Source organism: Phascolarctos cinereus, unplaced genomic scaffold, assembly GCF_003287225.1.
Source record: "Phascolarctos cinereus isolate Bilbo 61053 unplaced genomic scaffold, phaCin_HiC Scaffold_4;HRSCAF=312, whole genome shotgun sequence".
NCBI lineage: Eukaryota > Metazoa > Chordata > Mammalia > Diprotodontia > Phascolarctidae > Phascolarctos > Phascolarctos cinereus.
Window position 1 is genome coordinate 601519250 of NW_027555847.1, and position 144179 is coordinate 601663428.

General features: G+C 37.5%; 1 pseudogene; it reads right to left on the minus strand.

Annotated features, from left to right (window-relative positions):
• Positions 1 to 35901: 35901 nt before the first annotated feature.
• On the minus strand, positions 35902 to 117798 carry LOC144456579 (vitamin K epoxide reductase complex subunit 1 pseudogene; annotated as a pseudogene).
• Positions 117799 to 144179: the final 26381 nt, after the last annotated feature.

A 144179-nucleotide genomic window follows, 5' to 3' on the forward strand; every position in this document is an offset into this window, starting at 1 on the left:
AGGGATTCTTGCTCTGGTACAGGTCAAACAAGATGACCTCTGAGGTCCCCGTCAAGATTCTATGATGTACCTTTACTTTGTAATACTTCAAGATTTCTAGAAGCCAATATTGGCATGGAGAATACTTCTACCAATGTGGCAGACAGGTCATGAGAAGCTCTTTGGCCAAAACATTCATCAGCCTGTGCAGGCTGGTAATGAGCCCACCTAAATTTAGCTAAACTAAAACTCAATGACAGACATACATACAGCCCATCACCAGGACTGTTCCTGAAGCCTTTTCAACTTGGTAGGGCCTTTCAAAGTTGAAATATAGAAACATAAATCTAGAGCTGAAAGGGACCTCAGAGGCCATCTAATTCAGAAATTGAGGCCAGGGAAGTTAAGTGATTTGCCCAAGGTCACTAACTACTATCTTGGGCAGGATTTTAACTCAGGGCTTCCTCACTCCAAATCCAGTGTTCTATTCACTGTGTCATCTAGAAGCTTCTAAAATCCCTTCCTTCAAATGGTGCATAAGGAAATTCAGGCTAAAAGGAGCTAATATCGCACACAAAAACTTGTCCTGTTGCTCACTAACAAGAAACAAATATCTCCTCCTCCTGCCAGAACGGAAAGCCAACTAACTGCTGAGATTCAGAGCTACTGACAAGAAGGTAAACATAGCCAGGGAAAACACAACAGTCTCTCAAAGGATCACAGACTTTGAGCTGGAAGAAAGCTTAATGCTTCCTTTTTCAAAAATTCTTAAACTTCTTGAGCTATTGGTCTCACTACTCACGTTGCTAAAATTCCAGATCTGGCAATTGTGTCTTCAAGTTTTTGTCTCTCCTTTTTAAGCCTTCTTAGTTGACATAAGAATGCCATTAACTCTTCAGTATCCACCAATGCCTGAGTCAAGTTTCTATAGCCCTCATTAACACTGACAATGATTTACACCTAGGGACATCACGGCATCAATAACTTTAAAGACCTTTCATCCTTCATTACAGTCATGAGTCATATGGCCCACACTCAACAAAATATTAAGTATTACCCTCCCCACATTCTACTGTCAGTTTTAGGCTAAACAAAGATCACACCTACATTAGCAGTTATTTCATTGAGACCTTGGACCAGTCACTTCATTTCTCAGAGCTCTAAGTAACTCTCAACAACCAAAGTTATAGAGAAGAGGCCAACCTATCCTGGTGGAGAGTTTTATCATCTATACCAATAACATCACATTTCTAGTCCCCATCCCTACTCCTTCATTGGCATGCTCAAATGTGTAGGTTTTGATATTTCTTTTTCTCATAATCCCCCCGCAAAATTAGTAACTTTTGACTATCTTTGATGGCGCATTTGAAAATGCTTGACATGAATATATAACATAGTGACATTAAAATTCATTCTGGTTAGAGGCAGCAGGTGGCATAGTGCATAGAGCTCAACAAGACCTGAGTTCAAATAGAGCCCCAGAAACTTACCAGTTGTTTAGCCCTGGGCAAATCACCTAACCTCTGTCTGCCTCAGTTTCTTTAATTATAAAATTGGGAAAATAATAGCATCTACCTCATGGGATTGTTGTGGGGATCAAATGAAATAATATTTGTAAAAAGTTTTTAGCACAATATGCAGCACATAGTAGGTGCAACATAAATGCTTATTCTCTTTCCTGATCAACAAATACTATTTTGAGGATGTCAGAATTAAGAACACAAAGAATAAGTAAGAACTTGATAAATTTATTATGGATCTCCAAATAAATAAATGAATGAGGACACATTTATTGAATGCTTCTTATGCACCAAGCAATGCGCTAAATTCTGGGATTGAAAGGAAAGACAGTCCTTGTTTTCAAAGAGCTCACGTTCTAATGAGAAGGACAACACATATTGGAAGGCTCATCTGCAAGTGAGAAGGAAACCCTGATGTTCCTTAGGGTGCAGTGGCAAAGGATCACCAGTATATAGTATCATTTCTACTAATACAATCAGATCTGTTTCTGATGTTGAGCCAGTGGCAAGGACTTTGGTGACAAGAATTCTGGTGGTGGGAACTTTCTCATCTGGGTTTTCAGCAGCTGTGGCTGTTGTAGGTACTTGGGGTTGCAGTAACCACAGAAGCAATTTCTAGGTTGTATCTTCACAGGGTTTTTTTTTCCTAGGATAATGGCAATGGGGGCTATACTTGGAACAGTTCTGAAAGGTGCTGCTACCAAACTCATAGGCTTACACGCTCATGGATGGCAACTGGTCAACACTTAGTGCTGGTGGTGATGAGGAAGGTGGCCTGGCCCCATCTTCATGGAGACTGTTCCTTTCATGGATGCCTGTGGCCCCTGGGCTGGAAGCAGATCTGATAGTTTAGGTGGCACTGTTCTTCCTAAGGCTCTTGGGTTCAGTGTCTTGGGCTCTTTGGGAGCTGGTCCAAATCAAGGATATTAGTTTGGCTTACCTGGCACATGCTTCTCCCCATCTCTTAATCAGTTTGTCTCACTGCTTTGGCTATGTTGTTTTGCATGATCCATAATACTGGTTTGAAAAGGTTTACTTAAAAATTTCTATTTCTCTAAACCAGAGGTCACATCCCTCTCCCCAAGAGATCAATGTATAGATTTTAGGAGGTCTTTAAAGTTGGATACAGAAAAATGCTTCTTTGTTTTCACTAACATTTAACTAAAAACTTAGCATTTCCTTCAATTAGGAATTAAAAAAAATCTGAGGACTCAATAGACTTTATCAGACTGCCAAAGGAATCCATAACACAATAACAATTAAGAACCCTAGTTCTAGACTTTTTTCTCCCAGATATTTCAAAATCATATTCTAATATGTATTACTGTGCTCATTTAAATGAAAACACAAGATGTAGAATTAGAATGGATCTTAAATCTAGCCCAGGAGTGAGGAACCTGTGGCCTTGAGGCCACATGTGGCCTTCTAGATCCTTGGGTGCAGTCTTTTGACTCAGTCCAAGTTTTACAGAACAAATCCTTGTATTAAGGAGATTTGTTCTATGAAGTTTAGATTCAGTCAAAGGACCACACTTGAGGACCTAGAGCTAGCCATATGTGGCCTTGAGGCCTCAGGTTTCCCCCCACCACCCCATTAGTCCAACCCTTTCAGATTACAGATGAGGACACAGGATCAGAGAGATTAGGTTACTTGGACATGATCACATAAAAGATCTTGGAAGAGCCAGGATATAAAGCCCTTATTTTCTAAATCCAGAATTTTTTGCTTATGCTACTCAGCCTCTAAAATATTTGACCCTAAGATGTTCTATTAGAAAGATTTCTCTCAATTAGTCTCCTCACGGTGATTCAGGTCTTTATGTTTTCCATCAGGAAAGAACTGATTGGGGGTGGAGGATGGTTAGGCTCCCTCTTCCTCTGTTTTCCTCACCCATACATGGCTCAGTTACTGATCTCAGTCACTTCCTGCCTCTCTAACTAAACAGAGAGTGGAGTAACAAGCTCTGTTTGGCATCAAAGAAAATGATGGAAAAGGGGATGAAGAAGGTAATAAAGGAACTCATACTAGTGAGGATATTGGTTATTTCAGTTCTGACTAGTCTTCTACTGACTTATTCAACCACTTTTTTAAAGGATTAATTGAATACAAACTGTGATATCTCCAAATGCCTCGTGATATTAAAGGCAGGTACTAGGTGCTGGATTTGGAATCAGAATACCCGGATTTGCATCCTGCTTCTGCTGCTTACTACTTGTGTGATCTTAGACAAGTCACTTAACTTTCCTGGGCCTCAGGTACTTTATCTGTAAAATTAAGGGATTGGACTAGATAACCTCTGAAGTTCTTTCTACCTTTAAGTCTATTATCCTATCATCATTCTTTTAGGTTCTTAATAAGTTCCTTTATTCAGACAGTAGATGTAAAACTCACTAAGGCTTTATATTTGTTTTAGTTTATAGCAACAGCACCATCACCATCATCATCATTATCATTTGCTGAAATAGAAACAATAGCTAGAAACTTTCTGATCTATGGAGTTAGAGGGAAAAGTGAAGCAGTATGTGGACAAGGCTCCCTGACAACTATCTAGAAATTCCCATCAGGAGGTCACGGGGGGGGGGGGGGAAGACAATACTAGAGCAGGTTTAGACAATGCAAATCCATGTTCAGTCATATTATTTTATATCTCCCTACAATGTTTTCTGTCTTGTAAATACAGCCTTAATTCAGGTTGCTGCAAGCAATGTAACAATATCTCCTTTCTGTTTTGACAATAGTATCAGCAATATGAAGTTGAAGACAGACTATGGTTTTTGTAAGTGAAGCCACTGTGAAGCTAACTCCCCCCTAAGTGAAAGACTCATTTGTGATTTTATGAGATTAGGGGAAAGACCCAGATGGTATATTCTTCTTGGTTTTCAGCATAATTACACATGATAGGGAAAGCTATAGGGCAGAGGAGAATTGGTGTTTATTTTGTCTAACTTCAATGTTAGTGGGATGAATTCGTTCATGTGCCAGCCCCCCAAAAGCCCATTTTTGAATTCTAGGACTGGTTCTTTTTTAATTTTGGCAAAGTGTCAGATTGCAGGAGCTTAGGGCCTCTGCCAAGATTTACCCCCTTTCTTTGATGGAAACACCATATCCTGTCATTTTTACACTCTGAAGAAGACTCTATTTTGATAGAGTAAAGTGTCAGGAATGGAAAGTTCTGACAGCAGGATAGAAACTCTCTCACATATCAAGAATTCTCACCAGAGGTGTTTGTAATCTCCCTCCTACTTCTCCTTCCTTCTAAAATCCGTTTGAAGATAAAGTTGTGTGTAACCTGTCCCCTGTCAGTTTCCTGCAGGGTGTTAACTCAGAAATCTCCGGCAGTCCTGAAGACCATCATTTAACATGTCTCTGGTGATCTCAAATGAGTTCCAGATCACCTTAGGTGTCTGATGGGTAGCCTTTTAGCACAACTCAGGCAGCTTTTTATTAGACCACTAATAGACTGTATCTAGCTAGATATGATTGAATGGTCTCAAAGGATGTGACATGATATGAGTAATAATTGGACAACTGCTGGTAATTTGTGTACTATTCTCTATGCCTCACATTGGAGTTCTTGTATAGGTATATGTTAAAATCCCATGGGAATAAATCAGGATAGAGAAATGGGGTTCAAGCTGTAAGAGATCTTTTCTGGGCAAATAATAGCATGTTGAACCAGGCAAATAGTTCTCCTAATTTTCTGCACTTGGTAGGTCTATGGGCACACACATATTCTTATGTCTGGCTGGCTCAGCCCTGTAATGTTTTCCAAAATTACATTAGCCAGAAAGTTTCCTCCCAGGCCATGCTGATTGTATTCCATGGCAGTGGATGGCTCCAAGCACTCTGAAACAATGTAAGATATGCAGCTTTCTTATACCTGGTGTTTTGAATGGCAGTTTTACTACCTACTTCCCGCCTTTCCCCAAAGAAAATGAAAAATGGATTAATATGTGCATTTGCTAGTAGAGAAGGAAAAAAAAGAAAGTGAGAGGAAAGCACATTTTAATTCTAATTTTTTCTTTTCTTTTCTTTTCCCTAACCAAAACTAGAATAACCTAGTTCACTTTTTATTGATAATGCCTTGTTTGTTGTAATGTGCTCTGGGACAATGGAGGCTTCAAAGAAGTCACTTGCTGGCTATTGTTTCTATTTCCTGGAGTTTAAGAGATGAACTTTCATACTTTCCAGATGAATATATGAACAGATCTACGTGAGTTTGACAATGAGAGAAAATATTTTCTTTTGCCCTCAATATACATTTGCAATGAACAGTGGTGGATAGTACCAGATGCCAAGTTTCTTCAGTTTCTGTCCACATGGCCAGAGATTAGAATAGAGAAGAGTAATTAAGAAATTCATGAAATCAGCTTTCTGGTTATCCTTTTTAAAAGATAATCATTTGTTGGATTGGAGGGGAGTATCCTATACACGTTAATTCTCTATGTGAACTAAATGCATTAGCTAAGCTTGGGTCTCTGCTATGAGGGAAGTGGTCTGGGGATAGAGCTCAAAAGGTGAGGGGATCAAGGAGTTCTCCCAGTTTGCATCAGAATTACACGCTCAAATAGGTGTTCAACAGGTGATTCTGTAGTCAGTTTTATTCTTTTCTCCCCCTAGTCTGTGGACAGCTTTAGCAAGTCCCTGGGGTTCTCCACCTGGTTCACATATAAAGACAGACTGATACATGCTCAGCCCAAGGAATATATGCACAGGGAAGCTAGAAAACATTGCTAGATGTTATAAAACTGCACAAAACTGAAGAATTTAAAGGGGGGAGGTGGTATTTTAATCACCAATTTCAATGGAAGCAAGGTAGGAACTTCAGAAGAGAAAGGCAAGTATGAATACTAATTTGTGTCAGAGATTTCTGCATCAGAGATTCACATACAATAACGATGGGATCTTGGCTAGAAAGGGAGAGAATCTAATTAATCCTGATAAATATTTTCCTAAAGATTCACAGGAGGAGAAAAAAGACCTGTGAGTTTTATTGGGGTTCAAACTTGGTAGGTATCCACAGAAGGAAAAAAAAGTAATGTAATCTTAGGTGGCAATAATTAGAAACACGATTTCCAAGGCTAGGGAAGTGATAATCCCACTGTAGCCAGCCCTGGTTAGGCCACCCATGGAGCACTGTGTTCAGTTCTGGGCACTGCATTTCAGTGAGGGCAGTGGCCAGCTGAAGCACCAGGGTGTCTGCACATTGTGCCTTATGGGGACGCATGGTTGAAAGAAATGGAAATGTTTAACCTAGAGATGAGAAGACTTGGAACATGCAATATACTTGTCTTCAAGTATTTGAAGGCCTGTCTGTGAGAGGGGATTAGACTGCTTTGTTTGGCTCCAGATGGTAGAATTAGGAGCAAAGAGGGGAAAATTCAGAAGAGTAGATTTTAGTCCGATATCAGGAAAAGCTTTCTAACAATCAGAGCTGCCTTAAAGCAGGACAGGAGCCTTGGAGTGTAATGAGTTTCCCTTTAATTGGACATCTTCCAGTGGAGCTTAGTTGATCCCTTTTTTGAAATATTGTTGGTGGGATTTCTGTTCAGGTATAGGTTCTACTCAGTGTCCTCTGGGATCAGTTCTGAAATACTGATAACAATTTAATGAAATATAAAATTGCATCCTGTTCCCTTGCAAGATGAATAACAATTATAATAAATTTAATTCCATTATCCTATTAGTTAATGTTTATTTTATTTCTATTTAATTTATTAATTAAATTAATAATAATAACCTCATTTGATGCTCTTAACAACCCTTTGTGAGTGTGCTGGTGAATGTTTAACAACTGGGTCTCCAAGAAGAAAAAATATATCTATGACATGCTTTTAAGTTTAATCTATATTAATATTTTGTCTTTTTCTTTCTTAAATACAGACAATCAGCAAAACAATAAATCAAACCCTGGGCAGCATTTGTTGATTTCCAAAGGATAAATACTAACATTGAAAATTTAACGATTAGCTGTTGCATGCCAATTCAAGCTGGCTCTAGCATACTTGTACCAGTAAGGTTGCTGAACAACAAAAAAATGAACCATTTTTTACTAGCAAAACAATGATTACCCACATCAGTTTGCTAATTCTTTTCAATTAGCAATTCAATTCAATTCCTTTCAATTTCCATTGCCCAATCTCAGCCCTTAATCCTGTCTACTCAGCAGCAAACATTTATATGTCATAGAGGTATGATGGTTTAAGCATGCCTCAAAACCCGCTGGTAATGATTCTTTACCTCTGTTAACCTCTATGAATATTTAAATCTTGAAAACCTCCAAAGGATCATTCAAAAAATATCATATCATTAGTACTTCAGTCATTTCTTTCTTCAGAAGGGTCACTGGTAGAAAAATCAAACTTTTTTCTTCTACCATTTGACACGAGCAGATGCCTTGAACAAAAATATGAACAAGCAGGTCTCATTCTTAATTTCTGCCTTCTTATTTTATTCTGATCTCTTCTTGTTCTGTCCTAATCTCAGAAGCATCTTCCCCATATGATGACCGGCTTAGCTGATTGAATAAGATTTTGAAAAGGGCTTTTGATTTTCAAGTAGTTGCTTCTTCTTTATTACAAACACTACTTTGGGAGGTCTAGTTTCCAATAAACCTGCTTATCTAATGAAGAGGCTCTGCACAGATTGGTGCCTAACATTAGCCAGAAAGTTGGCTAAGCTGCCTTAATGACACACATAATATTGCTTTTAGATGAAATTTCTAGGAAGCAGGAATTTGTCTGTTTTTGATCACATAACACTGTTGTATATTCACATTTAGATTAGTGACACAAATTCCAGGTCATGGTGGACAATAACAATAGAAACATTTATGTGATTATCTCGTCAAGAAAGGGATGGATTGGATTGGAAATAACAGAAGTGGAACACAAACACAGTAGACACAGGAACAACATTTGCTTCTTTGTAATGAACTTTATAGGGAGATAATATTTTTTCATAATTAGAGATGCCTCTGTGCCCTGCAAAACACAGGGTTTACATCTTGAAACAGTGGAATTTTCTTCAGAGATATAATAGTTAATCTACAACTGAATATTGTGTACTTCTTAATGTTAGTTTTGGAAATTCTAAATGATGTCCAGTTTTTTTTTTTTTTAAGATACGATATTTTAGTAGCTCTACAAAAGTTTGGGAATCATTTTGAGGGAAATACAAAGTCTAAAGACATTTTCGAAGTAAGGTTTGTTAATTTTTAAAAATCACCTAGCTTTAAAAAGGAATATTGTGATGTCTTCATTGGTTTCACATTCAATTAAAATTGCATTTAATTGAGGAATTAACAGAAAAAAACAGGAGAGAATAAATGTCTCTTTTAGGAAAGGTTAAGGTTAAAATAATGAATGTTTTAAGAAATATAAAATTAATTCTAGTAATTCATTTTTCATAAAATCTGTAGCTTTTCTCCTAGATAGTAAGATGAGCTCTGGTATCATGTGTTATGGCAAATGCAGTTAATAGTTTCATGAAATAGTTATTAGACAAAATAAATTGACTGGCATAGTTGGTTATATTTATGGCAGACACTTTTTGTCAGTGGGCTATATTTGCTACAATGACCTTTGACTTTTTAGAATTAGTTGTTGAGTAAATAATCTGATTTCCTGTAATAAGAAGGGAAGATCCATAATGCTACTAAAGAAGATAAGGCACAGCTGATATTGATCATTGTTAAAGGAAAACACAAGGATAGGGGATATAGTTAGCTTGTTAGAATCACATATGCCTATTAATGCCCTCTCATTGCACACTTTTTAGTTATCTGTTGATGGTCACATGTTAGGGTTATAACTAACCATTACATTTTAATTTCTATTACCTATTTTGATGTCATATGGTCAAGGAAGGGATGAACCAAGAGTTATTAGCAAGCAGGGACTACTTCCATCATTTCACTAATTCTTAGAGAATCTTTTCATCTCCATTGCCTTGTCCTGGCCCTCATCATGCCATTACTGTGTTTTTGAAAAAACTTGTTTGTTTTTCTCTCTTTCTTCTCTAATCTCACTTGTAAATACTTGCTAGACTAATTTCTTACAAAGACATTGATTTCATCATATTGCTCAAAAACTTTTAATACTTTCTCCATTGCTTACAAAACAATATCCAAAGTCCTTAAACAGGAAATCAGTTCTCTCCTCAATGATTCCTCTGAATTAATTTTTGGTTATTAGATAAAGATAATATTTCTTACTTTCATGAACCCACTGGTTGGCTCACTTTTTTCCAAACATATCAGTCAGTCAATCAACAAGCACCAATTAAGCATCTACTATGTGCCAGGCACTAAGCTAAGCACTGAGGATATAAAGAAAGGTAGAATGAAATTCCTTGATCTCAAGGAGCTCACAGTCCACCATGTGCATTTCTACCTCAGGATCTTTTCTCTTCCCTGTCTCCCCACCTGAAATTTTCTCTTTCTTATTTTCTACCTTCCCAACTCCTACCCATCATTTGAGGATCAGCTCAATTCTCCCTTCCTTCATGGTCACTCTTTGACTACCCTAAACCCATGATGATTCCCTATTCTGTAAACCATTTAGCGCTCATATCAGTTTAGTCTCTAATCAGATACTACATTATCACATCTAATATTGGTATCTTGCCGTAATAGTTATATATTTTATTATTATTTAACTATTCATGTATCTACACATTGTCTTCCCAATTAAATTTAATGTTGGGTTCCTAAGGTGCTTAAAAAGTGTTTGTTAAAATCTCATTCATCCATTAGATTGTAGGCTAGGTAATTTTTACATGGTAGTAATAGTCTTGAAATCTGGTGTCAGACTCACAACAGGGCCTTTATGTCAAGTTCTGTGAGCTGCCTTTCAGAAGAGACATTGCTACCCTGGACCACGTACAGATGAGAGAACCAGAATGACAAGGGAATAAGAAACCATGCCACTCAAGGATTAACTGAAGGAACTGGGGATGTTTCACCTGAAGAAGGTAAGTGTTGGGAAGGGTATGATACTGCCTTTCATCTGAAAACTTGTCATGCAGAAGAAGGCTTAGACTGTGAAAGTTACAGGGAGGTGGATTTCAGTATAGGATGAGAAAACAAAACAACACAAAACAAAAACAAAACACACACAACAAGAAAAACTTTATATCAATTGGTGCTGTCCAAAACCAGAATAGATTATCTGGGGACCAATGAACTGCCTGCCACTAAAAAACTTCAAGCTGAAGAAACTAGATAAAACCTGTCAGGAAGAGAAGGGATTCTATAGTAGAAGTGGAAATAGGTAGGCTCTGTGGTCCTTCTAATTCTAAAATTTCTGATTATCTATAATTATCTATAATTCTTCAGATTTCCCATAGGAAGACAAACATATTAAAGATAGCTAGGGCAATGAATAGAGCACTGGCCCTATAATCAGGAAGACCTGAGTTCAAATCCATCCTCAGACATTACTAGCTGTTGGCCCTAGACAGGTTATTTAACTCTATTTGTCTCAGTTTCCCTCTCTGTAAAAAAGGGGAAAATAATAGCACCTACCTCCCAAGATTGTTGTGAGAATCAAATGAGATAATAATTATAAAGTGTTAAGCACAGTGCCTGGCACACATTAGCTGTTATATAAATCCTAGGTATTATTAATTATTATTATTATGTGCTAAACAAACATTTGTGGAATATATATATATATGTTTATGTATTTATATAATTTGTGTTTTCATCTATCTTTTTTCCCCAGAACTTCTTTTTCTTTGTAATTTCAGAAAGAAATCTCAGTAGCCACCTAGTCCAATCTATACATGGAAAATACTCTCCATTATAAAATATCCTTATTTGATTGAACATCTGTAATGGGGGAGGGGAAGGAGTGAGTAGAGTGCCTACTACCTTCTGATGAACTTCATTTTGTATATCACTGTTAGTAAGTTTTCTTTTTCTTAACTTCAGCCAGCCTGCTTCCATAAAGGACTTCTCGTGGTAAACATCCTTAAAACACATGTAATTAAATATTAAATAAAAACCAAGGAGAGCAAAGATATAGATGTACTTAGGCACCTGGGATGAGTTAGTTTCTGAAGCTGAGTACCACATTCAGTTCTTTCCTTCCTGGACACTAAGGCAAAATACAAACATCTTGGGTTATGTAGTTGTCATTGTCTGATGAAAGAAAACATACAAATTTGTCTAGAACGAGACTTTTTCCTGGCACTGAATTCTAGTAGGAATTTATCATGTGCATCCTTACATAAGTGTTAGTGGGTTAAATTATGAACAATGTCTTAAAGTTTTGTAAATGATCCAGAAATATTCTTCAAATAGACATTTAAAAAATTACCCCCTATAAAAGTTCAAGGCACCATATGATCTCCCCAGCTTCAAACTTATCATGGTACTTTCTACTTCTACTGTGCATGTTTTGCATTCTGTTTGTTTCATTTTATATACTTCTATGTATATTTTGAACAATAGGTGCTTAACACTTGTTTTCTGAACCAAAGGTTCATCTTCCCATTAGATTACAAGATTCTGGAGAACAGCATCCATATCTTAATTCTGTTGCAGCCTGATATTTGGCACATGACAGTGAATATTTTTGTATGTATGAATAAAATTAATTTTGAGCCAAGTAAAGTTGAATGAATTGATGGTAATCTTTGTCCGTATTTGTACTTTAAATAAGGAAGCGAATTTTAGATGTATTCAGATGCATAGAATCCTAAGAAAATTTGATGGTAATAGATTGCAAAGGCTAGTATTTCCATGTCATTGATGAAATATCCAGGGATCTGAGCCATTTCATCACTCTCATTTACACATTATATTTAAAATCAGATTACAGAATGGGATTATTGAAAATGAAGTTCTGGATCATGGCCAGTCTACCAGAATCTTGGCCATGCTGACTGAAACCCAAATCTGATAAGCTTGGCATATATTTAAGAGCAGCTTCTATATTTCAAGATAAAGTTGTTTGGATTTATGTTAGAGAAACACTGGAGAAATTCACAAAAGAGGAGGATCCAAAAGATCAACCATCCAAGGGCAGCTCTGAAAAGTAACAGCCACGGAGTGACCAGCCCAGTTTGCAGCTAATTGAGTTTACAAGGTCTGTGAATGAAGGAGAAAAAATTCCAAGTAGCAACAACAGGCTCTTTAAAAGAATTAGTAACCAGTAGATTAATAACACTGACAGCAAAGCAAGAAAGACCTATTAATCAGTCATATATTGGACTTGGCTATCACAGTCATACATCATGCGTAGGAATAGTAGTATTCATTACCATCAGTGTCTTGTTAAAATATGACGTGTGTGTGTGTGTGTGTGTGTGTGTGTGTGTGTGTGTGTGTGAGAGAGAGAGAGAGAGAGAGAGACAGAGAGAGAGACAGAGAGAGACAGAGAGAGAGCTATAGGTTTTGTATTGGTGTGAGTCAATGTAACACCAAAAGCAAAAAAGATTCAAGTTTCCCAGCTGCCTTATGAAATGATTGATAAGGAGGTGAAAAAGTCTATACACATCCTTCTGAGCAAACAGCAAGTATTTGGAGTCTTCAAGAAGCTGTTTTGAACAACAGGGATTTCATGTCAGCTAAAATAATGTATGTCTTCAGAGCAAATGGGTGTAAGTTGCTAGGCAGCTTTATTTGATGCTGTAATTTTTCTTGCCTTAGAAAAACATTAAGTTTGTTCTGACATGCAGCACTTCAACATTGTTTACGTATCAAAAATTATACCTGTCAGCACTGCTGGCTAACACTTCAGAAAAGTATTAATCATTGCTGTCTATGAATTCAGGAGCCCCTTGGTTGTTTTGCTTAAAATGGCAGTTATTTGTAATATTTCACAGTCTTCCTATAGATCTCTTGACATTTTGTGGACAACAGTGGAGTGCATGGGTTTGTTCATTGGTCATGTCTTGTTCTTGTTCCATAGCTGACCCACTTCCTTTTCTCATCATACATTTCTCTGTTCACATATTTAACTGTTTTTTTCTTGCTCAGTTTTTTTGTTGATTATAGCCTATAGTCTACTCATGCCAACTACATATCTTTCCATGGCCTTTTTTGGTTGCCTGCACTGTCTTAGGCAGTTTCAGAGAGATTTATTACTTTAAAATATGGGCCTTTGTTTTGGAGTGGAGTTTGGGATCATCAAAGTTCTGAATAATTTTCAAATCTTGCCTCCTCCCTCCTTCCATTCAACTCTGGGTCAAAGTAATAATGTCTCTCCAATACATACATACATACATACATACATACATACATACATACATACACACATATGTGTGTGTGTATTATATATACATATACCAATCAATTAACTAGCCAACAAGTAATTATAAAGTGCCTACTATGTACCTGTGGTAGGTGTTGGGGGTATAAAGGCAAAAAAATTGGTCCTACATCTAAAGAACTTAGATTCCATCAGAGAAGAAACCAAACCACTTTTACTAAGGCTTACCCATTCAACTGCTTATCATCATCTATATTCAATGAGTGGATCTCTTAGAGTACTAGAATGAATAAAAAATTTATTCAGTGATCACTGTGTGCAAAGCACTTCAGTAGGTGCTGGCAATGCAAATGAAAAAATATGACAGTCCCTGCTCTCGAATGTTCACAGTTTAAGGGAGGAGACAATACGTGGCAGGTTTCAACTGCAAGTCAGATGGAAATTCTGATAGTTCTTACTGTACAGAGGCAAAAACCAATGGCAATGCCTCTTCTTTACACTGATAAAATTATATTAGTGTCTGATGTTAAACCATTTGAAAGTGCCAAAATCATTGGTGGTAAGAACTTTTTTTTCTTTTTTTTTTGGGTCTTCAATAGTTGTGGTTGCATTACTTGCACGAGCAGTTATCAGACTACTTTTGCCCTGGGGTTGCTTCCCAGGATGATGGCTTCAAGCATCAATTGGAAGTATTTTCATTCTTGGGTTCAGGGTCTTGAGCTGTGTCCATTAGGGTCTGAGGGCTGATAGTGGTCAAGGTGTTGGTTTGACTTCCCTAACACATTCTGCTTCCTCTCTCTTCCTCAGGGTGCCTTGCTGTTTCAGTTAGACTGGCCTGTCTGCCCTATATCTAATTGCCACACACCAAAGTATTTCATGGGGCAAAATATCTGACCTGATTTTCTGTGGAAGCATGTCTGCTAGTACCTATTTTTCATGTTGGAACTATGAAGAAATAACGTGACAGGATCCTGGTCTGTAGCCTTTGGACTCATTTGAATCAAAAACCTTATTTCCTTTGACTAGAACATCTAATGGCAAGGACAGTGTCTTTATTTGTTACTGAATTGATTCTTTTTAAAAAAAAACTTTATTTTAAATTTATGAAATAAAGCAAGCATTTTCATAACAGTAGAATAAAAAAAAGATTGCACATTAAACTACAAATCTATTATGTACAACTTGCCATTCCATTTAAATATGTAATAAATTAATCATGTACATTTTCCCATTTTTTTCTTCCCTCTCCCTAGCCCTAGAGATAGCTGTCATTAGACACAAATGTGTGTGTGTGTGTATGTGTATGTGTGTAAAATCATTCTATGTATACTACTATTTATTAGTTCTTTCACTGGATGCAGATAGTGTCTTCCCTCATATGTCCTTTACTGAACTGATTCCTGTAGTAGACAGGAAGTTTCAGAAAGAATCCTGTTTCCCTGAAAGTGAGAGATTAGAATGATGACAAAAGAAAGAGCAAGAACATATTTTGATTACTCCAATTAAGAACACTGTATTGTTCAACCTTGATCATATTGAATGGTATCAGGAAGACAATTCTCTGAGGTTAGCAAAATCAAAATTAGCATTGTTCTATTTAAGAAAATCACAAGATGTACAGTTGAACCTTCTAACCTTATTTTAACTTTTGGTGAAATTTTGTCTTTGTTTCATGATTATTATAAAATGTGAGTCAGAGAATTCAATAATCAGAAAGAAACTGCCTTTTTGATCTCTCTCTGTCTCTCTGTCTCTCTCTGTGTATCCTTCCCTCTTGGAAGCAATGTTAGAGTAATTAATAAATTACTTTTGTGAGACAATGGCTAAGAATTCAGAGCACTTAGGATTTTTTTCCATATGGAAATGTGGAAATGTTTACTGTTCATTTATTTTATAATCAAGTTTTGTAATTTCTGGAGCTCTCCTCCTTTTCCCTTAATACTTCATAAGAACACATAGTAAAAGAGTGAGAGAGATAGAGGTTGTCCAGTTGAATTTGTCAGTTCCCTGGAAAAACAAACAAATTCACACAAAAAAAGCAGTCACTTTAGCTGTCTTAAGTTTTGTAGAAAGTCGGTTGGTTGACTAATGGGCTATTATTATTGTCATTCCAATCTTGTTTTTGCTGTTATTCAGTCAATTTTTTAGTTGTGTCCAACTCTTGGTGACCTCATTTGGAGTTTTCTTGGCAAAGATACTGGAGTGGCTTGCCATTTCCTTTTCCGTCTCATTTTACAGATAAGGAAACTGAGGCAAACCAGGTTACATGACTTGTCCAGGGTCATACAGCAAATATCTGAGGCCAGATTTGAACTCAGAAAGATGAGTCTTCCTAACTTCAGGCCAAGACACTATCCACTGTACCACCTAGCTCCCCTTTAATCTTGTTGCACTATACCCTATACATATTTTACATTCCAGATAACCTGGTCTCCTTGCTGTTCCCTGTAAACAATATTCCAGCTCCCACCTTCAGACATATAGATTGGCTGTCCTTCATTCCTAGAGTACCCTTTCTCCTTGTCCCTTTTCTCCTCAAGGATTAAGTTCCAGCATGTCATAGATTTACAGCCTCCTACAAGAAAGTTTTCCTGATTCCCCCAGTTGTTAGTTTCTCCCTCACAAATGACGCTGTTTACTTTGCACATATTTTGTAGTACATTTTCTATGTACAAGTGGTTTCTATGTGGACAGAGAACTGTCTTGGTATTGTATTCCTGGGATCCTAAATCCATGTCACTGATGTGCAGAGATCTCCCATTTTGTTCATTTTAGGCATTCTTTGGGTTGTCTGTGGTAATTATAATAGCAGACTAGGTGGAACCAATAAATGGCTTTGTGCCAATTATTTTAAACTCTTTCTAAGTGAATAGGGAGTAGAAAGGAAGAAAGAAAGTTAATTAGACTTTTGACTGGAGGAAGTCTGTTGACTGGGGAATTTTTTTTTTAAATTGAAAGGTGGTTAACTGGGCATAACTCTTAAACTGAAGACTCTTGCCATAAGCATGATGCTTTACTTATTTGAGGTTATTCTTTTCCTTAAAAAAAAAAAGACAATCCCACCTCCCCCCCCCAGGACTTTGTAACTTTCCCCAAGGCATCTGATTACACATACAGATGTACACATTCCAAAATAAAGAAATCTTTTCAACTAAGGCATTTTGTAAGCTGGAATGCTAATGAAAGGGAAGATGGCAGGTCTTTCTAGACATCAAAGCTAGTCATGGGAAAGGAATTGCTTTTTTTTTGTCCTGAACATTTTTTTTCCTATCACTAAATATTGAAAAAAAAACTTCCTTGTAGAAAATTTCTTTCATGTTTGTATGATCCTATTATGCCCAATTTTTAAAAACATCATCAACTGTAAAACATTCCATCCCATCACTTTGTAAAATTGAGAACCTTATTGACCAGTAATGTCTCATTTGTCCATAAATCAGATGTGTGGCACTCCAGATGCTCCAGATGGCATGAACTTAGACAAAAGTTAAAAAGCTAGCAGGTGCTAGAACAACAGAACTTGTTGAAAATAGGAGATACCGAAAGAAGCAATGAGACGTATTAGTTCACTACAAAAGTAAAGCAGTGTCAGTGGCCCCTGTGAGTTTATGGCTCCTCAATAGATACTTCAAAGGGCCAAGCAAATTTTTGCTTCATTGATGTACCTTGTCCTTCTAGTGTTAAAGTCAGTCTTGCTGATGGCAAAGCAAAGCAATGTAGGAGAAGCATCAGGGAATGGAGAGAGAAAATAAATTAAAAAAAGAAAATCAGACAGAGAGAGAGACAGTGAGAGAGAGACAGACAGAGACAGAGGTAGACAGAGAGACAAGGACCTAGAGATACACCAGAGAGAGAGAGAAAGAGAGAGACAGACAGACAGAGACAGAGAGACACATACACAGAGAAAGAGAGACAGAATCAGAGACACGAGAGAGGAGGGGAGCGTTATTTCTTCCACACTCAATATCCTGGTCCTCAATGCTACTTGATCCTCATATTTCACATCAGCACAATAATTGGGGTTAGACTAACTGATCTCTTGCCACTTCTCATAGAACTTTACTGGAGGAACTTCTATCTGTTTGTCTATCTCCACCTCTTTATCTCTCTATTTCCCTGTGTCTGCCTGTCTCCCCCCACACTCACACAGAGGAGCATAGAGATCAGAGATACACAAGTTCTGCTATGAAAATCCTTCTCTGAGGCCTTACCATGTTATAGAGTTGACCATGTCTGCACTGAGGCTATGCCAATATACCAACAGAGCTCAAGGTCTGTTAGATTCAACCAAATAATATGGTCAATGGATTGTACTCTAAGCATGAGCTAGTTTTGTAGAGATTCATTAGCAGAAGGTTGTCCATCAGTTCTTCATTTTTTTAAGCCATAGAACTCATAAAGGTATCTACTAAGGCTTAGAGAGACTTTATCATGGGAAAGAATAGCCAGACATTTTTGTAGTATTGAATTCTATAGAAAGGATACATACATGTGTACAAAATCTGACTTTGATGCCTCATTGTTGTGTGGAAGTAAACTCGGGTTTTAGAGAGCTATATACAAATGGAACATGAACTTCATTTCTAATATTCTGGAAAGATTTAGGCATAGTCCCAGTAGATAGAAAGATGGATAGAAAGATAGAGTGAGTGAGTGAATGAGTAAGCATTTACTAAGCGCTTACTGTGTGCCAGGCACTATGCTAAGCTCTAGAGAAAGGAACACAAGAAAGCAGGATGGTCCTTGCCTTAAGGAGCTTACATATATGGGAGAACTAGAAAGAAAAGGAGAGAGGATATTATGGCCTGGTAAAGCACAGAAATGACCTGGAAGTGCTGTGGAGGCCTAAATCCAGGCAAGATCAAGCCAAAGCTGACCTATCAGGGTGAATCCAGGGGCAAAGTCCTTGTGAGGAGGAGGTAGAGATGAACTGGGGTCATAGACCATGCCTACTTTTTGAAGACCAAACTACTAAGTATAAAGAGGCTCATCACCAGTACTCTGGTGATTTAAAGATGAATTATTTGATCTGAAAAAAAGAAAAATTCAAAATAAACCTCAGTCCTGTGCAGCACCTGTGTGCTTCCAAAGTAAGAGTTGCAGAGTTCCAAAAAGAGGGGACAGAATGACACTGTTTTTAGAGTCATCTACAAACATTTAGTTAGCTTTTGGTAGTCTGGACATCCTTGTCCAATGACTAATCAGTGGGCATACTACTAGGTCAGGGTTTCTTAACCCTTTGTGTATCATCGATTCTCCGTTAGTAGGCTGGTGCCACCTCAGAACTCCTTCACAAAATCATGGTTTTAAATGAATAAAATATATAAAATAACAAAGGAAACCACAGGCTAGTGAAAATAAAATATATATTTTTTCTATCCAAGTACACAGACTCCCTGAAATCTCTCCATAGAATCCCTTCCCTCAAAGGATCTGTGGACCCCAGGTTAAGAAACCTGTAAATCACATCAATCTTGACATTCTCACTATAAAGGAAACTAGAAGGCAAAAGGAGGTTGCAGATAAATAGAAGAATGCCCATTGATGCACATTATGGTGCCAGAATGGAAAGAGGATCTCGGACTTCTAATCCAAAACCCTGATTTTACTGATGGCACCAGGTACTAATGCCTAATGCTGCATAGGAAGTAACTCCCCTGTAGATAACTTCTTTAAGAGGCCAATAAAGGAGCTGAGTTATCACATATCTAGAGACAACCAGAAATACCATTTCATAAGATTCTTGGTCATCTTGTTATGGCAGTAAGCATGATAAACAGCTGCATAAACTTCCAGTATCTTTGCAAATCACGTTCTAAGTGCTATTTCAGAGACTGATTACACAATATAGATAAATAACGTGATCAGACCTGTCAAAATAAGTCAACATATTCTCCATTCAAAATGGAAAGGTAGGCATAAGGGAAAGGGGGAGATATGTCTGAAAACATGGCTCTGGAGCAAAAGATGAAGGAGGCAAAGGTGTTCAAGATATAGAGAAGCTTTGCACCTATATCTCAAGAATTCCGTCTTTAAGGAGAGAGCCAGGAGGTGCTAGACATGACAGATACCAATTAATGTCAGAAAAAGTAATTTGCACAAAATTATCCTTAATGTGGGCAAACCAAAAAAATTTTTAAAAAACGTAATTGGCTGGTTACTGTGCTTTGGGGAGTCTTATTTTGCATAAATAATCACTAGGCTGCACTCATATTTTGAAGAAAAAAAACATTTTGCTGCTTGGTTTTGGACAATCGATCCTTTGAAAAGATGTAACTCTTTATGAATGTTCATTTTCTGAGTGTGATTTTTTTATGGGCTTTTCTCATAAGCTAAATTCTGTGGGATGACTAGGCAGATGGATTTCTGTCAGGGTTATTTCCAGCTGGGTTAAGTTACTGAATCTCTAGTGTATTTCCAAATCTGTGTGATAAGAATTCATGGGTTATAAGATGACAGTAAATGGCATTAACTCCTTTGAGCCAGGTTTATCCTTAGGATAAATTTTCCCAGTATCAACAAAGCAAACAGAGAAAGAATTGAAGAAAATACCTATCTATTCAAGGGTGACACTGGAAAATGAATGAATGAATGAATGAATGAACGAACAAACAAACAAAAAAAAACATAGGATAAGTAAAGTTATAGGGAAATCCAAACTTTATTGGAGAGATAAATGTAATCTTGTTTGAGGTTAACAAATCACTATGACTGTTGTGTATGTGAAATGCTTTGATTTCTTAGAAGAAAGTACTCTAAAAGCTTAGAGACATATATCATCTTTCCATATTTGCAGGTGACACAATGTTGATATCTCTGAATGACTGAAGAGATAAATGTTCTAGCTACTAGACACTGAGCACCCAATGGCTTTGTATATGTGGCTATATCTATAGGTACTGGCCACATTTGAAACTATGTTTTTTGTAATAACTGCCCCAGAGATTTTGCTCAAGGGATTTTCTACTTGGAATCATTTCCTACTAGAGAAAGCTCTTTTCTAGAAAGTTATCTTAGGCCTTGTAGTGCTTCTTCTCTAAGAGCATAGAGAGAGAGGATCCTTTATCATCAAAAGGCATTTAATCAATCACCAAGGATTTATTAAGTATCTACAATGTGACAGGCACAAGTGTTAAGGACATAGACACTTTTTTAATAAGTGAAACAATATCTACTCTGAAGAACTTACAATCTATTAGGAAAGAAAATTGGCTTTTGCATTCAAACTATGCTCACATCCTGCAAGTGGTGGTTCTACAGTAGAAGTAAGGTAATAAGCATTTATTAAGTACCTACTATGTGTCAGGCATTGTGCTAAGTGCTTTATACAAATATTATCTCCTTTGATCTTCACAACAATGTTGGGAAGTAGGTGTTATTATCTCCATTTTACTTGAGGAAACTGAGGCAGAAAAACATTAAGTGAATTGCCCATGGTCACACAACCAATAAGTGTCTGAGGCTGGATTTGAACTCAGGTCTTTCTCACTCTAGGCACAGCTCTCTATCACCACTCTAAGATGAAGCTAAAGGCAAGGTAAGCTCATGTTTTTTAGTATTATGTTAATAAGCTAGTACTATGGGTAGAGAGGCTGAGGCCAAGGTGCTGGCTTTTTAAAGGCAGATTTGGGGAAGTAGCTGGCAACAGATTGCCTTTACTCTAGTTCCTTGTGACTAACTACATGTCAGACATTCACTCAAATGTCCCAGAGGCATCTCACACTCATATACAAAAGAGGACTCATTATATTCCCTCCTCCAAATCCATCCTTCCTCCAAACTTCCTTTTCTTTACTGATGGAAGCACAATTCTTCCAGGTACCCAGGTGTACAATCTGAGAAGCATTCTTGACTTTTCCCTCTCTTTTAATGCCCATATGCATTCAAGCACTGAGTCCTATGGATTCTACAATCACAATATCTCCTGTATCTGTCATTTAATCAATCGACAAGCACTTATTAAGTGCCTACAATGTGCTAAGCACTAGGGACACATATGAAAAAAAAAATCTGCTTTAGGGGGTTTACATTCCATTGGGAGATACATCGTGTACACATATAAGCACATAGAAACTATCTTAAAATATAAAGGTAATTTTTAGAGGGAAAAGGAGGCTTTGGTAGCTTGGAATCTAGTAAGGCCTCATGTACAAAGTAGCACTGGCTTTGAAAGAAATTACAGGTCCTGAAAGGTAGATGGAAGGAAGGACTATATTCTTGGTCAGAGACAGAGTTCCTGTAAAATTATGGAAATGTAAGATGGAGTATTGCATGTCAGCAGCAGAAAGAGAGGGTCAGTATAGCTAGACCTCAGGGTATGAGAATGGAAGCAATGTATAAAAAGACTATAAAGTCAATCAGCTTTTGAAGGGTTTTGAATGGTAAACAGAAGAGTTTGTATTTGACCCTAGAAGTCACAAGAAGTCTTTATAACTTATGGAATAAAGGCATAACACGGTAATACCTGTGATTTAGGAAAATTACTTTGTTACCCAGAGCTAAAAAATCAATACTTTAGACAGGCTGACCATATCAGAGTACAGAGGGACTGTCACTTCCTTATTCCTGAAAGGCATGTCTCTCATGATCTTTTATTAATTGATTGATTGATTTGATTTGCCAATAGTGTATTGCTGCCCTGTGTTGGACTTAGAATCTACTAAAACTCTCAGTTCTCTAGTCAGGCCTCCTCTATCTAGTGAAGGCCTATACTTGTGAAACAATTTCTCTAACCTAAGTGTACAACTTTACATTTATTCTTATGCAATATCACTTTATTAGATTCGGCCCAATTTTCTAATACTATTGACTAATGTCACATCTAGCAATTGTTGGGATGATTGCATCTTGTTTAGAGCTGTGGAAATAATAATTTTAAGGGGCATAGTGCATAGAACGCTGAACCTGGATTCAGTAAGACCTGAGTTTAAATTTTGCCTCTGATGCTTAGTACCTGTGTGACCCTAGGTAAGTCACTTAACCTTTCTGTCTGCCTCTCTTTCCTCAGCTGTAAAATGGGAATAATAATAGCACCTACTTCACAGGGATGTTGTAAGGATCAAATGAGATAATATTTGTAAAGTGCTCAGCACAGTACCTGGCACGTAGAAGGACTTAAATAAATACCCCTTCTCCCTTTAAAATACTTTACAAACCCTAGAGCACTATGCAAATGTAAGTTTTTATTATTTTTCAATATTTAGAAACATTGGTCTATATGGAATAACTACAGATATCAGATGAATAGTCATTTTCTTTACCTCTGGAATTCTGTTGTTGGTGGTTGCAAGGTTTGGTTTCAGGTAGGAGGCCTGAAAATGCCCTTTGGTTAAGGAAGAGAATCCACGATCTTGTTTTTAAAACTGCTGAAACCCTGGATCATATTGTATATAATTCAATTAGGAGTTCTAAAGGGCAGAAAAAATGACCAGGGGAAGCTCTCACTCTGAATTCCTCTCTCTGCAGAGAGGGTCATAACTCCACAGGAAGCTCCTTCTCCCCACGTCCCTTCTTTATGGGCTCTCTCTCCTCTCCTTATTTCCCTCTCCAACCCACACAGTCACAGGATGCTGCTCCCTGCTGCCACTGACCCTGGTGGTAGATGAGGCAGTGGGAAGACAAAAACAAGTATTGTAGGTTCAGAAGCCCAATTCTGTCCTATATAAATTAATTTTGTTCACTATATATGGATGTAGGGAGAGAGATAAGGCATACAAAGCCTTAGACTTGTATTGGTGTCCATGAGAATAGTCTTTAAAATATTTTTTTTATTGATGCTTCTTTTTTCAATTTCACCAAAATGTACCCTTGTACCTTTTCTCTCTCTCATCCCAGAGAGTCACCCCATATAACAAATAATGTTTTAAATATAACAATAGTGTTTTAAGTACAAAAAAGAGAAAGAAATTAATAAAACTGATCAATACATTAAAAAAAATTTGAAAAAATGTGCAATTACCTGGTAAGGATGGATTATCTTCTTTTATCTTTCCTTTGGAGCCAGGTAACCATGAAATATTAAAAGATTCAGTGGAAGGGCTCTTTGTATCCTGAGTGGCTCTGCCAGGGAGGTCTCATGGAGGAGATCAGCATAGGAAGAACAGTGGCTGAGTTGCCATTAATTCCCCCGGTGTGGAGGAATCCATTTCAGGTATCAAAATGGGTTTTTGTTGCTGTGTTCTGTCCTGGGGAATATCACTTCTGCTTTTGTGTATTTTCAGGTTTTGAAAAGATTTTTACAACCTTATTCATAGTTATTGACTTTTATTCTTTCCAAAGAATAGAGCTATTGCATATTTCCATTCTTGTATTCTGCCTAAACTCTCATTATTTTATATTCTCCTTTAATTTTTTCCCCTAGATAAGTACCATTTCCAAATCATCAACAGTAGCTAGTTAACAACTATTCTGTGGCTACCAGGAGATCAGATCTCAGAGAAATGAAACTCATGTTCTTTGGACTCATCACTATTCTGTACTGAGATGAGAAGTCATGATGACTTCACATAATTCGATGAAGAAGCATCCTTCAATCCTCCACCAGATGTACTCACCAACATTTTGAGCAATCTTAACTGACCTTTAGGAGAAGGCACACATTTTGTCCATAAATTATGTTTTTTGGAAGAGCACTAACAAATTAGCCTGAAAAGAGTTCATTGGAAGGAAAAATGTCTTAATACAACAGTACTTGGTTTGCCCTTAGTTCCATAGAGACCTAGGATTTTCCAAAATAGCTCAGTCAGCTGCTATTAAAAAAAAAAGCAACTAGCACACTATGAGATAGCTGAAAATATTATCATTTTCATATAGTGAAATGTATACGCCAAAGACTCTATTATTCCCAGGTTATGACACTACAGTAGCAAATGTGATCCATAGGAATGCATTGACTCTTTCTGATCAATGCTAATGGGTCATTGGATGTACCAAATAAGTCCAGAGCTACACAAGCAAAGCATCATTAGACATGATTTGTTGCTGTTCCTTTTATCAATGGCAGAGGCAATCTAGAGCAATGACAGATGCCAATCAACATTGATTGCAAGAGGAGGTTATTTCACTGGATTCATTTTCTTCTGACTTAAAACTGACTTTGTAAAGACTGCTAATTTTTTTCAGGTCCCATTGATGTGACAGAAGCAGAATCAGCAGAACTTCTGATGGTCTTTTCAGTTGGGCACTTACTATGGGTAAGAAAGTCCTGTACACAGAAATTTAGCTCACTAGTAGTGTTCCAGCCCATGCTCTGGTTCCTATTAGCAAATCTTCCTTGTTTTTACTCCTTGGCTCTGATGGCTCACCTTTATCTCTGAATGTCCCTGGTTGAAACCTTTATTTATCTCTTACCTTCTTTCTAGACAAATCTCTGTAATATGATGCAGGCATATTTCTAGAATAATGATACACATTTGAATAGACTGTGCCTTCGGAAGTGATTTTAGGCAATTTGGGCATGGTACCCTCATTCTTTAGTAAAAAATATTTTCTCTAAAGTTTCTATGAATGTGATTTTAATATCAACCTCATTTCCCAAATATACTGCTCAAATTATCTTCTAATTCTATTATTTATATCCCCAACAAACAATTTCTTCCTCTCCTCCAAAAATTATTTTCAACTATTTCCCCTTACTACCCTGACTTCCCCTGTTTACTTTTAATTTTGTGCTAAGAAGTTTCATATCATCTTCAGGAAAGGTTTTACAGATTTGTTAAAGTGGCTTCCAACAGCTGGTTTGTATGGCAACTATAGAATAGTTTTGACCTTAAATTCCTCTTTCTCTCAGTTTTCTCCCAGGCTACCACCTCTGCAAGGGCCTATCTTGCTGAATCAGTTCAACTCTGCACCATCCTCTGAACTAGTCACTTCACCCCTTATCCTATTATAGATCATACCTTCCCAAACTCCTACCTTGTATTGCTCCCATCATCACTCCCTCCTATTCACATGACGCTTAAACCAAGCTTAAGAAAATCATGCAACTGCACTGACTGGGTCCACTACAATTTCACATTGCACAATCCCCAAAAGGCCCTCACTGAAGCAAGGCAATGCTTTTATACCTCCCTAACCAATTTACCATTCTATTTACTGCAATACCTATTCCAAACATTTTCTTCCCTCTTTCAGGCTCCCATGGCATCCTCTGACCCCTCCCTTCCAGTTGAAAACCTTTCACTGAAAAAAATGAGGCCATCCAAAGAGAGATCCCTCTTCTCCTAATTTCTTCATCTCACAATATTCAAATACCTTTCCTCACTATTCTTCCTTCAATCCTGGTTCACACAAAAAAGTGGCCCTTCTCCTTTCTAAGGCAATTTCCTCTACCTATATAACCTTGATCCTATTTAACCCTATCTTTCTCCAGTAGACTGTCCTCTCTGTAATATTCACTTTCTCATTAATTTTCAATCCCTTCATATCTATTGGCTATTCTCTGTCATTGACAAAGACACTCATGTCTGTACTATCCTTAAAAAAACACATTTGCTACGTCTCTCCCTGTTGGCTATCATACTGTATTTCTCCTCTTTTTCATGGCCAAGTTTGTGAAAATCATCTACAATCATCACCCTCACTTCTCTTTTTCTAATGTAAAATTAATAATAAGTATAACAATAGCTAGCATTTATACAGGGCTTTAAAGTCTACAAAGCACTTAGCAAATATTATTTCATTTTATCTTCACAGCAAACCTAGGAGGTAGGTGCCATTATTTTCTCCATTTTATAGATGATGGAACTGAGGCAGACAGGTTAAGTGATTTCCCCAGGATCACATAAGTATGTGAGAAAGAATCTGGATTCAGATTTTCTTTACTCCATATATAACACTCTTGCCATTTTGACACCTAGTTTTCTGTAATAGTGATATTCTTTCTATAGGAATTTACTGCATTAATTTTGCTTCTGTCTATTGATTCCTAAACTTGTATTATAATGCTTTCTGAAGCATATGATACCCATTTTAACTGGCTTCAACTATTTTCCGCTAAAAATATTATTTTAAAATGTAAGCTTTTTCATTCGTTAGTGGTTTCTTCTCACATTCAAAGAAATATTTCCCTTATTTTCTTAATTTCCGGCTTTCTGTTTGTATGTCTTGTAGCTGATTGTGGTTTCAAATTGTAAGAATTTCATTTCTTGATGTTTATGTCTTATTTCACTTTTTAACTGCTTCTTGAATTTTCAGGATCTCTGGGCCTAGTTCTACTTCCTTCATTTTCCTGAATAAGTAATACACTCCTTGGTGTTTGTTCAGCAATATGGTTTTCAATCCTTATCCATCTTAGAGGAACTTAATTTTAAAGGGATTGTGCTTCAGAAATAGGTTCTATCTTGCATTGGACGCAGTTGAATTCAAAGGTTATTTAGCCTTTCTCTGAAATTCTAAAAATATTAATAAAAGCACATTGCCTGTCTCAAATGTAATAACAGATCATGCCCAGAAGCAGCTTAGAAAAGTTATATGTACCTTGGTCAAAGAAAATGTTGGCTGCTGTCAGCAAGGAGGAAAAGGATAATCTTGGCCACAGAGAGGTTAAGTGAATTCCCTAAATATATTTTTAAAAAAGAAAGAAAACTTGGATAGATTTGCAGAAGTGCAAATGCTTTCTCTCTCTCTTTTCACATATTGATGCCACGGTGCCTGGCTGAAGTTTACCTTGTTTTGAGTTACCACAGTTATCCTAGGAACTCAAGGCACCAGAAAAACAAACATGCTTTCTTAGTATACTTCTATCTTTTGAGATCCCAAAGCAATGGGAGAGAGAGAGAGAGAGAGAGAGAGAGAGAGAGAGAGAGAGAGAGAGAGAGAGAGAGAGAGAGAGGGAGAGGGAGAGAGAGAGAGTGTGTGTGTGTGTGTGTGTGTGTGTGTGTATTGGGAGGCACACAGTGGCTAAAAAAAGACAGCTGGGTCTTTAGGCACTTAGACTTCTATTAGAATTATAAGTACTTCAAGTCAATCTCTTTGGAAAAGAACTTTCTTGTCTTTCATGTACCACTTTGAAATTATTGGCTTAATTAGTCCTCAACAATGAGAAATTGAAAAGATTTTCATTCTTTGATTGTGTCTGCGAGAGGTCAAATATCCAGTTCAAAACTGTAAAATTTGATGAAAAAAGCAACATCCCCCAAACATGCTTGTGTATTTATTAACTTAATGTGAAACATTTGAATGTTTAAAATATTTGGTTAATTGGTTTATTTTCATCTAAATGTCTAATGTCACTTCTTTAGTAAAGGCAGATGCAATGACCACACAGTGGTCAGCCAGTACTTAGTCACTTACTGGTTGCCAGGCACTAAACTAAGCTTTGGGGAATGTGAGCAAAAGTAGGAAATATCGCCTGCCCTCACAGACATTGTGTTCTAATGAATAACAGCAAGGACATGGGTGTACCTGAATACCTATGTTTTGTTTTTGTTTTGGTTTTTTCAGTAGGGGAAGGTTCTCATTTAATCTTTTTGATACTGAAGAGGAGAAGCAGAGTGAAGATGGCAGAGTATAAGGAAGTAGTATGGCAAGCTTTCCACCAAAATTCTTCCATACAGATTTAGAAAATGTACCAGACTGGATCCTAATGGACAAATGCACGATACAGTTACAGTCAGTAATTTTCCCAGCCCAGGTTGGCGAAGGGAGACAGAGAGAGAGGTCTGTGGACACTGGGGGCAGGGTGTGGTCAGGAGCCCTGGTATAGGAACATTCCAATAAAAAGAGATGTTACACCAGAACAAGGAGAGTTCCCAAATCCTTACCAGGTCATATCCAGATAATAAGCTTTTTGATAAGAATAGGTGCCAATTGGCAGCTCTATTGCCCACTATTCAGTTGTGAGTGACAAATTCAGGGTGGACTAATGAGGAGACCTGTAAGGAGGCTTTTTGAGTAGGGAGGCCTTGGGTGATATCCCAAGAAAGGAGAAAATTCAGAAGTAAGCAGAAGTTGTGGCTCTGAAATCTGCAGAGGAATAATCAGGGCAAGAAATCCAGATCAAAAGGGAGGCTGAAATTCTGTCACTCTGAATCAGTAGTCTTCCATATGGCTAATGGTGGCTGAGTCCAGATGTTTACTATTGCTCAGACCCAAATCCTGGTTGGGAACTTTCAGGACTCCAACAGGGAACATCGATCAGAATTTATCCTGGCTTGGACCACTTTGGGAGCACTGAAAGTTTTCAGGTCCCAAAAGAGCTGTCCCTGAGATTCTGGAAAAAATGCAATATTCAATACCCCAAGAGAGTAACAAAAGGATCTTCCCTCTATAAATGTGTAGAACCTGGTCCTAACAATAGGTTCAAAGCCAGAAAGTAAGCTGGAAGAATAAGCAAATAAAAGAGAACCTTACCATAAAAAGCTGTTATGATGACAGAGAAACCCAGGACACAAATATAGAAGAGGATTATTCAAAAAAATCTACAAACAAAGCCTCAAAGAAAAACATAGCATGGGCACAAATTTTACTAGAGTTCCTGGAAGATATAAAACAAGAGTTAAAAACAAAAGAGTGAAATTTTTTTTTTGTTAATGAAATGAGAATACTAGGCCAAAAAAATGGAAAAAGAATTAGAGCTGCATAAGAAAGAATTGAAAAGAAATTAACAGTTTTGTCACAGCAGGTACAGGAGGTTTCTTGCTAAGCAAGAAACTTCTTAAAAATTACAATGGAACAAAAAGAAGCCAATGACTCCATGATATAGCGTGAAATACTAAAGCAAACTCAAAAGACTGAAAAAATACAGGAACATAAAATATCTCATAGTAAAAAAAACTTACCTCAAAAACAAATCAAAGAGAAAAAAATGTAAGAATCATTGGATTGCCTGAATTCCATAACCAAAATAAGAGCTTAGATGTCATATTCAAAAACATCTTAGAAGAAAACTGCCCAGAGCTCTTAGAATCAGAATGCAAAGTAGAAATAGAAACTTTCAGGAATATTATAGCCAAAAGCTTCCACTTACACACACACACACACACACACACACACACACACACACACACACTCACACATACACATACATATACACATACACATATATACATATATACACAAACATATATAGGTGTGTATGTATATATGTGTGTATGCATATGTACATATGTGTGTATGTGTGTGTATATCTTAGAAATAATTCAAGTATCAAGGAGTCACAGTCAGGATTACACATGATTTAGCAGCCATAACCTTCAAGGAGTGGAGAGCTTGCAATACCATATTTCAGAAGGCAAAGGACATAGGCGTACAGCCACAAATAGCTTAACCCAACAAAACTAAATATTATCCTAATGGGAAAAAATTGACCCATAATGAAATAGATTTCTAAATTTTTTTTAGGAAAAGACCAAAGCTTTATAGAAACTTTGAAATTTAAACATAGGAATTAGGAGAACCACAAAAAAAGGTAAATATGAACAATGAAGGAATAAACAAAGATTAATTGCTTATATTTCAATATGAGTAGATAATAGACATCTCTACTGAATATATCAAATGCCATAGAGGGAATTTAATTAGAGGGCATGGGAAGTTTTATTTTTATGTTTTGATGATCTTAAGAGAAGAATGAAAAGCACAAGGAAGAGAAAAATACTGGTGCGGGGGGATGAAAGGAAGTTTAGAGAAAACCTCACACAATCAGAGTATGTAAGAAGATATTTATACAAACAAATATTAGGAGTGGTAGGGAGAGTGGCTGAATTTGAATATTCCTTTCATCTTAATTATTCAAAGAAAGGAAGAATAACCACACATACAGTTGGATACAAAAATACATCTCATTCAACAGGGAAATAAAAGAAAGAAAGGGAAATTATTGGGACGGTATTTATAAGGGAGGGATTAGTCTTAAGCAAAACAAACTAAGGATGCACAAAAATATTTAGAGCTTTCTTTGAGGTGGTAAAGGATAGGAATCTACATTGATGCCCACAAACTGGGAAATGACTAAACAAGTTACGTACATGAATGTGATAGAATATCACTGTGCTGTAAGAAAAGCTAAAGGAGATAGTTTCAGAGAAACCTGGTTAATTTATGTGACCTGATATAGAGTGAAATGAACAGAACAAGTATAAAAATTTTTTACAGTGACAGCAATACAATAAAAATGAACAATTTTGAAAGAATTGGTCACTCTGATCAATGTAAAGACCAACCACAGTTCCAGAGGAGTAATGATGAAGCATGCTACATATCTTTAGATAGAGAGGTGAAGGACTCAGAGCTCAGGATGAGACTTTTTTGTAGGGGGAAGGGGGACTTACATGGACAATGTGCAAATTTGTTTTGCTTGATTATTCATGTTTGTTACAATATTTTTGTTTTTCTTTTGTTCGCAATTGAGGAGGTTTGGACTGTGGAAAGAGAGAAGGTAGAGTGTTTTTTTGCGCATATATATATTATATACATACATACATACATATAAATATATATATATATATATGCATATAAAGTCATTTTTTAAAAGGTTACTTGAAGCACCTTTTAAAGAAGTAAGCAAAAAGATGAACCTAAAGAAGAGTGATTGGTATGGTAACAAATTCAACTCTTAAGCTGAATAAGAAGACAAACAAATTATGGGTATGATTTTTGAAGGAATAGAATAAATATAAATTTTAAAATTTAAATTAAAAAATCAACCTTACAAGTAGAGATTAGAGAAGGATTCTAGATGGAATATTGCCTGAAGAGATTCTGGGAGTTTATTGTGGACTGATAACTATTACCAGTAAGCAATGCGATTTCACAGTTAAAAAATCTAGGCAATCTTGAACAGTGTTGAGAGGTATAGCTTCCAGGAATAAGAAGGTAATAGTCATAGGAAAATAGGTTTAGAGTGGGAAGGGACATTTGAGGGCGTTTAGTCTAATTTCCTCATTTTGCACAATAGAAAATTAAACCTTCAAAAGTTTGAGTGACTTGCACAGTGTTACACAGTTTATTAGTCTCTGAGGCAGGATTTAAATATGGGTATTCCTGACTCCAAACATAGTGCTCTATTCACTATACCACCTACCTCAAAATCTACTTACACATCTAGAGCATCTTGTTTAGTTTTTCACAATGATTTTTGAAAGATATTGATAAAATGGTAAACATTCAGAGGAATAATGGTGATGAAGGGCCTTATTTCATGATGAACATAAGTTGAAAGTAGTAGGAGTATCAAGCCTAGAGAAGAGACTATTCAGGAGAAATGTATTACATATTTTCAAGTCTTTGAAGGACATTTGAAGGACATTTGAAGGTGGAACAGGTATTAAACTTGTTTTGTTTGATCCTGGGAGGCAGAATCAGGGGCAATGGGTAAAAGCTTACAAAGAAATACATGAATACTTCATGTCAGGGAAATGAAGAAACAAAACTCCTTTACAATTCAAAAAGCAGAAAGTAGCTGTTTCTCCCTCATTTGTGGTCTTCAAACAAGATGAATGATCACTTGTAAGTTAAGCTATAACTGAGATTTCTTTTTGGATATAGACTATTCAGTGGTTCTCAAAGTGGGGTCCAGAGATTTCTGGGATCTCTGAGACCTTTTCGTTCATGGGGTACACAAGGTCAAAACTATTTGTATAACAATAAGATGTTTTAAATTCTAGTATGATAATTTTCAAGAGATACAATCCACATAAACGCAAGCTCTGTGGGAGGAGGTCTTCAATAATTTTTTTTTTTGTTGGTGAGGCAATTGGGGTTAAGTGACTTGCCCAAGGTCACCCAGCTAGTAAGTGTTAAGTGTCTGAGGCTGGATTTGAACTCAGGTCCTCCTGACTCCAAGGCCAGAGCTCTATTCACTGTGTCACCTAGCTGCCCCCTGTCTTTAATAATTTTTGAGAGTATAAACAAATCCCATGATGAAAAAGTTTGAGAGCCATGAAACTAAAAGACTCTTCAGGTCTTCCAATTCTAAAATTCTTGATTCTATAACTTGCATGCAGAAGAGAACAGGGTAATTAAGAGTCAAAGGGCAAGACAGGGAATAGGGAGACTTCAGGTTTGATTGATGTGTTCTTCTGGAAATGGATTTAGTGAAACATAAAGGTTAGGTAGAGGCTTATGGCCTTGGAAAAGAATTTGTACATTGTATATGTCCAACATCTAACCCATGGAACACCTAATTCTCTGTCTCTCTGTCTCTCTGTCATTCTCAGAATATTTGCTGGGCCCTGGAATGAAGCTTTGGTGAAGGCTTCATGGAAAGTGGTGCAAGTGACCTCCTTTTAATCATCAGGGACTCTTCTCCTCTTCGTTTGCTCTGGCTTAGCTAGGATTTCTCAAATTCAGGACTCCCCAGGAAAAACACTACAAGTGCCAGCTTGAATTGCTCTTTTGTGATTTTGACAAATCTTCATCACACTTTCCAGTCACTCATCTAGTAAGATTTTTTTTTTGCATTGCCAAAACATAGTTTTGAATGTAACAGGGGACCTTATTAAGATCATCCCAATTTGTTTAGAAATTGTCTATGTTTTCGTATGAAGTTCAGAATATGCCCTGGGGTAGTATCGATTCCTTATAATAACAGATTTCACTATAAATATCTAATTTAAGCAATGTCTTAAGAAATAAGAGCCATAAGAACACTATTTTATAGCACATGATTATTGTATTGTATTTTTATCCATCTGAGAGTATTTGTATAGCTCCTCAGAGTGTGTTTTATTGAATTCAATTCGATAAGCATTTGTTAAGTGTGTGCACTATTCTGGGGAATGGGTGTAGATGACAAAAACAAACCCGTTAGCAGTCCCTGCCCTCAAGGAAATTACATTCTGCTGAGGAGGAACAATATGGATATCATCAAAGAAATGCAAAACATATACAATTTAAATCCAACTTAGAGGGAATCAAGAAAAGCTTCAAGTAGGATATGGCTCTTCAGCTGAGCCTTGAAGGGAATTAGGGATTATAAGAGGTGGAAATGAGGAGGAAGAATATTCCATGCATGACAGGGGAGGAGGGCAGACTGTGAAAGACATGGAGACTATGACAGGTACATAGAACAACAAGGGAGCCAACTTGGATAGCATGGAGAATGGGTAAAGGGTATTGATGTCCAAAATTCAACTCATTAGCTCCAACAATCCTCTTTTTCTAACTTGGCTATCATTGTCAAAGATACCACCATTCTCTCTGTTACCTAGGATTAAAACCTAGGGGTCATCCTCAAGTCTTCACTCTCTTTCACCCCCAAGGTCTCTTCCCACTCCTGTCCATCCTCCATTCAGTTGTCAAAGTGATCTTCCTAAAGTTCAAGTCTGACCATATCATCCCCCACCCTCTGCTATTTGATAAATTCCAGTGGCTCCTTATCTTCAGGATCAAATATAAAATCCTGGTTTTTAATTGATAACCTTTCCCTTTCCTACTTTTCTACTCTTGCACCTTACTCCTTTCTCCTCCCCAGATATTCCATGATCCAGTGACACTGACCTTGGTGTTCCTAGCACAAGAAATTCCATCTACCAATTCTATGCATTTTTACTGGTTCTCTTCCATTCCTAGAATTCTCTCCTCTTCATCTCCACCTCCTTGTTTGCCTGGCTTTATTCAAGTACCAACTAAAATCTCATTTTCTATGAAAAAACTTTCCCAGTCCCCTTTGATATTAGTGCCTTCCCTCTGTTGATTAGTTTCAATTCAGCCTGAAATTTATCTTGTTCAGATATAGTTATTTGCATGTTGTTTTCAGTATTAGACAGTGAGCTCTCTGTGACGACATCTGTTTTTTTCTCCACCTCTTTTTATATCCCCAGAACTTTGCACAATATCTGACACATAGTAGGTATTTAATAAATGCTAGTTAATGGAATGATTAATTGATGGATAGTGTGAAATCAGTTTACGGCCAACCTTGATTGGAGATGGTGAAAGGCTTTAAAGCCCAAGCAGAGATAAATGCTTTATCTTAAAGTCAACAAGAAACCACTGAACCTTTTGAAGACTAATATAGACTTGTGCTGTTGAAATATCCATTTGTCAGTTGTGAGTATGGTGGGCTGGAGAGGGTAGAAATTTCAGGAAGGCCAATTATGTATGGCATACGCATAATATTCTCTATCTACCTGAAGGCCACTTCAATATTTAAATATCTGTGTATAGGTTTAGGGTATCCTGCATTCTTTTTAGGTGTCCTTTCTGTTCATTATGAATAACACATGGTTCAAGTTATCTAGTTCTTTCTAAATGCATGATCCAAGCTAATGAGGTTGACTTAGAACTTTGCAGAAAAATCGGCTGATCACTTTGAGTGTTCTTTGGGGTATGAGGGGTTGTCTATACTAGGGTTATCTATGATTATTTGATTACAAGTGGATTTTACTGCCAGCATCAATAGGGTCATCAAGCTTGATTCTTACTTTTAAGGAGGCTCTGCTTTCTGTCTCCTTCTCTCTCTGCCTCTGTTTCTGTTTCTGTCTGTCTGTCGGCCTGTCTCTCTCCATCTTTGTATTTACTTTGTATTTACTGATTTGTGTACATATTATCTTCCCCCAGTAGAATGTAAAGCTCATTGAGGACAGAATCTATTTGGATCTTAGAGACTAGTAGGCATAGGACAAAGTACTAGACTTGGAGTCAGGAAAGCCCGTGCTCAAATTCCATGTCAGATACCTATTAGCTTGTGACCTCGAACAAGCAATTCACTTAACTGATATGAAACTTAATTTTTACATCTGTAAAAGGGGAATAATTATAACAAAGTATACCTCACTGGGTTTTGTGAGGTCAAGAGAGATGATATATGTAAAATGCTTTAAAATTTTTTTCCCTTTCTTTCTCATTTTCTTTATTGAATAGCATTGATTAGGCTGTCCCCACCCATAATAAATAAGCAATTTTTATTCCAGTTTCTCCTAGAGGTGGTAGGCTAGGGGAAAAAAAAGGTGGAATCAGCAGGTGACTCCAGAGACAAGGAGCAGGGGCCTTCCTAGGTATCCTGGAAGCAGCTCATCTGTTTGGTGGGGAAAAGGGGGACCAGGAAGGTCTTTGCATGTGGAAGGCAAGAGCAGATATGGTAGAGATTCAAGGGGAAGAGATCAAGGACAGAAAGTTAATGGAACACAGTCAAATACAGACTAAATCGTGAGCATGGATCCTGCCATCATTCTTCAGTCTTCACCCAAACTCCAGTACCTGATAGTATGGGAACTTGTCGATCCCCACTAGGGTCATCGAAGTCAGTGTCTTTTTTTATTGCGGTCCTGTAGTCCCAAGAGCCCCATTGCCTTCTGGTAGTTGAGTATAGCCAGGCCCAAACTGATGGCATAGGTGGTGACACAAACCAGGAGAAGTCATAGAGCACCAAAAAACAAGATCCAGGCTAGGTAAACTGAACTCAAAAGAGAAAGCACGGAGCTGAACCTCAACACTGACGAAACCCATACAGCACTGGAGCCGCTGGCTATAGAAGATAGATAAGAAGGAAGATGCTGTTGGACTGGCTCAGGATGCTGTCAGGACCCAGGACGGTTCCACCAGTTCAAAGCCCCTACCCCACAGGGAGGAAAACACGTGGGAGCAACTGATGGACTAGCCTATGTGGCAATAGGTGTGGTACTCCCGGCTCCTGCGCGCTTCGTCTTCATGGGCAGTGCTTAAGAAGAGAGACCAGCCTCCGCTGGGCAAAGCGCGAGCTAGGCTGTTCCCGGGCTCCGCGAATCTGCAAGAGGACTCCGTGGTGGCTCTCCGAGGCAGCCAAAGCGCAGAAGCCAGAACCGAGACTCTTTATAAATCTTAAAGTGCTATATCAATGTCAGTTCTTATTTTTATCCCCGGTGCAGTAGGTACTTAATAAATGCCTATTGAATTGAATAGAGTCAGTGATAACTTTTATGGCCAAAGTAATAAAACTCTCACTTGGACTGTGGCTCTTCTAAACTGTTTTACAGAGGTACATGTGATTCTTCAGATTTAAGGCACTAGCTGAAGACAAAAGTTGTCTGAGTTGGGGAAAAAAAGGATGATTTTTCGGATGGAAAATAGAAAAAAATTCTAAACATGATAAAAGATTGACTTTTGTAAGTTTTCCAGAAGGAACACATTCCAACTAAAGGAGTATATTCTTTAAATTTAGCAGTTACATAAAAGAGGGATTTTTTTAAAATCAGTTCTTCCTTCCAGGAGGTAACCCAGATAAAAATTTTTCTATATTACCTCTTTTGAGAGATAGAATTGCCAGTTGGCAAATCCAGATTTTCCCACAAGCCCCCCTTTTAGCTGAGTGAAACTTATGACCTCTCAGTGGCTGACACCCCCAATTATCATCAGAGCTTGCCTCTGCACCAACTATGGAAGTCCATTCTGAAATTGTGGCAGTCAAAAGGAAACAAAGGTATTCAGGAGAATAATATTTTACTTTATGTTAGTTTGTGAAATAAAATGAAAGCTTTAAAAAAGCAGGATGTAACAAGGGCTAAATAATGACTTTCTACAAAGTCCTTTTTGTTGCTTGTGGATCATTGGAGATGCAGAAATATGGAGCTCTGTGTTATGAGTGCTGTTATTATTGCTATTCCCAACTGCCATACTGAAGATGCTTCTTGCAGATTATTCTACCCCAACCAATGGATCATTAAATAACTATTGGTCATACCTCATGCTTCATTTGAGTCTCCAGCTCCAATTGTTCCATAGTGTGTGTGTGTCTCCTATTTTCATGTACCTTACAGGCAATCAAACAGGCCTATAAATTTGCCTAGACTGCCACTGAATCATTGCTGGGGAAACCAGAACAGACATTTCTTTTTGGCTATCATAAATTAGAAGTCTAAAGGATTATAAAAACCCTCATGTGACTTTGATAGCCAAGGTCTTCAACCAAATGTTTCCCAGTACCTTCAAAGACAGTAGTAAATGTCTGATTTTTATAAGAAGTAGTGAGCCAGCCTCTCGAGGATGTATAAAATAGATTTTAGGAGTATAAAATAGAATATTGCTACTATTTGGGAGGAGAATGTAGTCTGAAAGTGATCAGAAAAGACTGTGATAAACAGAGGGATCTGAAGAAAAGCTGTAGGTCAAGGGAAAGGCAGTGACCCTCATACCATAAATTGGCAGTACATTTTGAGCCTTACAGATGGTGCTCAATACTTTCTGTGTTTATATTCTCAATCTGTAATTTATGGCACTTGCCTAAAAATAGACAATTGGGACCACAACATAGCAGGGATTGTTGGGGGGAACTTGGTGCTGGAGAGAAGATTCTGTGAAATTTTTGAAGGAGAAAAAGAATAAAGTCTAATTTAGATTAATGAGGTCAAAGAACTGGTGCCTTTATTCCTCTTTTTTTTTTTTTTGCTTTAAGAGAGACATCCAGCTTTTAAACTAGGACTTAATAGAGGCTGGATGGGGGTGGGATCATTAAGGGGGCTAGATAGAGAGCTGGCCTCATAATCAGGAAGGAAACTAGGTACAAGTCCTGTCTCTGAACATATGGGTTGTGCCACCCTTAGCAATTCACTTTGTCTTTCAGTGTCTTAGGCAATATCCTAAGACTCTTACGTTACAGAGCAGATGCCAATTTGCATCTGAGGATGGAAAGTTTCTTCACTGGAGTACCCGATACTAATCGTAAGTCCAGTTATCACCACTCCTTCAGAACCTAGCATTAACTGCTCCAAAGGCTAAGGGACTTTGGATTTGGCCTTATCACGATGGTAGAATCAATATAGGTCAGGGGTATTTCATCTTTTTTTGTGTCATGGACCCCTCTGGAAGTCTCACAATAATGTGATTACACAGAGAAAACAAAATACATAGCATTACAAAGGAAACCAAATGGAAAGGAACTGGGTCTACCTTCCAAAGTGAGAATCAAGGGAATATTCTCATGGTTTTTTTTTTCTCCATTCGAATTAAGAGTGGAAGATGATAAGTGTGTGCATAACACATATGCATACATACTTATATGTATGTGCCTAAACACATGTAATATGCATAATACACATATATAACTGTATATATTGAAATGGTCATAAGTTATATGTTTTTATAATGTTACATGTGAACTTGTGTGTGTATGTATTTATGTGTCATAAATACATTAATGACCCTAGCCAAGAGCTCTTAGTCTAGCTCTCCTGAACACATGGTGGATCTCAGTGGCCCTATCCTTAGATCTTATGTGATCTTGGGAATAGAAAACAACAGGATCTACCTTCCAAAGTGAAGATCAAGGCAACATTCTTCTTGATCTTTTTCTCCACTTGCCTTAGGCATGGAAGATGATGGGCAGAAGGATTTATTATTATCTTTATATTCCCAACTAAAAATGTTTTCTCATTAACTTTTGGCTAGAATTGCTTAAAGCAGTTTAAATTTATTTACTCTAAAACATCCATTTTGTGGCATGAGGGAGACTACTGTAAAAATCCTATTGAGGGTATTAAGAATGGTGGGAATTTCTCTAAATTCCATTAAATCAATCAAACTTCTATCTAAAATATTTACCTAACTTTCTAGTGATCTAGAAAATGGTTGGTAAAGATTAAGACATAGATTTTGGTCATATTTTTAAATGTTATAATGGTCCACTTTTCAAATAATTCTTTGACTAACAGTAATAATATATCAGTCCTTAATTGGGTGTTTATATTCTTACAACCTGACATTAAGTAGGAATGCATTTTGTGTATGACATGCTAAATAATGATGTAGGAATTCATTAGTTTCTCCATTTTTATTTTACAGACACTATTATGATTTTAAAAAATTGGGTTCTGTCAGTTCAAAACAAATCACATTTATCAAAAGTTATAAAATTAACATTAATGCTTAAAATATTTTTGGAAGATATTCCCAGTAGGTTAGTAGCTATGAATCCATCACATTTGTAAAAACATAGTGTTGTATTATGAGATGAGAACTGTCATGATTTTTAAAAGTTTGGCTTACAATTTCAGTATACAAATCTCTGGCAGTTTTAAACTGCCACATTATTATTGAAAACACACTAGGAGAAGGAGATATAATGAATCTCGGCTGATTTAGAGGTTAAATTCACACAGGGTTCAACTCCAATGCAGAATCCTTTTTTTTTTTTTAACATTTTTTCTAAAATGTGGGTGGGCTTTTAACAACATAGTCCCAGTGGTAGAACATTACACTCTCCTGGGCCTCCTCAAAGATTCATAGACTGTTAGAGCTGGAAGAGACCTTGGAGATCATTTGCTGTGCAGCCATCTTATTTTAAAGATGAAGTAACTGATTCAGAGAGGTGAAGAGATTTGGGCCAAGGTCACAGGGCTAATAAGTGTCAGAACTCGGATCTGAATTCCTTCCTCTGTAAATGTTAAGACTAAATTTACTCTGAGCTATGGTATTTTATCCTGGCTTTCTGAATGTAGCCCTCATAGTTTGCCTCTTCTCCTTCAAGATAAACAAAACTCAAGTGCTGCCTTTTCCTGATCCCCATCACCAACACCTGCTAGTGCCTACCTTCTACTTGACTATTTTGTTTGCATTTGTATTTATTCACTTGATATTTGTTTTGCATTCTTTGTACTTATACCCCAGTGCTTAGCATGGTATCTGGCACACAACAGATTCTTAATAGATGCTTATCAAATGATGGACTAATTTTCTCCTAGGTATTTGGCTGTTTCATGTTATTTCCTATGCTTCCCTCAAAAAATGGGGTCTCCTCTCTCTGTGGGTGTTTAAATGTCCTAGAGATAGATTGTCTGTCCCATAATGCTGCTCAGTTCCATGGTTTAATCAACATTTTGAATAATTCATTTACCTTCCCTGAAAGATCTAAGGAGTAATTCACAGCCTATTTGTTAGCTTTTGTTGATGTTCTGTGAATTCTAGCTTTTCAGTAGAAAAATTGTGTGTTTTTTAATAATTGTTGATGCATTTTTTAGTTCTTACTAAACAGTGCCTGAGGTAAAGAGTTGCTAATCCAATTAAGAACTACTAGATTCTCAATGAAATGCACTCATTATGGCTGGCCTCCCTATTCAGATTTCTTTTTAACTAGCTTTATTACTCTCAAACATTTATTTTTTTTAAACATCCAACTTAGTCACAAACACATTCCTTTGCAATTCCTTCATCAGTGTCCCTTCTGAGTGAACTGAATTGTTAACGCACTCTTAAACAAATCTGAATACTTGAGATGTCTTGACTGCTTCCTATCAGTATCAAAAACATTATGAATGAATACAACAGCTGCATCTTGTTGCAGGGTAAGATTAGTGTTTTACCCAAAGAAGGACAAGGGAAAATTGTCTGCAACAAGGGAAGGACAATATTGTAAATGAAAAAAAGGTCTACCCACAGCTTTTCAATCCTGGTTAAGACCAAAATTGCTTTGAAGATTAAATAAAGAACATCTTTTCTCCTTGGACTCTTTCCTTTTGCAGATGTTTAGTAGTGCCAAACAGTAAAGATTGTAAAATTATTAAAGAAGATTGGAAATATGACTTGAAGCACACTGAAAAAAATGAAACCAAGACAGCTGTAAAAATGGTTACACAAATATTAGGAGCTGCCATGGTTACTCTGTGAAAAGATTTGTGAGGAAGGGGCAAAATATGGGCCATTGAGGGTCTTGCTTGTTTGGAAAACTCCTTTCCTTCCCCTTCCACATTGTTTCTCATTTATACTTTATTTATACAAAATTGAAAATGAATCATGATGTGAATCAAATGTTCCACATCCACACAAAGCAAAATGCATTACATCTTCCTACATTGAAGGGAGTGCCAACAGGCCTGGGTTCTAGTCCTTCTCTGACCCCATGGCTCTGTCAATATGGGTGATACTGGAAAAGTCACTTATAACTCATATGGGCCTCAGTTTCCCTTTCTATAAAAGGAGTGTTGGACTACATCATCTCTAAGGTTCTTTTCAATTCTTACATTCTCTGATCCTATAGTAGGATACACAAAGACTAGAGATAAAGAAAGCAACGGTTTGGAGTTTAATAGAAATAACATATGGTCAATACAAGTAGTTTTTGTTTTATTGAACATTAATCACATAATTAAATATAATTTATTTTCATAATAATAGCTTGCCAGCATCATGGAACATATCGGTGTATGACCCAAATGAAAAGATTTCCTTTTGAGGGTGAGGCTCTCCAAAGTCCATTTTTGCTAGTGATATCATGGCCCAGAACACTACAAAGTCTGCTTAGTGAAATCTCCAGTAAAGTACAAGAGATAAGTTTAATGATCCACACTGGGAGAAAAAAATTACCAAATGAAAAATGTATATTTTCCAGATTATAACATACAAGAAGATGATGAGCTCATTAAACTAATCCATCAATATGTGCATTTTGGACAATGTATGTGCCACGTATAATGAATGCATTGGACCTAGAATAGGTATTAGTAGGAGACGAGACTTAATTGTATTTTGGAATTTACTCAGAGCTTTTAATGAACTCATACAGGTTGCTTCTGCAGAAGCCTGGCTCTTAAATATTGATATTCTCCCACAATTGCTAAATGACTAAAAAATGGAACTTTAAGTAAACTAAAACAACTCAAAAGTCAATGGAGTGGCTAAATAGATTGTAGTACATGAATGTAATATAGTATCACTGCTCAGTAAAAAAAATGAATATGAAAAATTCAGAAGACTTGAATTGATGCAGTGAAATAAGTAGAAACACACAAAAAATCCAAATAAACAACTATTACAACAATGGAAATGGAAATGGAAAGTTATTAATTATGATTATTGAGCTTGGCTTCAAAGAAGGGTTGAGAAAACATATCTCCCTCTCTTCTTGGCTGAGGACCTTGGGTGGGTATGAAAATTGAATGCTGTCAAACGCGGCTGACATGATGACTGGTTTAGATACTGGGTTTTTTAAAAAAATTATATTCTTTATACAAGGGTGATTAGGGAAAGGGGAAAGAATTTATTTGGAAATAAAGGAGATTAAAAACAAAATATATCAATATTATTAAAAGCCAAGAGAAAGTACATAATGAAGACTGCATGTAGTATGTAACCATTTCCTTCCTCAGCTGTTTTCCCTATGCCTGCAGCAATGGCCGTAAGAGGGAACAAAGTAACCAGGACAATTTGTAATATATGTCAGAGCTTTTTTAATTTTTATTTTCAATTTTTTTGCCACTCAGTAAGGCAGTAGACAGGAACACATTTCAAACCCTTACAATTCTCACAGCACGATAGTACTCCATCACATTCATATCCTACAACTTGTTCTGCCATTCCCAAACAGTCCCTCAATTTCCAATTCTTTGTTCACCATAAAAAAAGAGCTGCTATAAATATTTTTGTACATATAGGTTATTTTCCTTTTTCTTTGATCTATTTGGGATACAGAACTAGCAGTGGTATTACTGGGTCAAAGGACATGCACAGTTTTATAGCCCCTTGGGCCAAGTTCCAAATTGATCTTCAGAATATGGTTGACCAGTTCACTATGCTACAAACAGTTGATTAGGGTGTGTGTGTATATACAGATATTCCCCTCGTTCCCTCCAACATTTATCATTTCTGATAAAGTTGAGGTGGCACCTTAGAGTAGTTTTAACTTACCTTTTCTCTAATCAATAGTGATTTGAGCACTTTTTCATATGACTTTAGATAGTTCTGATTTCTTCTTCTGACAGCTGTTTATTTGTATCTTTTGACTCTTTATCAATTGGGGAATGGCTCATATTTTTGTAAATTTGACTAGGTTCTCAGTTCTGTTTGAGAAATGAGGTCTTTACCAGAGAACTTTGCTGTAAAAAAATTGATATTATTTCATTGTCTATGGTACTTTTTAGCAAAAGTACTTTCCCTAATTCTCACTTTTAATTAGATCTATTTTTTGCTTTTACTTTGAGATCATGATCACTACCCCTGCCTTTTTTTCAGTTTTGATGAAGCATATTTGATTCTGCTCCAGTTCTTTATCTGAACTCTGCGTGTGTCTGTTTCAAGTGTGTCTCATAAACAGCATATTGTTGGACTCTGGTTTCTAATCCATTCTTCTATCTGATTCCCTTTTATGAGTGAGTTCATCCCATTCACATTTACGGTTGTGATTATTGTGTTTTTCCTGCCATCTATTTTTTTCTGTTTCCTTGTCTTTGCTCTTTTTCTCTTGTCCCTCATCAAAAGTTTATTTTGCTTCTTACCCTCAATCTGTTCTTGCTTTTATCATCTACCCCTTTCTCTTATCCTTTTCCCCTCCTATTTCCTTACTAGGTAAGTTACATTCCTATAGCAAATTGAATGTGTACATATTTTCCCCTCTTTGAATCAATTTCAATGAGAGTGAGGTTCAACAAGTGCTTGCCACCCTCTTTTTCCCCCTTTATTGAGAAAGTTCTTCCTTGTGTGCCTCTTTCATGTGAGATAATTACCCCCATTCTATCTCCCCCTTCTTCCTACTCCAAGTGTGTCCATCTTTCTCAACCCTTCATCTTTTTTTTGGTTTTGTTTTGGTAAAACATTCCAACAATGAATTTACATCTACACCCTCTGTCTATTTTATACTCCTTTTAACTGCCCTGATAATGATGAAGTTCTTGGGATTTACAACATTTTTCTATATAGGAATGTAAACAGCTTAACTTCATTAATACCCTTATGATTACTCTTTCATGTTTACCTCTTCTTTAACTTAGCAGCTACTAAATCTTGAGTGATTCTGACTGTGGTTCAACAACATTTTAATTGTTTCTTTCAGGCTGCTTGAATATTTTCCTTTTGATCTGATCTGGAATTTGACTATAATATTCTTGGGAGTTTTAATTTTGCAATCTTTCAGGAGGTGATCAATGGATTCTTTCAATTTCTATTTTACCCTCTGGGTCTGAGATATCAGGGCAATTTTCCTTGATAATTTCTTGAAATATGATGTCTAGACTATTTTTTAATCTAGTTTTCAGGTAGTCCAATGATTCTTAAATTACCTCTCTTTTATTTATTTTCCAGGTCAGTTGTTTTCCCAATGAGGTATTTCATTTTTTTTCCTATTTTTTCATTTCATTTTATTGTTTCCTGATGTCTCATGGAGTAATCAGCTTCCGCTTGCCCAATTCTAATTTTTAGGGAATTGTGAAAGTGAAAAATAATATGCTACAGTCTATATTCAGACAACATCAGTTCTTTCTCTGGAGGCAGATAGCATTTTTCATCCTGTGTCCTTTGGCATTACCTTGGATCACTGTATTGTTGAAAATAGCTGAGTCATATTAATTGTCTTTTCATGATTTTCTTGCATCACTTTCATTTCTTTTCCCAATTTTCCCTCTACCACTTTTATCTCTTTAATGACCTTGTTGGACTTGAGTTCAATTAGCATTTTTCTTTGAGGCTTTGTTTATAGCTGTTTTCACATTGTTGTCTTTTTCTTCCCTATCACCGTAGGAGCTTTTCATGGTCAAATTATTTTTTGTTTTTGTTGTTGCCAATGTCTTGACTTTTAACTTTATGTTAAAGTTGGACTCTGCTCCACTCTCCCTTGGGAGAATGACTCACTCTCCCAAGCTTCAGACTTTTTTGTGCTGCTATTTTTAGAACTAGTTCTGGGGTTCTGCAAGTTTTTGGTGCTTCCAAGGTGGTGTGTTCCTGGGAGAGGTGCGGTCACTGTTCTTCTGGTCTGTGCTCTGAGCTTTACCCAGGAAGGGTCCCTGCTCCTGCAATCACAAGTGCTAATTTTCCTCTTTGCCTTGGAACCGGACCAAGGCCTTTGCTTCATTGTGACTGGTCCTCAGAGCTCCTCTCCACCCTGGAACTGCAGTTCAGAAATGCATATGAGCAAAAGAGTTGACAGTTGGTGTCAGCTGTAACCAGTACTAACAAAGAGTTCCCTGTAATCTCTTTCTGACCTCTTACTATCTCTAGGCTGAAAGCTCCCAGATATTCTGCTGTGATTACTATTGTTGCCATGAAGCGTGTAGACTCCAGAGAGGCTGCCACCCCATTGCCACAAACTTCTCCTGTCAATTTCCTAAATTTTCTTAGGCCAGAAAAGTGTTGCACCCTGACCTTTCATTGGCTCTGCCTCTCCAAAATTTGATTTGAGAGAGTATTTTAAAGTTGTTTGGAAGGGAATGTTGAGAGAGTTTAGCTGGATTGCCTCTGATCTGTCATCTTGGCTCCCAAAAAAACTTTCAGATCATTCTTAACGTTCTAGAAAGCAAGGTTTGAATTTCCTATCTGACATCGTCCTAAATGTTGAGAAAGCAATTATAATTGTAAAATACTTTGTTTCTTTTCTTGTTATATAAAGCAGAAAAGCTGTATTGTTTCTACATCCTGAAATGATCATGAGAGAATTAAGATACATAATTCTTCCCCCTACTCACATGGGAAACACTGGGCTGCCCATCCCTATTATTCTAAGACATTTAGGGAAATTCTCTCTATGGCATTTTTTTTTTTTTGCTTCATTATGTAGTGGATGGTGGCCCAGGTTTCCCATCATTTCCATTTTCTCAAACTTATTGTTCAGCATCAGGTACAGCACACCATTTCCCCTCTCATCAAGTCAAGATAAGAATTTGTTGGCTGCTCTGTTCTTAAAAGAAGACAGGGCCTGAATATCTTTTGTCACATAATATCTGAGTTGGTTGAGATCTTGGGGGTCATCTAGTCCAATCTAAGCCTGCATAGAAATCCGTTTAAGGCATATTTAACCATAGTCATTCATTCTTTACTTGAAAATGTTCAGTAATAGGGACCTCACCACCTTCCAAATAAACCTATTATACTTTTGGCATTCCAATCATCAGGAACTTCTTGCTTATATCAAACCTAAGTTTAACTCTGACTCTCTTTAGTTTCTGCTCTCCTAATTCTATCTTCTGGGGTCACAGAGAGTAAGTTTAATTCCCCTTTTTCCTTTTTTACAAAGTATTTTATTTGATTTTGCCTTTTTTCCAGTTAATAAAGGTATAATTTCTGTCTTCACCTCTTCCAACTGAGTGAAAAAAGGAATAATTGACCTAAACCATTTAAATAAATATGTGTAGCCAAATAAAACATGTGTATGAATTAATGCAGAGTTAAGTGAGTAAAACCAAGTGAACAATTTATGTAGCAACAACAATGTTTTAAAAACATACACCGTTGAAAGACTGGTCAATGAAATAACTAATAATGATTTCAGAGGACCGATGATGGCCCATGCTATTCACTACCTGACAGAGAAGTTATGGATTCTAAATACAGAATGAAACACAATTTTGGACATGAATGATGTAGAAATACATTTTGCTTGACTATCTAATTACCGTTCAAAGACACAAGGACAAGAATGTTGTGTTCTCTAATTTTCCTCTTTTCACCAAACTTTCAACTAGCCTTTAGATGGCTGGTTTCCAGGTCCCTCCATAATTCCAATCACATACCTCCACATAAAATTTTATATATGTCAGAGAGTATATTGACTATTATCAGATGTCATTAAACTTAGACTATTGGACTAATCAGATATTATTGCCAGACTCTCATTAGGCTACTGTTACTGCAGTTTAATTCTTTACAATACAAACTATTTTTTCATTGTTAATTTTATTTTATTTCCAATTCCAAATTCTCTTCTTATTCCCACCCCCCCTCCCCCACTGAGAAGGCAAGAAAAGCAAAATCCATTATAAATATGTGTAGTGATGCAAACAAATACCACATTAACCTTATCCAAAAAGAGCAAGAAAAACAAAGAGAAGAAAATAAGTTTTAATTTGCCCCCTCAGTTTGACATTTCCCTATCTAGAGGTAAATAGCTTGCTTCATTATGAGTTCCTTAAAATTGTGATTTGTCATTTAGTTGTTCAGTTACTGAGTCTTTCAAAGTGGATTGTCTTTAAAATACTGTTATTACTACATAAATTGATTTCCTGGTTCTGCTCATTTCGCTTTGTGGCAATTCATACAAGTCTTCCCAGTTTTTTGAACTTTTCCTTTCATTGTTTCTTACAGTACAATAGTATTCCATCTCTTTCATATACCACAAATTGTTCAGCCATTTCCCAGTTGATGGGCATCCCCACACTTTTCAATTCTTTGCCATGACAAAAAGAGCTTCTGTAAATATTTTTGGACATATGGATCCTTTTCCTTTTTCTTTGATCTCTTTGGAATATAGACCTAGTGGTAGTTTCTCTGGGTCAAAGGGTATGTACAGTTACTGCCCTTTAATTTTAATTATGCTTTGTTACTCACCTACTCATAGAGATTAATGGATGAAATGTGTGGGGACATAACATTTTTGGAAATGTCTACTGAGTAGATTCATTCTGCTTTATTATATTTACTTGTTAAAAGTGTTTTCATTTTCTTTTTCTCCATTTTTAATTGGGAGCTTGAAGGGGAGTAGGATTATCAATATTGATGAAGAAAAGATCATTGTAACCTTTTTTTAAATAAACAGAAGAGAACAAAAATTTTGGAAGGAAGCACAGACAATTTGTACTGTTTAGCATGTAAGTGTAATGTGTAGAAGTTATTTACTTTTTAAAAAGTCTAGCAGTATGAAATGGAATATTTCATATAGAAAATGGAATATTCAGAGAGAATCTTCTTTTTATGTTCTGATGCATGTTTGGGAATGCTCTTTTTTTGATTTTTAAGTTCAGAATTTAAAAATTTTAATTTAGTTATGTTTCTTATTCAAGATTGTCACCTTAGGCACACACACACAAAAAAACAAACCAACCAACCTAGAATAGTCTCTTGTGGATTTTAAAACATCGTTTCCTTTTTCAAAGTTCTACCGTTAACCTTTGATAAATTTCATAGAATCAGTTAGCAAGCTTTTCCCAGACAGTGTTATTGACTCATAGTGTTGACTTATAGTCATGGTGTTTTGGTAAATAATCAAAGCAAATTGAAAACAGTTTTTTATAATGAGAAATCAGGGCAAGGTCGACTTGCATACTAACTGGTACTCCAAGTTTCTACTCAATTTGAGATTACCTATAATTTAGGGTCAGAAACATTTAGTCTTTGGTGATCTTGCTTTCTTATCAGAATTGTTGTAGGATGGAGACCAAGGGATTCATTCCCCCAGGCCACCAACCATTATACAAACATATCTTCTAATTGGTTCTGATTTTATATGTGTTTGAACTGTTGACCACGTCTTTAAGATGGCATTTTTTAATCTTGTGATTTAGGCTTTGGAGTTTTATGAGGGCAGCAGTCTGGAGGATGTGTGGGATGGTTTACAAAGTTTTGCTTGGGGATCTGGAATTTAAACTTGTATCATAATTTATACCCAATTTTTAACCTTATTAAAAGATGACTTTTGGGAAGAAAGGGTGTATGTAAACCATCACATCTAGAATATAATGTGAATTAAGCAGTGGGTCTGATAATCATTCTAATTCAATTCTTTCTTTCCCTCCTCTTTTCATAATTTGCACAAAACTGTGATTATTGGTAATTTTCAAGGTATTTTCTGTAGTCATGTTCTCTCAGCCTGATGATTCAGAGGCCAGTAAGAGGAGGAGACTTGGTGGCTGGGAGTAGGTGGCACTGGAAAATGCTGAGTGCCAAATACAATTATTGCTAGCCAAACACTTTTTTTCAAACTATTAAGGAATGATGCATAATTTTCTGGGAGACATCATCAAAATATATTTTCACTCAGAAGAACTGGATATGTTAAGACAACAATGAATTTTTCCACCTCCCTGAGGTTTTACATGTTTAGAGCAATGGGTTCATCATTCTGAGTGAGTAATCTATTCCTTTGCTCTACATTTCAATTAACTCTTAACTACCTACACTAACACAGAAAAAATAAGACTAAAAAGTATAAATCAGATAAGAAAAGTCATAGAACATTAGAGTTGGGAGGAACCTCAGATACCATCCAGTCCAACCCATTCCTAACCAAGAATCTACCTTTATAACAGCACAGAAAAAAATCATCAAGCAACCTCTTTCAAAGACTTCCAATGAAGCAGAAATTAACCCTCCTCCCATAAGGAGAAGTTTATTCCATTTTTGAATACCTTCAATTGTTTGGGAGATTTTACATCAAGCTCAAACCTAACTCACTGTTAATTTTCTCCTCTAGCTCCCAGTTCTGTGTTCTAACATTGAAGAACAAATTGACATCCTTTAAATTCTTGAACACAGCTATTATGTACCCTTAATCTTCTCTTCTTCATGCTGAACATCCTTAGTTCCTTCAACTAATCACAAAAATGAAATAATACATGCAAATACTCATGCATACATACCCAAAGAAATGAATATGGGGGAGATCGATGTAAATATCTGCTGGGAATTCCTGATATACAAGGCACTACGCTAGTTATTATGAGATCAAGAAGGAAATTGAGCAAGGCATTTGAATAAACTTTATCTGTGTGCTTTTTTAATTACTTCTTTCTTTTTTGCTCTTTCCTTGAGCTGGTCATGTGGAGCAACTTCTCCCTTCCCCTCCATTGGTCTCTCTAATCACTGCCCAAAGTAATAAATAGGATGGAAGTAATGAAAGGGAAGCACTAACAGACCAGGGCACTGGTCCCATCAAAAATCACAGAGGTACTTCATTGGCATGGACTCCAAGAAGTCAGGATTACCCCCATGCCATGATGAGTCTTGGAGTAGGATTCTAGTCCTTTACATGACAGTCATCCAATGAATTAAACAGATCTATGATTTGGTCAAATGTGTGAGTACTGTCCCCAATAAAGTAGATCACAATCCATCTAAGACCATCCATTCTGTGCAATTCTTATTGATAATTTCCTACTAATCCATCATAAGAGCTCTTTTTGGTATCCTACCAGCCTGAATAAAAACTGCTAATATTACTAAGACTAAATAAGATCAGGTTAACAGTTACATACCATTGGATTTGTCGAATGTAACTAAAAATGGCTTACCTCTGGGTAGAAGCCTATGGAATGACTAATAAACAAGGGTAGAATCAAAAGACCCTACATGAGGACACCTGAATAACTCAGACAAACATACATTGACAAAGAAGTATTTTATGGCAGCAATTAAGGACCAGGTCATTACTACCAGAAACTAAAGAAGGGGATATCTTTAAGGAGTCAAGATTTTTAAATCAATATAGATTATCCAAGGAAATGGTGGAGACAGTACAACTCACCATTATTGATCATAAAAATTTAGCACCTACCAAATATCTCACAGACATGTGCTGTCTTTCATGGACTGACAGAAGACAAATTCCTATATTACAAATAGAATCTTGAAAATGTCCTAAATAACAATCAAAAATAATGATCTGGAACCAGACTATTATCAGTGACCATACTGTTGGCCATGATCCCAGACATAACATTAATACATAAAAAAATTCATAATTCATAAGAACATTTTAAGTTATATGTCCATCACAAACAAATATTCATAATCTCTTATGTGGAGCATGAAGCACTCAAAGTATAAATGCTTGGCTAAGTAGATCAAAATGATATGGGAACAGGTTGAAGAACCTTCATCCCTATTGCCCTCACTGCTACCGGACTTACACCAAAAATACTTTCAGTACCTTAGAAGATGAGCTTACGTCTTAGTACTTTTATTCAACCACAAAAACCAGCTATTTCATCTACCTCTGAAATCTTCCATAAAACACTGAATATAAAGTAATAATAGCAGAATAATAACTCATCCCAGGATTCTCTTTATTTGAAGCCCATCAAGAAAGATGAGAGAATGAGATGATGACAAAATATCTATAATAATAATGATATTAATAACATAATTTTAAATTCTAATTTTACCCTTCATAGCTAAGCAGAACACATCAATATTCTTCCACATGAAAATCCCTCAGATATTTTGAACACAGTTATCATGTGCCTGCTGAGACTCCTCTTCTTACATTTCAATATTGCTTGTCCCCAGAGAGTAGATTACTCAACCAGTGTTATGGACCTATGTCTCTAAATATGCAAAACCTCAGAGACATGGAAAATTGTAATGTTGTCTTATTATAACATAATAAATCCTTCTGAGGAAAAGTATACTTTGATGACATTTCACAGAATAACATATGGCATTTCTTAGTAGTTTTCAAAAAAGAATTCAGCTTGCAAAAATTGACTTTGGCCCTATCGCCATTTTTCCAATGCCACTCTATTCATTTGATGACAGACATTATATTAATATGTTTGAAGATAGTTATTATATTAATTCAAGCACTCCTATTATATGCAAGGCATTAAATGAGATACTAGAGATTCAAAAACAAAATGAAAAATAATCTCTTGCCCTCAAGGAGTTTACTACGTTCAATTGGGAAGGGGGTTACAACATTCACACAGAGAAGGAAGTATAAGATAATTTGTGAAAGGAAAAAAAGTCTTAGCAACTAGAAGGACCTGCTAAGTTTCCCTGTGAGAGGAGGGACCTAAGATCAATGAGCCTGTAAGGAACCTAAGGATTCTAAGAGGTAGAGATAAAAAGAAAGTCAAAATTGTGAGTTATTGTTAATAATCAGTCACATGTTTATAGTGTTTTACAGCTCACTTTCCTCCCAGCAAGATTAAGTTAAGTAGCAAAAGCATTATTATCTCCATTTCACATGAAAAACAAAGGCTGAACATTTGCAAACCCTCTTCTTTTCTTCTTGCTTTTTGATTTCCTTTTTAGAGAAGATAAAAATATTTTACTGCTGTTTTTTTTGTTTGACAGGTAGGGAGAATGCATTCCTTTCCTAGCAGTTAGGAACCTCACCAGATCAGCATTTTTCAAGGCCTAGAAATTAATCTCAGAAGTTTTGCTGGGAATTCTACAAAACTTCATTCCCCAATGAAAGGATTTGGGATCACCCAAGTTATTTGCACTTCATGATGCTATGACAAGTCGACTTCTCAATGTGTTTTATTTCAGAAAATGTTAACTCAGATGACAACTATCACTATAAATGTGAGAATAAATGTATATAAATCACAGTTGTCCAAATATCAGTTCATATGGCAGACAGATGAGAACACAAAATTTCCCACAGCCTGTGGTATAGTCTTTTAGACTAGCTCTTTAATATTGTAACAAAATAAGTCTTTCCCAAGAAAATTATTTTTTTTCTTTTTCCTAATCATGGGCATTATTCAATATAAAAAAGTGTCTGGTCTTCTTTCTCACAAATATGTGATTTAACATAAAATGGTATTTTCTTTCTGAGTGTAATAAAGACAAGAGAGAAACAGAGAGAGACAGGAAGAAGACAAGAGAAGAGAAAAGAAGACAAGAAGGTAGGAGAGGATAGAAGAGCAAAACATAGGACAGGAGGTGTGAGGAGAGAACATTCTTACATTTACAGAGAAAAACCACATGATCAAGAAATTCAATGGTAAGGGTAGGGTATTTTGTTTAATAGTGTTAAAGATAGAGCTGTGCTGAAAAGACATTCAACTGTCCCTGAAAGCCTGATCAAGAGTAATAGAATTTTTTGTTTTAGTAAGTAAGATTTAATATTTGGTAGTGTTTTCCATATTGTAAGCTCCTAATTAGTAGAACTTGGCTTGTTTTATAATTTCATTTTAAACATTATGCTCTATTTTTGAGAGCATTTTTAGGTTACTAGTTATCATGTATGGCCATGGAGTTGCTCCTTCATCCTGTAACACATAACCCAAATAAGTTGGAAAAGCTGCAGTTTATTCCTGTCCTCAAACCCATATCTTCTTCCTGGTAAGTAGCTGGGAGGGCATAGAGGTAAGATTTTTTTTTTTGGATGCTCTTTTAAATTGCTGCCTTGGCCTAATATGATAATCATTTTAAATGATTTTTAAAAAAAATTACTACAGAATTAGAGGGGAAAACAAAATTTAGAAATCTACTCGAAATAGTTCTAGTAAATTGAACATAGCGTTTTGTCAACAATCATTTTCTTTTTAGTTAATTTCAATATTATGTGTCTAAAGTAATAAATCAATTCTTTTCTAGTTTTTTACTAGTTTATGTCCATAAATCCATGCTATTGTTTGAGTTTATAAATTGCCTTATTGCCAATATAGAATATAATTTCTAAAAAGCTTTATTTTGAGCATTCTAAACCAAAAATCTATGGAACTTGTGATGGTTTTCAAATTGTTTTCAATATTTGAGGTCATTTCTCCCTAGAAATAGCAAGCAAGGATTGTGAAGCATAAGATGAAAAAAACTTATAAGTATATGTACTAATAGAATACTACACAAAATAAATCTTCCCTCCATAGGCCTAGGGCTTATGATACATTGGTTTGGGCAGAAAATAATGCTAACAAGGAAAAATTTGAATACAAATTTGATGTACAAGTCAAAGTTTAGTTTTTTGTTTCCTGGAACTGGTGGTCTTCACTAATAAAGTATCTAGTATTACTTTGTGGTGGCTTCATATGAGGGAAATTATTAAAAATTTAACAGGCTAAAGCCATTTTTGAAACAATAATTTTTTAATGTTTCTGCAAATCAGTGTTAGCATCCTCAAATGTTACAAAAATAGAACTGTTCCAATCTCCTATGGAAAAAGTGTCTGGTCTTCTTTCTCACAAATATATGATTTAACATAAAATGGTATTTTCTTTCTGAGTGTAATAAAGACAAGAGAGAAACAGAGAGAGACAGGAAGAAGACAAGAGAAGAGAAAAGAAGACAAGAAGGTAGGAGAGGAACATGAATTAATCTGTTGAAGTGGAAAAAGCAGTGGGTGAGGAATCATGGACCCAGGTTCAAATTCTACCTCTGAAGCTTATTAGTTATATGGCCTTGCATGAGTGTTTTATCCTCTGTAGACTTAATTTTCCTCATCTGCAAAATGGTGAGATTGCAATAGTTATTCTTTGATGTCCCTTCCAGCTTTAAATCTATGATGCTATGACATTTAATGGTACCTTCCTGCTGTAGACCTGCGATGTAATCCCCTCCTTTATTTTATGCTCTAACTTTATGAGTCCAGGGCTGTAAGCATTTCAGTGTTTATTATATAATGCACACACAAACACACACACACACACACACACACACACACACACACACACACATATATATATGTATATATATATATATATATATATATATACAATAAATGTTTATTTTTTCCTGTCTAAATTTAACCCAACTCTATTGTTTCAGTTAGATACCATTTCTTTTATTTCCCCCTCAGTTGTCCTTTCCCTTGGTCAAGTCCCTTTTGCATATTGGCAGATGGAAAGCATGACTCCCCTTAGCCTTCTGTTCTTAAGGGTGAACAGTTCCAGTCTTTCATTTTTTCCTGTAGGTCAATGCTTTTCAGTCCTCTCAACATTCTTGCTATTCTCTGTACTTTTTCCAAGAAATGCACATATGATATTAATATTAACTGACTGCATCAAATTATTCAATTGTTGATCTAATAATTGACATGTGAGTTTCTCTGAAAACAAAAATTGCAAGATTGTACAGACAAATACAGTAACTCCTCCATCACATGCATGAATATAAAATAAGCACAAAGAAGTAGATGAGTGTGGGAAAAAGAAAAGTCCAGCTGGATGCTTCAGAAAGGAATAGTGTCCTTTCACCTCTGGAATCATGGAGCACCATTGAACCTTATCTGTTGTTGGCAATGGATTAGCAATAAAAGGGAGAATCTTAGTTTCCCATCTTGTATTCTTCTTATCTTTGGAGGTATATGGAATTGAGCTAGAATATAAGCAGAAGCAGCTCAGAAATTTTGGTTCATTTATGATTTGGATTAATGTGTGATTCAAAACTCCTTGAGGCATTTTCTTTCTAACAAGTTTAAACTAATATGGTAACAGTAGAAGCACACTTCCTTGTATTTGCTCTGGAGAAATGCCACCAATAGGATTTTCTCTGGCACACAAAGTGTATACTTTCTAATAAAAATATCAACAGACCACATTAGTAATTATCCTTTTTTTCAATGTCCTCTATTATAACATGCTGAGATAAACTTTTTTTTTCACTATTTGTTATGGCTTCATCTTTAATTATTATAAAATAAGGCTACTTTCCCAAAGATTTGGTTTCAAAAGACATGATTTTGATTTTTGAGGAATCTTTTAAATCACATGTTTTCTACTAATGAAAAGTTGTTATTGTTTGTCCTTTGTTCTCAAAGAGGACCATGACATCAGGAAAGTGATGCCATGACTTGTAAGTGAATTGGATTTAAGTGAGGGAGGGCTGTGCAAAGTCATTAGCCTCACTTTTTTCCTCCAGAGTCATCTGGACCCAGTGACAAGATATAGATCAGGACAACTAGAGATGGCCCTGGACACAGTGGTAAACCTTGACCTTTTTAAGCTAAGGTCTTTCCCAAGTTTTAGTTTGTCTGAGGCAACACCCATTCAATGATTAAGGCTAGGTGAGAAATGAGGTAAAGAATAGCCTCTTTTACTGAGTAAAAAAAAAATCATTCTGGGAATGGAAGACCCTCAGGGTTTCTGGCCAAAATAGGAACAGTTACTATGTGTGTTCTGAGCCAACAGGGCCCAAACAATGACCAGGAGGGGCTTGGGCTGGGACCTATTATTGGCCAATCAATGAGAGTCAGAGTTATTTGGGTTTAAAGCATGGTCCTTAAGATAGAAATCTGGCCCATAAACCCCAAGACATCTTGAGGTTTCAGCAATCAAAATTTACATTTGTTTGGGCAAAGAGCCCAAAAGTAAGGAAAGTATACCCTATGTGGACAGATGGAGAGGAAGGAGGAAAAGAAAGGAAAGGAAAAGAAGGGAAAGGAAAGGAAAGAAGAAAAGAAAAAAGAAAAAGGAAAAGAAAAGGAAGGGAGGAAGAAGCTGCATTGCCCAACTGGAACTGGCCAGTTGGGTCCTTAGTGGGGCAGCTAGTACTACTCACCGGTTGTTGTTTATTCTTAGTTCTAGAAGAGGACCACGGCATCAGGAAGGTGATGCCATGATTTGCAAGTGAATTGGATTCAAGAGGATAAATGTGAAAGCAGGGAGGAAAAGTCAGTCATCAATCTTGGTTTTCCATTTTCCAGACTCAGTTACCTGATCAAAGAAGAGTTAATACTTCCCTTTCATCCCATTTAGCATGTATGAGGTAATCCCCTGACTACTGTCACAGAATCACAGAATATTAGGATTAGATAGGACCTCAAAAGCCATCTTATCCAACACATACTTGGGGAAAAAAATCCCATCTACAGCACAGCCAACAAGAGGTCATTTAGCATTTGCTTGAAAACTTCCAAGGAGAAAGAATCCACTCCTCCAGATACTCTCTAGCTTATCACCTTCCTTCCTGAACATAATATTCCAGATGTGGATCCTGACCACAGGATCCCGGATCAGCACAACTATTATCTATCCAGGCTTCAGCCTCATTTAAAAACAAAAATTAGGCTAGAGTTTAGTACGTGAATATGTCACTGTACTTTCATGCTTTGGCTTAATGTTTCTAGTCTGCTGCCTTTATGTATTGTGTCTGTGTCTCAAGATTCTCCATCCCACCCTACCAGCTTTTGGAAAGCTAACAAACTAGCTCTTGGGATACTAAACACATGCGCACGGCGCGCGCACACACACACACACACACACACACACACACACACACACACACACATCCTCTCTAGTGATTCAAGTGTCTGTGAGTAGCTGAAACCTAGATTGTGCCTCAACTGAAAGCAAACAAGCAGCTGAGGCAGATGAAGCTGTGTGTTGGAGGGAAGCAGACTTGTGTATTAACCCATTATAAAATATTCCTGCCAGGCAAAACCAAGAACCACAGAATCTCAGTTTGAAGGGTCCTTGAGGCCATTGACTCAGACTGAACTTGATTGAGAATTCCCTCTCCAATATCCCTATCAAGCGGTGACCTTCCCTTGGACCAAAGGCCACAAATCAGGGGAAATCTACTCCCCTAGGGCAAGAGACAGGTTTTTTTTGCATCCCCAGTGTCTAGCATTATGTCTGGTACAGAGTAGGAGCTTAATAAATGTTTGTTGATTGATTGATCACCAGCACTAATTGTTAGTTTTTCTAAAGTTACGTTTCTCTTTCTCTTCAAGTCAAAATTGACTTTTCTGTAGCTTTCATTACTCACAACTCAAATAGCTCCCATAGAAAACTATGTACTTTAGTTTCCAGCTGCTTTCTATTTTCTCTCCTACAGTTGGGTTAGCCTGCTGCTGGTGTTGTCTTGTGCTTTTGACCTCATCTTCTGTTTATTGTGGGTTGACACACTGCTTACTTGTTTACTATAGGAAAATGTTGCTTTGTTACTGCTCTTTCTCCCTCTTCTCGGTCCCTGACAGAAGCTCTGGCCTGCTAAATTCCCTTCTACTACATCCTCTCGCTCCCAGTTTCCCAGGTACTAGGCCAGCCAGGATAGCCAATTTCCCAAGAATCAGAACAAAAGACGCTGAAGACAGAAGAGAATGTGATCTTTGATGATTCAGAAGGCACTAAAGGATCCTGCAGTGCCTCAAGATCATTCATATGACCATGTGACTGTAATGAAGAACTGGATAATGAAGAGTTGAGAGAACATTGGCTGAAGCTGCTTTTACTTTGGTTATTTTTCTACGGTCTCTAATGCTGCCATACACCATTTAGTGTTTGATGTGCTGTGTGTTCTGGATATAGGTCATTTTTTTGATGGGGTTGAGATTTTCCCTTAATGGAGAGGTGAAAATGTGGACTCTTTACCACAAATGATCAGATTTTCAACAACAACAACTAATGAAAGCACTGTTTTTCAAAAGGCTGATAAAAAAAATTATTGGGCATGAGCAGAAGAGGGATGGAGGAACTATTGAAAATATTCCTTTAGCCTCCATTTCCTTGGTGCTTTCAGGAGTACCCACAGTCTTGGAGGTCTCTGCAAGCAATCAATTGGTCGATCAATAAGCCAGGCATGATGAAGGACTGGGGATAGAAAAACAGCAATGCAACTCTCTCCCCTCAAGGTGCATACATTCTATTGAGGACCCAATATGTAAACAGAGTATTTATCAAGCCCATAGAAATCACTCTTGGTTCCTATGTTGAGAGTAATAGAGAAAATCTCTGCATTAAACATCAATACAGTTCTTGGAAAGAGAAGAAGTAAATCAAACATATACTGAAGTGAGTCATCTCATGGCTCAGTTCTCAAGTCCCACGAAAGGCCCTATCACTGCTTGACCTGGGAAGATTCGAAGCCCAGAGATTCAGTCCTCCCCAAGCTGATTTATTCCTTGCCTGGACTCTTACTCCAAAAGAGAAACTGAGCTTTATTTTGGACTCTGAGTGTTATTGGGGACTAGTTGTACTTCTTAGATCCATGATTGGGCTCCTAGCCAGTGGCAGCTGTCAGCTGAGTTGCACTTCATCTCAATGCACAACTCAGATCAAATTAAAGGCCTTAAGTGGAGTGGGGGATTGGAAGCCTATTTGTATGGGAAACTGTCTAAATACTCTCATTACCTCTTCATTGTGGTTGTTGTTGTCCAGTCCAAACCCCACTTAGAGATGTAAGCTGCCTCACCAATAGTACTAATGGATACATTCATTATCACTGGTACATTCCATACAGTCTGCTAAACTAAAGATCACTGGACCATTGGACAGGCCAGAAAGTCAGTGGTAGGTGTTCCATAATTGTAGGAAATCTAAATGGCATTTATACAATGTCATATTCAAGCATGACTCAATTGGCCATCCTTTCAATGAAGTGTCTGCAAATCATATTAACCATCTTCCCTAGAATCATGCTTGGTTATCTCTAACTCTGATCCCCAGTGTTTCATAATATAGAAATATATTCATTTTCTTCTTGTATTTTTTTCTCCCAACAAATCTTGTTCCAATTTCTTTCTCTCTTATTTTTATTAATCAGTCAATCAATTTAAGATGTTCATTTCCAACTCTTCTAGCTACGTTGACTTTCCCAAGAGCCTCTCTATATCATTATCAGACTAAAAAATTCTACAAGCAATAGGTGTTTGAGAAATTAAAGGATTTGTTTAGATCACATCAAATATCTGAGGGCTATAGTTTTGTAAGATTTTAGTGAATTTGATTCAATAAATATTTATCAGATGCCTACAGTGTACTGGGCGCTGAGATGGATACCGAGCTTACAAAGACAAAAAACAAGCTACTTCCTTGTTGGAGCTTATCAGACCCCTCTCCCCTGTGGATTTTCCTTTTTTTTAAATTTGCTAAACATAATCCAAATTTTTTCAGCTCCCAAACATGGATGTCTGAAATTACTTCCAACACTCCACACTGTCACAGCAGTGAGAAAAATCAATGTAATCTCAGGATGCATTAAGGAAGGATAACATGCCATAGGAGAAGTGATCATCTGGTTACACTCTACCCCAGGAAGAGAGATTAAATTTGTACTCTTTGGCTTCAGAACTTGGAATTGTAGTGAAAGTGGCAGTGAATCAGATTTCAGCTTGAGGTGAGCAAAACTTTCTGGCAATTAGAGCCGCCCCAAAGGTGAATGGGGTAATCCAGAAAGCAATGGATTTCCCCTTGATGGAGAACTTCTGGAAAAGGCTAACTACCCACTTGTTAAGATGTGGCATAGTCTTCCTGTCCAGACATAGGTCATCCTTGAAGTGTGTGGAGGTCTTTTCTAACTCAGATATTCTATGATTCCACAACTGTGATTCCATCGAATCAAATTTGATTATCATGGTTAATTACACTCCCTGGAATGCATTTCCTCCCTACCTTCACCAAATAGAGTCTCTCTCTTCCTTTAAAATGAAGCTCAGGGGGCAGCTAGGTGGTGCAGTGGATAGAGCATCAGTTCTGGAGTCAGGAAGACCTGAGTTCAAATGCAGCCACAGACACATAACACTTACTAGCTGTGTGATTCTGGGCAAGTCACTTAACCCCAGTTGCCTCATTAAAAAAATAAAATGAAGCTCAGACATCCTCTTCTGTATGAAGCTTTTCCAGATCCCAACAACTGCTAGTTTTCTTGTAGTTAACTATTTTGGACATATTTGTATTTATTAACACATTTATGTTGTATATATTTTATACTTGTCTCTTGCATTATAATATTCTTCTTGTGGACAGAGGTTGTTTAATTTTTGTATTTGTTTTCCTAGAAAGGACAGTACCTAGCACTTAGTAGATGCTTAGTAAATACTTGTTGACTAAGAGTTTATATTTACACTGAGGGTATGTTTAGGATCAAGATCCAGAAAAGGTAACCTAATTCAGCTATCTCTTACCATCTTCCCCTTCCCAAGTACAAGATCTGTGTGTACATATTTCTTTTCCTCTGTCTTTCTTCCTCATGCTGAAGAGGGATCCAGTCACTGGCTTTGGCCAGATGACCTGGATTTGGAGCTAGTAGAAATGGGGTAGAAACCAGACTCAGTCACTTACTACCTGCATGACCTGAATAAGTCACAGACCCTCCCAAGATCTGTTTCCTTTCTTATCTATAAAAGGAGTCAGACAGACTAGGTAATTGTTAAGGCCTCTCACAGCTCTATACCCTATGGATCTATGATTTACCTGAACTGTGATAATGGGAGGAGAAAAGAGGTGTTATATGTAAGAGAAAACTCTATCTGGCAGAGTCAATGTGAGGATGTGCCTCAAGCTAGCACATTCATCCATCACTCAGGAGAAATGCTGCAAGGATGTCCAGGGTTTTACTGCTGTACACTAGGAAAATGGCCAGAGGATCAGCATCCTCCATCTTTGGATTACCCTATGTTATTTCAGAACATCTGGAAGTCAGCATCAGGGTGCTTCTCTTCATTATCTCCTCTCCATTCCCCATTCCACTTGCATCTCCTTGGCAAAGCACTCATATGCACTTTTTTGTAAGGTATCCAAATTGAGTTCACCAGAGCTGATTTCTAAGTCAGATTTAGTTGAATCCAACCTACCTGGAGCTAGACAGACTAACCTCTGGAGGCCCCCTCGAGCACTACATTACTATGCATTTAGTCAATGTTGTGTTAGTTTATTTGTCTTTAATGCAATGTTCACATCTGTTTGTATTTTGACTTTTTTTCCCTCATACTTAATACACTTTCATCACCCTCCCTTGTTCCATGTTAAAATGTAATCATTTGATTCCAGAATCCTTCTTTCATTTGGTTCCCATGTCTGAGGATTACTGTCAAGGCTAAAGGTTCTAATACTTAGGTAATAGATTTAGTACATTTAAAATATGTACTTTGTTCACTTAGGTCTGCAATATCTCAACCTATTTCAGGCAAAGGGCTTTATTTTCTTTCTTAGGTCCTTTGAATAATAGATAGGGCTAAAGGCATCATCTTCATACTATTTTCATTATCGTTTCAGGGCATATGACTGGCAGAGGTGCAGGCTTAAGAAGAGCTATACATAATGGACCCATATGGTGAAAAAAAAACATATGGATGAATGATTAAGTATGAAGAAAAATCAAGCAAGCAAACTATTCCCAGACATATATTACATACACCAGATCTAGGATAATTACTGTTCTTCTGGCAAGAGACAAGGGTGGAAAACAGACCTTTAAGTCAGGTTAAAATTAAGGAAAAGGTTGCATTTTTTACTGGGCATAATCATTTGCAACCGAAGCAGTAATGATTCCATATGTTATATTTTAATTGATTTTGTCTATTGAGATAAGCACCATGTTGACCTTTATGTGTAGGATGGGGCTAATTTAAGTATCCTGGAAGACTTTATAAAGAAGTACGGGTTCACAAAATGTCTTATTTATAGCAATAAAAATACAAGATTAGAAAATATGGATGATTTCTGAAATAACTTTAAAAGCATTTTTGTATAGATCGCATGCAAACTATACCATGAACTGTCTATGCAGTTTTCAAACAAGCACACTTTTGTCTGAATAGAGATTGATTTTCTTGAAGGCAGGGGCTATTTTTAATGTTGTCACTTGATTGCCAGGACATAGGTATTTAATAATTGCTTATCAACTTGGATTGAATTTATCAAAAAAAAAAGCAATTGACTTTTTTGTGCAGTTGGGGCAGGGAGAAGAATTTTGCATAATGATGTTTACCACAGATATTTTTATAGGTGTGCTAATAAGCACCTTGCCATCACATTCTCACTTAAGCACTAGCATTTGTGATAGAGGTCCAACTTCTCCATATAGTTTTTGATATTGCTCTGTTAAAAAATATTACAGGCCCTGCATATGAGATGTCTTGGTGGACTGAATATCATTTTCAGATGGTAATATTGGGCTTAGATAACTGGAGAATAACTTGGGTACTTGGGTAATCAATCTTCCAGTTGATTATGTAGCAACAGCTATCTATTATAAAATGAGCAAGAGCAGTGATGAGGAAAACCCAAGAGATTTGTAGATTTGGTTCAGACTGTAAAAGCATCCAAGTCTTCAGATGTTTGTTTGAACCTTCTCTGAACTATTAAAAATGGAATAGTCCATAGAGCTGGCTATGGACTCACACAAGAATGGGCTTTCAAGTTTCTGCTTCTGGTTGTCGAAAATATGCCAAAAGAAAACTCCTTCTGATTGTGCTTTGGCATTTCAGCATCCAGATGGAATTAAGAAGTGCTGAGTTAATCAAAACTGAAACATAAGTCATAACTGACTACAGGACTTCACTGAAGAATTTTGAAACTCCCAGAGGGAGAGGGGAAAAAAAAAAATATATATATATATATACACACACACACACACACATATACATGTATATTTGTGTGTATACATGTATGTGTGTGTATATTTATATACATACATACACCTATATATTCCAGAGGGAATACTTGGAAGGTTTGCCTGGAGCCTTGCATTGCTTTACTATTTTGCAAACTGCCTGCCTTCAAGAGAAGGCTATCATTGGGAGAACATAATTAGATCAGCAGCTTTTGAGTGGGAAGAAGGAAATGTCATCAAAAATAATTTATTGAGTGCCTTCTGATACAGTGTATCCCTTTACTAAACTGTGAGTGCCAAGAGCTTATATACCCTTTCTAATTTAATCATAATTTTTTCAAATCTTAGCACCATGACAAGTGCACTTAGCATACTCTTAGTAAATATTTGATGGATGGATGGATGGATGAAAGAAGCCACTGGCTAGTCCTCTTATATCAAAGAAATATAAGATACAGGCTCTTCACTCAAGGAGCTCATATTGTCATTAGCCTGATAGACCTTGCATATTAAAAGATAAATGACCAGGCAAGATTGCGTATTCTAGGTGCCAAAGGGTTCACTAAAATAATGATTCAGAGGAAGGAATCATTCCAGTGCAGATATGGAGCTTAAACTGGTTCTTGAAGGAAGGGACTACTTTTGTTTGCAAAGAGAAGGGCAGAGGATGTTCTCTGTAGAAGAATAGACTTAGGCGTGAATATGGTTTGGTGGGAGTTGTTGAGGGGAGAAGGGATGGATATTAGTTTGACTGGGGTACAAGATTCATATACTGGATGTTTAGCTTTTTCAAAAGAGTGATTATATTTTATCTAAACTTTTATTGATCCTAGGACCTTGAAACAGTTCTGCACGTAGTAGATATTTAATAAATGTTCATCATCATATTGTATCATGTTTAAATGGGATTGGGAATTAAAACTAAAAAAGGTCAATCTAGGTAATTATAGAAAGGGTCTTGATTTCCAGCGTAAGGTGTTTGCTTAGAAGGCGGTGGAGAGCCATTGATGTTTTTTGAGCCAAGGGTGGGGAGGGGGTGTTTACAAAATAATATTTCATAAAGCTTAATCTGACAGAGACATATAGGACAAATGGAATGGGTAAAAAAAAGACTTGCAATAGAGAGATCAGTTTAAAAGAACATTGGGAGATTTTAGGTGTGATGTAAAGAAAGACTGAATTAGTAGTAAGTAAGATTGGGTACAAGAGACATTGTGAAATAATAATTGATAAAACTTGGTGAGAAAGCAGGTGGCACAGTGAACAGAGTGCTAGAATTGAAATCAGGAAGCCTTGAGTTCAAATGCAGTCTCAGACGTTCACTTACCATCTGTTTGCCTTGTTTTTTTTCCTAAAATCTCTCTCTGTCATATTTTCATTATTATTATTATTATTATTATTATTATTATTATTATTATTTTTAGGCAATTGGGGTTAAATGACTTGCCCAAGGTCACACAGTTAGTAATTGTCAAGTGTTTGGTCTAAGGCCAGATCTCTGTCATATTTTAATTGAAAGCTATTTCTTTGTGCTTGAATTTTTTCAGTTTTTCATAAACAAAAATATTTCTCTGCCCCTTTCTACAATCAAACAATCCACATACAAAATTGTAGTAAATATTAAAATTATTTGGTGATAGCATTGATCTTAATATTTCTTCCACTGATTCAGATAATAATCCATTCATGCCTGCCATCCGGTGCAATTTTGGCTTCTGTTTTCACTTGAGTATGAAACGTAAGGTCCATTCAACATATTTAATGTTTTCCTAACTTTCCCTTGACTTCACGAAGATGTGAATCTGTTCACAGGACCTGAGCTATGCATTTTTCAACCCCCACCCTCACCACATGACCATCCCATCTTCATTTTCCATCATATACGTCCTTGATAGAATATTTTACTCCAGTTCTTCATAGATTAAGTGCTAATATTACAGATGAGATAACTCAGCCTCAGAGAGGTTGTGACTCACTCAGGATCATACAGCTAGTAAGTGCTTAAGGCAGTTTTCAAACCTAAGCATTAGTGACTCTAAGCCCAACCCTTTGGGTGTCATCTTACACCCCCTCAAAAATAATGCCTTTCTATTTCTGTGTAATATTCAATTTTAACTATTTGAAGTTTGCTATCTTCCTAACATATTTCACAGTTCTTGCTGTCATAGGGCAAATGCTCACATGGTGGTCAGAAGATACAAGGACACTCTCAAAGTCTTTCTGAAAAACTTTGGAATTGATTGTGTGACATGGGAGACATTGGCCAACGACCACCCAGTATGGTGTACCCACATCAAAAAACGTGCTGTGCTGTATAAGCAAAGCAGAACTGAAGTAGCTCAAAAGAAATGTGAGATGTACAGATTTATAGGAGCCACCCCAAATGTTCACATGGACTATTGTGTTCAATCTGTGGTAGAGCCTTCCGCCTTCCGAGTTTGTATTGATCTGATTAGCCACAGTCAGATACACTATAACTTGACTCTAAGATAGTGACATAATTTTGGTCCTCTTCGAGAACAAAGGACAGCAATCGATTCAAACATCCCATAAGACGTCTCTATTCTTCCTTATTCAATAAATGGCAGGGGCAACTAGGTGGTGCAGTGAATAGAGCTCTCACCTTGGAGTCAGAAGGAACTGAATTCAAATCTAGCCTCAGACACTTAACACTTACTAGCTGTGTGATCCTGGGCAAGTCACTTAACCCTGATCACCCACCAAAAAAAAAAAAAGCAAAATAAAAAAATAAATAAAATCAATAGATGGCAAATAATCTTGGAAATTTCAACGCTGTAGTTGCCATACTAATTACATAGGAAAAAGACACTTGATGAAGAATTTTCAAAACCTGAGAAGGCCATTGACTTATCTCCATATGTTAACATTATTATTCACCTTGGAATCTACTACAGATAGCTTATGAGCTATGAAACAGCACTGAACTGATGAGCGTTCGCCTGCATCCTTGGGGAATCTTTCTCTCATCAACAGTATTTGCATAATGAAACTATAAGTATCCTTTCACTTAAAACAAGAGTCAGTGCAGAAGCTGATAGTACCTTCCACTTGCGTTTTTCTAGGACTTTAGAGCTAGAGTCAAAAGAGACCTCCTAAGGACAAGGACAGCCAATGATCAATTATGACACCAAAATAATTTGAGAGTTGTGAATCATTTTTTAAATTTAAAAAATCCTTTATAGCTAGTTCTCTGAAGAGGGAATAATTTCCCAATAGTAAAGGCAAACAGAAACCATCTCATCGGAAAGTCTGTTTTCTACTTAGTTTAACTTCAACTGTGATTTCCCTGTGTCCCACATTCATATCTTTGGGTTTTTCTCTGACTTTTTCCTCTCTGCTTCTCACATCTAACCAGTTACCACGTCCTTTAATAACACATATGCAACATGTCTCACAAACATCAGTATTTCCACTGAAACCTCCCACACCTCATTTCTAATGTGTAAACTAATATAATTATAGCTAACATTTGTAAAGACTTGAAAAATGCCTTAAATATGTTATTTCATTTAATTGTAATAGCCTCCTACCAGCCTCCATTCTCGTGGTTCCAACCTTTATTCATGCTACTGTAAGAATAATTATGCTTACACTTCACTCCTCTGCTCAGAAATCTTCTGTGGCTCCCTATTACTTATAAAGTTCAAAGTCTTTTTTTGCCAGGTAATCAAGGCCTACATTTCCAGACTTATCTCATATTATTTCTACTCACATACTGTCTGTTATATCCAAACTGAATGATTCTCTGTTTCTCCTCTAAATGCACTATGCTTTCACACTTCCATCACTAGAATAATCTCTCTTCTGTTCTTCGTCCATTAAATTCCTAGTCATCCATGAAAGCCAAACACAAATGGACCCTTCAATGCAATATCTACTCAATCCCTTTGTTGGAAAAACTCCTCTATCCTACACCAGAACTTTTAACTCTTGTCTTGAAATTCTCTAATGCACTTATGATTCAATATTGTGTATTATAGTTACTTCTATGTCTCATCCCCCTATTAGATGACAGTTTCATGAGACCTTGAATTTATCTTCTCTAAATATTAATTTTCTACACTACCACTTTATGCATAGCCTAAAGATGTATTTATATTGAATGAATGAAAACTGAATTGCAGGCAGTTCTATTATTCTTTATTAGTTTGCTTCTCTTATGTAGTAGTGTTCTGATTTAGCATAGTATAATGATGCTTTTCTTTTATTTATAGTCTTCTATTATGTTTTCTGTGTTCAAGGCAACTTCTTCAGTCCTTCTTGTGTGACAATGAGCAGTTGGCTGTTCCTTAATAAGGTTACTTGGACACCTAGGGTATTACCAGGAGATACTTCTACCTCTTCAGGGAGCAAAAAAGAAAATCCATAGTAGGTACTTAATAAATGTATTGACTGACTGGTCTTTGCAGAATCTCAGAGTGGGAAGAGACTTCAGAAATCATCTGGTCCAGAATTTCATACATATATGCATATGTATGTATGTATATGTGTATATATGTATATATATGTGTGTATATATGTATATGTATGTGTGTGTATGTATGTATGTATGTATATATATATATATATATGCACATATATATTATATATGTGTAATATTAATCCCGATGGTGACAATTCCAGGTACCATGGTTTGAAAGGGATTTTCAAAATCCTTTCACTTCTGTTATCTCATTTGACCTTTAGAGACATGAGGTGGCAATAGTGAGTAAAGTAGGTTAAGTTATCAGTGTACTGGGGGGCGGGGTTTAGGAATTTCTTCCCATTCCTTTTTGAAGGTGTGATTTTCTTTCTGCTCTCTTCTCCTCAAGAAAGTTTCATGTCTTACAAAACTAGACCACCAAAAATGACTTCTGGAGGTTCAAAATAAAGGTAATATTACCCATAGTTTGCTACATCACAGCCTGCTGCTATCACTGGCCTGGGGTTCAATTCTAGGACTAACTGAATCTTGAATTTATATGACATTCATATACAGCCCAATACCACTCTCCTAACTGCACCAAGACTCCAGATCTGCTCCTCCTCATCAACCTTTTGTTTCTCCAGAATAAGGAATGTTATCTCCTTTATCCTCTTTTAAGTCTTAAATAAATACACAGAGCTTAGTGTTTCTGTCAGCCAACAAGATTTTATCTTAGTTAAATGAGATCTATGTTGAAATCAATGTATAAGTAATTAGCAACCTTGACCACCCAGTTAACTAGGAAAAGAAAAGCTGCTTTAGTATGAGGTAGCCAAGGTCTTTGATCCTGTCTTTAGAGCCATGAATTCCTAGCTTGGCATTCCAGCTGGCTTATCGTCCCAAGATTATTGTAAATCTATTTTTTTAAACTTTTTCTTTCTTTTTTTGTGAAGCAGTTGGGGTTAAATGACTTGCCTCAAGTCAGACAGCTAGTAAGTGTTATGTGTCTGTGGTCAGACTTGAACTCAAGTCCTCCTGACTTCAAGGCCACCTGGCTTCCCCGATGTAAGTCTTTTGATAGGCTCTCACAGCGTAACTTAATTCACATGGTCAAATTTTAGGTCCCTTCTTCTGCTTGCTTTTTTCTGTCCTCTTCTTGTTGATCCTGGCCTATCGTCTTCTAATCATCCAATAATTTTTTGTTTTATCTATGATTCTATTTTCATTTTTCCTTGAAAGGAGGGGAAGGTAAGTTTGTGAGTTAAGGTTGGTCCTTCCTTCAAGCTTCTCTACTACAAAGTATCATAATATCTCCATTATGTAGGTGAGTCAACTGAAGCATAGAGAGTTTTGCAAATGATTCAGGGCTATGCAATTAGTAACAGAATTAGGAATGGAATACAGGTGTCTTGAAGCATAGATGAGTTTTATGCCCACTTCATAATGTTATTTCTCATGCATCCTTAAAGAAAAGGAGAAAAAATAAGGGAAAAGAAGGACTATGAACCTGCCAATAATGCAGGGAAAAGAGTCAAATAATTGTTTTCGTTGGGGTTGCTGGTAGTTTCATTTCTAAAAATGTAGTGATGGGGGATGAGCTCCCTTCTTCCCATAGAGATTTACAGAAGTCTTGAGCTACATTATCTTATTTGGGCCAAAGTAATTGAGGCCCAGCCAGTTTAACTCAAAACTTTGGTTCATCATAATTAGTGGATCTGTGGTAGGAAGAGAGTATGTTCTAACAAATTCTTCCCAGGCTGTTCCACAACTCTCTATGGCTTAGTGCTGAGCAAGGAGGGAAAATATGAGGAAAACAAACACAGACAGACCTTCTTTTGTGCATTGGCTGTTTGCCTGCCAAATCAGCCGGATGGATGCAGAGTCAATTTCCATAGTGTTTGCGGCCTTACACTGGCTTCTGCACAGGCAAGTTGGGAAATATTTATTGTTGAATAGGGCCCTTGGAGGTTATTCTTGGAAGGAGAAATTTCTGTGAGCCATGATGTGTTGATTGAAAATCCCTTCTATCCCGGGTTTCACAAACTAGACCTGATATCCTCTTCCACAACCAAAAAAAAAATCACTGGGAAACAGGAAAAGAATTATTAATGTTTTGAAATCTTAGTCATATAGATATGTGCTATCTCCTTATCCCAAACAATTTAAAATATTTGTGATACTGAGTTAGGAAAGTATGGAATCAGGGTGAAAAACTCTTGGTTACTAGATGTCCCATTCTAGGATACTGTTAGTTTTCTCCATGATATTCTCTTCCCTTTAGATTTTTGTGGTACTGTTCCCTGCTGGTTCTCCTCTTACCTCTTACCACTTCTCAGTATCCTTTGCTGAAGAGGTTAAGTGATGCTACCTTATCATGGAAGTCCTTAAGGTCTCTGCTCTAAGAGATAAGTGTTTGTATAACAAAGTTCTTTTGATATTTCCATGACTCAACAAAGGAATTTAAGTTAGATCTACCTTATTTTAAATTCTACTCTATGACAAATGGGTTATTGAGATGGCCAGTTTTATTACTCTTCTCAATTATATAGCTCTTTTGAGAATTCAAGAAATGGGAGAGCATCAAAAATGAATAAGAATTTCAAGATGATGGCTCCAACATTCACAGCCATAATAAGCATAGTTCAAAGATGTGCCAACTTAGGGAGAAAAATAGTCCTCCCTATGGCAATCACATATCCCCCATACCTCATCTATACTATGTCTTAATGTCTACTCAGACTGAAGATCCCTGGGACATTCCTTCCAGTGTCCCATACACATGGCTCCCACACTTTTTATGCAAAGCTACTGGGGGGAATTTGTTTTGCTTGACTATTCATATTTATTATAAGAAATGTATTTTATCTTTTCTTTTTTCAATGGGTTTGCAAGGGCAGAAGGGAGAAAAAAAAGATTTCTGTTAATTAAAGAAAATAGAAAAGTGGGGAATGCTATAAATGTGAAATCTTGCAGGAACTTTCAAATGAGGTCGCTATTATTAGTTTTACTTTATTTTACTTTGTTACAAGGGTCCTCTAATGAAGCCAGGGTAATCTGTGAATGTAATGTAGAAACAAAGCATCAATAAAACTGAAAGTGTAAAAATGGGAAAAAAATCAGTCAGACAAATTGGGAATTGGCTGAAAATCACTACTCAAAAAGTAGTTATTAATGACGTGATGTCAACTAGCATGAAGGTCAGTGCTGTGATCCAAGGATCTGTTCTTGACCCTATTCTTCTTAATATTTTTATTATTGATTTGGATGAATATATCAATGATACATTCCTTAAATTTGTAGATATCTCAAAGCTAGGAGGGATGGCAGAGCTAGTTTCCAAAGTGATTTAAAAAGTTAGAAAAGGGGTCCAATTTTGTAAAACCAAACTTAATAAGAACATATACAACATAGAGACAATATGGTTAGGTATCCTTTTTTTTTCTGGAAAAAAAAAGACTGGGGTGGTTGTAAATTTCAAACTCAATATGGACCAACAGTGTGAAATGGTAGTGAAAAATGTTAGGTTAATCTTCATATCATTAAGAGATCTATAGCTTCCAGGAATAAGGAGATGATATTTGTGCTGTATTCTTCCTTGATCTGACCACATTTCAAGTGTTGTGTTCAATTATGGGCTTCATACTTTGGGAAGGGTGCTGCAGAGTACATTATGTGAATTGCTAGGCTGAATGAATCAAAAGCCAGAATTTGGTTGCTGGGAGAAATATAAACAATTTCAGATATGCAGATGGTATCACTCTGATGGAAGAAAGTGAAGAATTAAGAAGACTCTTGATAAGGGTGAACAAGAAGTATGTAAAATCTGGCATGAAACTTGACATAAAGAAAAAAAACAACAAGATATTGGCAACTAGTCCCATCACTTTCTGGCAAATAGAGGGAGAAGAAATGGAAGCTGTGTTAGATTTTATATTCTTGGGCCCAAAGATCACTGCAGATGGTGACTGCAGACATTACATTAAGAGACACGAGCTCCTTGGAAGGAAAGCTATGGCAAATCCGGATGGCACACTAAAAAGCAGAGCCATCATCTTGCCAACAAAGGTCTATATCGTCAAAGCTATGTTTTTTTTTTTCCATTAGCAACGTATAGCCGTGAGAGTTGTACTATAAAGAAAGCTGAATGTTGCCAAATTGATGTTTTTGAATTGTGGTGTTGGAGAAGACTTTTGAGAGTCCTTTGGACAGCAAGGAGATCCAATCAGTCAATCCTTAAAGAAATTAACTCAGACTATTCACTAGAAGGTCAAACACTGAAGCGGAAGCTTAAATACTTTGGCCACATAATGAGTAGACAGGACGCATTGGAAAAAACCCTGATATTGGGAAAGATTGAAGGGGAAAGGGGAAGTGGATGGCAGAGAATGAGACAGATAGTATCATGGAAGCAATGAATGTGAGTTTGGACAGACTTTGAAAGACAGCAGAGAATAAAAGGGCCGGGTGTGCTATATTCCATGGTATCTTGAAGAGTCAGACATGACTGAAAGTCTGAACAACAGTAAGAACAAACTGATAAGTAAGAGAGCATTCAGGAAATCAATTAGGAGAGCAATGAGTTCCTGCTGTACGAAAACTGGGTGAGGGAATTGGGGATATTTAGCCTGGGGATGAAGATGAGAAGACTCAGAGGGGACATCATGGCTGCCATAAAATGTAGGAAGGCATGTTGTATTAAAGGGGGATTATGCAGGGTACCTTAAAGCAGGCAACTAGGTGGTACAATGGTGAGAGTACTGGACCTGGAGTCAGAAAGACCTGAGTTCAAATCCATTGTCAGATACTTACTAGCATGTATGACCATGGGCAAACCACTTGCCCTCTGTCTGCCTCAGTTTCCTCAACTATAAAAAGGGATTATAAAAGCATCTAGATCACAGGGTTGTTGTGAGGGTCAAATGAGATAATATTTATAAAGTACTCCACACAGTGACTGGCACATGTTTATTTCTTCCTCCCCCCAACAGGCTTAAAAATGTCTAAAGCTCAAAATTATACTAAGACTTTAGATATAGTTTGTATTTGTTTTGTTTGACCTAAGAAGTCAGACCTAGATGCAATGGGTTGAAGTATCACAGAGGCAAATTGAGGTTTCATGCAAGCAAGTTTTCTAACAGTTTGATCTATTCTACTTTGGCAAAATGGGTGGCCTCAGGAGGTAGTAAGTTTCTATCTATTGGAAGTCTTCAGGCAGAGAAGGACAACTTGAGTATATTTTAGAAGGTGTTATTTTCAGGTATGAGTTGAACTAGTTGTCTGCTGAGGTGTCTTCCAATACTAAAATTCTGTGGTTCTGAAATAAGAAGATAACACAATGTGGTGGGGGTGGGGGTAGGGTGGGAAGCAACACATTTGGAGTTGGAAAAACTGAGCTTATACCTAGACTCTGTCATTTTACCAGTCGTATGGCCTTGGGTAAGCCACTTTCCTTCTCTAGGCTTCAGATTCTTCATTTGTCTGAAGAAATGATACTAGATGTTCTTCAAGGTTCCTATCACCTCTAAAGTCTATGATTCTATGAAGAATACATGAAATAATGTACAGTTTAATAGCTACTTCAAGACACTTATAAAATTCAAGATATTTCAATAAAAGTGAATAAAAATCATGCAAAAATTAGCCTGATTGAGAATTAACCTACAACATTCACGATAAAAAACAATGGTCTCCTTACTCACTAAGCCACTGCATTTATTTTGGTCCTATTCAAAGTAGTACCGAATCTTTTACAAAGTGCATAGACCATTAAAATGTCACGTTGACAGTACATAGCCAATAACATAGAACCCAACTCTCAATCCCCAGATACCTAGAATAGGTAATTATAATTGTAAATGAAGCTCTCAGTGTTTCATGCTGCTGATGAAGAAGAAGCAATTTTGCTTCAGTGGGAAACACACTGAATTTGTTCTCAGAAGACCTGTGATTGAACTTGGGATTGCCATTTGGGCAAGCGATTTCTCCTCTCTCATCATCATCCATAAAAACAAGGGGTTAGACAAGTTAACTTCAAAGACCCCTTTCCAACACTGAATCTATGGTGGCATGATGATAATCTTAAACAACATGATTTTTTATTCCCTTAGAGGACAGCTAGGTGGCACAGAGGACAAAACACTAGGCCTGGAATCAAGAAGACTCATCTTCCCAAATTCAAATCTGGCCTCAGACTTACTGGCTATGTGACCCCAGGCAAGACATTTAATCCTATTTCCTCAGTGTCCTCATCTGTAAAATGAGCTAGAGAAGAAGATGGCAAATCACTTTAGTATCTTTGCCAAGAAAACCCCAGATGGGGTCACAAAAGGGGCCACAAAGCTTCAGACACAACTGAAATGACTCAACAAGAATAACAAAGATGCCTTTTAATTGAACTACCATAAGGTAATTTCTGCTCAGATGCAGGTTATTTTATATGACCTCCAGGGTCCCTGCCAATTCAGAAATTCTATAATTCTACTTTTATACAAATACTTTTAAAAAAAGACTAAATATTTAAATCATTCAGGCTGGAAATGTAATGGTTACTCATTGGCCTGGTCCCATTTGAAATGACATGAGAATTTTGATCTATTCCCTTCCTGACTTGAGCTGGTTTGCCCCTCCTTGGCAACATGGTACTCCATCCCTCCACCCTACTCCTAGGATTTCACCATATTGATATCAGACTCAGTGTAGGTACCCAATAGGTTTATTAGCCTATTGCAGTTGACAACCCTTGAGTTCAGGAAATCTATCAGCCTCAATTATCCTGCTAACTGGTATTACAGGTATGCATGGTTAGAAAACCAAAATTTTAAATCAAAAGTGTTGAAAAGTCCAGAGAGGTATTAGAGGACTTATGTATTAGAGTGCTTTTGATCAGTATTTAATTTTCTTTTGTATAATTACTCAAGGGCTTTTCTCATCTTATCATCCATTGGTGACCTTTTCTGTTCAGAAGGAAGAACACAATAAGATTTCTCTTTCTTCTTGGAGTATGATACATTGACCCCCTCTAAGTATCATAGGAAGATTGATAAGAGCCCCATTATGATGGCATGCAGTTCCCACAGAATTGCTGAAATTTCAGATGTCTGACACAGTAAGAGGTGATTTTACTATTTTATTCCCAACTAAAAAGTTCCAGAGCCATTGAAAATGTTAAAATATAAATCAGCAAAATAATAAGGAAACCTATTTTTCACAGACAATCTTTCAAAATCTGTCAGCAAATCCATTTTAAGTCAAAAGACAAGACATGTAGCATGTCAATTTATTTGGGTTTCATCATACAAAACTGAAACTGCTCAGCTGTTAAATTTAAAAGCAGAATTGTTGTTGTTCAGTCATTTTTCAATCATGTCTGACCCTCTGTGACCCCATTTGGGGTTCTTTTGTCAAAGATCCTGAAGTGGTTTGTCATTTCCTTCTCCAGTTCATTTTACAGATGAGGAACTGAGGCAGACAGAGTTAAGTGACTTGCCCAGGATCACATAACTAGTAATTGTCTGAGTCCAGATTTGAACTCGGGAAGAGGGAGTCTTCCTGACTCCAGGCCCAGTACTTTATCCACTGTACCACCAAGCTCCAGAAACAGAATACCTTACGAAAATTAAGACAGGCACAGTTACAAAGACATTCTATTTTTTGTAGTGTTAGGTAATTTCTGAGTAAAATAGACAAGAATGTCCAACGGAGATTATAGTACCATAGATTTAAAAGGAACTACTAGGTCATCCATCTTTCTCAGCATTAGGAGTGACAAATATTACTATAAAGTAGGTGCCAATTCGATTATAAATTATGGTATTACTCCAATTCCTCTGTAATATGGCCAGCTCATTGGAAAGATGGACTTTCTTTCAAATTTTCTAGGACATTTTGCCTATAGAAGACTCCAAGAATGACTGAAGGTATTGATTAGGTTGTATGAGATGTGTTTGGCCTGAGGCCAGAAGGTAAAACTAGTAGTCAATAACTTGTTTCTTGTTACAGTTTGGAGTCAATAAAAACTTTCTAAGGATTAAAGTTATCCCAATGGATAGAAGAGTAGATTAACTCAGGTAGTACTGGGTTCTTCGTCCTTGGAGGACTTCAAACAAATACATGAGTATGTTGTAGGAGGAATTTCTAGCCAGATATAGATTCAATTGAGGCTTCTGGGATCCCCTCCAAGTCAGAAATTCTATGATTCTCTTTAATATTATTCCTTGTTAGGACTATAGATCATGAAGAGAATCCTTTCCCTATCATTCCTGTTTTTTAGTGGTTTCTCCCTCCTCAGACTATTTTGGATTCACTTAATTATGTGTATTTTGAATTCTGTGATAGAAATATAACTCTTTGAGGGCAAGGACTGTGTTATTTTTGTCTTCCTTTTTCTACTTCCTAGCACAGTACCTGGTACCTAGGAGGGAATTAGTAAACTTGTTGAATTTTTACTTGAGTGTTACACATATTAATAGTGATAATAATAATAATGATAAATAACAACCTTGTTTTTGTGTGATACATTATAGTCTGTCAGTCAGTAAGTATCTATTGTATTTCCTATGTGTCAAGCAGCTAGGTGGCACAGTAGATAGAGCATTGGGCTTGGAGGTAGGAAGACATCTTCCTGAGTTCAAATCTGGCCTCAGACTTGGTTGTTGTCCTTTGTTCTCAAAGAGGACCAAAATTACTTCACTATGTCAGAGTCAAGTTACAGTCTGTCCAATTATGACTGATCAGAACATATGAGCTCAGAATGTGCTACCACAGGTCAAGCACAAATATCCCATGTGAATATTTGGGCTGGATTTTTGTAAACTTCTGCATCTCGTGTTTCTTTGGAGCTACTTTCAATTTTACTTTGCTCATAAAGCACAGCACCTTCTTTGATGAGGGCATGCAACGTTGGGGGGTCCTGTACCAGTGTCTCCCATATCTCATGGTTGATTCCAAAGTTCTTCAGAGAGATCTTGAGAGTGTTCTCGTAATCATTTCTTCTGACCACCTCATGAGCTCTTTGTGTGAATTCACCATAAAATAGACTTTTAAGCAAGTGTACATTTGGTATTTGAACAATGTGGCCAGCACATCGGAGTTGTGCTCTCAGTAGAGTTTGAATACTTGAGAGTTAAGTGTAAGAAATGACTTTACTGTCTGGTACCTTAACCTGCCAGGTGGTCTTCATAATCTTCCTAAGACAATTCAAATGGAAGTGATTCAGTTTCCTGGCACGGCACTGATATACTGTTCAGGTTTCACAGGCATACAACAATGAAGATAACACAATGGTTCTGCAGACCTTCAGTTTGGTAGTCACTCTAATAACACTTTCCTTCAGAACCTCCCAAACACTGAGATAGCTCTGGCAATGTGTGCACAAACCTCATTATCAATATGCATATCCCTAGAAAGTACACTGCAAAGGTAAGTGAACTTATCCACAGTATTCAAAACTTCTCCATTTGCTATAACCAGTGGTTCCACATGTGGATGGTACAGTGCTGGCTGTGTTATCAACAGAGAAGTGATCCATACTTTGTTGCATCTCAGCTTCAGAGGCTACATTAAGTGCACAATCATCTGCAAGAAAAATCATGCACCACTTTTTCTTTTTTTCGGCACATATCAGTTTTATTTATGGTGTTTTCCCAAATGTTGGTATCCAGAGAGCAACAATAAAGTATGGCCACACATCCAGTGCAATGGACCTTGTTGCCTTTGACCATGCCATAAAACCAATATTGGTGACTCTATCAGAGGCCTCCCCAAGCAGAACATGTGAGTCATCCTTCAATATTGCGACAGCTTTTCATCTTTTGACTTCATTTCTATCAAGAATGTGAAGCTGGTATTTCTTTCTCCATTGGTAAGTCCACTTGTTGATCACTGGACAAGCTCCTCACAGAGAACCAGTATTTGAGTCACTGATTATAAATAGTCTAAACACGATGCAATTCTCAGAACCCTTTCCCAAGCACTCCCTCCACCTTACTTTTGGCTTGTAGCCTTTTCAGGTTAAATAATTTACCATCAGTGAGGTAGCTAACCTTGATGCCATGTTCATCCACATTGAAGGAATCTGACAATATTGCTGAAAACATCATGCTAAAAAGCATGGGAGAAAGCACACAGCCTTATTTCACTCCACTGGTGACTGGGAAAGTGTGAGAGCATTGTCCATTATCCAGAACCTGGGCAAGCATGCTATCATGAAATTGACATGAAATACTGATGAACTTCTTTGGGCAACAAAATTTTGGCATAATTTTCTGTGAGCCCTTATAACTGACAGTGTCAAAGGCTTTGATCAGATTGACAAATATTGTGTACAGACATCTGTTCTGCTCCTGGCATTTCTCCTGGAGATGTCAGTCAGCAAACATCACATCAACTGTTCCTTAGCCCTCTCTGAAGCCACACTGGCTCTCAGGTACGTGATCATCTTCCAGGTAAAGGATCAGCCTCTTAAGGAAGGCTCTGGCAAGAATCTTGCCAGCAACGACTAAGGGAGGAACACACCCCCTCCTGTGACTGTCACAGGTCAATCTATTTCCTTTACCTTTATAGAAACAGACAGTGGGGTCATCCTCGAAACCCTGAGGAATAATTTCCTCTTGCCATGTGTCCTGGAAAATTTCAGTCAGTTTTTGTATGAGCAGTGGACCCCCTGCTTTTAAAATCTTAGCTGGAATAGAATCAGCACCAAGTGCTTTGCGAAAGGAGAGGAGTGTAATGACATTCAAAACCTCATCTTCAGCTGGAAATTTGGCTAGAGAGGAATTGACTTCAACCTGAGTAAATAGTCAGTGGCTTCAGCGTTGATTGATGACAGTCTGTTGAGAACATTATGGAAGTGTTCAGCCCATCTCTCCAGGATGATGTCCTCATCACTAATCAATGTGGCTCCATCAGCACTGAGTAGTTGAGATGTGCCATAGGTCTTTGGTCCATAAAGAGCCTTCAGGGCATCATAAAAGAGTTTGGATTGTTACTAGCATAAAAAAAACTGAATTTTATCTACATTTTTGTTGAGCCAAGAATCCTGCATCTCTCTGAGCTTCGCCTGCACTTTACTTGTGATGGAGTTAAATGCTGCCTTCTTAGAGATGAATAAATCATCCTGCTGGTAAACCCTGTGGGGGTTTTTGTTTTTTGTTTAGCAGCTTCTGAATTTTCCCATCATTTTTGTCAAACTAGTCTTGCTGTTTGCCAGTGTTCTGACCTAGATGAGCAAATGCAGCCTAAATCAAATCTCTGAAAGATGCCCACTTCTTTTCTATTCCACTATTGCCAACTGTGCTTGGCTCAACTTTCCCCTCAAGCTAGCCATAAATTGTTCTCACTCAAAGATCTGCTGACATTAAGTCTTCTGGTAGTCATCTTGCCTTGGGGCTGCCACTTTTGTTGAATGCTAATATTTAGCTTGGAGAGGATAAGTTTATGATCAGTCTAGCAGTTTGCACCACATGTTGTCTTTGTCATTCTGACATCCTGTCTGTCTCTTCTCCTTATAATCACATCATCTATTAAATGCCAATGTTTGCGGAAGGGCACATCCATAAAGTTGTATTGCATTTAGGAGACAGAACACAGTGTTGGTGATAAGAAGGTCATGAGATGCATGAGTCTTCAATAGTAAGTGACCATTGCTATTGATGTTTCCAACTCCTTTCCTCTCAAGGACTCCCTGCCAAGTCTGAGTAGTCCAGTAGCAGGACAGAGTCAAGATGACTGGTGATGGCCTTGGATACAGTGGATGACTTTGGTGTCTTCACCACTTCATAGCGCCTGCTTTCAGCCATTGGAATAAATTATTCTCATCCACCCATTTTACCAGTAAACGTCTTCATGTGCTTAGGGTAGATACCTACCCTAACTCACCAAAGAGTTTGAGAGCCCCTGGGTACCTTCAACCTGTTTTATCCCATCTACTGAAATGGTTTACCAGAGTGTGGCAGCTGGGCATGCTACAGCCTCTTGGAGCCACAGGTGAGAGTTGAGTGGATCAGGTGGACACCAAAGGTGGAAAGAAACCCCGAAAAGAGCTCATCAGACTTCACACACCCTACACCCCAAATGGAGTCACAAAGAGTAGGACACAACTGAAAATGACTCAATAACAACTGTGTCCAGCACTGTGGATACAAAGAAAGTAAAAAACAAGATCCCTTCCCTTAACATCTTCATATTCCAATAGCAAAGGTAACATAAATAACACACAACCAACTGTATGTGCAAGACATATACAGTGCAAATGGAAAGTCATCTCAGAGGAGGGAAGGAATTAGCAGTTGGAGTGGGAAGAAGCATAAAAGTGAGGACCAGAGAAGATCTAAAGAAGGTGGGATTTGAGTTGAGTCTCGAAGAAGGCCTGGAATCTAAGGTGAGGAGGGAGAGCATTCCAAGAATGGGTGACAGACAGTACAGAGACACAGGGACAGAGGACGGAGTGCTGCGTATGAGGAACAATGAGAAAGTCTGGGTCTGGGCTGATGCAGGGTTCCTTCATTAATGTGTTCTTATAGGCAGAGGGTAATGACATACCAAATATTACTGGGGGAAAAAATCCTTTGTGGATTGTTAAATGTACCATTCACAGCAAATTTAGTCTAAGAATTGTAGTTAAAGAATTTATATTTAAAGGATCTCATTTACTTTTCTAAACAATGCAGATGCAAATATTTCAAGGAAATGAAACATACTTGTAGGGCTTTGTATAACAAATGTGTAAATACAATTTTTGCTGATGCGTCAGAATCATCCAAAAATGATAAAATGTTAATGATAAATTATCATAAAATGCCATCCTCCCAAACATAAGCAGTATAAAATCTGAGCCTTCCTCTAAACATTACAAGTGAAAGCGTCACAACATTACAGAATCAAGTATGAGACTTGATTGCTTTATTTTATAACAACCAGTCTTTAAAGACTCTGAGAAACAGGTGCATCTTTGAAAGATTGTTTTATGATGTTGTAAAGATAAAATGTTAAACTATGTTACTTCGGCTGTTATTTAGCACATTTTAATTTTTCGAGCTGTGAGTTTGAAGCAGGTTCTAACATTCAGTACTTTGGGGAATTAACATTTGCAAGAATAAAAGTCTGAGTTATAGGTTGTCGGTTCACCTTGATAAGTCATTCACATGTGTCTAACTCTTCATGACCCCATAGACCATAGCATGCCAGGCCCTTCTGCCTCTGCTATCTCCCAAATCTGTCCAAGCTCATGTTCATTGTTTCCATGACACTATCTATCCATCTCATCCTCTGCTGCCTTTTCTCTTTGTGCCGTTAATCTTTCTTAACATCAGGGTCTTTTCCAATGAGTCTTGTCTTATCATTATGTGGCCAAAGTATTTGACTTCAGCTTCAGTCAACTTGAATGTTGTTCAATCATTTCAGTTGTGTCTGATTCTTTGTGACCCCATTTAGGGTTTTCTTGGCAAAGATACTGGAGAGGTTTGCCATTTCCTTCTCCATCTCATTTTATAGATGAGGAAACTGAAGCAAACAGGGTTATGTGACTTGCCCAGGGTCATTACAACTGGTAAGCGTCTGAGGCCAGACCTAAACTTCCAAAGATGAGTCTCCCTGAGTCCAGGGCCAGCACTCTATTCACTGTGCCACCTAGTTTGCCCAAGTTCCCTTGAATACCTATACTTTATTCAAGTTCCCAAACCAAATTAGTTCTAATCCTATTTCACAAGGATACTTAGTGGGGAAAGGGCCAATTTAGTAGTGAGGCTGTGCTAAATTCAAGTCCTGATTCTGACAGAGATAGATGTATGATCATGGGCAAATCATTTAATCTTTCAGGCGCACCCAACCCCACCTCCAAGGCTATAATTTTTAGAGGCATTGCTGTTCTGCATCTGAGAAGGGAATTTACAAACCTGAAGGATTTTAATAAGAGAACGGAGTAGAGTGTGCATTAAAATAGGACACCTGAATATCAGTTCAGCAGATTACATCTTCTAGTAAAAAAGTCACCAATAGGACAACTGATTTACTATTCTGAACCTAACATGTCAGTCACAGAAAATGCTTACTCCACTTAATGATCCCCTTGGCTCCTGCCCTCTAACGTACTTTAACCTTCACAGCTGGGCCCATTTAACCCTCACCTGCATGCACAGCCCTGCTTGACTCTGGGGCCAACTTTGCCTTCAGATATGGAAATGTAAAGAACTCACTGGCCTCAAGCAGCTATGCTTTCAGTCACTCAGGCTTCTGACCTCATACCTTTGTTCTAGTCCTGGCTTCTGTCCTTGTTCCTCTGTGAGAGTGAAGAAAATAACCATTCTCTCTTCACTAAGGCAGCGCATAGGAGGAAAGGTTCCTCGATGTCTACAGTGTACATTGGTATGTTAATATGTCCCCAGAGAAGTGCCAGGGTCTTCCTCTAAAAATGAGGACCACTAAGTAGGTGTTGTCCCTGCAGTCCAGGTAATTTGACAGAGCTCACCTCGCTTTCCTTGAAGTAAAAAACAACAAAAGTTGTAGGGAGGGATATGTGCAGGTTTAGGAAAGGGGTGATGGGGGCAAACTTCATACAGGACTGAGGCACAGAATAGGAATATTGTAAACTCTTCCTAAATTCATACTCTAACTATTTTCTATTCCCTTGACTTCTCTGACACTGCCCTCTTCTGGTTGGGCTCACACTTCTTTCTTTGCTGCCTCCACCTTTTCTCCCCATACTCTTAATAGGACTGTTATTGGAAATCAATTCTTTTCTATGTTCTTTATATCTTTTGCCCTTCAGCAACCTGATCAATTAATAGGACTTCAGCTCTTACTGCTTTGTTATGACCCTTCTTACATCTAAATTTGTATTTATAACTCTACCCTCTTTCCTAAACTCCAGATTTGCATTTTTGAACAAGACTTCTTCAGTTATATGGTTTACCAACATGAAAAAAATCAATGTCTAAATCCAAATCCATCCTTCCCCTTGTTTTCGTTTGTCCTTCATTTTCAAAGGGGTCCAATGACATCACAGGGTGATATCTTGACTTGTGTACAAATTGAATTTAAGCGTGACAGAGTTGCACAAAGTCATCAGTTTCACACTCTTTTCCAGAGTCATCAAAGTCCAGTGGAAGGACAAAAGTCAGGATGAGTGGTGATGGCCCAGGATGCAGTGCATGGCCTTAGTGTCTTTGATGTCTGACCAAGCTCTAAATGCTCCACAGCACATGCTTCAGCTGCCTTCATGGCCATTGGAACAAATTGTTCTCATGCACCCATTCCACCAATGGAAGTCTTTACATGCTTGGGGTTTTCACCCCCTAACTCACTGATGGGTCTGAAGCCTGTTGGTTACCCTCAACCAAGTTTAGATCATCTGCCAAGATGGTTTACTGGGGTGTGGATGCTGCCCATGTTAGAGTTTCTTAGAGCTATAGGTGAGAGTTGAGTGACCAAAGGTGGATGAGCAGTCCTGAAAAGGACTTAGCAAGCCCTCACACCAGAGGTGCTAGTCCTCCATGAACATCCCATGAGACTCAGCTCCTTTCCCTAGTTCTCCTCTGGCCTTCCTTATTTCTGTCAATGACTGTCATTCTTAGTCATCCATGTTCAAAACTTATATCACTTAAAATTTGAAAAAACCTTTTCATTATTCTCCCATATTTAATTGTGTTTTTCTGAACTTTATTCTCAGTGTACAATTCTTTTTCTTGCCATTGTTTTCTTCTACCTGGACTATTGAAATATAATAATAATAACAACAATAACAATAATAATAATAAGGCACAAACTATATACTAAATATTGGGCTAAGTGCTTTACAAATATTATCTCGTTTGATCTTCACAACAACCCCACAAGGTAGGTACTACCATTATCCCCATTATATAATTGAAGAGACTAAGGCAAACAGAGGTTAAGTGACTTGACCAGATCATACAGCTAGTAAGTGTCTAAGACTGAATTTGAACTCAAATCTTCCTTACTCTAGGTCAAGTACTCTATCTACTGAGCCATCTAGCTACCTAACAGCATGCTACAAAATAATTTCTGTACTTGAGATAGTTACCAAGTGAAATAATATTGATAAAATCCTTATCACAGTACCTGGAATGTAGTAGACATTAGATAAATACTGATTCTCTTCCCTCTGCTACCTTCCCTATCTCATCTTCTTAAATCTATCCTTCACAAATTGCCAAGTTAATCTTTATACGTAGATTTGAATTATGTCATGTCACAGAAATGTTAGGGGACTTTCTATAGTTTCTCTAAGTTCCTACAATGCTTGAAAGGGGTGGCAGAGAGTCCCATTTATAAGTAGAGAATCATAAGCTATATTTCCCACCAGGATGTGAGTAGGATCCACTGTGCACCAACTCTTAAATACCTATGTTTGTCTCACTAGCAAAGGCTGGAATTTTGTTTGTTCTTTTGCTTAGCCAACAGTTTCCCAACAGGGACACAATCAATGTAAAAGAGAGGAAGCTGACCAGTGGAGATATAGTTGCCTACAAGCCAGGAAAGCAGCTGGTGAGACTAGACAGGGTATCTTCATAGAGATGTGCCAGCAATTGTTAGATTACTTACCCCAGGCAGACAAAGAAAGATATAAAAGGAAGGACCATGAATTTGAGTGTCTTGATTCTGCTAGTTTAGGAAGACATTATGATGTGTATATGGTTAACTGGGGCATAGACTGACTTTTTAAAACGGAGAATAATTCTCTAGGGAAAATGGACCTAAAATGGAATTAAAAGCATTCTCACAGGAGACATTTTTTAGAGGGAAGGAGGAGTAACAGCTATTTGGTATGGGTGCCAGAAATGATGCTACCTCATTTAATGATTTGAATTTTTTTTCTCTCATGATTTGATTAGATGTTCTTTGTTGCTATGATTTGCATGCTTATTCGGGCATGGTTTGGCAGGACTACATTGGCATGTGTATGAATAAGCTAGGGAATAATTTGTGTTTTCACAACTGAGTGAGACTGGTTTGTGCAAACTCAGACTTGTGGTTCTAGAAGAGCCCTGGGTTATAGAAATGCAGTTGAAATAATCTGGTATTCAAGCTCTTCACTCTAAAAATATTGATTTGTCTTCATAGCATTATCTCAAATCTCTGTCCTTTTTATAAATGCAGGGAAATAGATTGTTCAACCAACTCATCCCATGCTTTTAGACCTTTCTTTAATGTATGGTATGCCCTACCTTTCCATCCCTTTCTCTCAAAATCCTGCCCATCTTTCAAAATCCATTTCAAATGCTGCCCACCACACGGAACTTTCTCTGATTTCCTACCCTTTTCCACAAATTGTAGATTATCCTTCCTTCTTGAAACACTTTATAACTCATTTGTACTTTATTTTTTATTGGTCCAGAGCTGCAATTTTATTGTTGGAGAGAACTCTTCTGTGAGGAAACCCCCACACTCACATAGATCATCAACTATTCTGCAACATAATCTTACAGAGGTGTCTGGGAAACAGAGATGTAAAGTGACTAGCCATGAAGACAGCATATGTTAAAGGCAGGATTTGAACCCAGGCCATTCTGACTACAAGCGGCTCTCTGTGCAGTATTCCATGTTATCTTTCAATTGTACATAATGTCCCATTACAGTCATATATTATAATTTGCTTAGCCATTCACCAATTTATAGATGCCTTCTTGATTCCAGTTCTTCTCCTCCTTTTAACCTCTCCTGCAGTATTAGAAATGTTGTTGTTCATTAGACTACTTCTACTGCCTTCCATTATTTTCCTCCCTCTTAACCCACGTCTCCTCATTCTCATTGGCTTCTCTTCTGAATCCCAGTAATTTCCTCACTAAAACCTGTGTGTGTTTCACTCTCTCCTGTCTGGCTTAGATAAGAATACATTTCATCTGATGCCTGCTTTCCTATCCCCCTGTACACTTTTGGTCTGTTTTCCTCAAGCATCCTAAACAAAAGAAACAAATAGTTCTAACCCCCTCCTCTTCCCTGCCTTTTCTTTATCTTCCCTTTGTCATTCCCTTCTTTAAAACCTCATTGCAGAACCAAATCACTCCTAAAATCTGTCTTTCTCATACAACTTTCTCAAAATCCTTTGAAGACATTAAGGTTCAGAAAGGATACTTGTTTCTTCTTCCCCTAACATAATTTTAGACCTAAATCATCATATATCCTCTTTCAATTGCTGAAATAAATTTACCTTTCTAGGTTTCTCTTTACTGCTTCATTTATATTTTGAAGTCCCTACTCAGTTCTTATCTTTTCATCAGAAATGCTTAGAAGTCTTCTTTTCCATTAAGCTCTATCCCCCTCCCTCACCATAGAATTAAACTCAACTTTGCATAATGAGTTACTTTTCTTGGTTGCAAGCCTATATATTTTGCCTTTTGGAATATTGCATTCCAAAATCTCCTCTTAGAGAAGTTGCCAGATCTTATGTGATTCTGATTTTGGACCCTAGGTACTTGAACTCTTCCTTTCTGGCTCTTTGAAGTATTTTTTCTTTAAGGTGGCATCTCTGGATTTGACTACGACATTCCTAAGACTTTTCTTTTTGGGATTTTTTAGGAAGTGATCAGTGGATTCTTTCTATCTTCATTTTGTATCTGATTCTAATAACATCTGGTCTGTTTTCATTTATGATTTCTTTAAATATAGTGTCCAGGTTTTTTTTGTTGTTGTTTTAATCATGATTTTTAAGTAGTCCATTCATTCTTTTTTTTTCCTTTTGGTAGGCAATGAGGTTAAGTGATTTGCCCAGAGTCACACAGCTAGTAAGTGTCAAACATCTGAGGCCAGATTTGAACTCAGGTCCTTCTGACTCCAGGGCCAGTGCTCTATCTACTGTGCCACATAGCTGCCCCTAGTCCATCCATTCTTAATGACCTCCCTTTGACTTTTTTTTTCCAGGTCAGTTGTTTGTGCTATCAAATATCTTACATGTTCTATTTTTTCAGTCTTTTGATTTTGTACTAATTTTTTTCCCTATTTCATAGAGTCATTATTTAATTTGATCAACTCTAATTTTCAGGAAGTCCATTGTTTGAATGAAGTTTACTACCTTCTCTTCTAAACTATGCATTCTTAGGGCAGCTAAGTGTCACAGTGAACAGAGCACTGGCCCTGGAGTCAAGAGGACCTGAGTTCAAATCTAGCTTCAGACACTTGACACTTACTAGTTGTGTGACCCTGAGCAAGTCAATTAACCCCAATTGCCTCACCAAAAAGCTAAAATAAAATAAACCTTGCATTCTCTTTCCAATTCTTTCTCCCAGATCTTTTCTTTTACAATTTACATATTGCTTTATTTTTTCTAGGTATTCATAGACAGCTAGATGGCACAGTGAAGGGAGGGTTGGACTTGGAGTTGGGAAGAACTGCGTTCATTGCCAAGTCAGTTAACCTCTCAACCTCTGGTTCTTGATCTATCAGATGGGGACAATAATAGTACAAACCTCAAAGAGTTGTCATGAGGTTCAAATGAGATAACATATGTAAAGCATTTTGTAAACTTTAAAGTGCTAAGTTAATGCTATTTTTATGATATAGTCCTTACAGAAAATATATGCATGTTTTTTTTTTCTTTTGAGTCCCATGCAGTTGTCATGGAGTTAGTTTCTTCTTCTAGTTGGATTTGGGGGCATTTCTCAATCTATGATAATTCATTATAATTGTTGGTGTCTTCTTTATTCTTCTCTCCAGCCTTAGTTCTTGAATTGGGGCTTTGTACCGAGGCTGGGCTCCATCTTTTGCTCCATAGGATTATCAGCCCTGCTTCTTCTCCACCAAGGTCACCTAGGTTCCTCTGCTGACCTTCGCCTCTCAAGTTTACGTCCCCCTGGATCTTTGAGGTTTAGAATGCTGGATCTTCAGGGTCCTCTGTGTTATGTCTTAATAGAGTTCTAAGGGTAAGAGTATGCTGTTAAATGTTTAACAACCAGCTCTCAAGAAAAAAAAATGTTTGACATACCTTTTAAGTTCAATCTGTATTATTAACATCTTCCCATTACTTTCTTGTTCATTTCTTTTCTGTCATGTCTGATTCTCCTGACTTCATTTGGGATTTTCTTAGTAAAGATACTGGAATAGTTTGTCTTTTCCTTTTCCAGTTTATTTTACAAATAAAGAAACTGAGATGAACAGGTGAAGTGACTTGCCCAGAGTCACAAGCTAGTGTCTGAGGCCAGATTTGAATTCAGGAAGACTAGTCTTCCTGACTTCAGACCCTTCCCCCCCTTACTCTATCTACTGCAATACTCAGCTGTTCATTACTTTCTTAAGTCTACACAACCAACAAAACAATAAATCAAAGCCTGATTTTATCTTTTGCTAATTTCCAAGGGGTAAATGAAAATTTACTGAAAATTTAACAGCTCATAAGCCAGTAAGAGCTGGCTCCAGCATACACTTGGCTAGGAGCCTCAGATCCCTGGGCAGAACAGATCTAGATGCTATACCTCCCAAGTTTCTGACCACCCTAGCACTTTCTCAGGGGAGCTCTTCACTCTTACTGCCTTTTGGAGAAAGTGCCTTGGAAGCTACATGTTTCTCTGGCCCATCTCTGTTCATGCTGGGAGGCTGCCAGCCTGCTTGCCTGAGATGGTACTGCTGGTGGCCCCCTTTCCTATTGTATAGGGAATATTGACTTGCTGACTTTTTTTTCCACAGTTCTGAGAGGGAGGAAGTCACTTTAGTTTTTCATTGGATTTCTTGATCATTTTTTTTGATCTGGGGTAATTTTCAGGTCTTTACTGGAGTATGTCAATCAAATCTGGACAGCCTGCCTCAGTTCAGGCCTTAGCTGGAAGTCACCAATGTTCTTTCTAGCACATAATGCCTAGCCTGCTCTTGGGAACCTTCATGATTTCCTTGTCTTCCCTTTCTTTGGACCTGAGTGATCTCTGGATCCCAGCCATCCCTGTCTGTATCAGTCTACCACCCTGGTTATGACACCCCATTCCATTAATCACTAACACTTTGTTACCTTGTCTTCTTTTGGCTCCTTTCATTCTAGACAAATGGCCTTTGAAGAAGGGAGGTGTGATCCGTCTGTGTAGTTTTATTGGAATTCTTATTTTATTTTCCTCAATGAGTTTACTTTGTGTATGATGATAGAATATAGTTCAGATTCAAGTATGGATTGCTGATGCCAAATAGGCTCACCAAAAGACAGTTTATAGGACAAGATTTTAGATCATATGTATTCACAACCTGAGATGTGCAGCATTCCCTTGGGCCAGAATTTCTTCTCAGACTAGCTTAAAGATGACTTTATAAACTAAAATTGCCAAAAGTTTGCTTAAATACTGTGTCTGCATTTATGAGGCTATCCATGACAGCATTTGAAACTTATTTAAGAATAATCTTGTTAAACATGTAAAAAACCATTATCAAACATTCCTTACCAGGTTAAGACCTTGAAGTTCATATTCTTCCTGGGAAGAATTTATATTGTTTCCCAGGAAGCTAGTAGAGATTGCATTGTTAAGAAAGTGCTGATGCAGCATGGTAGGCAGAGGTACTACTAAGTGAAGTCTCAAGCAAATATTCCTTCTGGGAGTTTTGCTGTTCTGGAATACTGGAAAATAATCCATTTTGTTTGTTTTTAAACAAACGTGGCCTTGGTGACTACAGGGATAAAAAAAAATAATGCTTGAAATCCAATTTGTACTTGTTTCCTCTAAAACAATAATAACACAATTTTCAACAGGGATTCAAAATTTATAAACAGTTTCCTCCCAATACACTCCTATGAAGTAAGTAGCAGGGGGTTAGATTGGATGATCAGTTATAAATCTTATTATCTTGTAAATGAAAAAAGGTTGCAAGTATCAGTTAGTTCCAAAGCATCTGTGTTATCAGAGAAGTATAGGTTACTGACTTAAAAAAATGTGACTTATAAAATCCAGTCCTTATAGGAGCTCCATAGTAGGCTTTCTATAAAATATCCATTTTAACCTCAAAACAATCACGTGTGGTAGGTAATACAGGTAAAAAACTAATAAGAGCTGACATTCACATCATACTTCAAGGTTTACAAAGTACTTTACACACATCTCATTTGAGAGTTTTATAATTATCCCGATTTCACAAACGGGGAAACTAAGGTTGAGATAAAGAATTTATCCTTGGTCTAAACTTCACAGAACAAATCCCCTTAATAAAAGGATTTGTTCTGTAAAACTTGGACTCAAAAGGCTGTACTTGAGTACCTAGAGGGCCACATGTGGTCTCGAGGCCACAGATTCCCCAGCCTTGTTCTAGAGGCAGTATTTGAACCCACATCTCTGTGGATAATAATTTCAAAATTATTATTGTTAGTTTTAAGGTCATATCTGACTCTTCATAACCCATTTGGGATTTTCTTGGCAAAAATAGCTTGTAATGGTTTGCCATTTCCTTCTTCAGCTCACTTTACAGATGAGGAACTGAGACAAACATTCTTAAGTGACTTGCCAGGGTCACCAGCTAGTAAGTGTCCGAAGCCAGATTTGAACTCAGGAAGTGAGAGACTTCCTGTCTACAGGCCCAGCACTCTATCCACTGTGCCACCTAGCTGCTCTATGAATATTTGTTCTTGTCTAGTCACTTTTAGTTCTGTCCAACTCTTCATGACCCCATTTGGGGTTTTCTTGGTAAAGATACAGGAGTAGTTTGCCATTTCCTTCTCCAGCTCATTTTATAGATGAGGAAACTGAGACAAACATGGTTAAGTGACTAGCCTAAGGTCACAAAGCTATTAAATATCTGAGGCCAAATGTGAGCTGAAATCTTCCTGACTTCATGCCCGGGGCTCTATCCACTGAGCCACCTAGTTGGACCAATTTCAGCTTAGTGTCTGGCATATAATACATATTTAAGTAAATACTTGTTGATTAATTGGTTAAATGAATGAATAAATGTATTCTGCATGGCCAGAATAGGAGACAACTGGGTTTCATGAGACTGCATGAAGAGTTACATTCTTTCCTCTTCAGAAATCATCTATAAGATATAAGATCAAGCTAGATTTGACTACTGTCAGATGACCTTGAACTTTATAAAATGAAGTCTATTCTCTACTGATTATGGAAACTAGGGTTACAAATCATCCAGTCCAATCTCTTCACTATAGATATAAGGAAAGCAAGCCCCAAAAAGTTAAGTTACTTGACTTACCCAAGGCCCCAAAGCTAACAAGTAAGCTTGCTTGGCATTAGAAGACCTAGTTTCAGGTATTCCATTGATTCTTTTTTTTTTCAATATATATATATTTTTAACAATCATTTTTTTTTGAGTTTCAAATTCTTTTCTTCTTTCCAGTCCCTCCCCCAACCATTGAAAAGGCAAGCAATATATATCAATTATACATGTGAAATCTTGCAAAATATATTTCCCTGTTATCAATGTTACAAAAAGAAGCAACAAAAGTAAAGTGAAAATATTGTACTTCAATCTGCACTCAGACTTCATCTGTTCTCTCTTTGCATTTTTCATCATGAGTCCTTTAGAATTATCTTAGCTATTTGTATTGATCAGAGTAGCTAAGTCTTTCACAGTTGATCATCGTTACAATAGTGCTGCTACTGTGTATATTGTTCTCCTGTTTTCTGCTGCTTGCTTCACTTTGTATCAGTTCATATAAGTCTTTCTAGGTTCCTTTTTTTTTTTAACCATCCTGCTCATCATTTCTTATAGCACAAGAGCATATCTAGTCCATTGATTCTTAAATTTCCTCTCTGGCTTTTTTTCCAGGTGAGTTGTCTGTGCTATCAGATATCTTATATGTTCTTCTATTTTTTTTATCCCCACTAGTGGAGATTTGAAAAAGTCTTCTAATGCCAAATTTAGCACTCTTACCACTAGACCAAATTGCAATATGTCACCCTAATCAAACAAAGCAATGAGAAAGCATCAGGCTTTGGGGTAATGTGTAGAAGGAGGATAATTGATAAGAACTGGATCCTGAGAATTTAGAAATAGAACTCAGGATTACTCTTCAAGAGATGGAGAAATGAGACAAACATATCTTTGAACTTGAAAGAAATTGGGAGAAAAGATTAAGTAAAATCAAGGCTTTTGTTCTTTGGCTCTTTAGCTTCTCATTCTGGAAGAAGCTAGGTGGAACAATGAACTTACTGGAACTTTTTTTTTTATTCCAGGATGTTACTGATAAAAACAAGATCCTTGAAGATATAAATTATTCAACAACATAGTATTCATGAAAAAGTAGTTAGGATTTGAAGTCAAAGGATCTGGGTTTGGATCATGAGCTTGTTTTTTTCTTACTAATTATTTGATCTTGAGCAAGTACATTCATTTCTCTAGGCTTTATTTTCTCATCGAGGAGATTGGATTTTGTGGGACAACTTAAGTGAGAACTGGGGACTTGAAATGGACACTAAAGAGGAGCTGGGCTTTCCTCCAATGGTTGGAAGAATGGCATTAAAACTGGAACCCAAACCCAACTTCAAGACTTGATTCTGAGCTAGTGGCAATATTTTTGTGAAATGGCTATCCATTTTTCAATGTTTTCTGAATTGGCCAAGATAACTTCATTGAGGCTATTCTATTAAGAATATTTATCTTTTCTTTTAGGAATTTATTATACCTTTTACTATCTCATGGTAAAACATGGTAGATAAAATGCTCCAAGTTGATATGGTCACTAGTGTAATCTGATTACCACGTTGTTTCACTGAAGTTCACAAGCAGGTCACATCTTATCGGTGGACTCCGAATGAATTTTGTTTTTTGGAAAAAATTATGTTTTGGCTCCTTCGGGAGGCTGGTTTTTCTCTCCCTCTCTTCCTCCTTTACCAGAATGTAGGTTACATAAATCTGAAGTTTCGAATTAAGGAGCTTTGTAAGTTTTCACTATCCATTCAAGTAAGCTCACAATTTAATCCAACAGATATGGTTTAAGATCTTACTCCAGGTTAGATGAAGGGGATCAAAAGCAAAAGCCAAGTATTCTCTGTCCTAGAAGAACTTATATTATGCTAGGGAGATACAACATGCATATAATTTAATACATATAAAGCAAATACAATGTAACTTAAATTACCTATAAATTTATATATGTGTATAGGTATATATCATAGTCTAGTAGGGGGAGAGACACCTCTAGTGGATTAGATCTATATGATCTATATGACATATAGTTTCATCTATATGACATATCCATATATGTATATGTATACACATATATGCATACATATATATGTATAAACAGACATACACATGCACACATATATATACACATACATATATACTAGGACAAATCACAGAACCATAATTTTAGAGTGGAAGGCATTTTAAAGGTAAGTTAGTCCAACCTCATCATTTTACATATGAGAACATTGAGTTCAAGGAAAGATAAGTAACTTGCCCCAAATCACATACACCGTCCCCTCTCCCTGCAACATACTCTTCAATCCAGTGCCATTGGCCTCCTTGCTGTTCTTTGCAAAATGCACTCCGTCTCCTGTCTCTGGGCCTTGTGTCTGGTTACCCTTCATGCCTACAATGCTCTCCCTCCTCATCTTTAACTACTGACTTTCCTGGTTTCTTTCAAGTCTTAGCTAAAATCCTACCTTTTCCAGGAAAACTTTCCTGATACCCCTTAATTCTAATGCTTTCCTTCTGCTGATTATTTCCAATTTTCTTCTATGTAGTTGGTTTGAACATAGTTGTTTTCTCCTCCAATCAACCATGAGCTCCTTGAGAGCAGAGGCTGTCTTTTGTCTTTTTTAGCATGGTGGCTGGCACATAGTAGATACTTAATACTTAATAATTGTTTATATACTGACTGAACAAGTACTAAATGGTAAAGTAAAGATTTGAACCTACGTCCTCTGATTCTCAACCCCACAATCTTTCAATGAAACAATGCCAAATTGTTATCTAGGCAAAGCTGATTCCTCACCTGAAAAAGCTCAATTTCCATTAACTATTCTGAGACGACAAAATTTCACTTGACGCACTAGATGACAAGATCTTCAAAGCTGAAGAACATGATGAAAGCATTTGGATTTTGCTGTTTGCTCTGGTTCTAGTGAACTTCAGTCCATTTTAACTTAGAGGCCCTCATTGAAAAATGTTGTTTCCTTGCTACCTCTGGGGATGACGGTAGGAGAGCGGAAATCTACCTGTTGACAGGCTGTCTACCCGACTGACCTACTGTATTCTATGACCCTGCTGATCTTAAAATACTCTTCCTTACTTTTTATTAAAAAATGTTAAAAAACAGTACAGAATATAATGTCTTGTGTTCACTACAATTATTATACCAGAAGACTTTGTTTACCTTATGTTTTATGTTGTTTTTTTAAGGGATGCTACAATTTGGGATTGTATTGTTGGGAAGTGAATATTACACAGAAATAAAGTGCACCAAAAAAATATTTAACACAAATAAATCCAGTATGGCACCCAGAAACAGAACTTACCATTCCAAATGTGGTCTGACCACAGCAGAGTACAGTGAGGCCACCATCACCTTCCTAGTCTAGGACATCATGCTTCTTGATGCAGCTGAAGATTCTTGGCCACTAACATCCACTATTGATTCATATAGAGTTTGAGGTCTACTAAAATCCTTAGCTTTTCCCCCAAATGAACCATTCCCTGGTCAGTTTTCTCATCTTGTACTTTTAGAGTTGATTAAATTCATCTCCAATGTTTTCTTTTTTGGCCAGAGTATTTAACTCATTGCCCAAGACACTTACATTAGATGGCTATGAGCCCTTTAACAGATTCTTGAAAAGCATGACCACCAGGTAATTTTAGGATAATTCCTTCAGTTTGTAGTCAATTCAATTCCTTTTAAGTGTCCAAAATATAAACTATTAAAAAAAAATTTCACCTGTGTAGGGAATTCCAAGTGATAGACTTCCTCTATCAATGTAGATAAACATGTTCCTCTGGAACTTACAGTATTAGAGAGTTTTTTAGGGAACTTGGAGTTAAATAACTTCCCTATGGTCACACAGTTAGTATATATGGTAGGTGAGATTTAAGGCCCAGCCTTCCTGAATATGAGGCCAGGATGACGTCTACCATACTTCCTCTTCTACAGAAGATCTACTAGGCTATCTCTAAACCTTGTAAAATACAATTATACGCCACTGTTATGGTTTGAACAAACTGTGAAAAATTTGGGGGGGGGTTTGGGGAGAGTTGATTTTCCTTTTTTTTTTTAATCAAAGATTGCGTGATTCCAGTGCACTGACAGGCTGATGGGAGAAGTGACAAACCCCAAGGAAATGGTTTTCACCTCTGGGGATAGAAGAAAAACAGGAAAAACAGGAAGAATTTAAAATTCAATAGCTTTTACAAAGTGTGGTAGATGAAATGAGATAGCACACATAAAGTATTTTATAAAGCTTAAGGCAATATATAAATATTTGCCATGATTATTATATATGTAAAGTATAAAATACAAAAAATAACCAAATGATCTTGTTCAGTTTTCTGCTTTTGAGTTTTTACTTAAGAAAACAATGTCATCTGGTTCACGAATGTTTTTAAATAACTTACATTTTTGCAGTTTATTTGTTCAAAAAATACCAGGTACTTTCTGTTATTAAAATAAATATCAGTAATAGAAATCTGAGAAGATTAGAGCTTACCATATTCTCATTCTTCAGGCCATATGATGAAATAAATATTGGTCACAAACTCCACCCTCTGCTCTCATGGAAGCATGGATGAGGTCAGACATTTATAGATATTACCTAATCAGCTGGTATCAAAATATCTCGGGCTTGAATCAGGCAGGAGAAATGTATAGCTTAGAGGGAGAAAGGCATTGAATACATCTAGAGAACTTGAAATAATAGAATAGGATTTTGAGTTTGGGAGTCCGTGGAGGAATCAGTGCATTGGTCATAAAACTAGTTTGGGTTTCAGTCCAACAGTGCCTCACACATAGCCAATGCTTAATAAATCCTTATTCATTCATTCTCCAGGAGGAGGAACTCTATAACATTTCTAGGCCAGCAAACATCTAACTTGCTCCAGGTATGATGTGTTCTTTAGCCAACAAAGCAGGCAAAGTGTGGACTAAGATGAAAGGTAGAAATAATAAAAGAAAGAGAATAAGAAACAGTTATAGAAAATCTGGTCAGAAGATAAAGCAGGGCAGGAAATACTTATTTAGAAAAAGGATTCCTTTAAAAGAAGGTTATAGCCTCAATCATACCCGTCCTTCCCAATAAATGATTCAACAGAATTACTAAGGAAAGCTGATTCCAAAGGCAAGCAGCACTGACCAAAAAGTTGCAGCCCAAACAGAGACTGTCCACATTTCAGCACCATTCTCTTTATGGAACTGTGTCTAGGAAGGAAAACACATGTAAACAAAACAAACATTTACAGTAGAGATTCAAATCACCAAACTTAGAACAGACATACCCCAGTGGTGGTTGCTAAAGGATCTTCAGTGATATCACAAAGGTCATAGAAAAGGGGAGAAGTGTTGCAAATGTCCTGACTTTTCAAAAAAAGCAAAGTATGGTTTGCAAATGACAGGCCAATGGCTTGGATTCCTTTGCAAATTTGATTATTAAGGGGAAGGTCAGTGAACATGTAGATAAGGATTCAGTAATCACAGAGCTCCACCATTGCTTCATCAAGAACAGTTTAAATAGTACAACTAAGATATTCAAAAGATCAGTAAGGATTTCTATAATGAACTATTTTATACATCAATGATAGTGGAACCACCAAATTTGAACTCTAATATTATAATCTACAATATGCTGCATGAAACAGTAGAAATGACACGTATACTTGGTCTACACCAGCTGCCCTTCCTATCTTTGTTTACCTTAAACTTTGTGTACTTTAAAATAAACAAAGATAGAGAAGGCAGCTGGTCTAGAACAAGTATACAAAAAGGAGATCTGTCTTTGAGGTAACACAATTTCGAGAATGTTAGTTTGATTTCTAAATATCTGAAAAATTAAAAAGATGCCAAAGACTTGGAAGGAAAAGTATCACACTCATTGTTCCCACTAAGCCAGTCAAGAAAACATCACTACTTTCCCATCTCTAGGAAATCTTTAGGAAAATAATCTGCTGGTGCATTAGGAGGTCTCACTGATGAAAGTATAAGAAGGGACGAGACAAGCTTTTACAAGTCATATTCTATTGCATAATTCAACTAAACAGTTGCATAATTTACTAAGAGGTATAAATAATGCAAGATCTTATTATGTTTCTTGTTTGCTGACTAGATTTATTTTTGGGGGGGCTAGGCAATGAAGTTAAGTGACTTGCCCAGGGTTTCACATCTAGTAAGTGTCAAGTGTCTGAGGCTGGATTTGAACTGAGGTCCTCCTGACTCCAGGGCCAGTGCTCTATCCATTGTGCCACCCAGATTAGACGTATTTTTTTTTTAATTCATTTGATTCACTAGAATGAAATGCTACCTTAAAGGCTCTCCTCCAAGAGAGTGAATGTACTGAAATCACTTAAGTTTCTTGAACGAAGTTCAAACAGGGAAAACTTTCTTTGATAAATTAATAGTATAAATTGAGACATAGTCAAAGGAAAGTAATGCTTGCCAAAGGTGTTTGCCACTGTCTTGGAGAATACATAAGGAAGAGATGAAAGATATAATATAGAATTTCATTTAGACTGTGGGATCTTACAGCTGTTTCTATGTGCATATGTGCTGATTGGATCAAATCTGAGAACACTCTAGAGAATCCTAAATGAGAGCTATAATCATGTAAATGAATTTAGTATATTGCACAGGGAAAAAAAGAGATTGAGGAATATTTTGTTTTATAGGTTGGATAGAAATCCCATAGAGCTGGTACATTATTTTATATATCATTGCAGAATGACAGTGAACTTGATCCAGAGTTTAATAGTAAGAGAGTAGGTTGGTTCACCTTTTTTAAATTATACAATATTTTTAATGTACAATGCTTTGCTTCCTAAAGCAGACTTTTTTTTTTAAAACTTAACTATCTTTCCAGTGATGCTACTGACTATACTTAATGAAATGGCACAGTCTCTAAAAATTAAAGTGTACTTTGTCCAAAGAGTAATGGAGAAGTGTGTGGTAGGTGTGAGTAGTTTATAACATGTTACTAATAAATTATTATGCATTATTAAAGATATAATCAATGAGGTGTAAGTTTGAATAAGTAGGTAAAACCATCATGTAACAAGAACAAGGGATAATGTCCTTTCAATGAAAGGACAGCCAAAGTGAGTCACTGGCATGCATGAGATATCACACTACTTCTATGAAGGCCCCCAGGACATTGTGTAGAACTCCTGTGGAGGAGTTAAGGGAGGATATGGACAAGAATTGTATCAGTCAGTTAACCTTCTTAAGTACCTACTATACGCAAAAGGATTCATATGTGTGAGCTGCACTGTTGAAGACAGTATCCATGTTTATAAGATCACAGAGCAAGCAAAGTATTATTGAAGAATTAAGAACTGCTTTTAATCAACATAAAATAAATTATGAGACCTGTCTCACTTTTGAGGGTTTTCCATTTGTACACAAGAGTCAAAATGGAAATTCACATTGTTAAAAAGTCTTTAAATGGCTTCAGGTTAACTTATTACATATGTATGTATTCAGAGTGCTTAAGGCAGCTCCAGTGCTTTATCCTTTAATAACACTTCAATGGATAAATACTCTCAGCCATAAAGGTAATCCCTCCATTGTCATAGATCATAACTCATCCATGTCTTCTCATCCTGTGGTATTCTTTTTTATGCCACTTTACCTCAGTTTCCTCATATATAGACTGAAGAGGTGGCCTATGTTACATCAAAAGTTCCTTCTGGGGGCAGCTAGGTGGTGCAGTGGATAGAGTACTGGCCCTGAAGTCAGGAGTGCCTGAGTTCAAATACTGCCTCAGACCAAACACTTGACACTTACTAGATGTGTGACCCTGGGCAAGTCATTTAACCCCAATTGCCTTAAAAAAAAAAGTTCCTTCTGCTTCCAAGCTGGTGATCCCATGATTCTCCCATAATTCTCATTAGAGGGTCTACCCAGTGAGCTACAGGTCTTTTTCTACTTCTTTTACCATATGTATGTATGCATGTATGTATATACATATATCTTTATATCTCTATCTCTTCCTATCTCTATATTTCCTCTCTCTGTTTCTGTCTCTCTCCATAACTATGCTTTAGTAGTTTTAGATCACATTAAGAGAATAAGACATTTGGAGTACCCTGGGTATGCACACACACAATTTGTGGAATTTCTCTTATGCCACTTCTTATGGAAAAATCACTTTTTTTTTTTCAATTGGGCCTAAGTGACTTGCCCAGGATCACACAGCTAGTAGGTGTCAAGTGTCTGGTCTGAGGCAGGATTTGAACTCAGGTCCACCTGACTCCAGGGCTAGTGCTCTATACATTGTACCACCTAGCTGCCCCCAGCAAAAAAAAATCATTCTTTGCGATATACTGTAGTTTTCTTAGGCCTACCCTGTACCTCTCAATCACAATTTCAAAGCTTTGTAAGAGCTTGACTTTCTTCCTGAAGGAAACTCAATTCAATTCTATAAACATTCATTAAATACTTGAATTCAGGAAGATTTGAAGATCTGAAGGATGATTTCAGACACTAGCTTGTGTGACCCTGGGTAAATCGCTTAACCCTTATTTGTCCCAGTTCCTCACCTGTAAAATGGGACACAATGGAGAAGGAAATGGCGAGCCACTCTAGTATCTTTGCCAAGAAAACCTCATGGCTAAAGTCCATAGAGTCATGGAGAGTTGGACATAACTGAGCGATTGAACAGCAACGACAACAAACATGTGGGCACTGTGCTAAGCTCTTGTTATTGTGCAGTCCTGCCCCACTCTCCATGACTCCATTTGCAGTTTTCTTGGCAAAGATACTGGAATGGTTTGCAACTTCCTTCTGCAGCTCATTTTACAGATGAGGAAACAGAGGCAAACAGGATTAAGTAAATTGCCCAGGGTCACGCAACTAGCTGCAGATTTGGACTCAGAAAGGTGAGTCTTCCTGATTTCAGGACCAGCACCATATCCACTGAACCACCTAGCTGCCCCCTGCCAAGCACTGGGATACCAAAAAAAAAAAAAAGACAAAAGACAGTCCTTGCCCTCAAAGAGCTTACAATCTAATGGGGGAGACAACAAAGCAAACAAATATATACAAAGCAAGCTATATGCAGGATGAATAGAAAACAATGGAGAAAGGCACTGGAATAAAAAGGCATTGGGGAAGCCTTCCTGTAGGGATTTTAGTTGGGACTTAAAGAAGCCAGAGAGGTCAGTGGATGCGGTGGAAGAGGGAGAGCATTTCAAGCAAAGGGGACCACCAAAGAAAATGCCCAGATCAGAGAGAGGACATTTCTTGTTCACAAAAGAACATTCTTTTGAACATTCACATGCTTCTTGCTTTATAACTGAAACTAATAAAATAGAATGGTCTCTAAAAATTAAGTCCTTTTCAGATTTTAGAGATCATAGGATCCTAGTTCTTCACTAGAAGGGACCCCAGAAGTCTTCTAGCCTAACCTCCTAATTTTATATTTGAGGAAACTGACATCTAGGGAGGTTAATTGACTTACCCAAAGTCACCCAGGGAAGATGCAGCAGGAACAGAATTTGAAATCAGGTCTTCTGACTCTCAAGTCAATCCTTTTTCCACATCAGCATACTGCTTCCACCAATTCTTATTATCTATTAAAGAATGAGATAGTATGATATTCCATAATTTGTAGTCATAACGTCATGCAATCTTACTCAATCAAATATTTATTAAGATCCTGCTATGTATGAGGCATTGCGGTTCACCCTATAGAGGGTGTAGAAAACATACATAAGGTCTCTGTCCATAAAAAATTCAATTTGTGGAAGCAAGAATATTCAGGAGAAAAAAGGAACTTAGAAGTAGAAAGTAGCTAAGGAGGAATCACAAATGAGAGGTGGAGACAAGAAGGGCAAAAAGAGTTCCAGGGATGTCCAAATTGCTGTGGATTTTGATCAGTGAGTATCTTGAAAAGAGGCTGAATGGAGGTGGTGCTTGAAGGATGCCTGGGGTTTGGCAAAGCTTGGTTATCTTTGGATTCTCAGTGCCTAGCCTGGTGCCTGCACATTACGCAGTAAGTGTGCGAAAGAAAGTTATCAAATGAATGGTCAATTGGAATATCAAAGTATTTATTTTTATAGGAAACAACAGGAAGTAGGAAACATTTATATAACAAAACACTATATATAACAAAACCCCAATCTCATATTATTGTAAAATGACAGGTGTGTTCTGAAAAACTACATAGCATGATTGATACCTTAGATTCAGAACTTACCGTTGTACATTTTTAAAGGATTTTGAAATTAGATTTTGAAACTCAATTTTGAAGATAGAATATTTGCTCTTAAAAATATTATATCACAGACTTTAGCATCATAAGATTTAGAAATAAGACCTTGGAAATAACCTGGACCCATCCTCTCATTTGACAGATGAGGAAACTTAGGGCCAGGGACGTAGAATGACTTGCCTAAGATCCTGAACAGGTAGGAAGGAGCAGGAAAAGGGATTCTGATTACAGATCTGATCCTTATTCTATTGCACTAAAGCTAGCCATTCCTACTAGAGTTGGAATAATCCAAGTAATTGCCGAAGTTACCTAAACTGTATTCATTCTATATAAAGGTAATGACCCTGGTTGATATATAATACATATGTGTGTGTTTGTGTCTGTATACATATACATATACACATATACCCACACATATACAAATGTATGTATATGTATATGTGGGTGGGTAGGTATGGGGGTATAGATAAATCACATCTATATGTATAGATAACATGCATACATACACAATACACATAACTACATAGATACAACACAGCATATGTATGCATATTCATGCACACAATGTATATGTACACATATGCATACACATGGATATCATCATGTATATAGTGCACATGTATAGCTGCACAGTTTATGTTGTGTACATGCATAGTTGTACATGCATGTCTATATGTAGCAAATGTATATGCACATCATATTATCAACTTTCGTCTATATGCACATATACAAATGAGCATTCATGCACATACATGTATGTATACATAAACAATTTAATGCATACATATGTATATATACACAGAAATGTATATATGCAAATGTATGTATGCATGGATTATAGATATGCACATATATACACAGATATATACAAATACAATATAAGTGTATAAGTACGTGCATTGCACACATACATGACACGCATACATGTATACACACGTGTGCATATGCTTATGCATATATACCACTAAACAGAACAATAGTGGTAGTATACAGCCCTGACTCTGAAGTCAGAGTATCTGTGTTCAAATCTTGCCTCTGGCCCTTGCTACCTAGACACATAACCTTCCTCACCTCCATTTCCTCATATGTAAAACGAGGGAGTTGGACTATTGTACCTCAGGTCCCTCCTGGCTTTGTCCTGACTTTCTGGACTTTGCCATCATGCCATAATTGCCTCAGCACCCAGGACCTTCTCACGCTGAAACATCCCTCTGCCATGCCAGCTACCTTCTCCCAATAGTGATTTCCTCACAGGGTCTCCATGTTGAGAAGAGGCTCAGGTCTTCATTTGCCTCCCAGATTTGCTTCTGACTTTCAGGACTTTGACCTTCCCACCCTGCTTCCTTCACCTTTTTGTTCACGTGCTTTCTCCCCCAAGAGTCTTCCCCAATTAGATGATCCTTCAGGATAGGGACTGTTTTTCTGTTTTTCTTGTATGTGCATCCCCAGTGCTAGGCATAGAGCCTAGTACATACTAAGGGCTTCATAGATGCTTGGTGCCTTGTTACCTTGATGTTCCAACTCTAAATCCATGAATGTTGAATTTGCAGGCCCTCATGGCTAGGATCAGTTCCCTCCTTACCTTTCCTTCATAGAGCTGCTCTCTTCTGCTAAGACAGTTCAAACACTATACTCCGCATGAAGGCTTTCCTATTGCAAATGCTAGTCTCTCTCCTAGAACGACTTTATGTTTTACATTTATTAATTTTATATTTATGCTGCATATATAATTTATCTGTACTTGTTTCTTCCATTAGAATACAAGGCACTTGCTAGTTGGGATTATTTCATTTTCATATTTGTACCCCCAGTGCCTACCACAGTGTTTGAATTATGGTAGGTGTTCCTTTTCTTTGTTCCTATGATTCATCTTGGATGGATCATAGGCCATTTGTAAAACTGTCCTTAAGAAAAGGCTATCTTGAAATGGAGCTGTGAAAATCTCAAGGAATTCAAGCCTCCCTGTGCTGTAGGACCCAGCTTATTTTCCCAAGTACAATAAATCTCTTCTAATTAGATAAATCATCTAGGAATTAATGTGATGAAAGGAGGCTTTTTTTGTTGTTGCAACTTTCATATTTATCAGGTTTTTCTCATATGTGATTGATACAAAGTGATAACAGAGACTGGGTATCATGAAAAGTCCTAATTTTAAAATTAAAAAATGAAACCCAAGGAAGTGGGAGCAATGCAGAACAATAAGTCTTCATTTACATCCAGATGCAAAAGGTTGGGGGGGTGGGGAAGGGTCTGCCAGAGGTAGATTGAATTTCTCTGGCTATCAAAAGGAGACTTAGAAACTGTGCAATAAATTTATAGTTGACAAGGCACCAAGCCAAACATTAGACATCCAAGACTGATAAAGGAAGTTAGAGTAGAAACTGGAGAAGTGCTGGCTGATATTTTCACAACTTTGTTTAGTTTCAGGAGAGATTCCCCAAGACCAGAACATGGTTAGCATAACCCCAGTATGGAAAAGGGGTCCGGAGAATAACTTAAAAATTCTACATCAGGCCATTCTAATCTCACTGGGGAGAGACATTTGGACAAGTATTTGAGACCATTCAATAGAGCTGCATGTCACAAAGCCTTGCCTGTGCTTGATTGAGGACAGCCACATGTTTTCAGGAAGTGGAGCTCATGCCTTAGCTTATTGGAATTCTTTGAGGATTTCATTATGGTAGAGGTGCTAAGCTGTTTGCAGGACAAGGGAAAGGCTTGAAAAATAGTTGAAAAGCTTGAGAGATAGTTTCTATTGTTCCACTTAGGGAAGGAGCTTGGCTGAGAATGATATGAATTTAGGTAGCTTAAGTGGATAGAGTGCTGGGCCTGAAGTCAGCAAGACTCATTTTTGTGAGTTCAAATCTGGCCTCAGACATATGGTAGCTGTCTGACTCTGGGCAAGTCACTTAACCCTGTTTGCCTCAGATCCTCATCTGTAAAATAATCTGGAGAAGGAAATGGCAAACCATTACAGCATCTTTGCCAAGAAAACCCCAAATGGGCTCGTGAATAGTCAGACATGACTGAAAATAACTCAACAACTACAAACAATGATGATGGAGAGAAACTTTCATTGTCATTAGCAGTCCCCTGAATCTCAATAAATAGGAGATAATCAATAGTGTAAGAATATGGCACTTTAAAAGGTGGAAAAAAATGTAGCCATCTGGCCAGATTTTCAATGTCTTTAGCAATGATCTAAACCTGCCGCCCTACCTTTCCAGCCTCATTACACTTTCTTCCCCTTCACACACTTATTGATCCAGCCGATTGGTGTTGCAGCTCCTCACACCTAGCACTGCTGCTAGGTAACACAGTGAGCAGAGAGCTGGGCCTGGAATCAGGAAGACCTAAATTAAAATCCAGCCTCAGACACTCACTAGCTGTTTGACCCCCAACAAGTCATTTACCATCTGTCTGCTTCAGTTTCTCCTGTTCAACGGGGCCAACAATAGCAACAAATTCCCAGCATTGCTGTGGGGGTCAAATGAGAAAATATTTGAAAGTGCTTAGCACCCTGCCTGGCACACAGTAGGGGTTTAATAAATGCTTATAGACCAGCAGAACGCATTCCATCCCCCATCTCTGTACTTTTACACAGGCTGACCTCCATGACTAGAATGTACTCTCTCCTTATCTCTGCCTCTCACAATTCTTAGTTTCTTCAAAGCTCAGCTCAAATACCACTTTTTACCACCTTTCCCAATCCTCATACCTTATAGTCACTCTCTAAAATTTACATTGTATTTGTTACATATGTATGTATGTGTATATATATATATGTGTGTGTGTAATATATATCATATATGTATATCTATATAAACACATACATGTATGCATATATATATGTATATGTATGTATATATATATATGTATATACACACTTTCCATATATAAGATAGCATTGCATAGTAGACAGGACATTAGCCTCAAGTTAGGAAGACTTGAGTTCAAGTTCAGACTGCCACATACTGGCTGTAACACCCTGGGCAAGTCACTTAAGGGGCCAATCTGTAAGATTATAAATTGCAAAGAAGCTGCCACAATCTGTGATTGTAAAAGAATAAAGGAAATCATTGGCCAAGTGTTCCCTATTCAGATAAAATCATAGTTCTAGTGAGACACACACACACACACACATATATACATACATGTGTACTTTCCCCCTGCCTTCCCCATACCCCTCAATACATTGCAAACTCCTTGAAGTCACAAACTATTTTATTCCTGTTTTTGTATGCCTAGCACTATAGCTGGCATACAGCTGGCACATAAATGCTTATTGATTGAATAATTGATCAGATTCCTGGGACAGACAGGAGACATTTGAATTAACTAAAACATAATGTACTATCAGGTCTAATTTTATGATTTGGCATGACATTAGAACTATCTAAGAAACCACCCAAGAGTATGGAAAACTTCAGTGTTGTATAATGTGGTCTCTCATGTCCAGGGCCATGGTGCCTAGGGATAGCTTGTAAAAACACATTGTTCAGTGTGGCCAAGTATGTGTGTGTGTGTGTGTATATATATATATATATATATATATATAATATATATATATATTATATATATATATATATATATATATATATATATATATATATATATATATATACATATACATATATATGTATATATATAATATATATATATATATATACATACATATAGAGAAAAAGACAAAGACACACACTGAAGCAGTGAGACAGACAGAGACAAGGGAGGGAGAAGGTGTAGTAAAGTGGTATGGGGGGAAGGGTATGACGGCATTTTTCTGGCTAGATTTGTGATTTCATTGGTAAGACAACTCTCTGTGAGGAAACTCTCCCTGTCAATGCAGATAGAGTCTGTTCTACAACTTATAGTTTTAGAAAATTGACTGGAATTTAGAAAAAAAAATGTACAGTTACAAATGAACATTTCATTTTTGAAAAAAAATGTTAGAAATGACTTTCCCCAGATGACTACTGATAAGGTAGACTGAAATATTTAGGAAAATACGCAGGTACAAATAAACATATTTCATTCTTTGTAAAAAAAAATTAAAAAGAAAGTTGACTGGAGCACAGAGGTATTAAGTGACTTGTCTAGGGCCACATGGCCTGTATGTGTGGACTTAAATCCAAATCTTTCTGACTCTGTGGTTGGCTCCCTACCCACTATACCACACTGCCTCTCAAATCAAGGAACAAATAAAGTTATTAATTTAGGAGAATAACTAAAGACAGTTTTCTTCTTCCTCACCCCAAACCTCCAATTTCAACTTAGGGCTGGTATTTTTTCTATATAAATCTCTGAGGTCAACCTAATTGGTCCAGGGATTTTCTAAGTCAGTGAGTTCTCAGGCATTATCTGGTATTTCCTCTTTTGAACCTGCAGGGAAATATCCTGAGAAAAATCTATCATTTCCTTTTTTTCAGGCTCAGCTGGGGGTGGGGCGGGGGGGGGGGGGGGGGGGAGAGTTGGTTAAAAGAAAAGAAAATGATAAAAATCTCCCAAAGAGTTTCATTTTACATTATAAAAATAGAGGCCATGGGGAGAGGTTCAAGGAACAAATGTGGAGAGGTTGAAGGAAATTGGGTCGTTTAGCCTGAAAAGAAAAGAATAGAGGTAGAGAGGGGTCTTGATAGCTATGTTCAAGCCTTCATTGGCCTATCGTATGGAAGAGGAATTCAGTTTGTTCTGCTTGGCCTTGAAGGGCAGACCCGGGAGTAATGGAAGCGAGTAGTAAAGAGCAATGTAGACGTTAAGCAACGAAAAAACTTCCTGATAATTATACCTATCCAAAAGGAGAACAGGAGACAGTGGATTTCCCGATTCACTGGAAATCATCAGGAAAATGACAAATGAGCATTTGTCAAATATGTTCTACTGGTGATTTTGGTTCTCCAGATAGGGGTAGGACTAAGTGGTCTGTCAAATCTGAAATTCTTTGTGTAAAATTTATATTTATATTTTTATACAATGAAACAAAAAAAATCAATACCTACTGTATGCATGACTATAGCTCTAGGAAGCTTGCTATCTGAATTTGGGACCATTGATCTAGGAATTTTCACAATCCATATAGTGTAGACCAGGGGTGGGGAACTTGCAGACTTGAGGCCTTCTAGTTCCTTGGGCGTGGCCTTTTAACTGAGTCCAGGTTTTACAGAACAAATCCATCTATTAAGGAGATTTGTTCTGTGAAGTTTGGATTCAGTCAAAGGTCTGCACTTGAGGACTTAGAGGGTCACAGGTGGCATTGAGGCTACAGGTTCCCCACCCCTGGTCTACACTATATGGATTGTGAAAATTCCTTGTACTGTCTAAAAATTACTTCCTGTATCTTAGCTCGATTAATCAATAAACATTTATTAAGCACTTACTATGTGATAGGCACTGGGCTAAGTGCTGGGGATACAAAAAGGCAAATGTAGTGTGGGAACAAATAAATTGTTCTCTTGTTTGAAGTTTGATAACATTTTCTTCCTCCTTGGAATATCACTAAGTGAGGGTGACAAAGAATCATGACATTTTAGAGTCAGAAAGGACCTCCATGATCATCCAGTCCAACTGCTCTCTAATAGGAAGCGTGGTGCAATAGACATGTCAATGACCTGGTGTGAGAAGGAGCTGGATTCACCCCCCCCACACACACACATACACGCACACTTATATACTTAATAATTGTATGACTCTGGATAAGTCACTTAAGATCTCTGTGCCTTACTTTCCTCATCTGGAAAATGGGAGAGGGGGGAGGAAGTTAGATTTGATGGTCTCCAAGGTTTCTTCCAACTTTAAATCTGTGATACTAATTCCATATCTGACCAGCGGTCATCCTCTAACTCCCAAGGCAGCCCATTCTGCCCTTAGAGATCTCTCACTTTTAGGAAGTTTTTCTTTATATAAAGACTACATTTTTCTCTTTCTCATCTCCACTCTGTGCTTCTTATTCTGGCCTGTAAAGTCCAAGTTGATAAAAAGGGTGTTGGGGGGCCGGGGGAGGAAGGAGCTCATTTGTCTTTCATGTAATGGCTCTTCCTTACCCTTACCATTCTCTAAGCTAAATATCTCCAATTCTTTCAATCTATTCTCTTATAACATGAATTCTAAGCTCTTTATTACACTAGGTACTCTCTCTTTCCTCTGGTTGTCATGGGGACAGGTCCATTCTCAAAATATTAAAATTAAAAATAAAAGGTTGGTGAGGATTATGGGGTGGGGCAGCTAGGTGGTGCAGTGGATAGAGTACCAGGAAGACCTGAGTTCAAATCCCACCTCAGACACTAGCATTTGTGACCCTGGGCAAATCACTTAACCCTGTTTGCCTCAGTTTCTTCATCTATAAAATGAGCTGGAGAAGGAAACGGCAAAACACTCCAGTATCTTTGCAAAGAAAACCCCAAAAAGGGTCCCAAAGAGTTGGATACAATTAAAAATGACTAAGCAAGAAAGGATCATTGGGAGAAATTTCACAGATGTCAATCTGAGTTATCTTTTTAGAATTTTTAGGACTTTGGGATTGGAAAATTCCTCATGTAGAAGGTTGAACTAAAGTTTGAATGAAACTAGTGACTGAGAGACAGAAATGAAGAAATGACTTCTAGACTTGGGAGACAGATGACACAAAGGTATAGAGACGAAAGAAGCCATGTCATGTGTGGAAAAACAGCACTTTGATTTGATCACTGAATTTATGAAAAGAGCCTGAAGTATTATTAGTCTAGAAAGGTTGGGGCCAGTAGTGAAGAATTTGCACACTGACAAGAGTGAAGAGGTCTAGGGGTTTTGGGGTGCTGGGACCCCGAGATCGCGGTACTGGGCCCTGCTGAATGAATTCAACTCAAATCTTCTTCAGCCAGAGGAAAAGTTTATTAGTGATAAATGACATTGACCGGGTGACGCCCGTAAAGACGAGCGGGCATGAGAGGTTCTCAGCCTTGTGGGCTTGAGATTCTCAGCATCTGAATGAGGGCCGAGGTGGATCTTAAATACTAAAGTGACTTTGGGTGGCCAGAGAAGGGGGTTGGGGAAAGGGTCTAGGTAAGAATTCTAATTGGGGAGGTCAGAGAGATTGAATAGACAATGGGAATAGATAATGGAGTGAACAGGAAGGCAGAAGTTTGAAAGGCATCTGCACAAAATCAAGGTGGGGCTAGGACTTTCAAAAGGACATAAAGGAAGGCCTTTCTGGGGCCTATAGACAAAAGGGAGCCTAAGGCTTTCAAAGGGAGATGAGGGTCTGGGGCCTGTGAGTCAGATTTCCTTTGAGGCAAAGGGTGAAGATCTTGGCTTGGGCCCCGCCCTCATCAAGAGGAGTTTGCATTGTATTCTAGAAGTGATAGAAGCCACAGAAGCTTTTTGAGTAAAGAGCTAATACAATGAATACAACGCAATTTGGGGGTGAGGGAAGCAGTAGCAGCTGGGAGACACAGCTCATCTACTAATGGGTCTGGTGAGGTTTCATTAGGCAAAGTTAATTACATTAATTTGGTCTCACAGGCAATTTAGCAAAATGAACAGTCTGGAAAAATTTTGACTCAAAGAATTTACACCAATTCTCTTAACACTCTATCCTAGCAATTGTGAAGCTAAGGGATAACTAAGATAAGGGCTGCCTTTTGAGCTCAAGCTCAAGTTGGGTGATTGTGTTTTTAATACTGTTACAATTTTTGGTTCCTCTGATCTGGTTTCTTTTAAGAACAGCCCAATTTCTTTTCATCTCAGGGGAAAGCCTTGTACAAAAGTGCATAATTAGCTCAATTAGCATCTTTTTTATTCAAAAAAGGTGTATGCCTTACTACCAATATTCTTTTTTAAGTCACTGAAAAACAAAAGCATTAATTTTCAGGCAGGTAGGGAGACAAAGGATGAGTTCCCATACCACCTAGTCCTATGATCCTTTGAAAACAGAAATTTTCACAGTTGCTTAATATTTGGTCTCAGTATGCTTAAATTCACAAGGGGGCCATAAGGATTGGAATAGATAAAAAGGATCTGGTTTTAATCAAATAAACCCTCTTCTGCACACATACCTGAAATCTGTGAACCTGAGACCTTTAAAAGTTAAGAGAAATTCAGACTCATTCCTCAGTTACCTTCTTATATCTTCAAATAGGTTCTATTTTCCACCACTTCCTTCAAATAAAATTTCCCTCTTCATCAATTTCTCTGCCTCTGCTCATTCAATAACCAAGATGGGAATTTGAATGAGGTCTGTTTCAGTTTTCCATAGAAAAGAATTTGGGACATATGTATGTTTTGTTGCAGTTGTATGTTTTGATGTTGCCTGGATATTTCTAAGTGTATTTATGGTTCCATAGCAAGCAACCTAGATCTATGCCATTAATTATGAACACAGAGAGGCAGCATAGAATAATGGAGAAAGCCAGGAAGACCTGACTTTAAATGCCTCCCTTGTATACCCTGGGCCAGTCACTTAACCTCTCAGTATTTTTGGAAACTTTTTAAGACTATAAGTTGAAGAGCAGCATGTGCCAACCTGCACTGGCAGAAGGGGGTTTCCTTACCCCACTGTTAGTGGGAGTAGGGTTTAGTCCTTGTTCTTACTTTTCAGTGAATGACAGGTGGGACAGAGGTCTTGGATTTAATTCACTTTGACAATGTTCTATATGCTGCCTTAGCCCAGGGGCAGTAAAGTAAATGCAGTGGAAAAAGAGAAGAGGTAATGATAATGGGTGGATGGACACCTGCAACAAATGACTGGCCAATCCAATCTGTATGGCATTATTATAGGAGAGTCCCATCCAGAAAAACCTAAATCTAAACTTTACTATATATACTATATAAATCCAATACACACACACACACACACACTATATACATACATATATATATATATGTATATATATATATATATATATATACTATATAAATCCAATATACTTTAAGCTAAACATCTTAAGAAATTAATTCAATTCAGTAAACATTTATTAAAAGATTTTATTTCATTATTTTGTGCCAGGCACTATGCTAAGTGCTGGGAATACAAATAAAAAGAGATTCCTTGCCCTCAATGCACTTATAATCTAATGGGGAAGACAACAGAGAAAAGGAAGCCGGAAGCAGGTGGGGGGAGGGGAGATGGACAAGAGAAGGTATGGGGGGGACATAATGTTTGACAGCATTCAAACCAAGCAGAGTTGCAGATGGAAAATGGAGAGTGAGCTGGAAAGTCTAGATCCCTGCCTTCTATAAAGGAAAGCTTCTAGAGGAGTTTTAGTGCTCCATTCTCCATCCTCCCAATCAAAGGGGAGAAAAGGCTGATAGAGTTGGGAAGATGTTGAATTTCCAAAGCTGAATGAATGGCATGGTGATGAGATTTCAGGTGATCAACTTACCCTGGGAAGGGCATCTCATTTTTTGGAGTTCAAACCAAGCAGAACTGCAGGTGGAAAATGCTGCTGTAATAGAATAATATGCCAAATAAGGATAAATTTATTATTTATATTGATAAATTTACAAATTTAATCCTAGACTGTCCAAAAGATACTCAATCAATCTATGGGCTATGTAGTGATGACCTCCAAGGACCCTCCTAGCTATATATCTATAATTATCATAATAACTAGCATATACATAACAATTCACATTCAGATAAAGTTTTACAACTTTTATTAGTATAACACAGAAGCTAGGCAGCCAAGTAATATTATTACTGTCTTATGGATGAGGAAGTTTGAGGAATAGAGATATTAAAGAATTTACTAGCAGTTGTATAGTCAGCTAAGTGGCAGAATGAAATTCAGGTTTGCTAATTCAGAGTGCGTTATATAACACTCCATCTTATCTAGATACTAAATACATATCTCTCTTTCATTACCTGTGTGGGCTGGAAAGAAAAAAAAGACCATACTCTTTACCTGTGAGATCTTGGACAAGGCATGTGATTTCTCTGGGTTTCAATTTCCTCATCATTTAAATAAGGAGACAGGGAAGGGTTTTCTGGATGATCTCTAACCCTTCTCCTAGCCTTAAATCTATCTTCCTTTTGTCCAGGAGATTGCCAAAACAAAGATGGAAAGATGATATAATGATAATGTCAGACAATAGGTAAAGAAAAAAGTTGATGACAAGAGAAGGCTATTCAAGTATTTCATATCGAAGGGTTCAGAGAAATTAAATTAAAGGGAAAAATCAGCATTGAATGGGATAGCTAGGGAAAACTGTTTGGAGGAGAGATTTTTGACATGAACTTTAAAGAATGCAGAGATTAGCAGTGAGTAACAAAAGAGAAAATGGAATTCTAAGTAGGAAGAATAGCATGAATGGAGAAATAGAGGTAAGAAGAACAGACATACATAGAGAATAGGAACATGAACTTTCTCAGTTATGTTATAGAGATGATTTTTGTTTAGGCATTAGTTGGACAAAATGACATTTGAGGTCCCTTCCGATTTTGTGTGTGATTCTGTGATACTGAGCCTAGCTTGGCTGAAGTAGACAATTTGTATTGGGAAAGTGGTGACAGATGATATTAGATGACAAGCACAGTGGGGCCAACTGAGGGAGGACAGAGCTAGAAAGTTTCCTTTTCCTGGACTATAGAGTAGCTTCAAAGGTCCCTAAACAGGGAATGAAAGTCACAACAATGACAATTATCTAATCCATAAGTCATGCCATGCGGGAGAGGAAAAGGAAAAGTAAGTAAAGCCATTCCAGGTGATATATAGTCAATCAGTCAGTCAATAAACATGTATTAATTGCCTACCATGTGCCAGATACTATGCCATGTGCTAGGGATACCAAAAAAGAGGGTAAAATTCAGCCCCTGCCATGAAGGAGCTTACAGTCTAATGGGGAGACAACAAGCAAACAACTACGTACCAACAAGTTGTATGCAGGCTAAACAGGAAATGACAGCAAGGCGGCTCCAGAATTAAGAGAAGCTGGGAAAGGCTTCCTGTTGAAGATGGGCTTTTAGCTGGGCTTTGAAGGAAGAAGAGAATCCAGGAGGTGGTGATGTGAAGAAGAGTATTCCAGGCCTGGAGGACAGCAAGAGAAAATGTCCGGATCAGAGAGATGGAGTTTCTTGTTTCTGGAGTGGCAAGGAGGCCAGTGTCACAGGCTAGGGGAAGGTGTAAGAAGACTGGAAAGCTAGGAAGTGTAGAGGTTATGAAGTTCTTTAAACACCAAACAGAACATGTTGTATTTGATCCTGGAAGTCATAGAGAGCCATGGGAGTTTATTGAATGGGAGTGAGGGGTGGCATATGTGCACTTTAGGAAAATCCCTTTGGTGATTGAATGGAAGATGGATTCAAGGGAGAAGAGACTTGAGGCAGGCTGGCTGACCAAAAGTCATATCTCAAATATATAAAGAACTTTGTCAAATGTATAAGAATGTGGGTCATTCCCCAACTGATAAATGGTCAAAGGATACAAATAGGAAGTTTTCTAATGAAGAAATCCAAACAATTTATAATCATATGAAAAAAAAGTTCTAAATTATTATTGATTAGAGGAATGCAAATTAAAACAACTTTGATATACCATTTTATACCTATTAGATTGTCTAAAATGATTGAAGGGGAAAGCAACAAATGTTGGAGGGGATGTGGAAAAATTGGGACACTAATTTATTGTTGGTGGAATTGTGAACTGATTCAACTATTTTGGAGAGCAATTTGGAATTATGCCCAGAGAGTTATTAAACTGCCTATCCAGGGGTAGGGAACCTATGGCCTCAAGGCTACATGTGGCCCTCAAGGTCCTCAAGTGTGGCCCTTTAATTGAATCCAAACTTCATGGGCAGCAGGTTCCCCACCTCTGATACACACTTTGACCTAGCAATACCACACTAGGTCTATTTCCAAAGATTATTAGGGAAAAAGGAAAAGAACCTGTATGTTCTAAAATGTTTATAGTAGCTCTTTGTGGTGGCAAAGAACTGGAAATTATGAGATGCCCATCAATTGGGTAATGATAGAGTAAGTTATGGTATAAGATTCTGATGGAATCTGTGATATAAGAAATGATGAACTCAATGATCTTAGAAAAACATGGAAAGACTTGCATATGAAATAAGCGGGAAATGAGCAGAACCAAGAGAGCGTTGTATACAGTAACAGAAATATTGTTTTAAGCACAATTTTGAGTGACTAAGTCATTTTAACTATTATAAATACCCAAATTAACTATAAAGGACATATGAAGAAAGGCATTATCTGCATCCAGAGAGAGAACTGGCAAATAAAAGTATGTATTGAATAATTTTACACGTATATATCTATTTGTGTCTAACAGTAACCATCTCTAGGGCAGGGAGAGGGAGGGAAGAAAAAAAGAGGAAAAAAGAAATTTACATGCTAACTATTATATATTTAAAGGAATAACAAGCTGTACATAATAGATTTGTAGTTTCATGTGCAATCATCTTTTTATTGTACTATGTTATGGAATTGCTTATTTCATTCCATAAATTAAAAATAAAATAAAATAAAGAGATAGTTCCTAAAAAAAAAGGCTGTAATAGTCCAAATGTGACATGATGAAGGTCTATATTGGGGATGATCACCTTATCAGAGAAGAAGGTGAAGGCATGTTTGGGAGATGTTGCAAAGGTTAAGTTGACAGGCCTTGGCAACAGATTGGATATGGGGGGAATCCAGAATTCCACCTTGGTTTTGAGCCTGGGGGCCCAGGAGGATAGAGTGCCCTCAACATTAATATGGAAGGAAGAAAACTACATACACAGTAACTACCCTTTGGTAGAAGTGGGACGCTCACAGGAGTTACACATTGCAGATGTTTTTGGACTTTCTCAGTGTATTGATCAGTTATGCTGATTTTATTTTCATCTCTTAAAAAGAAACAACATTATTTATCATATGCCATGGCTCTTGGGAAATGGAAAGGGGAAGAATACATAGGATAGTGTGGTGATATAAGACACATAAAATATCAATTTTTTTAAAAAGTAGTAAGGAAGATAGGAGCGAGGGAGGGTTTAGAAAAATAATTAGTTCAGTTTTGTACATATTGAGTTTAAGATATCTGCTGGACATCCAGTTCAAGCCATCTGAAAGACAGTTGGAGATGTAAGCCTGGAGGTCAGCAGAGAGGGTAGATCTGAGAATTATCAGCATAGAGAGGATAATTAAATTCATGTGAGCTAATGAGATCACAAAGTGAAACAGTATAAAGGACCAGAACTCTATAGGACACCTACAGTTACAGTGTGTGACCAAGATGAGGATCCAGTATATAAAAATGAGGAGAGGTCAGATAGGTAGGAGCAGAACCTGGAGAGAATACTGTCCCCAAAACTTAGAGAGAAGAAAGTATCAAAAAGAGGATGATCAATTGTGTCAGAAACTGTAGAGGTAAAAAAGAATGAGGATTGAGAAAAGGCCATTGTATTTGGTAATTTAGAGATCACTGATAACTTTGGAGAGAGCCCTGAAACCATGGTGTCTGTAAAACTCTGGCAGGAGCCCTGGAATTATGATCACTTGACCTCTGACAATACTATTAGTTGGCTTAGCACTCCATGTGCTGAATGTGTAATGAATCTTTTGAATCTTAGAAACAGATAAAGAACCACAGTTTTAGAGGGTGGTTCAGAACCAGGAGGACAATCAGCTTGACCTGAAAGACAGTGGGGTCAGTGGGGTTCCTTCATGTTCCTCCAATATCAAAAAAAGGCAAGAAACATTCTTCTTTTTCTCCTCCTTCATCAACAATATCTTCAGCTCCAAATTATATAACAATTACCTAGTATGGCAATGATAACTTAATTTCTAAAATCATATTAAAAGATTAGAGCAGAAATTGAGGAGCAAAATAAACATAAAAAGAGAAAAGCTGAAAAATCTGAAGGCATTAAAACTCTATACAATACAAATTTTGGAAGTGCTACCTGATAAGTAAACAGTTGGATAATAATAATAAGAATAATATAATAAATATAAATATAAAAATAAAATAACAAGAATACAAGTTTTATTATATTAATCTAATTCATAGGGTAACTAAACCAAATTTTCAAAGTGCTAGCATCTACTATAACCCTAATGACTCTGAAGGCAACTAAGTGGTTCAGTGCATAGGGTGCTGGGCCTGGAATCAGGAATACCTGAGTTCAAATCCCACCTCAGACACTTAATAGCTCTGTGACCTGGGCAAGTCATTTAACCTCTGTTTGCCTTAATCCACTGGAGAAGGAAATAGCAAACCATTCTAGTATTTTTGCCAAGAAAACCCCATGGTCAATATGATCTGTAGGGTCACAGGGTCAGACACAACTGTACAACAATGACTTTGAATGTTTCTTCATAGTTATTTTAAAGCCTCTGAATTTAATGGATTCAAAAGTAGATCTTGTGGGCAAGGCACCTATAGCATCGAATTATTGACATTTTCTATTGTAATACTACTTAGAATTTTAAAGCAGCAGTGCTACTTATTCACGTTCCTATAAAATTCTTTGGTAAAAATAAGAAACTTTCTGTCCTTGCAGTCACAATTCAGATCCATTCTCTTAAAAGATTTCACCTTAAAAGTTGTGCTGTCATTTTAAGTTCATGATTCATGATAGGTACAATGCTCTTGATTTGTGAAATCATGTGAATTTTGCTTTTAAATGATTTGACAGTCACTGGAGATTTTCTTAAGGGCAAAAAAATTGGCCTGAGTTCCAGTCAATGATTTCCCTTTCATAAAGCAGAAGAAATCACTTAGTATTGATCAAAGTTTTCAGTATGTAAGCTTATTTACAGAGACTCAGGGGATCCATAGCAAAGTATATTGCTTCTAATTACTTCAGTGCTATTTTTATTTTTCACATGGATGCTGAAGTCCTCAGTCTCATGAAGAGATTGCCTTTACATGTTGCTTTAAAATGAAACCTTCAATATTTACTATCTGGTTAATAGACACTGGAGTTTGGGACATATTGAATGATCATAAAATAACTATACAAAAACATAATTTGGAATTTACTTTGACAATAAATCCTTTGACAATAAATTGGAAGTTCCTTTCTTTTGTATGGGTCTAAATATAGCTTGATTCTTTTCTTTCTCTCTCTCTTTCTTTCTTTCTTTCTTTTTTTCTTTCTTTCTTTCTTTCTTTCTTTTCCTTTTTCTGTGGTAGCTTGGCTAGATCACCAGCTTAATATCTGAAACAGAAGTTAAACATAATTTAAATAAAAAATTCAAACTACTTTTATTTTTAATTCAAAATACTTACAAGAAAGTGGGGCTCTTTGTTTCATAATCAGTGCGAATACATCCCTAACATACCATTTCTCAAGCATGGAACTGATGTTAGAAGATTCAATAATCTGAGTCACCTAGGGGTTTTCTTCACTTTCAGGAGACCTCAGATTATTAGTTATCATTGTCAAAATTCTCAAGGCCCATGAGCCAACTTATGTGGAAGCATTTTGAATTTTAAAGTGCTTTGTAAAGCAAATTATCAAGTTAAACTGATAATCCTCCTTGAGTTTAGCACAGCGTTGAAGATATGATTGATTTATTAATATGGTTAATTAGTGCTGAATACCATCTTGCTTTTTGTTATATGCTCTATTGCACGGAGACAAAATTTAATCAAGATATTAAACCTTAAATATCTAACTTTCTATTTACCAGAGAAAAGCAGAGAAATTCCCAGTGACCAAAATTACTAGGTACTTCTCTTGGCATTCCCTATACCTTTAGCTTCCAATTCCTGGTCTGTTTTCACATCGCCGTCTTCTGCAATATTGTTCCCAACCTTACAATCAGGGCCCTTGCTTTTTCTCTTGGGTAAATTCTCTTCCTCTCCCACTGATGCATTTTTGCATTTGGCCTTTGGCCAGATGCCCATGACCTCCAAGAAGAAAAGCAGAATCTGGAGAGATAAAGCATAATTTAAAAAAAAAAAATCTGTCTCCCATATTAGTTGCAGGCCCCATAGATATGCCACCTACAGGGCCTGCTTCTGCCTTCCTCCTCTTCTGTCTGGGATCTGCTCCAATTCAGCCCTGGCCTCCCTGATTACATTAAGACCGATTTTCCCTTTCCTCTCCACAGCTAGGGCTAGCATCAGTTTGCAGATGATTACCAGATATACCTTTGTAACCCCAACCTGCCTCCTCCCTCCATCTAGACCTAAATTTCAAAGGGTCTTTCAGACATCTTTGCCTACCTGGATATCTTAAAGCTTCTCCAAACTTAGCGTAGTACAGTCTTCACCACTGCTCCTTCCTCTTGACCTTGAATCTAACTTTAATCTAATCTACCTTTATCTTACTTCAATGTCAAGGAGAGAAGCTTTTTCATTTTGTGTGGGTGGACAATGTTCTCCTTGCTTAATGAATATGTGAATATTCAGATTTAGAATTTCATTCTTCCATTGTGAGAGTTCCCTCAACCAACCAGACATATGGTGATAATAATAGTAATAATTAACAATAACAACTAGCACTTACATAGTGCTTAAAGATTTGAAGAGGGGGCAGCTAGATTGCACAGTGGATAGAGCACCGGCCCTGAAGTCAGGAAGACCTGAGTTCAAATGCAGCCTCAGACACATAGGGCTTACTAGCTGTGTGATATTGGGCAACTCACTTAATCCCGATTGCCTAAAAAAAAGATTTGAAGAGGGATTTACAAATATTATCCCCCCCACCATCCTGGAAGGTAGGTGTTATTTATTATCCCTATTTTACAGGTGAGGAAACTGAGGCAGAGAGGTTAAATGATTTGCCCAGGGTTGCACAATCAGTAAGCTGCTAAGGCAGGATTGAGAGTTAAGTGTTCCTGACTTTAATCATTCTATCTATTGTACCATCTATGCAGTGAGTTGACACAGTGGATAGAGTGCCAGACCCCGAGTCAGGAAGACCTGAGTTCAAATACAGCCTCAGATACTTTCTAGCTGTACGACCCTAGGCAAGTCACTTAACCCTATTTGCCTCAGTTTCTTCATCTATCAAATGAGCTGGAGAAGGAAATGGCAAACCACTCCAGTATCAAACAAACAAACAAACAATATAAATGAACAAATTTTAAAAAAACAACAACAATAGGGTCACAAAGAGTTGGATATGACTGAAAATGACTAAACAACAATAACAAAAGCTTAATACATAAAACCTAGGAACTTTCCTTAGGCAAAGAAAGATGATGACTTGGAGAGAATAGGGTTGAGCAACCTGTAAGTATCAGAAACGCAATATGAATCCAGATCTTCCTAATTTCCATCCAAGCCAGCACTTTTCTTATTTTCTTTTTTGTTTGTTTGTGTTTAAAGATTGGGTCTCTCCATCTCACCTAGGCTAGAAAGGCAGGCTACTCATAGGTCTTATCCTACTACTAATTACTAATTAGCAAAGTCAGGTCAACAAACATTGCTTACTATTACCAGGCACAGGAGCTTCTCTCTATTTCATTACCCACCTGGGGTCTTTTGTTCCTTCTTCAGATACCTGGTTCTTCCCCACACCCCAATCTGTCCTCCACCAATGTCCAACTTAGTACAGATATAGGATTGGCATAATCAATTGCAGCTCAGACCTCTGGAGCTCAAGAGGTCTGCTAGCTTTAGCTTTTTCAGTAACTGGGATTACAGAAAGCACCACCACACTCTGTTTCTCTTTTTACTATCTTCAAAGCTTTCATTGACAATATTGCTAAAATGTGGTTTACTAATAATAACATTATAATCTATTCCTCCATTATCTAATAGGCAGACTAATGAAGCATTTTTCCCCATTATTGTTCAAACCTCTAATTATATTCTAAAGCCTTATTACCAATGGAATGCCCTGTTAGCTTATTTTAAGTACAGGAGATATATAATGGCTTCTTGGGTCTATATGGTTCCCCCAGCTACTTTGGGAAATTTATGTTAGGAAAAAATCACAATTGATCTGAGACTTCAGCAATCTCTTATATAACAAAAACTAGTTCTGATGGAATGATTTAATCAAGAAACATTCCCACTTACGGAAAGTAACTACTTTTATGTGGAATAGGGCAATAAGCAACCAGTGCTCTTATACTTACATGAATTTATCTGGTCACTTGTAGGTCCTTTGACAAGAGGATAGAAGAGTGACAAGGTGAATTTGAAATAGTCCTGGATTTCGGGGGAGGACCAAGTTTCAAAATTATAGTTTATAATTTTATATAATATATCTGTGTGATGATGAGCAGGTTATTAATTTTTTTTCTGGCCTTCAGTTTCCTTATCTATGAAATAGGGAAATAGTTTGAATTAGATGATCTCTAAGTCCCTTGTAGCTCTGAAATGCCTCTTCCCCTGCCCCCACACTTAATTTTCTCCCCACCACTCATGATTGCTTTTTGTTGCTTGAGTTTCATGCTCAAAGAACATCAAAATGACATCATGAGGTTGGGGTCAAGGTACAGTGTATACAGCTGTGACTGATCATACCAGTACAAGGTCAGAAGGCTCTACCATAAGTTGGGCACCAGTAGTCTGTATGACCATTTGGGAGGGAGATGTTTCTAAATTTGAACATTTCAAGTTCTTTTGAGGTACGAGAATTCATCTTTGCATCTAGAATACAACACCTTCTTTGATGTAGGCATGCCATGCGGGGCAGTCCTATGGCAGTGTCTCCTATGTCTCATAATCAATTCTAAAGTTCTTCAGAGACCTTGAGAGTATCCTTGTATTGCTTGTTCTGGCCTCTGTGTGAGCACTTGCCTTGTGTGAATTCTGTGGAAAATAGTCTTTTAGGCAAACGTACGTTTGACATTCAAACAATGTGAACAGCTCATTGGAGTTGCACTCTCTATGGTAGAGTATGAATGGTTGGCAGTTCAGTTTAAGAAAGGACCCCAGTGCCCAGTGTCTTATCATGCCAGGTGATCTTCAGAATCTTCCTAAGACAATTTAATTGAAAGTGATTTAGTTTCCAGGCATGGCATTGGTATACTGTCCAGGTTTCACAGGCATACAACAACAAGGAAAACACATTGGCTCCCTAGACCTTCAGTTTGGTAGGCAGCCTAATACTTTTTCTCTTTAACACTTTGCTTCAGAGCCTCCCAAACACTGAGCTAGCTGTGTCAATGCATGAGTCAACTTCATCATCTATCTGCTCATTCCTGGAAAGTAGACTGCCAAGGTAAGTGAACTTAGCCACAGCATTCAAAATGTCTCATTTGCTGTAACCAATGGTTTCATGTATGGATGGTGTGGTGCTGACTGGTGGAGAATTTCTATTTTCTTGGTGTTCATTGTTGGCCAAAGTTAGCATGAGCAGCAGAGAATTGATCCACTATTCTGTTGCAATTCAGCCTGAGGCTGCATTGAGTGCACAATCATCTGTGAACAAAAAGTCACATGCCAACTCTCCCTCTACTTTAGTTTAGCCTTTTCAATTTAAATAATTTACCATTGATGTTGCTTTCATCCTCCTTGAAGACATCCAACAACGTCACAGAAAACATCATGCTAAAAAGCATGGGAGTAAGCACAAAGCCCTGCTTCATTCCACTGGTGACTGGGAAAGTGCAAGAACATTGTCCATTAACCAGAACCGGTGCAAGCACGCCATTGAGAAACTAGCATGCAATACTGATGAACTTCTCTGGGCAACCAAATTTCACCATGATTTTTCACAGGCCCTTGTTACTGATAGTATCAAAGGCCTTGGTTAGATCAATGAACGTTGTGAATAGACCTCTGTTCTAGTGCTGGCATTTCTCCTTAAGTTGCCAGGGTTTCCTCAGCCCTTTCTGAAGCCTCACTGGCTCTTGGGTAGATGACCATCTTCCAGGTGAAGGATCAGCCAATTAAGGAGGACTCTGGCAAGAATCTTGCCAGCAGTGGCTAAGAAAAAGAACCCCCCTGTGGTTGTCATAGGACAATCTATTTCCTTTTCCTTTATATGGATAGATAATAGAGGCATCCTTGATCTCCTGGGGGATAATCTTCTCTTGCCATGTAACCCAGAATATTTCTGTCAGCTTTTGTATGAGGAGTGGACCCCATGCCATGTAGATTTCTGCTGGAATAGAATCAGCACTAGGCACTTTGCCACAAGAGAGGAGACTAATGGCATTCAAAACCTCTTTTTCAGTGAGAAGTTCAGCTAGGGAGGCATTGACTTTGATTTGAGGTAAATGGTCAAAGGCTTCAGCTTTGGTTGATGATACTCTGCTAACAGCACTATGAAAGTGTCCAGCCCATCTTTCCAGGATCATATCTTTATCAGCTATCAGTGTGGCTCCATCAGCACTGAGTAGTTGAGATGTACCAAAGATGTTTGGCCCATAAATAGCTTTCAGGGCATCTTAGAACTGCTCTGAATTGTTACTTTCAGCATAAAACTGAATTTTCATCTGCCTTCTTACTGAGCCAAGAATCCTGAATCTCTCAAAGTTTTGCTTGTATTTTATTTCTGATGAAGTTAAATGCTGCCTTTTTATAGATCAATGAACTATCCTGCTGGTAGACCTTGCAGAGCTCATTTTTCATTTAGTAGCTTCTGGATTTACCCATTATTTTCATCAAACCAATCCCAATGTTTGCTAGTGTTCTGATCCAAATGAGTAAATGCAATGCTATGTACCAGATCTCTGAAAGATGCCCACTCCTTCTCTCTTCCACTGTTGCCAACCATGTATTGACTCAACTTTCCCTCCAAGTTAGCAATGAACTATTCATACTCATAGAAACACTTTAATCTGTTGATATTAAGTTGTCTTATAGTCATCTTGCCTCGTGGCTGCCACTTTTGTTGAATGAGAATGTTTGGCTTGGAGAAGATGAGTCTATGATCAGTCCAGCATTCTGGCCACACATCACCTTTGTCACTCTCACATCCTATCTTTTCTCCTTACATGACATAATCTATTAAATGCCAGTGTTTGCTGCAAGGGTACATCCATGAAATTGTATTGCATTTAGAAAACATAACATTGGTGATGAGAAGGTCATGAGATGCACAAGTCTTTAGTAGTAAGTGAGTGTTGCTGTTGCTGTTTCCAACTCCATTCTTCCCAAAGATTTCCTGCCATGTCTAATAGTCTGTGCCTGCTTTGGCATTAAAGTCACCCAGAATTACAAGCTTGTCCTCTTTCAGCACATTGATCATGAGGGTCTCCAGGTCTTCAGAACATTTTCCTTTGACTCATCCAGGTTTATTAAGGTGGTATGGAGCTTTCCTACAAGTGGCAATGCCATTGTCATGAGCCTGTGGCTTACTCCTATCGGGAGGCATATAAGCTTGTTGACTAGATTAGTTTCAGTTGTGAAATATATGCCAGATTCATGGTGCTCCCCATCACAGAAAAACTCCAAATTTAGGGAGCTGGCCTACATTCACCAGCCTTGTTTCACTCAAGGCTGTTATTTGGATACTCTACCTTTTGAATTCTTTTGCCATAAGAGTAGTTCATCTTTCAGGTCTACGGGATTTCTTGTCCATAAGTGTCCACACATGCCCTAAACCTATGGTGAACGGAACCATCTTCGCAAAAGTTTTTGTACATTTTTTGTGTTCAACTACAAAAGATTCCAGCCTGCCACAGTAAGCAGGCCCAGGCTCAGTGAAGGAGACAATTTTTAGTGCACCTTTTCTAACCTTTCTTTTGCTAGGAGGTGAGCAGTATGCTCCTTAACAAGGCTGCCCTGACACCAGGGGACTTCTGAATCCCACTGCTGCTTTAGTCCAGTGAGAAGATGACCCTATGGCCTGAGCTGCCTGTGTGCAAGATTGTAACTACAGCTCCCAGCATATCCAGAACCATCTTTTTGTCACTAGCTTATCACCACAGGACTTCAAGGTAGGCAAAATAGTAAGATAATAAAATACTAAACTAGTAACATAATAAATAAAGAAAAATAAAATAGTTTAATAGTAAAATAATACAATGATAAATGTAAAACTATTGAATAATAAAATAAGAAAATTAATAATAAAATAGTAAAATTGTATGGGTAACGGCTTTTGACTCATCTATAAATTGGATTTAAATGAGGCAGAGTTATGTGACGCCATCAGCCTCACTCTCTCCTCCAAAGTCCTCCTCCAAATGGCAAGACAAAAGTCAAGACAATTGATGATGGTGGATGCAGTAGATGATCTTGGTAGATGACCTGGGTGTCTGACCAACCTCTAAGTGCTCCACAGCACCTGCTTCTGCCATCGTTTGTGGCCCATTGAAACAAAATGTTCACATCTACCTATTCTGCCATGGAAGTCTTCAAATGCTTCAGGTAGACACCCCCCCCAAAAAAAAAATCCGAACAACTCACCAATGGATTTGAGGTCCATTAGTTATTCTCAACCTGGTTTAGCTCATCTGCCAAGTTAGTTTTACCAAGGTGTGGCTGTTGCACATGCTACAGCTTCTTGTAACCCCAGGTGAGAGCTGTGTGGCAGGATGAGCAGCCCTGAAAAGGGTGCAGCAGCTCTCATACCAGAGGTTCTAGTCCTCCCTGAACACCATATGCACCCCATATGCCCCATACACTTTTCTTGTACATATGTGTACAACAAAGAACACTTTGGCCGTGACAAAAAGGACTATTTATAGAGGGAATAATGATGGAAAACTATGTTTGAAGGCTATTGAAATTAAAAAGAGGGTTTGCACTAGGGTGGTAGCAATGGGACTAGTGAGAAGGTGACAGATGTGTAAGGACAAGACCTGGTAAGTGAGTCCATATGAGAACTGAAAAAGAAGGAACAGCCGGAAATAACTTCCAGGTTTTGAAAGTGAAAGACAGAATGAATGATGGCACCACATATAGAAATAATGAAATCATGGAGTGGCTTCCATGTCTCTCCCAAGTCAGGAACCCAAGTCCTACTGTTTTACAAATGTTGAATCACTAGGTCAATATAATCTTTCTGTTCTTTGTGTTCCTTTTTTCTTCTTCTGCTTTTGTCTTCTTGTTTTCCTTCTTCTTTTTCTACTTCCTTTTTCTTTCTTCTTTGTCTTCCTTTTTCTTCAACCTTATTTATTTTTTTTCTTTTCATCTCCCTTTTTCTTCATCCTTTTCCCTTCTTTTTCTTCCTTCTTCCACTTTCTTCACCTTTTTCTTTTTTTCTTTCTTTACCTTTTTCTGTCTTCCTTTTCCTTTCTTTTTCCTTCCTTTTTCTTCTCTCTTTTTCTTCTATATTTCTTTTTCTTCTTTATTTCTTTTTCTTCTTTATTTTTCCTTTTTCCTTTATTATCTTTCTTTTCCCTTCATCCTTTTTCTTTCCCCTGAAAAAAAGACATAGTCTGAAATATTCCCAGCCTGGAGGTCTTAAAGGAGTGAAATAGTTAAAGGTATTTTACCCAAGTGCAACAAACAAACTCTTTAAGCTCAAAAGTGCCAGGATCGGTTAGCAGTGGTCCTTTGGAAAAGGCAACCTCCAACTTCACAAAAACAATTCTTACAAGTTCTCTACTGACTTCTTCCTGATCAGCCCATGGCACGCCTAGATTTCAATTACCTTCACATAAACACAGCTCACTAGGGCAGCAGAAGGTCATAGGTTTTATAGGAAATGACAGGTTCTCGCTTAAGTACATTTGATTGATTTCTTGCATCTACTGTCACAGGTGGGGAAATACTAGATATTGGCCAGTGTTCCAATACCCAAAGGGGCCTAATAGTCCAAGCAAATAGTATAAGAATAGCTGGTCCCGAGCCAGCGCTTTAGTTGCTTCTTCTTGGATGGTCTCTATTTCATAGAAACAGAGCCACCCCTTCTTACCTCTTGTTTTCAGTTGGTTCCAGAAACTTGGCTTCAGCTTAGTCATTGCCTTTCTCAGGATCTCACCTGAGTCAGATGGGGCCAAATAGGGGTGGAAGGTGGGGAAGTAAACTTGCCTCAGGTCCCCTCCGGCTTACCCAGACTTTTCCATGAATGTCCCAGTTTTAAAGCATTCTTACTGGGGTTGGGGAGTGTGGGAAGCAATCATGAAAACAGGTTGGAGTTTGAATAGTTTCTTACCTGAAGTTTTATTTTAAATATTAAATTAATTAATAAACATTTAAATATTAATCAAATCAATAAGCTTCTCTTTCATTTTGTTCTTGATCTCTCAGTTGAAGATAGGGGTCAGGGAGGGAACTTCTACCTCTGCAATTTAGTCAGTGCTTTTCTCTCCTTGTCTTTCTCTCCTCCTTCTCTTCCCTCTATTTCCTGTACTCTTTGTTTTCTCTCTTCCTTTCCCACCTCTTTCTGCAGTCTCTGTCTCCCTATATCTGTCTCTCTATGTCTGTCTCTCTGTGTCTGTCTCTCTGTCTCTCTCTCCCTTCCTCTTTCTCTGTCTGTCTCCATCTCTGTCTTTTTCTATCTGTTTGTCTGTCTCTCTCTGCCTTTCTTTTTCTGTCTCCTATTTCTTCTCCTCTGCCCCTTTCTCTAAACAACCAGTCACTGTTACACCTATTTTTCATTTCTAAGTTAAAAAATAATTTGGCACATGACAAACAGGATCAATCATTTTAAAGCAAGCTTTGATTCTAGTTAAAACAGAAAAATCACCAATTTAAAAGAAAAGAGATAGGTTTGGTTTTCACATGTGTGCCCTCTTGGGGAAGTGGAGGGAGGGGGCAGCAGCAAAGGAAGGAGAGACAGGGGACTTCAAAGTCTTTTATCAGATCTCTAGGAGAGATAAATTCTTCAAGCCTTAGTCTGCCTCAGGCCCACCCCCTCCTAAGGGTATGGGTATGACTGGCAGAGGGCAACTACAACAGCAGAGTACCTGCCACGGCACCCATTCATCTCTATTCTCCTTTTTGCTCCTCATCTCCCATCTGGTTCTCATGTGAACGGCCAGTTTGAACTTGCTTATGGTTTCTCCCAGGCTTCACCACCTCTCTCAGTAACAACAAATTAAAATAATTCTGTTCTGGCTCTCAGAAGTTCATTTCCCACTGGGTATTTCTCTACATCTGGGAGGTACCTTATACATTTGAATATGATATGAAAGTTTTCAGGAAATAGCACCGTGGGAGTTCTGGGGAAGAAAAGGGGGAAGCTGCAGTGTGCAAGAGGCAGCCCCAAATCAGCCCACAACAGGATCTAGTTTTGGGGGACTATAACAGGGAGGGAGCCCAAGTATGAAAATAATCATTACCTCAAGATTTTGAAGCCTACAATTTCATTGTTGTGGGTACTCCCTCACTAATACAGATCACAACTATACTCTGCTAAGGAGAAATTCCCTGAAACCTTCTCTGTGGGAAAAAAGAAAAACAATGATCACATTGTGGCCAGTGTAGTGACATATATCTGTCCAAATTTAGTTAAGGTGGTTAGATGACAAACATACCAGGCCAATGCTTCTATGTCTTTTTCTTTTCCTAAGTTTATGGACACCTAAGTTTATGGACATATTTTGCTGTTATGTTACAAGCATTTACAGATTATTCCCACTTCATTCAAGATCTTTTGTAACAAAGTGAAAGTTAAGTAAAGCAAGTAACACAGGGATCTCATCAGAAAAGGTATGTGACATTTTATATCTGTAGCACTCCCTCCCTCCATTCTAATAAAATTATTTTTTAAAATATATTTTTTCTCCCTCCTATTCATACTTCATTTTTAAAAAAGGGAAAGAAAACACATTTCTTATTACAACTATGCATACTCAAGAGGAACAAATTTCCCCAGTGGTTGTATACAAAGTTTTTGGATTTCACGATGTTGCTAAAGTAGAAATACTTCTCTAGGTTCTACATACTCCATTCTTAATCATTTTATAAAAGTTTTCAAAATTGTTCATTTTTAACATAGTGATGTTACAGTATACATTGTTCTAGTTCTCCTTATTTTACTCCGCATCATCCATTTCCTCATTTCTCATACAACAATAGTAACAGCACTCTATCACGTTCATATACCCTAACTTTATCCGGCAATTCCTCTATTGATGGACACCCCTTTTGTTTCCAGTGTTTTGCTATCATAAAAAGAGCTACTCTGGGTATTTTTTTGTTCAAGGAGGACCTTTTCCTCCAGCTTCATAGACTCTACCAGAGATTACTCTCTGTTGGCTTAGGAGCTTAGCCTTTGAGGTCCAGAGTCATCTTCCTGCTACTACAGTGAAGTGTTCAAATAGGATTTATATGGCTTTTTCCTTCATAGTTGTATGTGTGTTATGTCTTCTCTATCCCCATTAGACTGTGACCTTCTTGAGAGCACAGACTATGCTGTTGTTGTTATTTTACTTTTCCTAGTATTCTTAGCACTTATCACAGTGCCTGACACATAGGAGGAACTATTTTAATAAATGCTTCTTGACTTGACTCTAATACAAAATATTATTATACCCAATTAGCAATTAAATAAATTTGGGCCCAAGATTACACATTAGTAAGTGCACAACTAGGATTTCAGTGCAGGTCTTCTGCCTTCTAAGTCCATGATGCTTTCCCCATCATGTTATGTCTCCCTAATAAGAGTAATTATGATAGCTAGTATGTATATAGCTCTTTCTAGTTTGCAAATCACTTTAGTCAGTAAATCAGTGAAAAAAAAAACACTTGTTAAATACCACAATGTACTAAGTGCTGAGCTAAGTTCTGGGTATGCAAAAAAAAAATGGCAAAATACAGTTCTTGCCCTCAAGAAGGTCACCATGTAATGGAGAAGACAACAAACAAACAACTATGTACAAGCAAGTTATCATATACATATATGTATATATATATACATATATGTATATATATATATATGTACATATATATACATATATATATATGATAAATAGGAAATAATTTAATGAGGGAAGGTCCCAAAATTAAGAAGAATTGGGAAAAGCTTCCTGTAGAAGATGGAATTTTAGTTGGGAATTAAAGGAAATTGAGGAAGCCAATAGATGGGGATGGAGAGGAAAAGCATTCTAAGCATGAGGGAGAGGCCAAAGGAAAATGTCAGGACCCAAGAGATGGAGTGTCTTGTTCATGGGTCAGCAAGGAGGCCAGTGTCTTTGGATTTAAGGGTGGTACATGGCAGGGAGGAAGACATAAGAAGCCTAGAAAGGTGGAGTGGTCAGGAAGCACTGGATTATGAAGGGCTTCAAATGCCAAATAGAGGATTTTTTGTTGATTCTGGAATAGGGAGCCACTGGAGTTTATTGAGTAGGAGGGTGACTGGACTTTATGAAAATCACTTTGGTTGTTGAATGGAGGAAGAATTAGAGCGAGGAAATGGCTTGAGAATCCAGCAGCAAGTTGTTGCAATAATCTATGTGCGAGGTGATGACAGCCTGCACCAGAGTGGTGGCAGTGTCAGAGGAGAGAAGATAGATTTGAGATATGTTGAAAAGGTGAAATGGACACCCCTTGGCAACAGATTGGATATGAATATTATCTCAGCTTGCAACAAACCTGTGCAGGAGGTGCTATGTTTAGTCCTATTTTACTAATGAGCAAAATGAGGCTAGAAGATGCGATTTGTTTCTCCCAATGTCAGATAGCCAATGAGAATCTGAGATAGAATTTGAATTCAGGTCTTCCTAAGTATAAGTTCAGTGTTCTGTCCACTTTGCCACATGGCTAGTATTCATGCTGTACTTTAATGTTTTCAAAGTCCTTTACATGTATATATCTCAATCCCGTAACAAAGGAGCCATTAATTTTCCTCTTTCTCAAATGGGCGAAAATGAGGCTGAGAGAGATTTAAGTGACCTACCCAGAGTCCCACGGTCAGTCAATGTCTCAGGCGGGATATGCACTCAGATCTTCTTGACTGCAAGCCTCTAGTATACTTGAGAGCAGTGGGAATAAAGTTAGAGAAGAATAGATTTTAGAAGTCCTGGAAAGTCAGCCAGATAAGACTGGACTCTAGTTTAAAAAGCAAAAATAAAAACATTTACTGAATGGCCTAATTTGTGCAAGGTACTATGTTTTCTTCTTGATTAAAGGGACATAAACCTTTACACTCAGAGTGAGCAGTCCCCCTCCTCTATAAATGACTTTGACTATACTAGATCAGGGCAGGCTAGAGAGTTAGCTCATTTGATCCCCACAATGATCCTAAATGTGAGATATTACTATTATCCCTATTTCACAGTTTAGAAAAATGAGTAAACAAATAGTCAATAATAGTCAATAAACAATTAGTAAGCACATAATATTTACCAGACATTAGGCTAAGTTCTGAGTATACAAATACAAAAAAAGACAATCCCTGCCCTCAAGGAGCTTACAATCTAATGAGGGAAGACAACATACGAAAGAAAAGTGAAAGGGAGGGTGGTATGGTAGAGAAGTCAGAAAAGTACCAAAGTGGATAGGAAATGAGGAGATGTTTGTCCTGAGCACCCTCTTTAAATGGAGGTTTTGAAGTTCATGGGCCCTCCCTCCAATCAGAGGGGCAGAAGGTACTGAGGAGGGGTGAGTAGAAAAATTTATTCTTGCAGGTTGACAAGACTTTTTTCCAATGGTGAGTTTCCTGGGGCATAGTAGGAAAGTCTGAGAAGTCCCAGAGTAGCCATAGCAGGTTAAAAATGAGGTTAATGAGACTGAGAGGTTAACTTAATTGCCCAGGGTCATACTGTTACTAAGTGCCTGGGGCAGGAATTGAACTGAGGTATTCCTGACTATTCACTTGTAACAAAATTTTTTTTTAAATGAGAGAAAATAGTAGTTCTGCAAAACTAACCATCCTTTCCACAGTCTAATGGTAAAGGCAAATTTGCACTTCCATAGTCCCAACCACAGTAAAGCAGGGAGGTATATATCTTTGTTCATCTTTTCCCTGAGGCCCAACTGACCATTGTAAATGTACAACATTCAGTTCTCTCTCTCTCTCTCTCTCTCTCTCTCTCTCTCTCTCTCTCTCTCTCTCTCTCTCTCTCTCTCTCTCTCTCTCTCTCTCTCTCTCTCTTTCCCCCCTCTCCCTCTCTCTCCTTTCTCTTCATTTCCAATGTTGTGGTTGTGGCCATTGTGTATATTGATTTCCTGGTTCTTCTTACTTCATTCTTTATCAATTTATATAAGTCTTCCCATACTTCTCTGAATTCTTTATATTCAATCAATCAACCAAACAATAAAATTTTATTAAGCTCTTTCTATGTGCCAGGCACTATGCTAAGGCCTGGGCATATGAAAGGAGTCAAAAAACCATCCCTGCTCTCAAGAAACTTACAATCTAATGGCATATGACACTATTCCATTGCACTCATGTACCACACGTTAGCCATTCTCCAATTGATGAGTGTCTACCTCGTAAATAAGTATAATAGATAGTGACTTCAGGAGATTAGAACACCAGCAAATTGGGAGATCGGGGAAAGTTTCCTAGAAGAGTTGATGCCTAAGCTGAGCCTTGGACAAAAATAAGGAATCTGAGAGGCAAAAAGTGGAAGGGAGGGAGTTATAGGAATAGAGGCCAGAATGTGGGAATGCACAGAGAATAGAAGATGGTCTGTGGGTTTGGGGAAGAAGTGAGTAGTCTTATTTCCCTAGAACATAAAAGTTCATGAAAGAGGAGTAGGAAATAAGAAAAAGCAGGTGGCTAAATATGCTTTTAAAAGGAACCAAGGAATTATGAAGAAAAAATGTAGCCTGAATTGGGTATTTAAATAATCAAATTGGCAAGTAATATACATTTTTTTGTTTTCCAACTGAAAGCTAGCTGCCTCAGTGGCTTTGGAAGGCCACCCACAGAAGAGACATAATTAAGGAGTAGTTTGCCACTGGCAAGGATTTGGTTAACCTTTGATTAAACATAGGAATTTAAAGTATGAAAAGGTCTGGAACCTGACACAGCCCTTTGACACCATGCTGTCTGTCATTAGTGATAATCCACTATTCGATGCTTAGCTCTGAAAATGGAATTAGATGCCTTTGGTTTTCAACCTTAGCCCTCCTGTACTGTAAACTGAACCCTGCTGTGTTTGCAGACTTCCTGATTTACTGCTTTGCCTTTAACTATTTTCAGGCAAGGAGGGGTGGGTGGGAGGATAGAGGAGCTCATGAGATCAAGTGAGTACAAACAAGACTTTTCAACCACCACCAAGGGAGGTGACTTTCTGGTTAGCAGAAGTCATGAGGTCAGAAGAGTTTTATTCCCACAGATGACTTAATCTTTTAATTTTTTTTTCTAACTAGGTGTGAGAACTTCTCTGCCAGGACATTAGACAAGAAATATTTAGAATACTTTTTTAACTTCCTTTTAAAAACAGCAATAATTGGCATGAGTTCCTCCGTGTCCCTTAGAAGTCTCTGAGGAGCTCACCATTTTTAACCGCAACATGTCAATGTGTCTACCCAAGCCAGATCTTGTCTACCATCTTGCTGAATGAGGAGGCTTAGGTTGGTTTTCTTTGGAGTCTGTCAACATGCATTCTTCTCAGACACAGGACTGGTTTATTGAAATTTAATCCATCCTCTACACCAGATAATTTGATCCCAGGCTAAATCATATCATCAATGAAACAAAAATGTTCATCCAACTCGTTCCAAATGAGAGTGATGTTTGTTGTTGTTTTTCTCAAGCCAAAGGGACATGAAAACACTTTTACTTCTAAGGCCAACCAGGATTATCCCATCTATTGCACTTGAAAATTATTCCAAATTTAACTATCAGATTTTGGGGCTGGAAGATGACAGTGTTTATAAAATCTGCCTATAGTAATTCTCATTTCTTAATGGATGTAGAAGTCCTTGTTACTTAAGGGTCATGATACATAGTCTATCACTTGTTTGTGAACTACGCATTGCACAGTAGAAACTGTTTGGATAGCCAATGCCAATCTTGAAGTGAGAGGTTAAAAATCTTAAATTGTATTTTTTACATAGCACAGAAACTATTAAAACATGCATGTAGCTACCAGCTAAGAAATAAGGTTTAGGAATCTCTAAAAAATGTCCCAAGAAGTTATTGATAAGTGATAATTCAGTTAACGATCAGGGGTTTTTGTTGTTGTGGTTGTTTTTGATTAAACAGAATTTATGGAGGGTGTTAAGAGCATTACTCTGAAAAGGGATCTGGAAGTAAAAAAAAATCCCCTCTTTGCAAGTCAATAACTCAAGATATTTCAGTATTGGACAGTGGGACAGTTTGCTAGCAGAAACCCACTCAAAGAACAGAAGCAATTTTCCTCAAGAGCAGAGAAATTATTTAGTGAATACAAGAAAGCAAATGAACTTCCAGCAAAATTTCTAGCTTAGCACAAATGTTAAAATGCATAAAATGTTCTCTAAATTAGGAATGCAATTCTTTATTTGGGTGCTAAAAAATGAGACCCTCAGGCATTCCTGAAAATGGGGTGAAATATTGGCTAGAATTTACAAAACTCTTCAAGATTTGCAAAGAGCTCTACAAATTCTTCATTTTATCATTACAACCCTTTGAGGCAGTTGCTATTATTATCCCCATTTTATGGATTAAGAATCTGAGGCAGACTGTGTACCCAGAATCACACAGCTAATAAGTGTCTGAGACCAGATTGGAACTCAGATTTAACTAACTCCGGTTCCATCTGATTCCACTGACTGGAATCCACCTGACTCCAGGTTTATCCACTGTACCACCTAGTTGCCTCATGAAATGAGGTTACTTCTCTAGGATCCAATTACTCTAGCTTTTTATGAGAATATCTAGGCTTCCCAGGTGCAAAACAAAAGGAGATACAGGGTGTATAAGGGTGGGGATGGGGCAAGGTGGAGAGGGGGTAACAATTATAGACAGAATCTGGGCTTTTCCTCTGTCCACCAAGGAAACAATGTTGGCAGCCACTGATGCACCCTCATAAAGAAGGAGAACAGAGCTTCTGCCACGTTCTCTGGACAATCCCTCTCCTTCCCCCCCCCCCACCATCTAGGAAAAGTGAACAAGAGTTCAATATACATCCCTACAAGCCTTTCCTATTCCTTCCTGTCTCCTCAGATAACAGGCTACTGACTTCATAGTTGCTTGAATGTTTCTCACCTGCTCCTCAACACACCTTGGGAAATGCAGACAATATCAAAAGTTCTGCTTTCTGAGTTCTTTGCCAAAACTTATCACCAGAGGTGGTGGCACTTTTCAAGGGACAAGTTAATTTTGACTAACTCTTTTAGCAATAGAAAGTCTGCTCATCGATTCAGTCACATGACATTGAAGAACTGCCCACTTTTCCCAAGACCTATTAATAATAATGATTATAGCTGGAATTTATGGAGAGCTTTAAGGTCTGCAAAGTGCCTTACATACATTATCTCACTTAAGCCTAGGAAACAGAGGCACAGACAAGTTAAATGACTTGCACAAGGTCACATAGCTAGTAGCTGTCTAATGCCAAATCTGAACTCAAGTCTTCCTGACACCAGGTCCAGGGCTTTATCCATTGTGCCACCAGAGGAGGGGGGCATTAGACTCAATGATCCTTAGGGTAGGTCCTTCCCATCTCTAAATCTATGATCCCATCACAGTTTTTGAAAATTGCCTTCTTTCTCTCCATTGCTTTACCCACCCAATGAAATGTCCCTATCTAAGAAATCCAGGAACAAAAAGGTCCCTCACTCCTGGAGATCTGCTTATTTTGTCCTTCACAAAGGGTAATCGGACTGTCTTTGAAAGTTTTGTTTGGAAGCCCAGATTTTAATTTTAAGATGATTTTAAGGAAAAGTGTTTAATATACAGTGAACATGGACAAAGTAGGCCTGTTCCTCACAAAAGAACTTTGTGCTGGCCTAACCTCATGGCTATCTCATTATGGCTTAGTCTGTTGTTTTGAAAAATAACTCATTCCACCAGAGATGGAAGATAAGTGACTGCCAGCAAAGGGGTGGAGAGAGGAGAAGAGAGCTTTTGTTCTTTGTAGCAGCAAGTTTGGAGTCTGGTGAGTGTGCTTAGGGTTTTATCATCATCTTCCAGAGGGCTAGCATTGTACCTGGGAAGGAATTCACCCAGCACTGGCTGTATCAGTGAGGTGGTAGCCTTGACCCTGCTTTGCGACTGTTTTCTCCTCTGTCTGGGGAATCAATGAGGAATTTTTTCACCCAAGCAGAAGTTTCTTGGTTGCCTCTAAATGGATCAGGTTCAAAACCTTCCTTTTCATCAATAATAGCTTTAAGATTTGCAAAGCACATTACAAATATCTCATCTGATCTTCACAATTACACCTTAGGTGGATAGACTCTATTATTATCACCCCCATCTTACAGATGAGAACTATGAGGCTGAGGGAGCTTGAGTGACTTGCCTATGAGTCACACAGCCAGTAAGTACCTAAAGCAGAAGATGCATTCAGATCTTCCTAATTCCAAGCCCTTTCCTACCACTGGATAACTTTATTTCCATGTCCATCTCCCCTCCTCTCCGTTAGCTAGCTTTGTGTGTTACCTTTCCTCATTAGGATGTAAGCTCCTTGAGGGACTAGTTTTCCTTTTGCTTGTATTGATATACTCATTGCTTACCACAGTATCTGTCACATACTAAAAAATGAATAAATGCTTATTTCCTTTCTCCCTCCCTCTCTTCCTTCCTTCCTCCTTTCTTTCTTTATTTTCTTTCCTTCCTTCCTTCCTTCCTTCCTTCCTTCCTTCCTTCCTTCCTTCCTTCCTTCCTTCCTTCCTTCCTTCCTTCCTCCCTCCCTTCTTCCCTTCCTTCCTTCCTTTTTCCCTGCCTCCCTTCCTTCCCTTTCTCTTTTCCTTCCTTCCTTCCTTGATTATTCTAGGGTTCATTTCATTTTCATCTGACCTACATTTAACATTAGGTGAGATACTAGAGGGAAATCCACTTACATCTTCCTATACTAATCATGTGGAATTTCATAGGAATTTAAATTTAGAGCTGGTAGAGATATTAGAGATCTCTGAACCCAACTCTCCTCATTTTACAGATGAGATCACTGAGCCTGAAAGAAGTTAGATGACATACTCAGGGTTGCACAGTGAGTCTGAGGCAGGATTTGATTACAGGTTTTTATTCAACTGTCTACTAGACCACCTAGCTGTCCCCTATTTCTAGTGACTCTATCTGAGAATCAAAAATATTCATTCACGTATGTTTTCATTCAGTCATTAAGTAATTGCTATAGTATAGGTATAGTCAGCTAGATGGAAAGAACATTGGTCCTTGAATGACCTTGAATGAACCACTTCATCTCTCTTGGCCTCAGTGTTCCTATCTATACAATATGGAGATTGGATTATCTTCCTAAATTTCCTTCCAATTCTCAATCTCCTGACTCTAACAGCATTTTCAGAATGCCCATGAGGTATTTACAGAATACATAAGAATTGCATTTTTTGAGGTACTTTCTTCATTTTGAAAATATAGCAAAACTTCTGTTTAAATAAAAAAGTTACAGAAACAGACTGTATTTTTTTATGTTTTCAATCCATTTTATTTGTTTATTTATTTATCCCTCTCTATAAACACTGTGACCCTTCAATGGGTTCTCATTTTTTTTTCCTTTGTCCAGATCTTTTATAGTTCTTATAGTTCCCTAGAGCTTTTTCATTCCTGCTTTCATTGTGGTATTTAAAGGTGATTGATATTTGTTTAGCTCTTTTCAAAAGAAAGCAAAGTGTTAGCTTAACACTTTAAATCATTGTGTACAATACCTTTGAAGTTTTTCACTTTTTCAGGTAAGAAAAAGTCGAATAAACAGGGAAATAGAGGAAAGAATCCTAGAATCAAAATTAAAATGGGCACAGAGTTGCCTGAATTCTTTGGGAAAGAAGGCTAATACACAGGAATAGTGAGTATATAAATGTTATGAAACTATTGAACTAATTCCCTTTCTTGCTTAAGAAATAAGAAATTTGAAGTTAGCATCTGGTAGAATTTCAAGTCCTTCAGAGCCAGAACTATTTGATTTTTTTCTGTGTATTTGAGTGATTTTGAATCTCTGGATGGTGACTTACAAACCTCATTCTTCAACACCAAATGTCCACAGCTTTACTCCCAACTACCTGAACTCTACTTTCTCTTACCATATTCAATTTCAGAACTGTCCACCCTTTCCACTGTGCTTTCTGAAGTACCTGCTTCATATTTAATAACCTTCCTTTCATTTTAAACCTCTTCCTTTCTCATTTCTCCCATCCTCTGGCACTCACTGAGCCTTGGCTTTCTTTTGATGACATTACTTTCCTCATCACCCTCCCTAGTACTTCTCCTACATGCTGAAATCACTGATGTTGTGGGAAGGTTGGACAATAACTTGCTCTTCATTGTCACATATAGATACTTTCCCCCCAGAAAGGATTGATCTCTCCACCCGGAATCAGGAACACTAGAGTTCAAAACCCAGCATCAGACACTTATTAGCTGTGTGACTATGGGAAAATCACTAAACCTCTGCCTCAGTTTCCCCTTCTGTAATATGGGAAGGTAATAATAGCACTTACATCCTAAAATTGTTGTGGGGATAAAATTATATAATATCTGTGAAGTGCTTTGCAGACCTTACAGCACTATATAAATAATAGCTACAGTGAAGATGATGATTGATGATGATGATGATAATGATGATGATATGCTCACTAGAGAACTCCTTAGAGAAAGATGTCTACTTCTCTTCTGTGTCTCATGGAAACCTGTTACCTCCTTTGATCTCATCATTCAACTAAATCTGCTCTCTTCAAAGTTACTAGTGATATTTTAACTGTCAAATCTAATGGTCTTTTAGTTTTCATTTTTTCTTGACCTCTCCGCACTATTCAATGCCGTTGATTACCTTCTCCTCCTGGAAATTCCCTGCTCTCTAAGGTACACCCACTAATCATGAGTGTCCTTCAAGGTTTTGTCCTGGGCCTCTTCTCTTTTCACTCTATTGTATCTCGCTTGGCAGTCTCATCAACTTCCACAAATTCAATTATTATTTTCATGTAGATAGTTTCTTTTCTTTGTATTCCTAGTACTTAATACAAAGCCTGGTACATTTTAAATGATTAACAAATGTGTGTGTGGAGGTGGGGGAGCCGCGGGCCTCCCAGCCACCCCTGCCGGGGTGACCTCTCCAGTCTCCACTGTACACTGAGGCAGCCCCAGGGGTGCGGGGTGAAGCAGGCTCTGTATGGATTTTATATTGGAAGATGTGGATCTTGCTGCCAATGAAATCAGCATCTATGATAAACTTTCAGAGACCATAGATTTAGTGAGACAGACAGGACATCAGTGTGGAATGTCAGAGAAGGCAATTGAAAAGTTTATCAGACAGCTGCTAGAGAAAAAAATGAACCTCAGAGGGGACTACCCGGACATCCTCTACTCATGGTTGCTTACAAGGTCCTGATCACATTAACCCTGCTCACTTCCTACTTTGTTATTCAGCCCTGTAGCCCTTTACCACCTGAACCAGTGTTCTCTGGGGCTCACACCTGGAGCTCTCTGATCCATCATATCAGGCTGATGTCCCTGCCCATTGCCAAGAAGTATATGCTTGAAAATAAGGAATTTGTTTCTGTCTAATTATAATGAGCCCCAAGTGACAATGGATACCCAGGTAGATTGCTACATTTACTTATTAGCTAGATCTCTTTCTAGACACCAGATGAATCGAAAAGAAAAAAAATGGAGTTCTACTATTAATTCTAATATTTGCCCATAGAAAGGAAGCATTTGACCGTACCATATTTTTATACATATATTTATCACAATCTCTATTACAGTGTTGGGTGCATCATCAATAATGCATAAATTAGTAGTTGTGGGATCTCTTTCCACCTACAGAGATAGAAAACCATCTTTAATTTTGTAGATAATAATAACAACAACTAACATTTATAGCACTTTAAACTTTGTAAAGTGCTTTACATATATTTTCTCACTTGATCCTCACAATCCCCTGAGAGATAGGTGCTATTATTATCCCCATTTTACAGATGAGGAAACTGAGGCAGGTAGTCATTATCTTAGACAGGATTTGAAGTGAACTCTTCCTGATTTCAAGTCTAATGCTCTGTCTACTGTACTACTCAGCTGCTCAAGATAAGTCTTAAAGAGTTTACTAAAATTCAGAGAAATTAAATAATTTGCCATATGTTCACTTAGTAAGTGTCAGGTTGGGATTTGAAAGCAGGTATTTCTGACTCAAGTCCAGGACTCTGTCTACTACCCCACACATATATGTGCTGAACACATAATTAATGATCACAGTCAATAAATGGTTGTTATTGATTTACTGAAAAAAACAAACAAATGTGTTTTGATAGACTATCCCCAGTGTCTAGCCCAATGGCTTGAATGCAATAGGCACTTAACCTATGTTCATCCTTTATTTTTGAAGGGGGCCGCAAGGGAATTGGATTTAAGTGAGGCAGACTTTTGCAGAGTCATCAGCCTCACTCTCTCCTCCAGAGTTTTTGGAGTCCAATGACAAGACACAGACCAAAATGACTGGTGATGGCCTGGATGCAGTGGGAGAGCTTGGCTAAGGTCTCTCCCAGTTCCTACTCAGTGTGGATAAAGGGATATACTGGCATAGATATAGATGCATAATGGTCTGGTGGAGAGTATGTCAGTAGGAGATAGGATGCGTGCAGTTGACTTTAGTAACTCACAGAATCACAGAATGTCAGTATTGGAAAGGATCATGATGCCACAGTCAGGATAACACAAGATTTAGCAGCTTCTACATTAAAGGATCAGAGGGCCTAGAATTTGATATTCCAAAGGGCAAAGGAGCTAGGATTGCAACCAATAATCACCTACCCAGCAGCACTGAGTATAATGCTTCAGGGCAAAAATGTCCACATTCAATGAGATAGAGGACTTTCAAGCATTCTTGATGATAAGACCAGAGCTAAATAGAAAACTTGACTTTCAAATACAAAACTCAAGGGAAGCATGAAAAGGTAAACAGGAAAGGGAAATCATAAGGGACTTAATAAGGTTAAACTGTTTACATTCCTACATGGGAAGATGATATTGTGACTCCTAAGACCTTTCTCATCATTAGAGTAGTTAGAAGGAGTATATATATATATATACATGTACACATATATATATGTGTGTGTGTGTGTGTATACATACATACACACAAATGCACACATATACATGTATATGTGTGTGTGTGTGTGTGTGTGTGTGTGTGTGTGTGTGTGTGTGTGTGTGTGTATCCCCTGTAGACAGAGGGAACAGGTGGGAGTTGAATATGAGAGGATGATATCTAAAGAATAAAATTAAGGGGTAAGAGAGAAGTGGACTGGGAGAAAGAGAAAGGGAGAGGTAGAATGGGGTAAATTATCTCATGTAAAACAGGCAAGAAAAAGCTTTTCCAGTGGAGGGGAAAGGGGGGAGGCGAGAAGGAGTGAGTGAAGCTTGCCCTCATTAGAGAGAATTAGAATTGGCTCAAAGAGGGAATAATATACACATGCAATTGGTCATAGAAATCTATCTTACCCTACAGGAAAGTAGGTGGAAAGGGGATAAGAGAAAGGAGTGTGCATGATAGAATGAAGGGCAGATTAGGGGAGGCAATAATCAGAAGCAAAACACTTTTGAGGAGGGACAGAGGAAAAGGAGAGAGAGAATAGAATAAACAGGGCAGGTGGGGATAGGATGGAGGCAAATACAGTTAGCAGTAATGACTATGGAAAAAAAATTGAAGCAAGTTTCTCTGATAAAGGCCCCATTTCCTAAAGATATAGAAAACTGAGTCAAATTCAAAAAATAAGAGCCATTCTCCAATTGATAAATGATCAAAAGATATGATCAGTTTTCAGATGAAGTGATCAAAGCTGTCTCTAGATATATGAAAAAATACTCTAATTCACTATTTATTGGAGAAATGGAAATTAAAACAATTCTGAGGTACTATCTCATACCTATTAGATTGGCTAATAGGAAAGAAAAGGCAAATGACAAATATTGGAAGGGATGTGAGAAAATGAGACATTAATGCACTGTTGGTGAGTTGTGAACTGATTCAACCGTTCTGTAGAGCAATTTGGAACTATGCCCGAAAGGCTATAAAACCATACATACCCTTTGACCTAGCAATACTACTACTAGGTCTGTATCCCAAAAGAGATAAAAACAAAAAGAAAAAGGACACATATGTACAAAAATATTTATAGCTGCTCTTTTCTGGGCAAAGAATTAGAAATTGAGGGGATGCCTATCAATTAGGGAATGTCTGAACAAATTGGTATGTGATTATGATGGAATACTACTGTACTACAAGAAATGATGAGCAGAATGCTTTCATAAAGATTTGTGTGGCCTGATGCAAAGTGAAATATATTATGTACAAAGTAACAGCACTATTGTAAGATGATCAGCTGGGAATGACATAGCTATTCTCAGCAATACAACAATCCAAGACAATTCTGAAGAACTTATGATGAAAAGTGCTATCTATCCCCAGAGAAAGGACTGATGATGTCTGAATACAGATTGAAGCATTCTTTAAAAAAATAAACTCCCTTCCAAATCAAAATTTATGATGCGACCTAGACATTTATATTTGTTTCAGTACTTCAGAAGATCCAGACTTCTGTTATAGAAGACCCTATTTTATACTAACATTTATTTTATTCCGATTTTTTTGGGTCTCCCAGAAGTATACATCCTATTTCTTACATTGTATCATTATTGATCTGGAAGAAAAAGAACCTTTCATTCATATGTGTATAGTTTGAGTTATAAAATCAATTAGATGCCTCAGGTTCATAATATGAGTCCACTACCATATATTTGTTGTTGGACTAGACATGGACACAAGCTTACTTCACTTTTGCTCCTATAATTATTATAATTTACCCTTTTCCTTTTCCAGTTCAGATCCCAATCCTTAATATGCCTTAATACAGAAGTGACAAACATAGAAAGGGCCTACACTTGCAAGTGCTCCTTGGGCCAGAATAAAATGTAATTGGGAAATACTTAACAAAATAAATTTTAAAAAATGATAAAACATTAAAAAAATTGGAAAGGAACCCAAGATCTATCTAACTTATGTTCAAAAAAGAATGTGATGGAGATCACATCATACCTGATGAAAGTTAAATCCAAATCTTTGTTTGAAATTGTCTGATGAGTAGGAACCCACTACCTTCAGAGGCAACCAATTATAAAAAAAAATTGGCCAGCTCTAACTCATTATTGATTGGACAAATGCAAATTGAAACAATTCTGAGGTACTACCTCATACCTATTAGGTTGGCTAATAGGACAGAAAAGATGAATGACAAATATTGAAAGGGGTGTGGAAAAAAATGAGACATTAATGCATTGTTGGTGGAGTTGTGAACTGATTTAACCATTCTGTAGAGCAAATTGGAACTATGCAAGTCAAGTTCTTTTTTCCTTTGACATCAAGGATAAATTTGTCTTTTTGCAACTTGGGCTCATTATTGCTTCTGGTTCTTTCCTTTAGCGCCAAGGACAAGTCTATAATCACTCTTCCACATGACAGCGTGTACTTGCACGTAATTATCATGTCGCCCCTGAGTCTTTCATTTTTCCAAGATAAAATTCCTCAATTGCTTCCCAAAATCCTTGGATGGTATGTATACAAGGCCATGCCTTTCTTTTGATACTCTTTAGCTTGTCATTGTCCTTGCTAAAATGTGGCACCCAGAAGTGAACAGAATATGCATTCTTATCCAGTTAGACAGGCACTTCCCTGCCTGTGTACTCTACTTAACATAGCCTGTGCCAACTAGGTGGCACAGTTGAAAGAGTACAGGGCCTGGAATCAGGAAGAACTGAGTTCAAATCCAGCCTCAGACACTTATTAGCTATGTGACCCTGAGCAAGTCAAATTAAGTTTTCTCCACTGGAAAATGGGGAGAGCAAAAACACTTAACTCCCAGGGCAGTTGTGAGGATCAAATGAGATAATATTTGTAAAGCACTTCGTCCAGTGCCTGGATGTAAGAGGTGCTAGATAAATACTCATTCACTTCTTTCTTAGCCTTCTTAGTTTCTATATCACATTCCGTCACTTAAACTTTAGGGATCTCAATTTCCTCATTTTTAAAAAGAGGCGATTTTTCTAAACAATATGAAAACAGGTCCCTTCTCATTCTAAAAGTCTATGGTATAAAGCATTGTTGTAAAGTTCCCTTATTCTCATAGCCTATGGGATAAATAATTATTTTAAGGAAAAGTCTGAAATAAATTTAATTGGGTGTTTTCCTCCTTCACACTCTGAGCAGAATAACATGTTTAAGAGTATTGTAAACTATGAAACAGGTTCATTTCAGAATGCATGAAGGCTTGAGATTTTTGTCATATTTTTAGAGAAAGATCGAGGCCTCTTTTGTATAATTGTTGTCTCTGATAACACTGTGTAGAACCCTTGGTGAAAAGAAACACTTTGGAATCAACAGAGTAATATGATAGTTCCTTATGGGATCCCAAGTTTATCCCTCATGTGACGCCAATTTCAAAATTAACTGGCAGGGTTGCAAAAGGTCTTTCTTTTATACTCGATTGACTTGATAATCCACACCATGTTTTGACATATTTTGTGTGTTACAACTTATATTCTTTTGCTTCTATGGTGTCTGATGGATTTGTATACCAGTTTAGAAAGCACCAGAGAGAGAAACAAGTTGGCTGAAAGCTAAAGGTTTCATTTTTCTTGAGGAAGCAAGACACCCAGCAAGTCTGATTTCCCAAACTCTCTAAGAATTTTGTGCAAATATGATAAAAGATTATTTAATTATTTGGGGCACAAGATATGCCAAAGGAAAAATAGCACCCTTTTGGAGAGCCAGTATCTTAAGGAAAAATTTAAATGTGTAGGTACATTCTTCATTAAAAAAAAATCTTTATGACAATAGATATGTGGTCATAGTCCTTCAGGTAAATTAAAAAAAAAACAACACAACAACAATGTTAATGTAAAGGAGACTATGGTAACATCCAGTAAAACATTTGGAAATCCAGGGGTGGAGGGGGAGCTGTTTTAGCTATTTATTTAGCTCATCTATGTTATAAATCTGATTTAAGTCAGTTGAAAGCCCTTTGAAGGTCTTGAGGGTCTGTCCACGTGGGGTCAAATCTACCACTTTGCCCTTTGGCCTGAACAGTGAAATTTGATTGTAAAATGAATATATGGGTTCCTGTTTAAGACCATCTGTTGTCTTATGACCTTTGAAACACAAATCCTATTGATGAGTGATTACAACAACAAAAAAGCTATAATAATCCAGTTGAAGACAGAGGGCAAAAGGGCTTTGTGGATTTCCATGTTAAATTAGAAAATCATTTCCCCTTTCAGAAAGGATTCATATAGTATATTAGGTTCAGTTTGGGGAAAGAAAATGGTATTTTCCCATTTTCAGTCCAGACTAATGATTTTTTTGTGGGGGTGTGGGTAAGGCTGTAAA